General features: G+C 48.7%; 5 protein-coding genes across 5 annotated transcripts; 2 read left to right on the top strand and 3 right to left on the bottom strand.

Annotated features, from left to right (window-relative positions):
* Positions 1 to 24,519: 24,519 nt before the first annotated feature.
* Positions 24,520 to 67,525, top strand: NCAN (neurocan). Its single transcript, XM_044455896.1, has 15 exons — positions 24,520 to 24,575; positions 26,139 to 26,218; positions 37,323 to 37,899; positions 39,290 to 39,417; positions 43,092 to 43,385; positions 46,611 to 47,600; positions 49,174 to 49,227; positions 50,959 to 52,269; positions 56,181 to 56,297; positions 60,216 to 60,329; positions 62,092 to 62,250; positions 63,292 to 63,374; positions 65,103 to 65,247; positions 66,673 to 66,855; positions 67,368 to 67,525. The coding sequence occupies exons 1-15, from the start codon at positions 24,520 to 24,522 to the stop codon at positions 67,523 to 67,525; spliced, it is 4,449 nt and encodes a 1,482-aa protein (XP_044311831.1).
* Positions 67,526 to 77,238: 9,713 nt separating this feature from the next.
* On the bottom strand, positions 77,239 to 88,571 carry HAPLN4 (hyaluronan and proteoglycan link protein 4). Its single transcript, XM_044455895.1, has 4 exons — positions 88,460 to 88,571; positions 86,950 to 87,312; positions 81,672 to 81,974; positions 77,239 to 77,588 (listed from the first exon to the last, which is right to left on the bottom strand). The coding sequence occupies exons 1-4, from the start codon at positions 88,569 to 88,571 to the stop codon at positions 77,239 to 77,241; spliced, it is 1,128 nt and encodes a 375-aa protein (XP_044311830.1).
* Positions 88,572 to 95,050: 6,479 nt separating this feature from the next.
* On the bottom strand, positions 95,051 to 111,232 carry TM6SF2 (transmembrane 6 superfamily member 2). The gene is made up of 10 exons (XM_044455894.1): positions 111,138 to 111,232; positions 105,945 to 106,069; positions 105,242 to 105,339; positions 103,565 to 103,668; positions 102,349 to 102,431; positions 99,957 to 100,081; positions 99,159 to 99,260; positions 98,519 to 98,611; positions 96,156 to 96,275; positions 95,051 to 95,923 (listed from the first exon to the last, which is right to left on the bottom strand). The coding sequence occupies exons 1-10, from the start codon at positions 111,230 to 111,232 to the stop codon at positions 95,723 to 95,725; spliced, it is 1,146 nt and encodes a 381-aa protein (XP_044311829.1). The 3' UTR covers positions 95,051 to 95,722.
* A 5,917-nt stretch (positions 111,233 to 117,149) lies between these two features.
* SUGP1 (SURP and G-patch domain containing 1) lies at positions 117,150 to 138,965 on the bottom strand. The gene is made up of 14 exons (XM_044455941.1): positions 138,890 to 138,965; positions 134,066 to 134,237; positions 133,474 to 133,577; positions 132,920 to 133,150; positions 131,088 to 131,211; positions 130,204 to 130,310; positions 126,671 to 126,794; positions 125,275 to 125,606; positions 124,161 to 124,267; positions 123,405 to 123,582; positions 122,322 to 122,428; positions 121,577 to 121,722; positions 120,377 to 120,506; positions 117,150 to 118,254 (listed from the first exon to the last, which is right to left on the bottom strand). Exons 1-14 carry the CDS (start codon positions 138,912 to 138,914, stop codon positions 118,228 to 118,230), a joined length of 1,914 nt encoding a protein of 637 aa, XP_044311876.1. The 5' UTR covers positions 138,915 to 138,965; the 3' UTR covers positions 117,150 to 118,227.
* Positions 138,966 to 139,318: 353 nt separating this feature from the next.
* On the top strand, positions 139,319 to 140,351 carry LOC123036611 (mitochondrial import inner membrane translocase subunit Tim8 B-like). The gene has a single exon (XM_044455965.1). The coding sequence runs from the start codon at positions 139,939 to 139,941 to the stop codon at positions 140,194 to 140,196; it is 258 nt and encodes an 85-aa protein (XP_044311900.1). The 5' UTR covers positions 139,319 to 139,938; the 3' UTR covers positions 140,197 to 140,351.
* The last annotated feature ends 1,107 nt before the right edge of the window (positions 140,352 to 141,458 follow it).

Genomic DNA, 141,458 nt, shown 5'->3' with positions numbered 1-141,458 from the left:
AGAAAACCTAACAACAACAGCAACAACAAAATTTCTCCTGCTTCTGCTTTTTTGAGTATCGGAGCAACTCTGCAGCAAATCCTCTGGATGCAAAAGGTTTGCAGCATCCGCTGGGTTTTCGCTGCACACAGAGGATCAAAAGGGAAGCCGGGTGCAGTAAGAGAGGCGACGGAGCAGCAACTTGGTCACTTGTCCGTGCACTGCTTGTGAGGTTCTGAATTAATTTGGGCTGGTTGTTGCTGTTGTTGCTGGTCGCGAAGTCGCGTCCGACCCATCGCGACCCCATGGGCAACACTCCTCCAGGCTTCCTGTCTCCACCGTCCCCCGGAGTCCACCCAAGCTCACGCCGACTGCCCCAGTGACTCCATCCAGCCCCCTCATCCTCTGCCGTTTCCTCCTTCTTTTGCCATCTATTGTCCCCAGCATTAGGCTCTTCTCCAGGGAGTCCTTCCTTCTCATTAGGTGGCCAAAGCATTTGAGTTTCATAATTTGGGCTGGTACCTGCTGACAAATGGGCCACTGGAAATGAGCTGCATTGGCCATCAAGCTCCCCTCGGAACAAACAATGCAAGAAGAGACGGGATTTTTAAGGCTAGCATGCTTCAGTGATGCTGGAAAACAGCATTTTCCATGTTTCCTGATGTGGCGTGGTAAGGATTGAGCCAGGTTTTCTCCACCAGGGCCTTCCAGAGATGCTGAAATACAACTCCCATAATCCCCTCATCTTGGCACCATCCTATGTGTGTTCCCCTTGCTCTCCAAAAGGTCTACAAGCAGGTCTTAAATATTTTGCCCCTGCTTGTGAGGTATGGCCTGGATCCTTCCTAAAACGGCTGTGCTTTGCTCCTCCACCTCCTGCCCACAGAATGGGCCCTGATCAAATAAAGAGGAAAAAACACACAATTTTTCCTACTGCACTTATCTTATTGATATATTTAGAAACTTTTGCAAACTGACCCATATCTAAAAGGACTCTGTAGCAGTGAACAATAAATGATAAACTGAATAAGGACACTCTGTTCCAACATATTAAATGATGATTTAAAATGGTGGGTTTTAAAAACAGAATGCCAGCTAAATCAGGACGGGTCCTTTAAGGACAGCCATTTTGAGACTGTCTCCTGTGTGGCTAACATATGAACAAGGACTCCTCCGTGTTGGCTCCCTTTCTTTTCCAAAATGCCCTGCAGGCTAGTAGCCCATAATATCATTCAATTAGCAGAAGTGACTCAGTCAAACGATGCACAAGAGAAGAATCTCTCTCAATTCGCTTCTCCCCTAATGTGGTGGTGCCATTGGTTGCGCATGGTTCTTGTGCAGCCCTTTGCGTATTCTGTAAAAATTGGTGTACATTTGCAACAAAAAATTGCTTGAGCAACAGAAAAAATTGGCAAAAATCAGCTAGTGTGGTTGAGTGTGCAGAATAGCCCTGTTGGATTCTGTCCAATATAAATCCGGCCCATCGTGGGGTTGGGGATGCTGGGAGTTGTTAGAAAGCACCCAGTTGGGGGGAAATGAGCTGACACCCCCTCCCCGAATTATATCTTAGAATGTGAAATTGCTCAAGTGATAGTGAGTTCAGTCCTCACCCTTTCAGGCCTGTCGCCAAGTGTAAGCTTTAATTTTTCCCATGCACTTCGAGGGATGCAGGCCCCATTTTATTTAAATGTTGTTTTAATTGCTGATTTTATTTATTGATTTTATAATTTATGCCAGGATGTTTCCAGTTTTTTATGTATTTGCATTGATATTTATTTATGGGTTGGAAGCCGCCCCGAGGCTTATGCGAATGGGGCGGCATACAAGCATTCCAAATCAATCAATCAATCGATGCAGAATTGTCCACAGCTGTGTGGAGCAGCAGAGGGGCAGGGGTAGCGGCTGCTTGAATCGCTTTTGAACAGCTTCACCAGAGGTGGCAGCTGCAACCCTTCCTGGCCGCCGCCAAACTGGCCGCCATCTTGGCTCCCCTGTCCAGGTTTGAGCGTTGCAATGTGCTCCACACGGGGCTGTCTTGGATTCCGAAACAGCACCGTTGGTTTGCACCACATGCGCCACGCTAATCGCAGAGCCAGGTTCCTGCAGAAATTGTTGATACTTTTTGATTCACGTTGCTTCTGTGCCACAGGGATGTAAAAGGGGGTCCTTTGCTCTATGCGATAAGGTTTGCTGCTGGTTTCCCTGTTTGCACTGTCTGCTGGAAGGCATTGTGCTGGGTGTGGGATCGTAATTGCCTTGGAATATCCAATTTTCAGTATAGATTGCATGTATTTAACTTCAAGTATTTTTATTCTGCTCCTTGGTCCAAGAAGCGCACGGAGCTACATACATCTTTCACAGGTTTGCAATCCAAGAAGACACAACACACAAGGAGAAAAGAGAGGGATAGAAGAGGAAAAATTAAGTCCTTTTCCATTCCCAACTGAGTGCTCTCTGTACAGCCAATGAGATTGGATGTATCTATTTTAAATTCCTTGGGGCATAAGAGATTTCATGGTGTTTGTTTGGGGGTGGTGGGAAGGGGGCGCAGTGGCAGACGTGCCCCTTTCTTTCTTTATGGGTAACAACAGAAAAACATCACCTTTAGAGAAGGCAGGACCTCAATTCTTCCCTTTCAGTATCTGTGTCCATATAGCTAAATGGTTAAAGGGGCTATTTTAATGTCTGTGTCGCTGCTGGTGGTTTTTAATGGTTCCATTAAAAGGTTTTAGAATTTATGATGGGGTGGTTATCCTGGAAGCATTTATTTTGCTTCTGCTTCTCTTTCTGTCATTCCAAACATTGCTTTCTGGATGAATCCCCCTTTCCCCCTGGCCTCTAATGTCTCTGCTAAGGTTTTGCAAGTGGCAGCAAGAGCTGGAAGGTAAAATATGGAGCTATTTTCATGCCAGTGCTCTTGCCTTGCCCACCAAGAGCTTCTGGGAAACAAAGCTGGGTCCTGGGGCTGAATGTTTAAACACCTGTTTTAAAATGATTGCCCTAAATTTGTACACCCTCTAGAGGAACAGGGCCTCCATCTCTGAAAAGACTTCGGGCTCACCTGTTTCCAGACAGCGTCAGTGCTGGCCAGGGCTAGAAAGCAGACTCCAGGTTGGGGGAGGTGGCCCCTCGTGCTCTTTGTGTCCAGATGCCTTGTTGTAGGGCTGCAGGCATCTGAGCCATGTGCGGCACAAGCTGGCTTCCCGTGGAAGCATTCAAGGACACATGGCAGATCTGGGGCCCCGAATTCTGTTGACACTCTACCAGACTCTGCGCCAGCTCAGGACCTGGGACAGCTCCCCAGAAGAGGGCCGCTGGCCAGTCCAAAAGCAGCAGCTTCCCCCACTCAACCCTCAACTCCCATCAGCCCCAGACAGCATGGCTGTTGGTCAAAGATGGGAGGACGTGTCTCAGCCACATCTGGGGGGGGGGGGGACCTCTTTGGAGAAGGCTGCACCAAGACTTTGGTCCTTTATCTCCAGACTGAGTCTCGCAAAGAACTTCAAATGAACTTCAAGGAATTTGAACAGCAGCTCCGGGCCGCATGCCATGAGGGACGAAACAGGCTGGTATTTTGACTTCTACTCTTGCCCTCAGTCCCCATTGGAAGGGGCTTCTCAGTTAGGGGCATTCTCCAGTCCTCCCTCCACTAGGTAGACCCCAGAGCTCTGTACTTCTTTCCAGAGCAGAACTGTTGTGCTAGAATTCCCCATTCTTGCATTTCTTGGGAACCCTCTCTGGGGAGCTTTACATTCTTGCTTTGCTACAGATCCCGCTCCACGCACTTGCTCTGCACCTTTTTCCGCCTTGACAGTAAACACAGATGCTTTGGTCAGACACAGGCCTACGAGCCCACTTCCCCCTCCAATCTCAGTGCAATTGATCATAAGGTTATATTTGATGTGGTGTTGTGCAGGACAAAATGGAGAACCACCTTGTGTTCCTTGCAAGAGGAAGAAAAACAGGATAAAAACGGAACGCAAGAATCCTACCCAGTATTCTGCTTCCAGTAGGGGTCAGCCAAATGTTTGCAAGAAGACAAGAGGGCAAAGTGCCTTTCCTCTTTGCCCCCATTCACAGGAGTTCCGTGATAAATATTGGATGGAACCCCTAATTAAACTGGAATTAAGGTGGAGACTAAACATCAGGCAGAGTGAATTTATGGAGCAATGGAAGAACAGAATTGCAGGGCTGGGGAGTGAGGTCTGTCGAGTGCTACTTAGAAGGAAATTTGCTTTTGACCAGCCCAATCTTTATGAACAAAGAGGCCCCAATGCTGTTCCAAGAAGTTTCCGAGGTGTTCTACTCCTGAAGTCATTGGTAGGTTAAGGCAGGGGGTGGGGTGTTTTGAACCTCTCCCAAACTGGCAATCCTGAATTCTCACCTGACTCAAAGGTGATAAACGAACTGAACTGAAATCTTTTCCTCTTTTCCATTGCACCCAGCCATTTCTATGCTCCAGCAAAAAGTGCCCAGATGGTCAGCTGCAATTAAAATCGGAACTCTCTTTAATTTGCAATCTAGGCATTCTCTGGCTAATTGGGCAATTCATCAATGGAATGTTTTCAGCTCTTTTCTTTTTTTAATGCGAAGCCTCTCCAGTGACAAAAATATTCAGTGCTTGATCAAAGTAACCTTTCTGAGAGATTTAGGTTTGGCACCTTCTTTTCTGATCCACGAGGCTGCAATCATAAGCTGGTATATTTGGGAGAAAGCCCCATTACAGACATGAAGACACAGACCTGCAAAATGCCACGCTTCCGTTGCCACCGTGTTTACATCTCCTAATAAATCTTTCCTTCCAGGGTCACCTGCATGCTTTGAGGAGTTGTCTGGGGACATCACTCATTGCTTACATTCTTTGGAAAAAATCTCTGTACTTCCCCCTCAATACTTCAAGAAGAATGAATAGTGGATGGTGAAAACATGGAAAACTGGGTGGGAGATGGAATAAAATACCATGGATGTGGGAGTGGCTGGCTGGAAAAACAGATTGCATCACAACCCTCTGAAGAATTTTGTTCCAAGCTTTTTGCACACGCGCGCGTGCGCGCGCACACACACACACACACACAGAGGTGGGGGGGAAGGAAGGAAAGGGAGAGAGAAAGAGAATGATTTCATTCTTCATTTTGAGATTAGAAGACGGAAACAGGAAAGACTTGCTAAGCTATCTTTTGAACTCGAGAGCAGTTCAAAACACAGAGACGGATGCTGAAACATCCCTCTGCCAGATTTCCCTGCTGTTTCTGAGCTTAACTATGATTTGCACCGTATCTGGGAGAAAATGAAGTTTCCAGTAACTCAAATTATTGAAAGGAAAACATTGCAGGGTTGTCGGATTCTGAATGGGCCGGAAAGACTCATCAGCTTGACCAAATGGTTAGGATTAATGATTCTGGCTTATGCAGGAACTGGTTTATGCTTTTTGGAAGTTATCCATCAGTATCGCGTTCAAGAACTGGGTTGGTGCTTGGCACTCATAAGCCTGCCAGAGGTGCCTTCCGCTCTGAAAAACCATCTCTGTCTGGAATTTGCCATTTGAATTCCCAGAGTGTGGCTTCATCAGGCATATCATGCAGAGTTTAAATAATGGCTCCCAAGCTGATCTATTGTCTGGTGGGGCAATTCAGTGAGTCATTGTTGGTTTTATTAATTTCATTTCTATACCACTGACAGAATTTCGGTTTTCAATTTGTCAGGAGGAAATAAAAGCTCAGATTCGTGGAAAAGATCAAATGTTCAAACCTCTGCTGCTTGATTGTCTGAAGCCTCAGGTTCCCTGTAGTTGATAATGTATAACCAGGCAGAGGCAAACTCAACTGCAAGGTTTCAATACAAGTACAGAGCATTTTATACTCTCTTGGTCACATACACATGTACAAAGCAATTGATGACAGAATGCAGACATTACAATGAAATTCTGAGGTCATCATATACAGAACAGATAAGGAAGTTCAGCCAAACATACAAGTGACAATACAAGTACAAATATTTCTAACTGTAGTGTATTAGACCCTTATACACCCTCACGCCCCTTAAGATCTGAGGGAGAAGCCCAGCTCCAGGAACCCTCTCGAAAAGAGGTTAAAAGGACATGAACTTGGAGCAGGGCCTTCTCTGCGGTGGCGCCCAGACTCTGGAATGCGCTCCCCAGAGAGGTCCGCCTGGCACTGAGCTTATACTCTTTCGGTGCCAGGTCAAAACCTTTTTATTTAAACAGTATTTTAAAAGTTAATAGTGTTAATGATTCCAGTCGCTTTTGCTTTGTCTATTTTGATTAATTTGATGTTTATGTATTGTTTTATATCACTGTTTTAATCTGTGGATAATGTTACTAGATGTTTTAAATTGTTTTTAAATTGCTGTAAGCTGTCCTGAGATATTTATATAATGGGTGGCATACAAACACTTTAAATAAATAAATAAAGGTTGACATTTCAGTTGTGTAAGTCCCAGAAACTTGAACCCAACTCCAGGTCTGCTTAAACATGTAAATGTGTCTGATGGATGAAGCATTTAGGGAATCTGGTTTGAGGATTTCACTCAGGCTGCCTCTGTGGGACTTAGCTGGGCCCCTTCAGAAGCAAACGGGCCCCTTTGTTTCCGCTCTGCACAGATACTGGCCCTTTGGCAGCTTCCCAGTCTAGCTAAAAATGCAATTTTCTCAAGGCATCAGCAATGCTAAACAGTGACCTGCCTTGGAAAGCTGTGCTTTGTGAAAAAGAAGTGTATATTCGATTTTATAACACAAAGGCACATATAAGCAAAGTTTTTCTGCCAGGATTTATCCAGATTTTCCCAACGCCATCCATCGCTGAAGCTCTCTGGGCAGTTCACAACAACTGGAGACAATCTCCTGACACAGGATGGGGGGTTGTGTGTGGGAGGATGAATCTGTCCGCCAGATCCCCCCTCCAACCCAGAACTTGCCTAGAACTGGATTTTTGGAGCAGCCTCTCCATTTGATGTTATTCACTTTACGGCCCCGGTGGATGCAATGTGCTGCATTTCCTCACTCTGATCTGGAAATGCCAAACTGGTCCGCAACACACAGATTGTTCAATTTGGACCATATTGGAGGGGAGCTGTGGGGAAGGAGGGAAAAAAGACCCCCACCCCGCAGATGCTAAGCAATTTCCAGGCAGCTCCAAGATAGTATGCTTGTCTAGCAATCCTGCAAAGATAGCAGAGATAAATAGAGCAGCGTGGGATGGCTTTCGCATGTTCGCTTTCCTATGGCTGGCCACTGTTGGGAACAAAACACTGGGTCAGCTGGGCTGCCGGCATCTATAAATTAGGAGAAGCAATTTTCCTACTGATATCCATCAGCCACAATTTAGTGTAACAAAAGACAGGACCACTTACTGCTCTCTCGATCGCTTTCCCCTTCCATTTCCTTTATGCTACGTGTCTTCTGTCCGTGGTGCTGAACTTCAACCCCAGAATAGGCTAACCCAACTTGGATCATCTCAGATAGCTTCTAGGAAGCTCAGCATAAAAATAGACATGAATGAGAAGTCCCACCGGCAGAGGAGACACCGCCCCCCCGCCGCCACTTTTAAAATGTGAGTGGGGGGACTATCTTGTCTTTGAATCTCTGCAGAGCATTTAGAAAAACACTTAGTACGGGATTTTGACGGCTGCGTCCTCTGTAAAACTGCAGTGAGAACACCCTTTAAACTCCCCCCTCCAAATCCTTCTGGGGGCTTTTCAAACCTTGGGGTTTTTGCAGAGATTTTGGCATTTCCCCCTTATGTGTGAGATCTGGCTGATCTGTTGCATTAAGGACCGGTCAGCCCTTACAGCCTGCACATCAGAAATGGAAAGATGCACAGAGACAGTCCGTTCCATTTCCTGATTCTGGAAATTCTCCCTGTTTCCCTCCTTCTAAATGTCCATTTTTCTAGGGCAAGCTATGAAACTAATTCTGGGAACTGGCCTCTGCCCTGCTCCTGTCATCTACTGCTCCCAATTCTTTCCATATATTTAAATCCCTGACCAATTTCAGGTCACTTATGCACCTTGGTGCTCGGTTGAAGCACTGTTCCCAAAAGCAGCCTTGATGAAGCAGCTTGTGCCTCTTTTCATGCCATGCTTTGATCGGGCTCATGGGCAGTCCCAATTCCATTTCGGAGAAGCTTTTGTGGATGGTCGGGAGCAATTCCAGTACTGGCTAAAGACAGAAGGGGCCAAAATAGCAAAGCAATGCCAATGGATTTTTGCTTGACGTTCTTACTGCCAGCAAAGAAAGCTTATGCCTTTCAAACTTTGGGAAGGGAAGGAAAAATGCAAACCCCCCAAATCTGCTAAAGGGGCAGTACCTGGAAAAAGAGGCTAGGAACACATGGAAGGGCACAACCCTCTGATTTGGACCTCAGGGTGTTCTTGGTGGGAGATTTGGCACCTCTGAGTTAAAAGGATGCCTTTTTTAGGGAAATGGTATCCATCCATCTCAGCCATGAGGGCAACACAGCAGAAAAATACCACCCCCACAGGCCAATCCCCCCACCCCTTGTGGCAATTTTCACCATGCAGATTCCGCTGGGTAAGCTAGAAAGTTGTAGTATGCTCTCAACCCAAATTCTTTACCCAGCTGCTGATGATCCAAGGTAGACTGCTCCTGAACTCGAAGGCTCCCTTACTCAGTATGTACAGGGGATCAAGAGTCAACCCAGTCAACAGTTTCCAACCATGGCCAGCCACCAAAACTCAAGCTCTCCACCCAGAATTGCATTCAATTCTGAATGCAATTCTCAAGAATGCATTCAATTTTGTAAGCTTTTTGTATGAAAGCCCACAAGCCGCTTCACACACATCCTTGAAATGTGGATTAAAGCATGACTGATGCAGATATTTCAAAAGGATACACGTGCACTTTGCAAATGCACTGCACGTTGTCAAGTGTGGAATTTATGTGGTTCTATTTTTAATTTTTGGCCTGCAAATCACACTGGGAACTTGGAAAGGGATAGGACTGCAAGCACAGGTTGCATCTGAGTTTGCCGTTGGTCCAGAAGGGGCAGCAGATGGGGAAACTTCCTGTTTGTTATTTATTTTATATATTTATTAGGATATTTTTATCCCATCCAATATGGGTCATCTCTGGATGGCTTATGGGTCGTCTCTTGACAGCTGCTCAAAAGTCAGCCAAAATGAAACGTTCCTCTCTTCCCCATGGCCACTCAGATGTTTCTGGGAAGGAAAATAAACAGCGCAGGAAGTTAGTAATTCTCCTTTGTGTTTTGTCTGCAACACTCGACAATAGACAGTTGAATGCAGAGATTCTGTGTGGATCTGCTATTTTTTTTGCCAGCAAGAAAGCTTTCTCCTTTCTTCCTTCCCTCTGAACCTGTCAAATACATTTTTCCTTTTCCTTCCGAGCCAGCTGAACCAGGAGCGAAAAATCCTCCTACCCCATCCAGCTGCTTATTGGGAGACTAGTTGGAGCTGATGGGCATTGTAATCCAACACTTCAGAAGAGAAGCATTCTTTGGATAAGATTTCTTTTCAGACTCTGCTGCAGATTTGGATCCAGCAGATCCAAGGCAACTTTTCCAAAGGCAGCAGGGAAAAGATGCATGGAGGGTTTCTGTGGGGTGCGGAGGGACCAGGAAATGTGTGTGTGTGGCGGGGGGTGGGGGGGAATCCGGTATCCTGCCAAGATTTAAATTGCATTTCATGTGAAGCTAATCACCAATCGCCAGATTGGCATATTCATGAGGATATGAATGAATTATTCAAGAGATAGCAGATGCGAGGGGGAAATCTATCTTCTGACAGGTTTGGCTTGAACATGCGCCATATCATCTTTTATCGAGAAAATACATTTTTCTTTGCCCTCCCAAAGGCAAAGCTTTCTTCCAGCGGCTCAGCAATGGGCCACTCCCTCCCTGGGGTCCATTTATCTGAGCGGGGGGGCCAGAGCACACGAACCAGTGAGCTCCTGGTGACGGGAGACAGAAAGTCTTTATGCCTCTGTGCCCAACCAGCGGCCCGCGAGCGAGCAGCTTCTTAATTGCAAAAATCCACACAATGGCTCGAAAGATGGTGCAGGCAGCTGTAGCTTCAAAGATGCCAGTCTGCATACACACCCACCTCCACCTCCCGCAAAAGTGACAATTTCTTGACAAGCCACTGAAAGATTGCATCGAGGGAGCGAGCGAACAAGACGATCGTTTTCATTTCTCTGTTTTGAATCACGCTTTCAATATCTCCTTGTTAAACGAGTGGCTAATGGATGCCTGCTGGAGCTGCCGCTTCACCTCAGACAGCAGATTCTCAGAGTGTAGGCTGGCTGAGAACCGGATTCTGATGGAGCCATGAAATGGGAGAAACTTTGGTGCATCAGATGGGTGTTTCCATCAGATAATGCACAACGTTATATAGTGTGGTATGAAGTTTAGAGCACAGAAATAGAGAAAAAGCATGAGGGAGCATATTTCTAGGGATTTATTTTCAGAACAGGAGCAATGACATCACAGGCCAGAGGGATGGTGTAGCTGACAGGGCTCTTGGGCTTGGGACAGTGAGTGAAGAGATGACGAGGCTTTCAAGTTTTGCTGCTGGAATTGCATCCAGTGGAAAATGGGCTTTTGAATTTGCTCCCCAGAGAGGTCCGCCTGGCACCGTCGTTATTTGTTTTTCGGCGCCAGGTGAAGAAGACCTTTTTATTTAAATGTCATTTTAATTGTTAACAATATTTACTTATTTACTGGCCAGGGTGACTTCTTTCCTTTCCTTTTCTTTTATAACTTTTATAACTTCTTTTATATCGTTTATATTTGTATTTATTTTAAATTATTAATTTTAATTTTATATTGTTATTTTTGTATTGTATTGTATTTTATTGTGTTGTAAGCTGCCCCGAGGCTTCGGCAAGGGGCGGCATAGAAATGTTCTAATAATAATAATAATAATAATAATAATAATAATTGTATTACAGTAAGTGAATGAGGTGAGAATGAGGTTTTCAAGATGTATGGTTCATTTTTATTGTGAATTGCAACAAAACAAAACCATAAGGAAAAAGAGGGGGAAACTACATAAATGGAAATGTATCGTTTATAACAGGTCCATATGGGATCTGTTCTTCTATGGATGTGTGGAAGTAACTGTCAGACTCCTTTTGGCTAGTGAATAAAGTAATAATGAGGTTTTCAAGATGTACTGCTGTAAGGAAATGAGGTTTTCAAGGTTTTTTAAAAAATAATTGCTTATGTGAATTTCAATGCAAGACAGAGAGAAAGCAAAAAACTCACCTAAACAGAAATGAATCACTCACAATATGCCCATATGAAATGTGAACCTATATGGGCATATGCGCAAATGAAAAAATAATTATCTGTTAAAAGAATTAGACATAACCTTCAAGAAAGGCAGACTAAAAATGATGTATTTATAAACTTGCAGGTAACATGAAAATGTCACTCATTCTGCTATTGAAAGGTCTTTACTTTTAAGTCTTCATTCCATTGCATTATAAGAGATTGATCCTTCCAGTGTTACTGTAACTTTTTTTAGCTCTCAAAAGGATGCAAAAAGTGTCTTTGTAGACTGACTGAGTGATCATTTCTAATCAACAATTTAGGCCAATAAGTGTCAAAGAGCCGTCCAGTATAAGGTTTGTCCCTATTATGACCTCCTTCCAAAAAGAGAGCATTGCCAAAACGCATGGCTGAGAAAAGCATGAGTAAATATGCTGTTAGGGTTCATCAATATAAATCTTTGACAGTTTGCTTGCATTTCTAGTGAAAAGCCAAAAATTGCATTTTACCGGACTCGTGATCTTTTGCTTAAAGCTCAGTGTCTCCCTTCACATGCACCAAGAAGTCCACCATGTGTGAACTCGTCAGACATGGTGGTGGCAACCAATCTGAATATTTGGGCATTGCGGGGGAGGGGGGTGTCGTAGCATTCCATTATGTAAAAAAGGCTCCTGAGAGTAGTTAGTATATTATCATACTCCCAGCCCCAAGATTTTCACTCTGAAAAAAATGTCACAAAAGGAAAGAGCGCTGAGGAGGGAAGAGGAAGACATGTAATTATTTAGGTGGGGCTGGTGGAGGGTCCTGCTCTTCCCCATGGCATTCATGGATGGCCCAACTGGGGTTGCTGGAGCCCTTCAGAAGCACTGGAATACCATGCCTATTATCCTCAGCTGCCGTGGTTATCAGAGCTGCCATCAAACACATCTGGCACTCAGCAAAACGGGGTGGCCCAGATGACCTCTAAGGTCCCTTCCTGAAAGCCTGAAAATCCTCCAGTGCTCACTGCAACAACCCCAGGAGATTTCTGGATGAGGGGCCAGAAAGTACCCATGCTCAGTGTTGGACTGCAAATTCGTGGATGCCAACCCCTCCTCGTAACACTTTTTGGGTCACTAGGAAGGGGTAAAACTCCCAGGAGCTACACAAATCTGTATCAACAGACCAGTTCTAGGAGAGTTCAGCTGCCAGGAGCAGGCTATCTGAAAAATCAGTGAGCCGTTCTTGGCCGCTCAAGATTAAGCCAGATGATAAAACTGTATATCTCAAATTAGTTTGAGGACTGCAGCCAGTTTAGAGGTGAGAGTGCTGGACCGGGACTCAGGAAGAACCGGGTTCTGGGCTCCCCTTGGCTATGGGGTGGTTTTGGGCCAGCCTGACTCTCAGACCTGCCTGCCTCACAGGGTTGTTGTGAGGAGAAAGGACCATTGGATTCCTAGAAGGAAAAAGGGTGGGAAATAAAGATAATCCATCACTCAGTCCCTTTGCGGGGAGCAGACAAAGCTGGTATCCTTGCTCATCAGATTGCATCCCTGCAAGCCCCACATCACTGTCCCAAGACTTAAGGCTCCTTCAACTCTCTGGGTGACCCTTCCCGAGTGAAAGAGCTGCTGTGGGATGGGGGGAGGGAGAAGGGAAGCCTGCTTCTCCTGGCATAGTTGATCCAGCTTAAATCTGCACACAACCCAAGGTTTTTCTGGGCAGCCTCCAAGGGGAAAAGACACTTGGCCTCTCTTCTCTGATCTGCATGGGCACAGGTGACCCCCTCCGCCTTCTTCTGTTCCCAAAACATGCCGCTTTGATTCCGTTTTTCCTCCCATGCCTGACCTGCCGAGCAGACTGATGTGGGGAGCAACAGCTGTGTTCTCCGAGTGAGAATTCTGCTTGAAAAATCCGGAAAGGTACATCTACCCTCCATCTCCAAGCCAAGGAAACCTCTCACCGCTTGCGGACTTTACGTCTGGGAAGAAATAGAGAGACTCTCACAGTGCGGTGCTCTCAGCTTGTGTGCAGAGAGGGAAGGGTCACTGTGGTGTTATGAATCACCCAGACGACCATTGTCTTTTGAGCAGACATGCCAGAGGCAACTGGGATGTGGAGTTTATCTATTTATTTAAAACATTTCCATGCCGCCCTTTACAACAACGTCTCAGGACAGCTTACAGCATTAAAATCAAATAACAATCCAAACAGTCCATAAACAATAACAATAAATAGGAATGATGGATAATTAGTAAAAATGCAGAGAGAAAATGAGATAAAAGAAGTGACTGTTCCCTTTAAAAACCAATGGTTCTTAAAGTTGCATTTGAATAAAAAGGTTTTCACCTGGCACCGAAAAGAATATAAACTCTGCGCCAGGTGAACTTCTCCGGGGAGTGCATTCCACAGTCTGGGGGCCACCACAGAGAAGGTCCTGCTCTGGGTAGATGTTCTTTTTCTCTCCTTTAAAGAGGGTCTCCTGGAGCAGACCTTCTCCCGCAGATCTTAAGGGGCATGAGGGCATGTAAGCGAAGAGGCGCTCCTTCAGGTATCCAGGTCCCAAGCCATTCAGGGCTTTATAGGTCAAAACCAGCACCTTGAATTGGGCCTGGACTTTATTTATTTATTTAGGAGACTTCTATGCCGCCCCATTTGGCGAAGACTCGGGGCAGCTCACAACCATAAATAAACTTCAAAATAGAATAATATAAATTAACAATATAAATTAACTTCAACTGGAAGCCAGTGGAGCTGGTAGAGGAGCTGAGAAGAGGCTGTGTCTTTTGCATTCATAAATGCAGCAAATATTTCCTTTGCTTCTTTCAGGGGGCTACGGAAGCTTTGGAGCTGGCTGAGGGAGAGGGAGGGTGTTGGGGAACAGGCTTGTGTTCTCCAGGAGCTGAATTCTTTTGGTTAGACATTACCAGTAACTCACCTTTGAGGAGATGGTCCCAAAGAGAGAGAGAAGTGTTGGGAGAGATTAAAGACGTATCGTTTGTGTTAAAGTGGTCCAGTTGGTGTTACGGGGACTCTCATGCATCTTACATTGCGTTGGCTGCTCACTAATGGAATCAGATTTTTTTAATGGTGTTTTTAGGGATGTGCAGGAAATTCATTTTGTGTATGCCACTGTGCATTACTCCAAACACAAAAGAGCATTAGTGTGAGTGTGTATTAGCCCTAAGCCCCCCAAAATTTGTTGTTGCGAGTTGCAAAGTCATGTCCGACCCACCGCAACCCCATGGACAACATTCCTCCAGGCCTTCCTGTCTTCCACCATCCCCCGGAGTCCACCCAAGCTCACGCCGACTGCTTCAGTGACCCCATCCAGCCACCTCATCCTCTGCCGCCCCCTCCTTCTTTTGCCTTCAATCCTTCCCAGCATCAGGCTCTTCTCCAGGGAGTCCTTCCTTCTCATTAGGTGGCCAAAGCGTTTGAGCTTCATCTTCAGGATCTGGCCTTCTAGAGAGCAGTCAAGGTTGATCTCCTCTAGGACTGACCGGTTTGATCGCCTTGCGGTCCAAGGGATTCGCAAGCGTCTCCTCCAGCACCACAATTCAAAGGCCTCAATCCTTCGGCGCTCAGCCTTCCTTATGGTCCAGTTTTCACAGCCATACATTGCAACTGGGAAAACCATAGCCTTGACTAGTCGCACTTTTGTTGGCTGGGTACAGGGGCACCCAAGACGGACAGGTCACAGCTCTGACAAAACGTGACCCACTGGAGAAGGAAATGGCAACCCACTCCAGTCCCCTTGCCATGAAAACCCCACGGACAGTACCAAAAGGCAAAAAGATATGACGCCGAAAGATGAGCCCCAAAAATTAACACACACCAAAAAACTCCCTATCACTCAGGAAAAGAAACTCTAGTACAGAATCTACAGGTCAGAATCACAAAGATCAAAATTTATTTGAACCTGTAGCAGATTATGACCTTGGTTTGCAGTGCAATGCAATGCCTCTACATTCGATGGTCTTTTCTAGTTCCTTCATTGCCCTTCCAGGGTTCTGTCTTCTTCAAATTTCTTGGCTGCAGTCACCCTTTGAATGGATGAATGAGCCAAGGCATGTGAAATCATTCACAATACCAGGTTCTTCATATATGTCTCACTGTTTTTCCTCCTTGCAAGGAACCCAAATTTGCTTATACCAGGGGTCGGCAACCCGTGGCTCCGTCGCCGCACGTGGCTCTTGAATCCCTCTGCGGCAGCTCCGTCGTCCAAAATACGGGTCACAGCCACCGATCTGCGACTGAGGCTCCGAGTTACAAAATACCGATAGGTGATGATGAGGCACCCACTCAGGAACGCTGCGCTAGCAGGTTAAGTAAATTGTGACACTGGAGGGAAAGAGTGGAACAGGCTCTCATGTTACACGAAACGCTGCTGAAAAGATTCTCTTTGTCCCAATGTCATCTCCTTCCTCTGAACGATAAAAGCTGCGCTTGGGACCTGTCACAATTCACAGCACTTGACTGTTTATCTGCTAATCAGTCACTAAACACACCTATATCTGCGACTTCCCCTGGTAGGCCAACCATGAATAAATTGAAGAAAAGTTTCTGAAGAAAACCAAACATTTAATAATACGTGGGTAGATTCATTTGCTTTTACTGCTGACGAACTTATGGGGTTTGCTGTTTAATGCATGCAGCCCTTCAGCACTAACTTTGACTCTTCAGGAAGCTGTTCTCCTATTCAAAATATATTAAAGGAGTCCTACTAGTTTATAATGTAAGATTAAAAATAACAGTTTTTAGTGACTGAACAAGAGCTGCAGCTAAATCATAATGAAGATCTACATAGCATTAAGGTAAAAAACGATATATGCAGTGTTATCTTCATTTTAGATGTCAAAAGAGTTTTGCGGCTCCCGGTGTTTTCTGTGGGAAACGGGTCCAAATGGCTCTTTGAGTGTTAAAGGTTGCCTACCCCTGGCTTATACCCTCTTCTCCATCTGCATTTTATCCTCAAACAGCCCTCTGAGGTCACTTAGACTGAATGTCAGTGAAATCACAAATTCTTTCTAGGCTGGAGATGAAAAAAAATTGAGAACTGTGGCAAACATTCATCAAAACCTCAATGAAAATTGAATTTTCTTGCACTGGGATCCGAGTGATGGCAAACCTACTAAGAAAGCCCTCAGTGGCTAAACTTGAGTGCAGACTTCCCCCACAAGTAACTCCATCCGTGTTAACAGTCAACCTCAGGCAGAAAGATCTGGGGGGCTGCAGGATGGGAAACCCCTCTGGAGCAAGACCTGGCTAACCTGGGGGAATCTGATGCAGCAAAGCCTCACAAGCACCCTGGGCCCTTTTTCTAGCAAATGTCCCTGGACTGGTAGTCTGGGCACCCTCCCAAAATTTGGGGCTCAAGCCCTGGGGATGCACCCCCTACCTCACCCCCGCAGTCAGCTATGGACAAAGAAGACAGGAACAGTCAGAGAGAAGCCCCTTCATGGGAGATCTGACTCGCCCACCGAGCATGTGCAGGGGCTCTTTTTTGGGCACAACTTATTATTTATTTATTTATATTGCGATTTATACCCTGCCTTTCTCCTACAAAGGGCTCAAGGCAGCTTACCTCATTCTCCTCCTCCATCTTCTCCCCACAACAACAACCCTGTGAGGTAGGCTGGGCTGAGCATCTGTGACTTTACCATTCAGAAAGTGGCTGGCTGAGTAATCGAGAAGTGACTGAGAAGTGCTCTTACTCTCACAGAAATCCAACTTTCTCTTCTTGACTGCTTTAAACCCTCCTCTGAGTTCAGTGCTGCATCTGCCCTCCTCATTTCTTCCCAGCTTCATCCTCAGGGAAAATACCTTTCAGCATTCTTTCTATCTTTTAATGACTCATATTATTCTTTGGCTGGAATAAAATCCCCAGCCATTTCCAGTAAGGAACTGGCAAGTTTTCTGCACAGGGGTGGACAGGTAGAAAGGGAAGGCACTGGAAAGTTTTTCACCACGAGAGTTTTTCTGAGCCTTAAAGGGGGGCATGTTGGTTTCAAATTGAGCTTCTTGCAAGACAAAGCGGCTTCCAGGCCTGCTATTGGTGTCATGACCAGGGGTGCAAAAATACCCCACTCCATTAGACCTCTTCATTAGGGTGAGCATTGTTTCTGATTCACCTGCCACCTATAAAATGCCCACCTAACACCCCTTTCCTTCTCCAGATTTTTGGATCTCTCCGGGCAAACAAAAAGCAGAAGGGAGAGCCCCCAAAGGGCAAAAGGGAACCCATTCCCAAAGTGTCCTTAGGGAATGACTTTATCTGGATCCAGTGTGTTTCAGAGACAAAAACTCCTTTCTCTGGGGCAATTGTATGAAAGACATGTGCAGAAAACAGACTAAAACAGGGTTGGGAGAAGGCTATAACCCACACTCCAGGGTTTTTGTTGAGCATGAGTTATTGCTGAAATGTGGCTTATTAATCTTAGAAACAGAGAGTTGGAAGGGGCCACGAAGGCCATCAAGTCCATCTGCCTGCTGGTGCAGGACACCAAGTCACGCCATCCCACTCAGGTGGCTGCCCAGGTTCTGTCTGAATGTCTCCAGTGTGGAAAAGCCCCCCACCTCTCCAGGCAGCTGCTTCCACTGCCCTTCCACCCCCTGAGATCGGCAGCAGAGACCCTCCTCCGGGAACCCTCCGTGAAAGATGTTAGGAGGCAAGTACTCGGAGGAGGGCCTTCTCTGTGGTGGCGCCCCGACTATGGAATGCGCTCCCCAGAGAGGTCCGCCTGGCGCCATCGTTATTTGCTTTTTGGCACCAGGCCAAGACCTTTTTATTTGATCAGTATTTTATCACATAGTAATTTAATTTATTTTAAATGATGCTCAATGTGGAATAATTAATTTAACTTATTTTATTGTAGTCTGAAATAATGTTGTAAGCCGTCCAGAGACGACAGTAATGGATGGCATACACATTTTTAAATATAAATAAATAAATAAATAAATAAATAAATAAATTGCTCTGACAGTGAGGAACCTTTTCCTGATGTCTCCTGAATCTGAGTTGTCGCAACCTGAATTGATTATCCCATTGTTATGTAGCTTGCACCCAGTTGAGATAACAAACCACGGTGAACAAGCCACGGTTGGGAGATGAGGTCCTTGCAAAACTCACACACAGACTTCAGAACATGGATAAATTAGCATATCGACATTTCTGTCCTTTTTTCTTTTGTGGCCTATGTGTCTTGAGACCCAGCTCTGTTTGGTACCCAGCAATTCCAGGGACAGCATGCCGGAAAATGGCAATGCCATTACGATGCAGCTGATGAGAGATGAGCTGCTAGGTCGGGTGATTTCTAAAACTGTTGCCGTCTCTCTCATCAGGGCCTGAATTGCTCTGGGTTTGGACAACATCAAGGGTTGAGTGTGGGTTAGGGTCACTGAGCTGTGGGTTATTGTTAGAATATGGGTTATTGTTTCATCTGAACCCAGCCATAGCAGGAAGACTGCTATTATCAAACCTATATCATTATCTCCCATTTTGTGGATGAGAGGACTGAGGTCGAGAAAGGGTAGCTTGTTGAAGGCTGCGTTGAGACAACACAGTCCCTGACATTGAAGACTTAAGCATGGATTGAGTGTGAATTGTCCCACCAGGGGTTATTATCACAGCTGGGTGCGAACAACGTGATAAGTCATGTTTCAACATTTCAGCAACAACCCATATTCAACGACAACACTGGAGTGTGAGTTGATGTCTTGTCTGAACCCTGTTTTGGTCATTTTTCTGCATGTGTTGTCGCCAGACTGGTGATTGCTGTTAAAATAAAGCTTATCTTGTTGTCTGAACCCAGTTTAGATGACAAGGTGGTTTGTTAACCCCATAAAGAAAAGCCATGGTTTGTGGTTTGGTTGTGAACTGTGTGGGTAGTTTGTGGCTAATAAACCATGTTTTGTTAACACTGCTGGGTTCAGACAACCTGGTAACCTGAATTTTTATGCTTTAACGAACTATTAGCCAGAGTTGGCAAGAAAAACGTTTTCCCATACCTGGGCTATCACAGCATGTCAGCTAAGCCAAGTATGAACAGGCAGATGCACGGCACAGAGGATAGAGAAAATTCAGACCAAGAGCCATTCCACAAGAGACAGCTCTCAGGAGCTGATATAAACGATATTGCCAAAATTCCACGGCTCCAATTTGTAAGCTGAGCGGTGGCTTAAATTGATTCCACCCCCATAATCCACTCCGCGGCCTCCGTTTTAAGCATCCAAAGAGCGGGTTCTAATGTATGTCATTTAAATAAAATATGGGCTGTTTACTTACCCGCTTTGGCACCGCAGGGCTCATTGCTGGATAAACAGAAGCTGGCACATTGGCGAGTGTGAAATTTTATCCAGGTTCCTTTCAGCCTGGGAGGAAAAGAGCCATGAAGTTTTGTGGCCTTGATCTGGTACTATCTTGCAGGTGATGCTCCAGGTCTGTTACTGAGAGAAGATGCTTCTGATCACAGGGTCTATCTCCTTGAATCTTAGCATTGTAAGGGGTCTGCGAAGCCATCCTGTCCAAATGCTTGCTATGGAAAAGGCAGGGCTTTTTAGAGACTGATGGAGAGTTCATGATTCCATCAATTAATTAAAGATTACATTGCTTTGCCCGAGATCTCAGGAAATCCTTCTCTGCTCAGCAAATGATAGTTCTTTCCCTGCTCCCTCATAATTCCACCTCTGACTGCCTCTTATTTAAATAGTCTGCCCAAAGATCCATAGATACCTTCTTGTACATTTTTCAATATTACACATTTTTATAAGCATTTTGGCAAGCAATTTTTCCAGTGAAGAAAACATGTTTCTGGTTTTTTTGTTTTCCTGGGCATTTTTCACCATCGCGTTGTTTGTGTGCTATTTTCCATGATGAAACACAGCAGCTTCTGGCAAAATCACACAAATTTGCATAATAAAATACGGCAACATTTCCAGATAATTCATGAACAACAGCAAGTTGTAACAGGATGTAACTAGTCATGTAAATAGGCTAAACATCTCACAATAACGATGAAACAATCCACTAATAATTTGCGCTAGGGTTGAAAAAGGGGAAATAAAGTTAAAAATCAAGATAGCAAGGGAAATAATCCATCTTGTCTAACGCTAAATGGCTTTGGTTTTTTGTTGTTTTTCCCCAGTAGATGCATTATACCTAAATGACACTCAGGGCTGTTTATCTCTAGTTTGAATGCTTGGAAAATCTGTCTGAGTTTCTTTCCGATAGGGATTTAACTAGCTTAACTAGCTTGTACCTTTTGGAGTGAATACAGACGTGGACACTAATAAAGTACAACCCAAACTCGCCCAGTGATTCAGAAAACCCTTCAAACTTGCATTCCACACGCCTGTGTACCTTTGACAATATGATTTCATTGATGAAAGAAGAATGCGTGTATTTAAAAGATATGCACAGTCAACACAGAAATTTTCGTGCAGATAGGAGAGGAAGAAAAACTTGGAATGTGCATTCAAGTCAATTCAGAGAATTTTGATGGGCTTGCCACTTCGCGCCATCCTCGTTCCAGTTGCTAAAGTAAGTCCGGGTGGCCTGGTGGGAGTGATTCAGAAAGAGAAAAGTCGGGAAAATACAGATTTTGACAACTAGTCAATGTTCAGGTTGAGGGTGCATAAGCTCCACCAAAGTTCAAGGCATTATTTGTTGTCTGTTATCAGTTCGCTGCTTTGCTATCGAACCTTTATTGTCAACGGCAACGGCCCTCTCCTAGAATTGAAATCTGCTCTGAGGAACTATAAATAGTTTTTGAGAAATATTCCCTTTTTCATCCATCTCCCCACCCCTTCCCCCAAGAGAAAATCAGAGTGACATTATCACACACTTGAGAGCCTAGATCATTCCCATTGAAATGCAAATTTTGACTTTCTAAGAGAGGGGAAGCCAGGGCTGCATTTCCATCACAAATAATTAGCATTGATGGGGTGAGTGGAGAAAGCATTGCTTTAGAGACATCTCGTGGAGGGGGGGCATCCTTCTTTCCCATCCCTTCCAGGGTGCAATTAGGTAATTTTAGGCACTGGATTTAATAGCCTTCTTTAATAGGGGAACGATTTTGATAGCTATGTGCATTTCATTACTTACTTCCACATGTAGGGTGGGATAAACCCTTTCGGAATCTGCCCCTCCAGAATCCGTGGACCATCTCCCATGCTTGGCCCAGTCTGCAAAGCAAGCTGAGCCGCGACTCACAGGCCCTGCTTCCACAACCGGCAACCTTCCCCAGTGGTAACGGCTGCAGGAGGCAGAAGAGGGGTGCATGGAGCAGATACCCCAGCTGCTGTGCCCCCTGACCAACCTCACAACATGCCCACCATGTGATAGGCTAGACATGCTCATGGTGGGCATGTCAAGAGCGGAGCCGGCTGGAGCTGGGGGTCAGACTAGATGACCCAGGAGACCCTTTCTGACTTGCTCAGTTTCTATGTTTCTTCCCCACTTGCTGTCGCCCACAGCAGTGGTGGCTGCAGGAAAATGGCGCTACTCTCACCACACATGGGGCTTGACTCCTGGAAAGCCCCCAGGAAGGCAAAGCCTGGTCTGCTGCAGACTAAAACTTGAAAGCCTCATTATCCCCTCTTCCATTTACAATAAGAGGTAGAGGTAAAGGTAAAGGTGAAGAAGGTAAAGGTAATGGCTTCCCCTTGACATTAAAGTCGAGTCATGCCTGACTCTCGGGGGCGGTGCTCACCTCCGTTTCCTGGCCGAGGGAGCCGGTGTTTGTCCGCAGACGGTCTCCGTGCTCATGTGGCTGCATGACTAAACAACGAAGTGCACGGAACGCTGTTACCTGCCCACTGAAGTGGCACCTTTTTATCTACCTGCATTTGCATGTTTTCGAACTGCAAGCTTGGCAGGAGCTGGGACGGAGCAACGAGACTCGCCCCGTTGTGCAGATTCGAACCGGCGACCTTTCGATCCACCAGCCCAGCAGCACAGCAGTTTAAACCACTGCGCCACCACATCCCTTCAATCGCCTCTGGTGGAAAAGCCTTAGCCACTTAGAGCCAAAACCTGAAGCACCGACAAGAAGGAATGGGGTTTGTTAACGAGGCTGCTGATCCAGCAGACTGATGTTGCCACGCCAGCTCCGAAAAAGGCACTAGCTGCTCTCACTGGTTCCCTCTGTCATTGGCTGTATTGCTTGAAAAGTCTCAAGAGGTGTTGTTTTTCCTGCTGTCTAATAGCAGATCTGAGGCAGTGTTTGCTCAACCATAGCTCATAATCAGCCAAGGCCAAGTGAGGACTAGATTTCCCGGTGCTCAGTCCAACAAAGGAGGACCAGTTCTCTAGTGTTTTAGTTCAACATCCCCATGTTTCTGGGGGTCCAGTGGGTGGAAGATTGTTCTTTTCACTAGCCAGACCTCATCTGGAGTACTGTGTCCAGTTCTGGGCACCAAGATTTAAGAAAGGTGCAGGAAAAATAGAGCAAGTCCAGAGGAAGGCAACAGAAATGATCCAGGGTTTGGAAACGCTGCGCTGTGTGGAGAGAAGGAAAGAACTGGGCAGGTTCAGCCTTGAGAAGAGAAGACGGAGGGGGGACATGATATCCCTCTATAAATCCTTCAGATACTATCACAAAGAGGAAGGCCCAGGTATCTTCTCACTGATAAAAGAATGTAGGACAAGGAATAATCAAGTCCAGTTGCAGCAAGCCAGATTCAGGCTGGACGTCAGGAAAAGCTTCCTCATGGTCAGAGCGATAGGGCAGTGGGGCCAGCTGCCTGGAGAGGTGGGGGCTCTCCCACACTGGAGGCATCCAAAAAGAAACTGGGCAGCCCCCTGAGTGGGATGGTGTAACCTGGTGTCCTGCAACAGCAGGGGGCTGGACCTGATGGCCTTTAGGGCCCCTTCCAGCTCTCTTATTCTGTGATTCTGTGAATACAAACAGAGCTGGTCCTCTCATGAGGCAGGGGGAGTCCTCAGCTCAGGCTGTAGACCACCATAAGGGGAGGGCTGCAGCGGCTAGCAGGGATATTTGGCATGCTGCCCATTCCCAGCCTCTCAGACCCGGTACGGCATGAATGAATGACTCCTTCCCAAAATGCAACCAAGCCAAGGCAGCTGAGCACTTCTGATTGAACCGAGCGACCTTAAAGCAAACGGTCTCTCCTGGGCAAAAAGGAGGACCCACTTCCGCTGCAAAGATCAGTGGCTTCTTGGAAGCCTGGGACCTGCTGCGAACATGGATTATCAGGACCATTGGAAAGCTAGTCAAAGGGGGCAGCTAGGTGGCATCCCAATGGGGGGTTCATGATGCCGTGGGGTGCGAGTGCCAGCCCCCCATTCGGCCTTGAACTCAGTGGCATTAAGGAGGGAACAGCCAAGTCACCTCCAGAGCTTTGATGAGAGCTTTGCATGGACGCCAGTGGATCGGAGGTGCTTCCTTTTGCAATGTCCTCTGGAGCAGAGGAAATACTCCAAGACATAGAAACAGAGCGTGTCAGAAGGGGTCCCCCGGGCCATCTAGTCTGACCCCCGGCTCCAGCCAGCCCTGCTCACGACATGCCCACCATGTGCATGTCCAGTCTGTCTTTGAACACCCTCACCGATGGGGCTTCAACGACCTCCTGGGGAAGCCCATTCCACACCCTCAGGTCCTGACTGTCAGGAAGGACTTCCTGGCATCCAAATGGAACCTGGGTTCCCTGAGCTTGGCTCCGTTGGAGCGCATCCTGCCTTCCTCTGCAGGGGAGAACAGGTCTCTCCCCACCTCCGTGTGACACCCCCTCACACACCTGTATGTCGCCAACAGATCCCCTGAATCTCCTCTTCTCCAGGCTAAAGAGACCCAGTTCCCTCAGTCTCGCCTCATACAGCATCCCCTGCAAACCGGCCGCCAGCCTTGTGGCCCTACACTGCACTGACTCCAACCTGGCTATATCCTTCCTGTAATGAGGGGCCCAGAACTGAGCACAATTCTCCAGTTGCGGGCGCACCAGAGTTGTGTAGAGTGGCAGTAACACCTCTCTCAATCTAGACGCCACACTTCTGGCTCTGCAACCAAAAATTATGCCATGGGTCTTTCCATCCAGATACCAGCCTTTTCCCTGTGTTTTTTCTGCTCTTAGAGGGATCAGTTGGGAGCAATGCTTTTGTCTTAGGGAAGAAGTCTGTGTGCCTTTGTGTAAATGTACCGGGCATAGAGATTGGTATGACTAAAGGGAAGAAGAGGATTTGCAAAGTGTGGAGTGAAAGAGGAAAGCAGGAAGAGGGGGAAATGTGCAGGAAGGGAAGGAGAGACGGTGGGTGGATGGGTACAGGAAGAGCGGGATGTGCACGGAGGAAAGAAAGACGGGGATACAGAAGGAGAAAGTCAAGAAAGGAAGGTTTGTGTACCCCTTGCTTCCAGTTCAGAATCCTGGGTCCTGCTCCTCGTTCTACTGCCTTTACAGGTGAAACAGGCAATTACAAGAGCAGGGCCTTTTCAAGGTGGCACCTCCTTTCTGGAGTATTCTCCCTGAAAAAAAAGTAGCAAAAAGGTGACTCAGGCTGACTCCATTGGCTTTTCGATGCAAAGCAAAGGAATATTCATCTTCCAGGCTTTTCAAGGATTATCAGAGCTAATCTTGTTGTTTTCTGTTGCTGCTGTGTTGACAGCATGTCTGTGGATTAAGAGGCACTGGGAAAGTTTCGCCTAAAATGCAAGCTACCTGGCTCTTGGGGTTCTGAGACAGCTGTGCCCACAAACAACAATTGTGGAGTAGTTTCCCTTCTTTAATGCATCCTGCCCCCAACTCCAAAGGTCGAAATGCTTCTCTGAAGGTTAAAACTTTGTATTTCATATAAAGTACGCTGGTGTTTTTTCTCCACTCCCCAACTGCAGCCCCCGCAAAAGCAGATTTTGAACTTCTGCACAAAAGGCTGAAAGAGGTTTTGCACTCCTGGGTTATTTGGAAAATAAGTTGTTTGTCCAGGGAACAGGCTGGGGGAGGAAATGAATAACTTTTTGCTTTCTGTGCATTGCAGGTCCCCTCCCACATTGCAGTGGGGCTGGAACGGTTGAAGGGGAGTGTGGGGGAGACGAACTGGGTCACAATCACTGCTCAGGAGTAGAGCAGAACAACCTACTTTTTAAGCCTTTTAAGAAGGCTCTTCTTCTTCTTTTTTTGACTCCTTCTGACTCAAACCTCAGTGCACACCTTGAACAAAACCGCTACACCGAAAGCACCCTGGCTGCCTTCGTGGCGCATAGCCAGGAGGTGCTCGGCTGGAGCAAGGTGATCTGCCGTGATCCTAGCCCTCTTCCCTCCGAACTACGAAGCCCATCACCCCTGGCCCCTGTGAGGTGGTAGATCCCATTGAAGTCCAGGCCCAATTCAAGGTGTTGGTGATGACCTATAAAGCCCTAAACGGCTTGGGTCCTGGTTACCTGAAGGAGCGCTTACGTCCATATATGCCCAGCCGCCCCCTGAGATCAGCGGGAGAGGCCCTTCTCCGGGAACCCTCCATGAAAGAAATTAGGAGAGTAAGTACTCGGAGGAGGGCTTTCTCAGTGGTGGTGCCTAAGTGATGGAACGCGCTCCCCAGAGAGGTCCGCCTGGCGCCGTCGTTATTTGTTTTTCCGCGCCAGGCGAAGACCTTTTTATTTAGGCAGCATTTTAAATGTTAATATTATTGAATTTTATTTGGCCAGGGCGGCTTATTTTATTCTAATGTATATATTTTAATTGTTATTGTTTTAATTTATTGTGTATTTTTTCTATGTTGTGAGCCGCCCCGAGGCTTCGGCAAGGGGCGGCATAGAAATGTTTTAATTAATAAATAAATAAATAAAATAGATCGATGCTTCCAGACGGTGCGGGGTTGGAGAGAGGGGTCCGCCATCTGCGCCCGGCAGGCAGCAATTCCGTTTTCATGCGCTGGTTCCTTCTCTCCTTCCTTCCTTCCAGGTTGAGGATGGCCTATGCAATGGAAGAAGTTAGCCGCTGGCCGGTGCTTGGCTACCTACTTTTGCACGGCTTGGTCCTGGGTAAGTAACGCAGGTTCACATTGAATGGGACTGTGTGTGATCCGACCTGGTGCTCATGGGACTCGGCACCCCCAAAGACACCTCCCGTGAGGGTGGCCCATGCAAAGAGAGGCACTGCCTCCAGGCCAGCTCCGCCCCACTTCCGGAGAACAGTCCTTGGAAGCGTTCTCTCCCCACCTTTGCCTGGTCCTCCGGCAAGTTCCATTTCCTTCAGCCTTGCTTCAGAGACACTGCAGCCACCATTTTTATACACGGGGAAGGCAATTCTGTTACTGTGGTGACCATTTTCTGACAACACCATGCAGGGTTTATTTTGGTACAAATATGCACAGAATTGCACTCTGACTGTGTGCTTCCCTTTGGCTCTTCTTCTAGCCTAGCTGATTGCTTTGCTTTGCTTAATGTACGAGATGGCAATTGGGTTTGAACCTGTGGTAGACTATGAGTAGACTCTTGTGGAAGTTAATGATCTGCGTAGCCAAATGAAACATCCATAAGCAGGTGCAGTCTACCCCCAGTTATCAGATGCAATGGGAGGGGGTGTCCCTGGAGGTTTCCAGGCAGAAGCTGGGCCACCATGTAACACTGGATTTCATGCCCTAAGCATGGCAATGGAGCACATGTCTCCCCTCCCTGCCCCCACTTTTTGGTTCCTGGAAGGAACAGGGCTGACCACTGTCAGAGGCAGGATGCTGGGTTAGATAGACCTCCCTTGGAGTATTCTGACAGAAGTCCTCTTATTTTGCTTTATAAACTCCTAAGGAGAAAACCCTTCAGTGTAGAAGTGTGGTGTTTTTAATTTCTTACTGCTATGGTCAAAGAATTAGTATCTGACCAGAATTCAGGCAACCATGAGACTCAGCATCAACAAACTATTGCCTTTAATTTTTCCAGTCCTCATGGTTGCAGTGATTGGCACTGATATCCTAACTGAGGGCCTGTCCTTACATGGCACACACTCTGGGACCAAACCAGTGGGTAATGCTGATTTGAAATTTCTCTTCCTTTGGATTTTCCTTCTGGTTTTTGGAGTTCTAAATTACATGGAATTGATGCACCGTGATTTTCTCTTGTACTATTAACCATGCATTGTACCGTAAAAAATGCAGCTTTGCATTCCTTCTGTTTATTTACATCTTTCCACCTTCATCTGCTGATGCATAGCTATGAGTGGACAACACCACACAGAAAGAAAAACAAAAGAGAAGTAATCTTGGTGGAATCATATCTGAAATGTTATCAAGGCTCTTTCTGGTCGTTTGCTGGGCTTGCATTCATAAAACACCGGAAAAGCAGAATAAAATCCTCCAAAAACCCACATGTGCAAGATGGTGGCAGCCCGGGGCCAGGAAGCCACTAAGTGCATCTTCAGTTTTCCTTGAGCTCCTCAATGGATGAATAGCACCATAACTGTAGCAAGCTCATTGTCTGATATCTTTTCCTACTTTTTAGCAAGACTGAGAAGCCCAGATGTGCATCAGTATGTTTTTATTTAAATAAAAAATTTCAACCTAAAAAAAAAAAAAAATCTCAACCAAATGTGCATCAGTAAAATGTTACACAGGAAGAATCTCAACTCCATCGGATCTTCTTTGTTGTTGACATTTTAGTGATACAGATTATCAATAATGCAGAGCATGGAAGAGAAAATATAACAATAACCTGAAGTAATTAAACACTGGCAGGCTTCATGCAAGATTATGATAATCCACACTCAGGAGTTGAGCATGGGTCATTGCCAAACCATGGATTATTTGATTGTCCAAACCCAGCCACTCTGGCAAATCATGGTTTGTTAAACACGAGCAACCCATGAAGGTAACCCGTGGTTTGTTGTAGGGTTATGAACTGTGGGCTGTTCATGGTTAAGAAACCATGATTGGTTACTGCAATCCATGGCTGAATGAGAACCCATGCTGAACCCTCAAAAATGGATTATCATATTGACACAGGTAAATTGATAGTTTTGTCCCACTCAGGGTAATCTGGCTGCAAACATCCATTCTAGGACTGAGTTTGAGTTGCCCAAGTGGTGCTCCACTTCCCTCTTTCCTCTCCTGCTTCATGATGATCTGCTTAGTTGCTCTGTTTTCCTAGCCTTGGCATTGACAGGAAGCAGAGCAGTCCCCACCAAGCTTGGTAAACAAACAAGCAACAAATGAGCTGTAAGCTGCGAGCGGCAAATAATGTACAGATTATTAAGTATTAATGGAAAGCGGAAAATCAGCATAAATAAGGAATGAAGGAAAGGCGGCTTCAATAGGCTGTCCGGCCATGTCAGCAGGGCCGTTTGATGCTCGCCAGGATCCGATATCAGGTCTGAAATGCAGGCTTCCGGATCACTCAGGGAACCCGTCACTGCTCCTTTGCCAGAAACAACAGGGTCATTCTATCAGGGGGCTAAAACCAGGGCAGACAACCTGCAGCATTCAGCATAATTTCCAAGGCACAATTGTGTCACAACCCTGGCAGGAGAAATCCGACCCTCTCTCTTGAGGCCAGAGGGTGAGAGTAAGGCAGGGTGTGGAGAAAGAGAAGGGGACAGAGAAGAAGGAGAGGAAAGGGCAGTAGAAAGAGACAGAACAGGGGTGGAGAGAAAACAGAGGTAGGGGAAAGGGGTGGCAGAAAGAGAAGATGAGACGGGATACAGGAATAGAGAGAGAGAAAGGGATAAACCAAGTGAGGGAGGCATCGAGAGTGGGAGAAAAGAGATAAAATGCTGGGAAGTATCACCTGTTTTTCCATCCAAGAATTGCACCCTTACTCTTCGATGGTCTAAACCAGGGGTCCCCAATACAGCACCCTTCAGTGATGCCCCTGGAACGGTCCCCCATATACAAGGGCTGGCGGCACCTGAACGGATTTGTTTTTAATCATTAGGCTTTTTTTCCATGGATTCGCATGAAAGCCATACAACTTTCTGGCAGTCCTAACTAGGGTTTTAACCAAAGTGGACCAAACATATCCCATATCCCATTGGATGTTTCCATCTCATTTATATATCAATCCACATACATGCATTGAAAGGTCCCCAATTCATTGCATTATCCAAGGAGAATTTTACCGGAGAATCTGCTTCCCCATCTCCATGAAGGAAGAAAATATTTTTAAAAGCATGCACATTAGTGAATATTAAAGACTGTCTCAATGCAAAATTTATCCGTGTAATAACCTACTCCCCAAATTTAGCAATTACTGGACATTGCCAAAACATACATTTAAAGGAATCATTAGCTTCACTGCACCAGGGGCAGTAAACCAAACGAATCAATCCCTTATTAAGAGGCATTGTCATCTCTAGCATTCACACACACAAATGCTTTTTTGCTGAATGTGACACAGGCAAAGGACCACGGATCTGACAGGTAGATCCCTGAGCAGGGTTGCACACAGCAGCTTCTCAGATTCCAGAAGATAGAAACAGAGAAGCAGAGCGAGTCAGAAGGGGCTCCCGGGCCATCTAGTCTGATCCCCGGCTCCAGCCGGCTCCGCTCGTGACATGCCCACCACGTGCATTATTTATTTATTTATTTATTTATCGATTTATATCCTGCCTTTTTCCTCAAAGGGCTCAAGGCAGCTTACATCATTCTCCTCCATCTTCTCCCCACAACAACAACCCTGTGAGGTAGGCTGGGCTGAGCATCTGCGACTGGCCCAAAGTCACCCAGTGGGCTCCATGGCCGAGCGGGGACTCGAACCCAGATCGTCTGAGTCCCAGTCCCACGCTCTAACCACTACACCACACTGGCTCTCACACTGGCATGTCCAGCCTGTCCTTGAACACCCTCCCCGATGGGGCCTCATCCCCCAGGTTGTCCCCCACATTGAGAGTCCAGTGTCTAAAATGAGGATGAAGAACTTGGTTCTTCATGTATATGTTGCTTTGTGTGTGTAGTGAGGCCTTTTCCTTGGAAACTGGAAAAGAGGGATCGTAGCTCACTGGGAACGCCCAGGTTTTACCTGCCCAAGTGCCCAGGTAGAGCACTCAGCATCTCCAGGTGGGGCAGGGAAGAGCCCTCTTCTGTGTGTGAAGCCTTCCCTCCACCTGGCGATGCCCCAGGTCAAAGCGGCGGAGCTGGAGTGGCAGTGACTGCAGAACCCTGACAGCCACATTTTGCTAGGTCAGCTGGGGCACTCTTTACGAGAGCTTTGTCCCTTGAGTACAGCATTTTGCTTTCCGAAAGGGCCTGGGTCCGTTCCTGCACTCGCCGGCTTCTTCTGGGATGGTCAGATCCTGAGAAGGCGGCCCCCTCTGCTCTCAGGAGGGACATGAGATCCAGAGGGCGGTGTTGAGGGACAGGGTGTGGAACCCAAGGTGGAGAGCCAAGGATGAGTGTTCGCCCTCAGCTGGAGGACTCCTGGGGTTGGCCATGGCCCAGGAATGAGGTGCTGGAAAAGACCCTTCCTTGGTGGAAAAGACCCTCGTCTAGATGCTTCCGGGCAAAAGGGGTGTTTGCAGATAAGACTGCTTGGATGTCACCGTAACTGGCTCCACGCTTTTGGCTCATCTTTTCCTGATAAGGCATCCGTTCCCCACTCGCTCTGGGTTCCCCAGGTAAAGGATGGAGGCACAGGTCCTTCAGGACCCAAGGCTGATCACCTCCATGGGGGAGACTCCGTGTTCTGGTGTGAAGGGAGTGGGGGCAGCTGATGGGATGGGACCAGTTCCCCAAGCAGAGCTGGAGTAGTGGGTCTCCCTGTCAGTCTGTCCTTCCTCCACAAAGATCAGGTTGGTGCATATGCTCCCATAACCTCAGAACACTCCTGCAAGGTAGGTTACACTGAGAAATGAGGATCAGTTCAGTGTCGCTTAGTAGGTTTTGTCAGCGAGTGTGCAGTGGACTTTTGAGCCCTTGTTTCCTTCTACCACTTGTTCTATCTCCCTGTCTATCCTCTCTCCATCTCTCTCTCCCCCTCTCTCCCCATTGCCTCTTTTGCCCCACACAACAGATACCCAGACAAGGAAGAGTCACTCCTGCCAGAACTCTGAAAACAAATCCCTTGCAGCTGGCTTTTGATTTTAGGCTGTGGGTCACACGAAAGCAGAATGAGCTTGTTCGTTGCATTTCCAAGCACCGCATGGCCTCTCTCCTTCTCTGGATAGGTTTTCTGGCACCCAGAGGTGAAAACCAATCCCAACTCAGACCATCTGATGTGGTTTAATAAACTTGCCTTCCAGCACATGCTAGGCCAAATTTTGAAATGCAAGTGCTCGGTGTAGGATCGTTATTACCCTAAATGAACAGCAGAGGGGTACAGGGGCAGCTTTAACACCAACAGAGGCCCTGGCAGATTGGCGTCTGAGCCATCAGCTCAGTTTCTTTTTGTTCCTTCTCTTTCCTGCGTCATCCTCCCTGTCGTATAATTGGGTCCAGCTGGCTGTGGAGAAAAATCAATCACAGAATGAGCAAAGACCGGATCGCACACCAAGAGATGATTAATTTTACTGTAGCAAAGTCCTGAGAGAGGCGGGCGTGTGTTTCTTGGCTGAGAAAATCTGCTCCAGCAACAAGCAAGGAGGGATTTTGGAGCTAAGAGGTCCAATTTCTCCAATCACAGTTCCTTGGATTCCTGCTGCTTTGGGCTGAGCCTGGATGCCCACAGTCCAAGCTTGCCAATCTTGAGAAGGGGCACTTGTGAGATTGTGTGAAGTGCTCCTTAGATTTTAAAGTTCCTGATTCTTCCCAGCTGGTTTTTAAAAGGGGGGCTTTTTAAATTGCTTCTTTAAATAAAAGGCTGAATGTTTGCACTGGGAATGGATAACACTGTAACATGAATTTACCTAATTTCCCCCTTTCAAACCCCCGTGAAATTAAAATTCAGTTATCTTTTGAAATGTGAACTTTGCAGGGAGGATCACCAATAAACATGCATCTCAACATACATACATTGGGAGAAATGTGTTAAACATGCTTTGAATGCAGAGCAATGCTGGAAACAGCTCTGTCTGTTAGCAATCATGCCTATAAAATGCATGCATTGGAGCATTGAACACAAAAATGCAAAGGAACTTTAATGCAAAGATTAGGGGGGAAATCAAAGTTTGGAACAGGATGAATTGATGTTCAGATAAGTTCTCAGAGAATTTGAAGGCCGGAAGGATTATAACCTGAGAGAAATTAAAATTGACAAATTGAGCCATCCTAACTTTTACAAAAATGGCATATGTGCAATTTGCCAGTTTTGGGTTTCATTTCTCTGTCCTCTTTTCCATTCACATACACTAATTGTTGTTGTTGTTGTTGTTGTTGTTAGTCGCGAAGTTGAAGTGGTGTTCGACTCATCACGACCCCATGGACAACATTCCTCCAGGCCTTCCTGTCCTCCACCATCCCCCGGAGTCCACTCAAGCTCACACCCAGCACCCCTGTGACCCCATCCAGCCACCTCATCCTCTGCTGCCCCCTCCTTCTTTTGCCATCTATTGTTCTCAGCATTAGGCTCTTCTCCAGAGAGTCCTTCCTTCTCATTTGAGTTTGGCCTCATTTGAGGCCAAATCATTAAAGAGAAGTCAGGGTTGATCTCCTCTAAGACTGACTGGTTTGATCACCTTGCGGTCCAAGAGACTCACAGAGTCTCCTCCAGGACCACAATCCAAAGGCCTCAATCCTTTGATGCTCAGCCTTCCTTATGGTCCAGCTTTCACAGCCATACATTGCAACTGGGAAAACCATAGCCTTGACTATACGCACTTTTGTTGGCAGGGTGATGCCTCTGCTGTCTAGATTTGCCATAGCTTTCCTCCCAAGGAGCAAGCGTCTTTTAATTTCTTGGCTGCAGTCCCCGTCTGCAGTGATCTTGGAGCCCAGGAAAATAAAATCTGTCACTACCTCCATATCTTCCCCACCTATTTGCCAGGAAGTGAGAGGACCGGATGCCATGATCTTAGTTTTCTTGATGCTGAGTTTCAAGCCAACTTTTGCACTCTCCTCCCTCACCCGCATCAAGAGGCTCTTTAGTTCCTCTTCACTTTCTGCCATTAGAGTGGTATCATCTGCATATTTGAGGCTGATATTTCTCCCAGCAATCTTAATTCCAACTGGTGATTCATCTAGCCCCGCCTTTCGCATGATGTGCTCTGCATATGAGTTAAATAGGCAGGGCGACAGTATACAGCCTTGCCGAACTCCTTTCTCAATTTTGAACCAATCAGTGGTTCCGTGTCCAGTTCTCACTGTTGCTTCTTGACCCACATAGAGGTTTCTCAAGGGACAAATAAGATGGTCTGGTACTCCCCTCTCTTTAAGAACTTGCCACAATTTGTTGTGATCCACACAATCAAAAGCTTTAGTGTAGTCAATGAAGCAGAAGTAGATGTTTTCCTGGAACTCCCTAGCTTCCTCCATGATCCAGCGTATGTTGGCAATTTGACCTCTAGTCCCTCTGCCTCTTCGAAATCCTGTCTGTACTTCTGGTAATTCGTGATCCACATACTGCTGGAGCCCAGCTTGTAGGGTTTTGAGCATCACTTAGCTAGCATGTGGAATGAGTGCAATGGTGCGGTAGTTTGAACATTCTTTGGCATTGCCCTTCTTTGGGATGGGAATGTAAACTGACCTTTTCTAATCCTGTGGCCACTGCTGAGTTGTCCAAATTTGCTGGCATATTGAGTGTAGCACTTTTACTGCATCATCTTTTAAGATTTTGAATAGCTCAGCTGGAATACTGTCACCTCTGCTAGCTTTGTTGTTGCTCAGACTTCCCAAGGCCCATCTGACTTCACATTCCAGGATGTCTGGCTCGAGGTCAGTGACCACCCCATCGTGATTCTCAGGGACGTTAAGCTCTTTCTTGTTAGTTCTGTGTAATCTTGCCACCTTAATCTCCTCTGCCTCTGTTAGGTCTCTGCCATTTTTGTCCTTTATCATGCCCATCTTTGCATGAAACCTTCCCTTCATATCTCCAACTTTCTTGAAGAGATCTCTGGTCCTCCCTATTCTATTGTTTTCCTCTATTTCTTTGCACTGTTCATTTAAGAAGGCCTTGACCACATCCAGCTTGCCTTGATTCATGAATCTTACATTCCAGGTTCCTATGGAGCATAGATCTTTGCAGAATCGACTTTCCTTTCACCACCAGATACATCTGCAACTGAGTGTCCTCTCGGCTCTGACCCAGTCGCTTCACTCTTCCTGGCGCTGCTAGAACTAGCCCTCTGCTCTTCCCCAGAAGCACATTGGACACCTTCCGACCTGAGGGGCTCATCTTCCGGCATCATATCTTTTTGCCTCTTGGTACTGTCCATGGGGTTTTCATGGCAAAGATACTGGAGTGGGCTGGCATTTCCTTCTCCAGTGGATCACCTTTTGGAAGAGCTCTCTGCTGTGGCCTGACCATCTTGGGTGTCCCTGCATGGCAGAGCTCATCGCTTCATTGTGCTACACAAGCCCCTTTGCCATGGCAAAGCTGTGATCCATGAAGGGGAACAGTAACGTGTCACCAATTAAAACAATATCAAAACTGAATCAAGATAAAAAAACAAAACAAAAAACCCCAAGCAAAATCTAAATGCAACTGTAAATAGTTAAAACCAGGTTAAAATTTCCTAATTCTTTAAACGGTGGGCAAATAAAAAGGTTTTCCCCTGGTGCCAAAAAGAATATAATGTCGGCACCAGGCAACCCTCTCTGGGGAGCGCATTCCACAGTCTGGGGGCCACCGCAGAGAAGGCCCTCCGGGTGGAGACCATCTTTATCTCCTTCAGGGAGGGTTCCTGGAGCAGGGCCTCTCCTGCAGATATATTAAAGATGGGAGGAATCAGAAGGATTGGGGGTGGTGGGGGGGGAATGCTATGTTTTAAAAAAATCTGGAAAACAGTTGCATGATATAATTTTCTTTAGAATGAGTGGGATGCTTTGTTTCTTTGTTCTTCTCAGACAAAAATGCGTAGTGCCAATTTTTAATAGAAGGCAATCTACACAAGTAAGAGATGTATAAGGGAACTATTCTATTAAGGGAACATGCACAATAGAATTGTTAACGAATTTCATAAGTATGCCAAGTAGTTCACCATTTGCCTGGAAAGAAGGAGCCGAGCTAGAGAGAAAAACCCTGCAGTCTTGGAAGAACTACGATGGGATTTCAAATGGGAACTCCTGCAGGGAAAAGCAGAGCGGAACACCCACTTGAGTTCAGGTGCTAACCTTGTGAGTAAACTGCCGTGCCATCAAAATGGCGGTTTCAGCCGAGGTTAGAGGGTACAGGATGTCCGTTTCTATCTTCTGGCTCTGTTTGGTTCAGCCTATGTTCAGGTTCGGCCTAGGACACTTAATGCCGCTCCTGGACCAATTAGCAGGGTAGTAACCACGACTGGCTGAAGTGCAAAACTGAATTAAAAAACTTTCTCATTTAACTTTCTCATTTAACTTTCTAAAAAGCGTTCTGTTTCGTTCTGCTTTCTCATTAGGTGAGCTGGGCTCAGGAAATGCAATTAATCTTCCTGTGCCAGCATGATTTTTCATGACTTAAAATTGCTGTTCCATTTTCCCTGCACACTTAGAACAGGTGTTATATTAGTGTGGTCATAGAAAGACGCCTGTCACCGAGTCACCTTGAGTCATTCTAGCTCAGGACCGACACTGTAGCTATGCAGAATTTCAGGCAGAAAAGCCAGCCTTTCATAACTTTACCTGGAGGTGCCAGAGTTGGGATCTTCGCCATGCAAGCTGCTCTTCCTAGGATGGGTTGTTGTTGTGTTAGTTGTGAAGTCACGTCCGACCCATTGTGATCCCATGGACAGCATTTCTTCAGGCCTTCCTGCCCTCCACCATCCCTTGGAGTCCACTCAAGATCACACCGACTGCTTCAGTGACCCCATCCAGCCACCTCATCCTCTGCCGCCCCCTCCTTCTTCTGCCTTCCATCGTCCCCAGCATCAGGCTCTTCTCCAGGGAGTCCTTCCTTCTCATTAGGTGGCCAAAGCATTTGAGCTTCATCTTCAGGATCTGGCCTTCTAAAGAGCAGTCAGGGTTGATCTCCTCTAGGACTGACCGGTTTGATCGCCTTGCGGTCCAAGGGACTCGCAGGAGTCTCCTCCAGCACAATTCGTTCACAAAAGCGTGGCTCTGTCTCATTGCCTTTAACAGGTTCTTGCTGTTCATTCCTTTTATTACAGTGTTTTTAACTGTATTTTTAATTTATTTGTTTCCATGTTGCAATTTAATTAAGATTTCACTTTCCATCAGGATTTCATCATTAGGTGCCCTGAGTGCCACTTTGGGGGAAGGAGAGGCAGTCGATAAATTTTTAAACATGCACACATAACAATAATTGAGGATAATGACTAATCATTAATAACTGTGCAGAGCTGGGTGCCTCAGCCTTTGTCCAATTTCACTTTGCACGTACTCAGTAAAGGCCTTCACACCAAGGCATATTCCTCTTGCTGGTCAGTACTCTCTTCATCTTTGGGAAATGCCTTAAAACACGTTTGTGCTAACTCTTCTTTTCTTGTGCAAGGCACCAGCCTCAAAAAGCAAGTAACTGGAGCCAACTGGTTTCAGAATACCTCTTGATTCAAAATCCAGGGTAGGAAAAACCATGGTAAACCCAAGCATGAATTTCCAGTTTTCGCGGCTGGGGCAAGACACTCTCCGTGGGCCCCTCTCTGTGCCACAGCCATTAGTGGCAATATTTCTTATGCTTTTTCTCAGCATTGCCCCATTTTCTCGCTGGACAGACCGCGGAAGAGTGAGGAAGCTAAGCAGGGTACCTCCTCCTCACTGAAGGTTCCTGGGCAGGAGATGAAGACTGCAGTGGGGAAGACGAGAAATAGCTCTACCCCCGCACCCCTCACACACACACACAAATGCAGCCCCTGAGAGCTTCTCTGAAATTTATTTATGTATTTAAAAACATTTCTAGACTGTCCCTTACCGAAGTCTTGGGACAGTTTAGCAATACAACCATGTAAAATAAAACAGCGTCCCAAACAATCCAACTAACCATTAGAAACCCCAATTAAAACAATCAGAGCTTAACCCGCTGGGGAAACAAAAAGGTTTTTATCCTGGCACTGAAAAGAATGCAGTGACGGTGCATTGGGCCCCCAGATGGAAAGCAGTGGGCTCTTCCCACGGTGCCTCCATCTTTTTCTCTGCAGGTTTGCAGGACAACGGAAACGTCATCACCATCCACAAGGTCCACCATCAGCCCCTCCGGGTCGGCCTGGCTGAGCCCGTGGCTCTGCCTTGCCTCTTCGTCCTGCAGCCGTCCACCGCCCTCGGCCCCAACGAGCCCCTGGACCCGCCACGTGTCAAGTGGAGCAAGGTGCGCTCGGCCGCCGGGCTCCCGGAGGACATCTCCGTCCTGGTGGCCAGGGACAACGTGGTGAAGATCGGCAAGGGCTACGAGGGGAGGATCGCGCTGCCGGGGTACCCCCACCGCCGCGACAATGCCACCCTCTTGCTCCTGGCCGCCCGAGCCAGTGACGCTGGGCTGTATCGCTGCGAGGTCGTGGCCGGGATCCACGACGAACAGGATCTGGTGCCGCTGGAAGTCACAGGCGTGGTGTTCCACTACCGGGCCGCCAGCAACCGGTACGCGCTCACCTTCCCGGAGGCACAGAAAGCCTGTGAGGAAAACTCGGCTGTCGTTGCCTCTCCGGCCCACCTCCAGGCGGCATTTGAGGATGGGTTTGACAACTGTGACGCAGGATGGCTCTCCGACCACACGGTCAGGTGAGTGGGAGACGGGATGTGCCACGGTGTGATGTTTCGCTGTGCCCTCCCAGTGTTCCTCTGCCAGCCACTTCTCCCCGCTCTCTCTCTTCCCCTGTGCATTTCTTCCTGACACAATCTTTTCCTCCTTCTGCTCGCTTCCCCCTCTCTCCACCTAGCAGATCACCGGAGGAAAACGAGATCACTCTGGACATGAGATGCAACGGATAATTTGCAGGGGGCTCTGAAAATTAGCCCAAGCGCTACAGGTTGTCCACCCCTGTTTTAAGTACTTTTAGGGCCCAAGGGTTTAAGATTTTTTGCAGACCATGTTTCTCCGTTCGGTTGGGCCACATTTCTAGTATTCTGTAAGCTGCACAGCTCTTGTGCATATTTTAAGACAGCCTGGATGAGAATGGAATCTTAAATGGCTAATATAATGCAGATGTTTGTGCTCATCTTAATTGCTGATTTGCTGGGTGTTAATTCTCCAAGGTAAGTTGCATTTATAAGTGTTTAATATTGTCATTGAAATTAAATAAAGCCCTTTTAAAAAATAGAGAACTGTATGCCACTGTTTTGGTTTTCCCCACTCGCTTAGGTACCCCACTGTTATATCGCTAGTTGTGTGTGTTGATCACGCACCGCAGTGAAGGGGTTCTATCAAGATATGTGAATGTGGTTGTGTTGAGATTCTTTGAGTAGGGTGCTTTTCCAAGGCATTAAAAGGCAAGACAATGCACTGAAAGAAATAGCGTGTAAAATCTCACCGAAACAACATACCTTTCCCACTCTTTTTCTCTAAAGAAGGCGTACGTGAGCATTGCTAAAGAGGAGAAGGGGAGAAGTGATGGCACAGATTTCTCAGACTGTAGCTCCCAGCATTCCAAGCCAATGTGAGAGCCAGTGAGAGCCAGTGTGGTGTAGTGGTTAGAGTGTGGGACTGGGACTCAGGAGATCTGGGTTCGAGTCCCCGCTCGGCCATGGAACCCACTGGGTGACTTTGGGCCAGGCACAGACGCTCAGCCCAACCTACCTCACAGGGTTGTTGTTGTGGGGAGAAGATGGAGGAGGATATAAGCTGCCTTGAGCCCTTTGTAGGAGAAAGGCAGGATCTAAATCGGAAAATAAATAAATAAAAGCCATCAAGGTTAGATAGTCTTGCAAACCTGAAGGGTACCAGGTTGGGAAACGGCTGGGATAGAACCAGAAATTTAGTACTAAAATGTGCAATTGTTCTGTTTTTTATTGTTATTATTACTACATTGCATTTACATACCAGACTTTTTTCCTTTTCTGAGAAACGCAGGACAGCTTACATAGCTCTATTTTACCCTCCCCACAACAACCCTGTGAGGTAGGATAGGCAGAAAGTGAGCAACTTAAATGTCCCATCTTCCCTTCCCCACAGGTATCCCATCACGCTTTCGAGGCCTGGCTGCTATGGGGATCGCAACAGCCTCCCAGGGGTCCGGAGCTATGGCAAAAGGGATCCCGAGGAAGCTTATGATGTCTACTGCTTCTCAAAAGAGCTCCGAGGTGAGTCCCCAAGGATTCTGGAGATAACATTTACTGCAGGGGTCCTCAAACTTTTTCAACAGGGGGCCAGTTCACTGTCTCTCAGACTGTTGCGGGGGGGGGGGGGAGACTGCACATTAAAAATTAATTTAAATTAAAATTAATTTAAAAATTAATTTAAATTAAAATTAATTTAAAAATTAATTTAAATTAAAATTAATTTAAAAATTAATTAACGTTTTAAAAATTAAAAAGGTGCCTTCCATTCGCCAGCCCTGGCCCTGCATGGCTGGTGGGAGGAAAACTGCCCCGGGGCCATCCATGATGAGGCCCGGCTCAGGAAAAGTGTAGCCTCGCAGGGTTGAATCAAGAGAATGGAGGCTGAGAGGCGAGAAGGGCAGAGCCTTCTGGGGGGGGGGGGGGGGGGCAGCAGCAGCTTGCTCCCTCGGAAAAGGCCGTGTGTCCTGGCCACCCCCAGGCTTGCATAATTAAACATAGATTTTAAAATGGTATTTTTCTTACCTTCAGTCCTTTTTCAGTTTCTTCGTCTTCGTCTCTCTTTCTCTTCTGCTCACCTCTCTTCTGTTTCCTGCTCCGTTTTCCCTCTCTGTATATGCTTGCAAAGGGGGGTGGGGGGAGCCGGCAATTTGCTGCCGTTGCAATCTGGCTTGTGCACCGGCGCTCTCTCTGCTCAGTTTTATAGAATGCCTGCACCCACTCAGGGCTTTCAGACTTGCTCGGAGATCATTTTCTCTGAGCAAATCCAAAACCTCTGAGCGGGTCCAGATAAGTGGGCATGGCGGGCCGGATCCAGCCCATGAGCTGTAGTCTGAGGACCCATGATTTACTGCATGCACGTATTTAAATCCAAGACTTAAAGCTAAGAGTGGTGCTAGGACTTGGGAGACACGGGTTCGAGTCCCCACTCAGCCATGGAGCTGACTGGGTGATTTTGGGCCAGTCATAGACTCTTGGCCCAGCCCACCTCACAGGGTTGTTGTTGTGAGGGCATGATGGAGAGCAGGAGGAGAATTATGGAAACCCACCTTGAGTACCTGGAAAGGAAACCAGGCGGGATGTAAATACAAACGTTATAAATATAATTCCACATATAAATTAACAATAATTCTTTGATACAGCAAAGCCCCCAGGTAAAATGACTCCCTGTCCCTGTTGGCTGCATCCTGAGAGAGCCCTTTGCCCATTTGCACCACAAGGTACATCCCCCCGGGATGGTTTACTCTCATTTCCCCATGGCAGGGGTCTGTCCACTTCATTCCCCTGGTGGACTGCTCTGCAGGGTTGGCAGAGGGACAGATCTGTAATTTATTTATTTTATTTATTTATTTACAATATTTTTATCCCATCCTGTACAATCCAGTTGTCTCAGGATGGCTAACAATATAAGCAAACAATAAATACAACAGTAAACGACTATAAGAACAAGATAATTGTGCTCCTCAGCCCCTGCCTTCACACTGCAGGGAGTATAAAACTTGGGGCGGGATGGGAAAGTCTGCCACTTACTGGCAGGAGATGTTACTGCTGGCGCCTCCCAAATTTAAATTTATTGAAATAGATTATTTCAAAAACAAAATGATTCTGTGGTGGGCAGCCGAAAGGTTCTCGTAATATGCATGTGAGGTGTTTGTGGTCCGTTGATGCTAGGTGCTGATGGATGAACAGAAGGCGTCGAGTCCTTTTTCCTGATTATAAACCTTCTCTGAGCTCAGTAGACATGAATTCCTCCGGTCCTGATTGGAGGATCCGCACGAGAGGGCGTTCATGGATATTGCAAAGCTGTGCCCAATAGAGAGTAACAGCAAATTGAAAGCTTGCAAAATTGTCAAGGCTTGCAAAAGTGCGGGAAGCACAATCATCAGATCAACAGCCCCAAATCCCCTAGCCCTTCCCAGGCAGTGTGGAAAGCTCAGCAGTCCCAGCTCTGACCCTGCGGAAGATGGCGTGGGCCACGCTCCTGGCCCCCAAACCAGGTCTGTTCCACCCAGCTGGCTTCAGTGGGAGCCAATTGCTCTTTTTAAAAATGGCTCAGGTTCCCTTCAACCAATTGCAATCCGGTTTAGTACACCAGAGCACAAATACTCTGCCCTGCTCATGTACAATAAGGAGTCCAACCAGGATTTACAAGCGTTGAGCAGAGCTGTCATGGGTAGTACAGGTTGGAGGGCTTTAATTCAAGGGCCGCCATGGCATTCGGTGCTTAAGAAGATTGTCCAAAGGCCCTCTAAGTCCTGGAGTTGGCCCTATTGACCAGTTTGTTGTTTTTTAAATGCAGCCGCTTATTGCTAAAAGAAACACCATCTTCTATTAAGCAAAACAACTACGGATTGTGAGCCCCAGAACCAAATTGAATTCAGTTCTAAACAAACCAGCTCTTAATTCTCTTCCCCGGCATAAGAGAAGTTTTGAGAGAAAAACTGAGAGGAGTTTTGCTCTGCTCAGTTCAATGCAGCTTTTGTGGATAGTTTCATTTTCCCACTGGAACCAGTCAAAGCCTTCTATGGGTCCTACATGGAACCCAGCCATGCAATTTTGGCATTGCCTTTGATGTTGAGCGTTTGGATCATGAGATGCCAGATCCTTGCCTGCCAGCCATACACGAATGCACGTGTGCACACACTCACACGGTGACGAAGGATCGTTGCCTTTCCTTTTCTCTTCATTCCCAATTGTTTGAAATGGCTTCTCCGCAGTTCTCAGAAAGCTTTTGTAATGAAATGAAAATCATCATCAAAACACTCTCAAGCCCACTTCTTAGTTTCTCTCAAGAGCCCAGAGGGAGAAATCACAAGGAGACATCGCTTTGATAAATCGGCCATGCTTGGGCACTTCTCTCCTCTCTGTCTGGAGAAAAGGAACCGCCAAACAAAGGGTAACTTATCTTGCTTTGGCTTTGTTGCTTAAGTAATGATGATTTGTCAAATGTGGCAGCCCTGGAGATAGAAGGATGCCTCTTTGAAGCTCAATGAAGCCTGGCAGTTGAGACAGGCGGAACATTTTGGGAGAAGCAAGAACATTTCGAAAAGAGGCCCACCACTTCTGAAAGTAGCTTTTTCTGACCTGCGTAGTAGGAAATTTCAACATAGTTGAACTTTTCTGCATAGTTTGTTGCTTCAGCCTACCTAGTAGAAAATGTCAACAACCTTTTTCTGCATAGTTTGGTGCTCCAACCTACCTGGTAGGAAATTTCAACAATTTTCTGCATAGTTTTTTGCTTCAGCCTACCTAATAGAAAATGTCAACAACCTTTTTCTGCATAGTTCAGTGCTCCAACCTACCTGGTAGAAAATTTCAACAACCCTTTTCTGTATAGTTTGGAGCTTCAACAGAGGTATGTTGCAAAACACTTTCAATGGCTAAAAGTCATAATAACTCTCTTCTGTCTCTGGGACTGGAGACAACTTCTGAGCACAACAAGTTGCAGGAGAAAATAGGAGCAAGGTGATGCAGCATTTGTGTTTTGGATTTCCCAGGGACCCCTTTTGCTTTGGCCCTGAGCATGCGGCCCCCGAGAGTACCTCCCAAATGCAATCTGGTCCTTGGGTGGAAAAGGTTCAACACCCTGTTGTAAAAGCACCAAGCAAATGATGAAGAGCAAAAGCAGCCCCAAAGCAGTGGGAAGGGCTTGCGTGTGTGAACACCGGTGAAGGTTATGACATTCTTTCTTCTTTTAGGAAAAGTATTCTATGCCTCCAGCCCGGGCCGGCTGACGTTTTCCATGGCCCAGAAGTACTGCTTGAGTCGTGGGGCCCAGCTGGCCACGACGGGACAGCTGCACCTTGCCTGGAGGGAAGGGCTGGACCAGTGCGACCCGGGCTGGCTTGCCGATGGAAGCGTACGATACCCAATCCAAAACCCTCGGAAGAAGTGTGGGGGAGAGGAGCCTGGGGTGAGGACTGCCTATCAGTTTCCGAACCGAACAGGCTTCCCAGATCCAGCGTCGAAGTTTGATGCCTACTGCTACAAAGGTTAGGAAAACCTCCCAGCCACTCGGGAATGGGCACACAAACTGACACCCCCCCCCACCCCGGTTCCTGTGTCTTTGGAGCCATGTTATCAGGGAGACTGGGATTTTCTGGGAGGGAATCAGAAGGACAGGTCTGGTTCTTAAAAGCATTGCTCAAACTTGAACTTCTCCCTGGATTTCCACATTTGAAATTTTGGGGGTGGAGGTGTTACAATGCGGAACAGATCCCTTTCCCTGCTTTCATTTTCTCCCAACGATTCCCAGCCCTTGAATGTGGCTTGCTATTTTGGCAGAACCCAGCACTGGTTTCTCAGAGGCATCCAGGCTGACCCTCATTGGAAGCAGGAAACCAGGCTGAACAGAATTTACTCCAGCCCAGCAAGGCTAATTTGGAGTTTTATTTTGAACCGTGACATGAAGAAGATGCGCTTTTGGCCAAAGGGCCAAAGGCCACTTGCGGGGAGCTCTCAGGGTATTCTGGTGGAGTGAAGGGAACAAGAGGCAGGAGCAAAAGACCAGCTGCACTGATATATTTTAGCTTAAAGCAGCTGCTGCTACTGAATAATCCTTTGGAGAAGCATTTCAACCTTTAGAAGGTGGTGTGGGAAACTACTAAAGCCAGGAGCCCACCAAATAAGCAATGGTATCCTAGATCCAATAAATCCAGAACTTTCCCTAGATGTAAACCTGACAAAAGAATCCAAAGAATCGTGTATTAGCAATTCATCGAAGCAAACGCTGGACAATTTGAAAAGGGGTCACCGTGACCAAAACCTGAGGGGATGAAGGGCTTTTCTGTCTCCAAGCAGAGATTTTGGCAGCCTATTTGGGGACTCCCCCTTGCTAGGGGCATGTAGATTGTGTTCAGTCTATTCCATCTGCATTTCGTGGATCCATTCACAATTGTGCAGATTTTTGCTTGTCCCAATGCACAAAACCTTCTGCCCAATCCACAAGGGGCAAATGCATTTTTCCTTTCATTTTGTCCTTAAGTTTTCACATTTTCAGATCCTAGTCCTCATGCTTCTGAATCAAGGGCCAATTAAAATAGGAATGCAAGATGTTCATGGTTTTCCTTACCTGCTATTTTTTGTTTTTGGGCTGGTGTTTTTTAATGAAACGATAGCATTTTAAAGTCACAGCACTCCAAAGAACAGGATGGCTTTTTGCCCTGCTTAATGGGAGTGCTTTCGAATCCCACAGAGTGTATGCACTGCCTTTCATCCACCCCAAATAATTCATTGGGATAACAGCCAAGAAGAGAGTTTGCAAACATAAAAACTGGGATTTATGACTGTCTCTCTGCTCACAATCTGGCCCAGGCTCAGCCAGGTCCCTGTTGTACAAGTGGTACTCGAGTACAGACACTTTGTATTATTAAAAGGAAGTGAGCTTGCAACGTGGCTGCTTACTCTTTTGCACCGGCAACAGCTTCATAAATTACCTGATGTTCGTAAAGGATGCTCTAGCCGCTTTGCCTGACAGGAGGAAAATTGAATCCCAGGCCACTGGCGGGTTGCAGCTCAGAGCACCCAGACTGATTAAATCCCCTTAAATCACAGCACCTTGAGAGGAGATGGTGGAGGAGGGTCGGGGCGGGAGAGTTCTTGCAGGGCATTGCTAAAGGAAAATTGCTGGCTCCCTGCCTTTGTTGGGGGGTGGGGGTCTGCATGTCCTATTTTGCAGAAAACAGTCCTCTCTTGCAAAGGCCGCCTCTTTTAACACGAGCTGGCTGCTGAAGTCCAACTTCCAGATCCGGAAGCAGTGGGGAAACTGTAGCAAGCTGTTGAAGGCCTGTCGACCCAGGAGAAAGCAGGCAGTGACATTCCCATGTAATACTGGGCCCTGGTCTTGATTTTAGACTGGAGAGACCTCAGCTGGCCAGCTGTTTTACTTTGCTTTTGAACTGCACAGCTTAAGCTCTCTCTCTTCTCTGCCCCTCACCAGCCACCGTTCCAACTGCTCCTCCATTTCTGATGGGTGTGTGAGACAGAAGTGTTTGCCAATCCTAATTTAAAGGGAGAAGTATCATAATCTCAGGGACAGAAGCATCTTTGCTTCTGCTGAAGATGCTTAAACGGCACCAGGAAGGGTCACTTCGCCTTATTCCCCGCCCTATCTCATCGCAGGCTGTTCATTCTCTCCTTCTCCCTGGCTTCTCCCGGCAGAAAACCGAGGCAGGAGCAAGACCTGTCTTCCCTTCCCCACTGCAATCACAACTACTTTTGCCATCTTTGGGGGAGGTGGGGCATCTAAACCAGAAAAAAAGCTGCAGAGAGCCAAGACTGGCTGAGGATCATGGGAAGGACGGTGGGAAGGTGTTATGGGAGTGTCAGTAACCCCGTGGTTGAGTGCAGGTGTTGCATATTAAGTCACAGGTGTTGCCCCTGCTGACACCTGCACAGGTGTAAATTGAGGCTCACAAATTCCACCCCCACGTTAAAAACAGGTGTCAAGCCTGCCAAGGGCCCTACTTTGCCCAAGGGCCTGGGCTACATCAGTGGCACATAACCGCAGATCTGGGGCCAAACGCAGGACTGGAAGAAGTCCTTGTCCCTTTTTCCGCAACACTAATTGGCTCATTTCCTGGCTTTTGTGCAGTTCTCTGCCTACATTCTAAGCAATTAACATGCTTTTCCAAAGCCTTAGCAACAGGCATGAAGATCTCACAGTGAATACGTGTTGGCATTTATGGTTATTATTTAATTGAGATAATTTTCATTCCACTTTTGGCCAAAAGGGCTCCTAAAGCAGCATTAGTGAAAGAAAAAGCTGTTGTTGCTTTCAAGGGAAGCGAGAGCAGAGAGGAAAATTAAAGGGACCTTCAGCAGCAATGATGAAATGGCCCTGCACCCCCCCCACGCCCACTCACTGGTGTCTCTACAGCCTGCTGGGAAGCAAAAAGGGTGTAAGGTTCTAGTCCTCATGAGTCTGAATAAAGGGTTGATTAAACTAGAAGTGTAGGAAGCTACCTTGCATGGTCCCAGACTGGTGATCCATCAAACTTGGGCTTGTTATCGTGGATGGAGCTCAGCTTGGATAGCAGCTCAGTCGGATCCAGAAAAGCAATTATTTCCTGAACCCCTCAGGTGCTGGAAAGTTTGACCCAGGCAGCCCCAATCTTGCTCCCATTCCAGAAATGTTGACAAATCCTGACAGGGAGTTATTTCACAGGCTCTGTGGTGAAGCCCCTGGGCTGCAAATCTCTCTCCTCTTCTCGTTACAGCCAAGAAAGAAGGTGGCGTGATGTCAGGGGAAGGCCCTACCCGGGTGGTCCACGAGCCCACGGACCTGTTCCCAGAGGGAAGCCACGATTCGGGGATCGAGAACGTCTTGGTGGAGCACGAGTCTGAGCTGCCCTTGCTGACTCAGAAGGAGCACCTCCCCAAGGAGGCCGACGAGTCGGTCATGTCGGGGGACTCCAAGGAGTTCTCCCGGGACCCGTACAGCCCCTTGCACAAGCCTTCCGTGCCACTGCTGGAAGAGGATGAGCAACTCCAGCTGGTGACAGAAATGTGGGCGGAGCAGACGGCCATCCCCCAAGGGCCCCTTTCGGCCGGCGGAGAGAACGGCGCCTCTCCGGAAGCACCCAGCGTCTCCGTTCTCAGCACCCCAGATGAGGAACTGAGGCTGCAGATGGTTGACCAGAACCCCCCAGGGGAGCCAAAGGCTACAGGCGCTGCCAAAGTCAACATCACCGAAGAGTTGCCCATGGCTGGCCAGACGCTCGGCCTGCTCCCCCTTGCAGGGGACTTTGAAGATGACCAGGGGATCACCCATGCTGTGACCTGGCCACCTGGGACCCCTCACCGTAGGTTGGGCCTCGAAGAGACCGTGCCACCCGCCCCCCCACAGCCTTCTCAGACCCCCATCCCGAAGGGACATCCTGCCACAAGCAGCTTAGTCCTTGACCTGACTCACCCTCCTTCCACCGTGCCCACCCCCCCGTTGGCTGGAACCCCCAGATCGTCCCGCAAGAGCGTTTACATGGGTTTGAACGGGCGCTATTTCCAGCAGTGGAGAGAGGAAGAGCTGGGCGGAGGTGCAGAAGCGATCCCAAGCCCAACCTCGCCAGTGGCCCTGCCTGCCTTGGCTTTGGCGGCGCACAAGATGGCGGACAATTCCATCGAGGCCTCTGCTAGGATGGATCCGAGCCCCGCATCTGCCCAGGGAGGCGGAGTGAGCTACACGCTCTCTAACGAAGTGGAAGGGAACCGTAAGTCAGTGTGGGGAGACTGTGTTATTTCACTGTATGTGTGGGGCATTTCACCCCGGGCAATAGAGTTGTGGGCTTACCTGGTGGCAGGCAAAGTTGTGTTGTGTCCAGAACTGCACAAGTTGTCTGCCACTGAAATATCACCCCGTGCCTTGGAGTGGCGCTGCCACAGTGGGAAATGTCATTGGTGTCTTGATGGAATTGCCCTGTGGTGCTCAGAGCCTGGGGCCGAAGAGGAAAACAAAGCCAGGCAAAGGACAGTGCACTTCTGTGGTCGGACCTTGTGGTACCCTGGCATCTGCCCAACTATGCTGGGCGCCAGCACCAGCTGGGATCACAACGTTCACTTTGGTGTGATGTCTACTCCTGCCTTGTTCTGAGTGACTCTTAGAACAGAAGTGCAGAGAGGTTGCGAGGGGTGGGGTCTAAGCCCAGCCAACTTAACAAACCATGGCGAACAACTCAGAGTTCACAACTCAACAACAACCTGTGGGTTGCTTGTGATGAACAAGCAACGGCTTGTTAGCACAGCTGCGTTCAGACAATACGCTAACCCACTTTTCAGCAAGAACCCATAAATCAACTGCCCATTGTGCTCCAAGCAGTGCCCCTTCTCATAGCTTGCTGTACTTTGCAGGGTTGTTGTGAAGGCAGAGCTGGGCTACCCCGAATCTGGTTGCATATATTTCCTGTAAATATTTCAGGAAGGCAATTCAAATGTGCTTACGAAGACTTAGTGTTTAAATGGAAGAAAGGACTAGATTTCTATTAGCCTTCCAATGTGCATCCCATAATAGCAGAGATTCCCCTTTTTTCCACTGCATCTCCCTCTGCCCTCAGGCTGCTGAGGCACCCTAATCTTTCCTCTGTCCTCCTCACCCCCCACCCCATCCCAAACTCGGCAGGTCGCCTCTGCCATCAGAACTCCAGGCGGAGGGGGAGGAGTGGCCATTTTTAATGCCAATTAGCAAAGAGATGCTGTTATTTTGCAAATATGCATAATTTCAACACTTAGCACTGCGCATGGAGTTCGGCAAGGCATTGCCGGAGGGCTGTGCTGGAATTACGAAAAACCAACTTTGCAATTACAAAAAACCAGCTGGAATTACAAAAAACCAGCTTAGCCTTAGCAGCTCCCTGCTGGGTGGGAGAAAAATTTTGCAGGATCAGGGTGGCAAAAACAGAGTGCCAACTATCCCGCAAGGCGGTCTGGCCCTCAGCGCTTCTCTCTCATGTACGGAAGGGGTGGTGTGCCACCCCCCTGGCCTTCTGCCTGAATTGCGAAGTCTGTAGCTTATTAAGATGAGCTGACAATACCAGAGCAAGGAACTGGCCAAAGGCAGCTTGGTGGTTACGCTGTTGGACTTTAATGGGGAGATTCAGGATTGCACAAGAAAGGAAAGCGGGGAGCGGGCATTGGCTCTTGGCCTGAAGCAATAAAAGTTCGGCTTGACCTGAGCAAAGCTACTAAAAGGGATTCCAATGGTGTCTGTGGCTTCTCTGTGTGTTCCCGGTGGCTGTCATTTCACTCCATCGCGTATCTTCCCGCATCGCTTTCCCCTTCTTCTTCCAGGCTGGCAGCCAATGGAGGGTCGGATTTCTGATCGCCATGGAAACTACTACTGTGGTACCCACTGGCATCGCTTTCCCATCCAACTCCTTGGCTCCCAAGTTTGTTTCTTTCTGGACCTTTCAGGCTATTCACACACGCATGTGCATGCACACAGGTCAAACGTCCCCAGCAGCACAGAACTCCTGCTAACAAAGAGGCGGTTGCTGTGGCAACCAGTCCAAGATGCCCCCTGCCATGCTCTGTCGAGGCCATCCCTTTGGCGCGCTGGCTTGCCCTCACTCTCCTGCTTTTATTTTTTAATATTTATTTATCTATGTGGCTGCAGCGCTTATGAACAGCCAGAGAACTGGACTGCAGGAGCAGGGACTAAAGAGAATTTAATGGGAAACAGCAGTGGATGTGAGGTATTTTTGTTTTTTAAGGGTTGAAAGGCTTATGTGCATTGTGCACCGAGGACACTGGATCTGACCCTAAATCTTTGTGTTGGGGCATGCACATGCCCCAGTTCTGTAGGAAAGGGATGCAGGTAGAGTTGAATTCCTTTAAAATCATAGCTGCCTGCAAAATGAAATTCGCTTTTGGATTTCTCCTGGAGAACTGCAGGGTGCACTTGACAAAAGAAGATGAGGTTTAATTATTACTTTATTGTTGTTTTATTATTCTCTAGTGGGTTGTTTAATTAAGAAAATTAAAAGAAAAGTCAAGTGCGCTGTTTTTCAGTTTTTCACTCCCCTACCCTACATCACACGGGCTTCAGGAACCACTGTGACATTAGCCAGTGTTCTCATATTCACGCATTTGTAGTCAGTTGTGACCTTCCTCTATAGTTCTCTTACTGCTTGCAACAACCCTGCAAGGTTGCCCAGTCTGAAAAAGTCATGACTGGTCCAATAAGCTGTGTGGCTGATTGGGAACTTAAACCTGGGTTTCCCCCAGTCCTCTGTGACTGTCTAATGCCATGAGGATATAAATTCCTGCTAGGCCAGAACGCGGTCCAATTAGATCAGTGTTCAGTTCACACAGTGGCCAGCCCATGGGAAGCAGGGTCTTCTCAGTGCTTGCCCCAAAACCCCAGAATGTCCTGCCAGGAGAGATACATCAGATATTCCAGACTGCTACCTTCAAGTGGGAGTTAAAGATGTACGTCTTAATCTTGTAACCCATTCAGGGAGCCCTTCTGCCTAGTGATGCAGAATAAAAGTCCATTAAATAAAATAAATAACAGGCCTTCCCAAATTAGCTTTCTTTAATATGCTTGGGGTTTCTTTGTCTAAATTTAAATTATTGTTGGTTTTAATCTCTTGTACACTACTCAGAGCCTATGGGAAGGGGGTGGTATATGAAAACAAAAATGGAGATGATGGAAGTCCATCAGGACTAGCAGCCACAGAGCACCTGCTGCTTCATCAATGCATCCTGTCCCCTCAGACATCTTGTGGCAGTGAGTTCCGTAGTTCAGCTCTGCGCCACATTAGAAGATCCTTCTTTGGATCTGTCCTGAATCTCCCCCCAACCAGCTTCGAGGGGTGGTTTCTAGTATTAGAGGGAAAACAAGGTCTCTCTCCCCACTTTCTCTCTAGCAAGCATGGCTTTGCATATCTCCTAGTAGACCTTTTTTCTCACCTAGAAAGCATACCCAATAAGGAACTCGCTTCAGCCCTCGATCATCTGGACTGTCACTTTCTGTACCCCTTCCAGCTCCACAAGACCCTTCAAACATGTTCCGATCAAAACTGTCTGTGTGATATGCCAGAGTGCCCATTAACTCACTGCCTTTCCTCGCAGGGTTGTCCGCACTTGAGCATCGAGACCAGCAAGAGATCATGCTAACTCCTTCCCAGCCTTGGAAAGACACGACTGCTAAGCAAGCCAGCCCCATCCGGCACATCCCGTCCACACCGGACAGCCCGGAGAGGACCACCCCTGCCGAGCATCCAGGGGCTTCCTTATTTCCCACGATGAACGGGCTGCCTCGGTCTCCCGGGGTTGCCGTGACAACAGCGGGAGGCCTAGAAGCCGCTCCCGGAGGGACTGATGTCCGAGGTGACCATCCCCAGACCACCGAGAGCGGGGAGGGCTTCTCGGGCAACGGGGACATGACTCCGGCAGTCCTGCGGGAGCTTCGTGCCGACGAGGCCAGCGGGGAACCCGAAAGCCGCTTTCGGGAGAGCCAGGCTGAGGCTGTGAGCTTCGTGCAGGCCCCCCCAGGGCTTCGTCTGGAGGCCGAGCCCCACCTGCCAGAGGCCACTCCGCGACAGAGAGAGCGCCACGTTCTGCATTTCACGGAGCAGGAGGGGGCGACAAGCATCCGCGGTGTGGCTGAGGAAGACGCTGTCCCGGAACGGTGGGCTGAGCTGAGGGACCATGGACCGGTCACCCTCGCCCCCAAGGAACTGCTGTCCTCGACAGTCGGTGCCTTGCACCCACAGGCAGCTCAGCTCCAGTCCGGAGAGGATGACCCCCGGCTGCCAATCGGTGGCAGGCACGGTGGCGGGGCAGGCCATGGCACAGCCGGGCCCGAGGAAAAGCCAGATGTGGCACCCACGGGCGAATCCATGCCAACCAAGCTCGGGGACCCCCTGGAGCCACAGGGCGTCTGGGAGGTGGCCACTCGGACTACAGAGGGCCACGGGGTCTCCCAGCGTCACCGTGGGGAGACCACACTCCCTGAAGCCAGCAGCACAGTGGGAGGTGGCCCCTGGGAAGACAGGGGCACACCTTGGCCCCCCACCTACAGCACAGCTGGTCCGGCAACCCCTCCGTGGCCGTTCCTGGCCAAGGCCAAGACAGAAGCGGAGCCGTGGAGGTGGCAGGAACAGGTCTCTCTTTCGCCCTCCCAGAGCACGTTGGATTCAGCACACCTGCAGCCACAACCTGTCGAGTCTGGAATCTGGCTTCCCATGCCGAGCACCGGGCCCTCCTTCCCGCCCAGCGAGGGTGCCCAGCAGGATGACAGAGGGCACCTCCCCACTGCTGCAAGGGGGCCTCTCCCCATGGAGACCGACAGCGGGAGTGGAGAGGAGAAAGGAGAGGTGCTGGCAGTCGGAGGGGGCGATGGCCTGGCATGGATGGAGGAAGCCAACGCCAGCTTGCTCGGTAGGCACCCGGTTCTTGGGATGGGGGGGGGGGGCCTTTGGAACATTTGTAGACCAAATGGGAATTCACTCCCCAAAGAGGTCCGCCTGGCACCGTCATTACTCGTTTTTCGGTGCCAGGTAAAGACCTTTTTATTTAAACATCATCTTAATTGTTAAAATATATGATCTGGCCAGGGCAACTTCTTCTTCCTTCTCTTTTCTCCTCCTATATTCTTTATTTACTTATTTTATACTGTTAATTTTAATTTTATATTATTATGTTTGTATCTCAGTGTATTTTTTGTATTTAGTGGTAATTTATTATGTTCTATTGTATTTCAATGTATTTTATTGTGTTGTAAGCCGCCCCGAGGCTTCGGCAAGGGGCGGCATAGAAATGTTATAATAATAGTAGTAGTAGTAGTAGTAATAATAATAATAATAATAATAATAACAACAACCTTCAGCACCTCTTGGCCCCTCAGGTGCTTATGGCACGCCATCCCAAAGCCCCCTGGGTACTGGTGCACCTGTATACCAGGTGCGAAGAACCTCTTCCAGCCCAAGGACCGGATTCCATTCTGGAAAATCTCTCTGAGGCCACATTCTAGTGATGGCCAGGGCTAGAAGTGTCTTTTCATTGCAAGCTTTCATGGCCAGGTATTTAACCCGTAGCAGAGGCATTTCAACCTCTTAGCAAGGAAGAGGGAAAGGACAAGAGCTGGGGAGCTCTCAGCTACCCAAGGACTGGTAGCTGAGAGAAACATGCGTGCTTTTGTATATCTTTCCTTTGTGGTTTATTATTTGCTTTCTATATTGCGCTTTTATTCAGTCTCCATTGCTATATATATTTTTTTTGCTGTAATCTGCTTAGAGAGCCCTGTAGGACTAGCAATGTGGAATATAATTAAATAAGTATTAAGAAAACAAGGTGAGAGCAGGGGAAGGATTTGGAGTACAGGTTTTTCTATGCAAAGCTTTTAATCTGCTTTCACTTGTGTCACAGAATGGAAATCCAGACTTCTCTTTTAGTGATATCACCACCCTTCTGTTCCGCTTATTTTAAAACAGCACTTTTCACAACTATTTTTAGAGCAGGGGAAATGCGGTATTATTTCTCAAGGTGAACGAAAACGCTTTCCCCACTTGCTTAGCCACAAGCGCCACCTAGAGGTTGTGTGGTGGAAAAGCCAGAAAGGAAGCCATGTTGGATCTCTCTCAGATTGCAATTCTGCTACAACATACTAGCATCTTAGTGTAGAAAAACTCTCTCTGTCCCTCTCTCTCTGTCTCTCATAATGATAATTCTTGCTTTGATTTCTCTTCTCAGCCTGCTCCCCAAGGCTCTCTGCTACATTTGGGAAACGTCTAGTTTAATATTTATCATTCCCCTTGCTCGTTGTAATCACCCCATCGGTGCTCTTTGCAGGAATGGATCACACCGAGGTGCCTTTGAAGCGCCTGGGAACAGAAGAAGTGAGCAAACAGACTTTCCCTTTAAAGGGGGAAAAGCAAAAATATCAAGGCAAGAAAACCAACCTAGTTAATATTCAACAGCCTGGCGCTCTCCTCCGGCGATGAGTGTGCATGCTAGTGAGCACGCAGACAGGGAGATGGGGGATCCCAGACCTTCCAAGACCGTGGAGGAGGGCTGGCCCGGAGGGGCAGGAAAAGAAGGGAAATGCTCAGTCTCAGGATTCCCCTCCTTGCCCAGGTTGCATCAAACAGGAAGCCGGGCCTGCTCTCTGAATTTAGCTGAATTTAGACCTGTAGCACCGAGTGGGTTCCCAGCTCCAAGTCCTTTAAGACAGGGGTGGGGACGATTGTCTCTTGGGCCCTTGTGCTCGGCTTGTCTGGCCCAAGGGACAATCAGCCCATCAGGATTCCCTGACATCTTCACTGGCAGGAAGACCTTTCAGTCAAAATATGCTGACTTCATACCCCTCCACCTCCACATTGGCTCCCCTTCCATTCTCTGAATGGAATTCGGCCCTTGGGCCCGGGTTCAACAGCCGTATGGGGAAGGGGGTGGATTCCAGCTGGCCAGACCCACCAGCTGCTCCCTCCGAAGCTCCAGTGAAGCTGTTCAGCAAGGCAAGGGGAAGAGGCTCCAGAAGATATGCCGTGTTCATGGGCTGGGAGCCTCCGTCTCCTCCCCGATAGGTCCCTGCGAGCCCCCCGCCAGCAGCTTGGAGGGTGTAATCCAGATCGGGGAGTGTGTTCTAGGTGTGTGCACAGCTCTTGGAATGCGACACCACAGACCTCTCCACAGCTTGATTTCTCTCCACAAAGGCTGCGGTGGATTTTCATGGTGCAGGAACCAAGCATAGTCTTGTTTCAGAGCGACGTTTCTCCTTCATGAGGACCTGGTTGATGGCACAAGATAAAAGGACAGGGATACTGAACCGAGTAGATAACAGCCTGGCGCTCTGCAGATATGTAGGACTGCAAGTCCCGTCAGACCTGGCCAGCAAAGCCAATGCTAAGGGAGGATGGGAAGTGTAAGCCAAATATCTGTGATTTCAGAACTATTTCTTTGTTTCTTATATTTATACCCCACCCCTTTTTCTTGTGAAGACGCCAAAGCAGCTTTCGCAATCCTCCTCCTCCGCTTCATTTTCTCCTAATAACAGCCCTGTGAGGTAGGCAAGGCTGAGAGTCAGGGAGTGCCCAAACTCATCCAGTGGGCTGCATGGCTGTGCAGGGATCGTTCCTGGATCTCCTCAGTCCAACACTAGTGTGCTAGAAGATGGGGGAAGATTCTCACCGGGACTAAAGACTTGCTTCCTATTTAAACCACCCTTTAGTTAGAACCATGTGGACTGGGATCTTGCTTAATCCTTTTGTACTCAGTGGTACACATCTGGATTTGCAGGCTGGAGTTAGGGCCTAGGCTGTCCCCTTAAAAGGCCCAGGGGGAGCATGGGAAAGCCCTGGCATGCTAGCCATGAGAGCACAGAATAGTGGACAGGAAGGATCACTTAACTGGCTCAGTACACAACCGTGTGTCGATGTGCGGAGATGGCCGTCATGCCAGGGGTTTGAATCTCTTGCACTGCAAGGACAAGCTTGTGGGGAGCTCCGTCGGAGATAAAGCTGAATCCCCCCTCAGTCAGAGATAAAGCTGAATCCCCCCTCACTTCAGGCAGTGGGTAACGATGCTTCGGTTGCTCTGGTCCCTCTCTTGCAGGCCGCCAGGCAGGGGAGGGGTGGCGTGCTTCCCCAGAGGCTGCTGTAAAGAGCGCCGTTGCTAATTATATGAGGGAAGAATCCTTCTTCCATCCCCAAGCAGCCTCAGCTGTATGACAGCCAAAAGGAAAAGCGGACGCCGGGAGAATATCAATTGGCCCGTGCAACCACAGATTTATTTACTTACTTAAATTTCTACCCTGCTTTCAATCTCACTGCCAGGCAGCTGACGTAAAAGAATCAAATGCAATTAAGTGGTTCAAATGGTGCCATTAGAATGGCAATTATACGCAGATGATTTAAAAGGCCACACCAGTTAAAACTTCCCGTGGGCGATGAAAGGGAGGGGAGACATGTCTGTGTGCCCCTAAACCATGAGGAAAGCAGAAGGACAGAATTTACACTGGCCCCCAGACTTTCAAGTCGCAGCTTTTCTTGTGTTTCAAAAGAGCAAGTCCCTAGTCCTCATGGAGGTGCATGGACGATGCCTGCTGAAAATTCAAAACCCAGAGAAGTGGCTCAGTATGACTTGGGGGGGGATACGGGAGTCTTTGAGCTCAACCCCTGCCATGACCAGCATAATTAGAGTGAATTAGGCAAAATACAATTAGGCAAATATTTTCAAAGTGCATGATTTCTATGGACAGAAACCTGGACCACCTGGACACAGAATTGGTGGCCAAAAGCAAGAGCCATCTGATGTTACCCTCTCTCTTTCTTTCCCCCTTTTCTGTCCGCCAGCTGAGGAGGACCCTTGTGATAACGATCCGTGCCTACATGGAGGGACCTGTCAATCCAATGGGAGCATTTCCAGCTGCAATTGTCCACGAGGCTTCACAGGAGAGAACTGCGAAATAGGTGAGGGGGCAGGGGAGAGCAGCATCCCGAACTCATGCAGCTCGGGTGAGTGGGTGGGTTATGGTCGCTCCTGACTCTGGTCGGAACAAGCTGCTGAGAAATGACCCCTCGCTGCAGAGAAACAGAGAAATGGGAAGGGTGTAGAAAGAGAAGGCAAGGAGTCCTTGGAATAGCTGAAGAGAATCTGAAAGGAAGGCAGGAAGGTGGACGGAGATAAGAGAAAAGCAGAGAGGGAGCGGGGAAGGAAAAGTGCAGCCGCAGGTCTGAGGCCATGGACAGGAGAGGTGTGTCTGAATGGAGCCAAAAAATGCCTACATTGCAAGGTGACACAGCCTTCAAAGGCTCCATCCTTCCAAAGCCAGAGCAGACAAGCACCGTGGGCTCCTGGTATCGAGAGAGAGGCAGAACAGTTGCCCCCTTCCCTTCCTGTGGTTTTATTCACTCATATAACATTTCATTCACCTTTTTGCTTAAGCAACATCAAAACCTTCCCAAAGCGTATCGTGTGTCTTATTGCTTTGAGCCAAAAGAGACCGTTGCTCCATCCCCCCTCCACCCCGGCAGATGTTGAGCCCAGGATATGAACTCCGTTTTGGAAAAAAGGTTGGGGGCTACTTCCCGGAAATAGGCAAGACTGAAGACAAGGGAGCTTTAGAATTTGTGGGGGGTGCACAAAAGCTGGGAAAGTGTCAACAACGTACAGAAAGAAACAGAGGCCGTTTCAGCAGCTCTGGATATGTCCCTCAGGACTTTTGCACGTGGTTCTTGGTCCCCCAATTCTCATGCTTCCAGGTCAGAGACGGCCACCTCCCAGAATGCAACGCTGAAATGTGTCATCCCCCCCACCCCCCAGTCCTGCCACCCACCCACCCACCCACATAGCCCGCTCAGCAGTTCTGCATTCTCACCCAGAGAATTTTGTTCCTGCTGCCGACACACAGATGCCTCTCAGCACAGCGCACCGTCTTTCTCTCGGCTGCCTCCTCAGCATGGCTTTTGCCAACATTGGTTTTGTCAAGATTCCCAGCACAGATGGAACGAGCGATGGGCTGCAGCTTCCTGCTGCGGCTGAGCTGAGGCCTCCTCTCCGTTCTGCCCCCTCCCACAGCCCTCTTTCTGATCTTTGCCACCACACAGCCCAAACTGTGGTGTGGGGATGTATCAGCAGGACCGGCATCTGTACGAGACGCCAGCACCCACCAAACTTCCTTGGCTTTGCTGCAGCTTCATCCTGGGGCCTGCACTTAGCCACCCTTGGATAGAGAGGCAAATACCAAGCAGCCACTGAAACTCAGGGTTCAAGCTAGTTGTTGCTGTTAGTTGCCGTCCCCTTCTCCTTTTGCCATCAATTGTTCCCAGCATCAGGGTCTTCTCCAGGGAGTCCTTCCTTCTCATTAACCATTCATTGTTGTTGTTAGTCGCGAAGTCGTGTCCGACCCATTGCGTCCCACGGACAACACTCCTCCAGGCCCTCCTGCCCTCCACCATCCCCCGGAGTCCACCCAAGCTCACGCCGACTGCCCCAGTGACCCCATCCAGCCACCTCATCCTCTGCCGTCCCCTTCTTGTTTGGCCTTCCATCATTCCCAGCATCAGGCTCTTCTCCAGGGAGTCCTTCCTTCTCATTAGGTGGCCAAAGTATTTGAGTTTTGTCTTCAGGATCTGGCCTTTAAGGAGCAGTTCAAGCTAAGCAGGCAGCCAAAGGGCAGGTGCATGTTTTGCAGCTCCTGGGTTTCCAAGCAACACCGTCCCCAATTTGGGGACCCCCAGATGTGACTGCAAGTGGCAGTCCAAGAGATCTGGAAGGCCCCAAGTCGGAGAAGGTTCCCCAGTTCTTTTCTGGATTGTTGGCTAAATCACATTGACTCTGTCCACAGTTCATCAGCAGAGCATGTCCCTTTCATTTTGGACCTTGTCGAGCGATCAGGGAACTACTCTTGCTCGCTCGCTTGGATTTTAACCCCCCCCCCCCCCCGCAATCTCTTTTGAACCGCAGTCATCCATCCCATGGTGACAGAGTCTCAAATTGCTTTTGAGGTTTCATTTGTTTCCAAAATGGCTTCCTGGGGGCGCCCATGGCAGATTACTCCTTGAAAAACACAAGGAGAGAAGATTAAGGGGAGCTACGGTATCGGTCTTTCACTCTCAGAGAGACTGTCAAAAATGGTGTCGAAATCTTCCCTATTGCTCCAGAGGGCAGGCCTAAAACTGACAGATGGAAATTGCAAGGAGGTGAATTGAATCCCAGCATTAGGAGTAGCGGGGGGGACCGATCCAATACGGGGTGAGAATCTGATGGATTTTCTCGCCCCGGCCCTGAAGATTCCATTCCAGCACCTCGGCGTGGGTTACATCTCCTATGAGCCAAGCCACCTCACAGACTGCAAGCTGCTGTATTTTCGAATCCCCCTTTAAGTCCAATAAAAGCCATTTTTACAAGTTTTAAAAATGACAGGAGAAATTTTCCACCCTAAAAATATGCACACTGCAGTTTCAAGAACCTGCCTTTCAAATGGACGGTTCTTCAGCTCATCTTTCTGCGACTGCTCACCCCATGAAAGAGGTAATGCCCGTTACAGTTTAATACCTGATTTGTGATTCCCAGCACTTCCGTCAGACGGCCGAGCATGTGCGGAGCATCGGCCTGCCAGATCGCAGCAGCATTAATCTCTTGCTTCAGATGCGGTTGACTGCCACTTGTCAAAACTCAGATTTGTTCCGAAGGTTCAGCCACAGCCCCAATCATTCTGTGCCTCACACACTGCTTTCCTCACTTACCCTACAACTATTCGATTTTGAGCTGTTAAAGGAACATTTCTCTGCCCCTCAGTCTGTCCCTCTTTCTTTCCCTGTGTCCATCCAGCCATTCGCTGGACAAAAGGCAGCCTCTTGCTCCTGGATGGTGCAAAACTGAAATAAATATACAGTGGTACAAGAGGTTCGTAGTTCCAGCCCGGAAATCTGCCTCATGTGGCGCAACCCCACAAGGGTTTTGCATGCACCCCTCAAGGACTGCCAACTGCATTGTGAAAAATAAGTTCAATGACTCATTAAAGCCAGGGCGGGCATGTGCCCCCAACCCCTTTTTGCACCCCAAATGCCCCTCGCCACTGCTGCTGCCAAAATCGCCATGCAGCAAAAGAAGCAACGTCCCTTGGACTCTTTACCAGCGGAAGTGCAGTTACCCACCCTTGCACTGAAGGTTCCCGAGCAGCGCTGAGCGTTCTTCCCACCTTCTTTCCCTCCCCACCCCCACCGCAAGTATAAGGACACTCCGATAATCCGGGCTGCTGCCTCTTTAACCAGAATGTCCCAGAATTGTTCAGTGCGATTCAGCTGTAGGCCTTCACCTGGCTGCATGCTCAGTGTGGAGTACCGACTTTCTTTGCCGAAAGTCCCTAGTTCAACTCGAGTAGCACACAAAAGCTTTCCCTTCCCAGTATTTCCACTACATAACCCCCTAGGTGGTGCTGTGCAAGAGCTGAATATTGCAATTAAACGAGTGGAATAATAATTTTTCTTTCGCTTTCAATCTCCCATTTTTTTTGTTTTTGTTTTTGGTGGGATGTGGGGTGACTGGGAAAGTGCTCTTATAAAACAGAAGCCAAAGACGGCATTGTCTAAAGATCCCATAGACAAACATGAGCAAGGAACGGCAAGCACAAGATGCATGCCTCATGTAGGAAAGCTCAGGACCTTGCTTTAAATGGAACATAAACCAGAGAACCTTTCCAATAGAGAATGACTTTACAGAGGGAACTGTCATCTGTAAAAGAGGGTACACAGATGCCAGCGGCTGCCAGGTGGAGTGCAATAGCAGCCATGATCTTACGGGGCCCACGTCCAGTGTGAGTCTGCTGGGGAAAGGCCCACTTGCACCCTCTCCCTCAAGCCCCCCCCGTGTCCGTCCCTTGACAGACATTGATGACTGCTTGTCCAGCCCCTGCCAGAACGGAGGAACCTGCATAGATGAGATCAACACCTTCGTGTGTCTGTGCCTGCCCAGCTACGGCGGGAACTTGTGTGACCGAGGTAAGAACCATTTTCTGTGTCTCTTGAGAAAGGCTTCCAGGGCCAGCCCAAACACAGGGCTGAGCCTGGCTTTGGAGCAACAGAACTCCAGGAAAGCGCATTCAAGTGGGGGGGGGGGGTGGCCAAGGAAAAAGAGGGTGGGGCAACTTTCCTCCGCTGCCAGTGTGTTTTAGCTTCAAGCCCTGTTGCATTTCCTCCGGGCGAGAACGCAAGGGGACCCTCGGGGAACTTTGGCACACTGAGGCGATGGTAGACACTGGACGCCCCAGCCTTCCTGTGGGTGGGGCGTTCTTTAGCTGCACGTGAGCGGGACTGTGGGCTTCTGCCCCACAAGTCTGCAATGGGGGGAATGCACCTGTCAGCAGGGGAGGGTGGCAGCTCCTTTGCAGGTGGATCTCCTCATCTCTCACAACTTTCCTTCCGAGCACCCTTGGTGCATCTCTGCTGCTTCTCGGTGGGGAATCCTCTGGAATTATGTTCAGCACCACGGAGAGCTCCTATATCACAAACTGCCCAGCAGATGCGGGGTCCGGGGGGGGGGGGGGGGGCACTGGCTTCCTTATTTCTAGGATATGCCATTTCTCCCTGCCCAGGCGGTTCCCTGTGGGTTGAGCCAGCTTTGCACACACAAAATTATTTATTTGTTTAGGACTGGTGGGGTTTTAATGTTTGTAACCCTCTGGGCTATTGGGGTGGTATATAAATGCAATCAATCAATCAATATAGCCCCCATTCCAGTGAAGGAGAAAGGAGCAAGAAGGGAGGGGCACAGGGACATCCTCCAGATCCTGCTGCAGGGAATCCTTGCAGCCTCTGTCTCAGCAAGCAGAGAGAAACGCCACTGCTAAAGCAGCCCAGGCTCGAAGCCTCGAAGCCACTGCTCTGGAGCCAGCTCCTCCCCCTGTGGAGAGGGGGCTGTCTCCTGCCACCCCCCCAGGCCAAACCCTGACATAAATCCAAGGAAGGGAGGAGGCTCCGGGGAGCGACTCGGCTCTCGGCGCATGCAACACTCCGTCTACCCCACTGCGCCGTCCCTGCTCCGGAGATCAAAGCAGCCAGGGCTCCCGCAGGGATGCAAGGCGCAGTCCAATTATCCCTGACGAGGTTAATTTCAAAGTCTGAGCTCCAGCGACTTTGGCTCAGGAGGAAGCTGGAGGGGGCTGATGAAAGATGTCATTGTGCAGATGGGGACGTGCCGCACACTTCCCAGCTGGCCCCGTGTCATTCGGTGGTGCCGCAGCTCAGACTTGCTTGTTTGTTGGAAGTGGCACAGACCTGTGACATCTGGACCTCAGCTCTCCAGCCCCTGGCCTGCGCACTGTGCTTGCTGCTGGGGTCGATGAGCATTGTAGTCCTAAACATCCGGAAGCGGCCTGCCTAGGAGAGACGGCTGTAGGGAATTGGCACATGCAACCCAGGCATTGTGATGCGTCTTTCTGGTTAGCCCCCATCTTGAGTGCTGAGTGTGTTTCCGGGCACAGAAAGATGTGGAAAAGGTTCAGAGGAGGGCAACAAAGGTGAACAGGGGATTGGAAGCAAAGCCCTGTGAGGAGAGATGAAAAGAAATGGGTGGAGAAGGGAACACCGAGTGGGAACATGAGAGCACTCTTCACGTGTTCGGTCTCCTCCAGCAGGAGCATCTTACAGCGATGCGGCTGCTCGTCTCTGGTTAATATGGCTTCGCCCTAGGGGAGCGGCAAAGCCTGCAGCTTCCTTTATGGACCACCGTGAGTTCTCTGAGGCATTGCTTTCTTCCTCTTAGATACCGAGGGCTGTGATCACAACTGGCACAAATTCCAAGGCCACTGTTACCGCTACTTTGCACACCGGCGTGCCTGGGAAGATGCTGAGCGGGATTGCCGGCGCCGCTTGGGGCACCTGACCAGCATCCATTCCTGGGAAGAGCACAACTTCATTAACAGTATGTTGGAGGCCCGGAAGGTGGCGGGAAGGGGCTGGCCCTGAATTCACCATGTCCCAGGAGCTGGCATTAGAGAGCCACCTGCACAAAGGGTGATTTTAACCTGCTGGCCAGTGGCCACATTTGGAGAGGGGTGCAAGAGAAGTGGCAAGGCAGGATAGAAAACCCCGTGAATTCACTTTAGGAGCTTTGACTTTTCCAAAGGAAAAGATATGGAGAGGTCGTTATGAAAAGGAAACTTCATCTAAAGAAATCCTCTTCGAATTAATTGAATGGGTTGCATGCAGACTTGGTGCTGCTTAGCACAGACCTGTTTGGAGGCTGCTCAGAGACCATCCCAAGAGAGGAAAGGAGTCCTCAAAATAAAAAGATGGCAACTGAGAGGTGGATGCCAATCTGCATACAGTTTGCACATACTAATGGACATGCTATAGGCTCGAGTTTAGAAGCAAATTATAATTTAAATCAGTATATTGCATTTATTACCTTCATGGAGAAGACAGCTGCTGTGAGGAGAAATCCTCAATGGATCCAAATGAGTTTGAATAACTAAGGATCCAGCCTGTGGATTCCACAGTTGATGGTTTGTTCCCAAGTCATAGGGATTCTGCTGAACTTGCAGATGTTTTAAAAGATTTTCCACAATTTTATGCAACTTCAGTCAGAGAAAAACGCGAGATAAAAGAACATCAACTGAAAATGTGCATTTTCCCCATAAGCCAAAGTATGAAAATATATATTTGGGGGGATTTTCATCTTAGAGGGAAGGTTTGCAGATTTTGGGAGTGCAAATTTGTGAATGGGGACATTTGCACAAAATCTGATTCCATCAGTGGGGGATGATGGGACAACCCATGAAATGTAGGTGCCACGGATTTTGCAACATGCCTGCACCCCGTGACCAGGGAACACATGTGCCTTGTCCACAGCCCTTTCATTCTTCTGGGGGCTTCAGCTTGGGCTGGTCTCCACCTCCAACTGGGCCCCCTCCTCCTTTTCCTGCCAAGGGGGCCTAGCACTCACCGTTCTCTTCCCATGCAGGCTTTGGGCATGAGAACACATGGATTGGCCTCAACGACCGCATTGTGGAGCAAGATTTCCAGTGGACAGACAACACAGCGCTGGTAAGTGCTTGGGAGGGCAGATGCCCCCCCCCCCCCGGCCAGATGCTTCAGCCAGAAGCCCCCTTCCCATTCCAGACATCCTCATTTCATCAGAACAGGAAAGAAGATGTCGGAGACATCCATTCCCCAGAGAGGTCCGCCGGGCGCCGCCGTTATTTGTTTTTCGGCTCCAGGCTAAGACCTTTTTATTTCAACAATATTTTAGCAATTTTTAATATCACCTATAGCTTTTTAATTTACAGCCAGGGTGAATCTGGATTTTAATTTGCACTATTTGTATTTATTGTTTATTTAGTGTATTGTATGTAAGCCGTCCCGAGGCTCTTGCGATGGGACAGGATACAAAGATTCTAAATAAATGAATGAATAAATAAATAAATACTGGGCTCCAATGAATTCACATGTCTGAGAATCTGCAGCAGAGCAGCTTTTCCCAAATTGTGCAGATTCCAAAATTGCAGGCCAGATCTTTTTTTTTTTTTTTCCATACATGATGCAGATTAAGTCACAGAAAAGGAAAACACTGACGAAAATCGTGCATTCCCCCTCTAGGCTGAAGCATGGACAAAATGGGCATTTTGGGGGTGGAGAGTGTGGATTTTCACAAGTGTGAATGTGTGCAAATGCAATCCCAATCCCACCATCGGTGTGAGCAATCAGTGGAAGAAAAGGAGCCTGCTATTTCTCAAGTCATAGATGGATAAGGATTTAAAGTGTCTTTATATTTTTTTTATTTAAAAATAAATAACCTTTTTATTTAAAACTTATTTTAATTGTTAATTTATTTATTTAACTAGGGTTTTTTTGTTTGTTTTTTTATTTTTAGCCAAGAATGCACTGGGGTTTTATTGTATTGGGGTTTTATTGTACTGTTATTTATGGATGTTTTGCGAGCCGCCCCGAGGCTTTATTGCGATGGGGCAGCATAGAAATGTTTTAAATAAATAATAAATAAATATATTATGCACTAGGAAACAGCCAACATGAAATATCTGCTTGCAATTTCGCTAGTCAGTGCAAACAATGTTGGCTTACATGAAGAAAAATGCTGCTGTTTGGGGTATTTCAGCCCTGTCCCTTTTAAGTTTGGCCCTATTGACCACTGGATGACAACCCCTGAGGATTTTCTGAAGTGCAATGCGGCCTTCAGACCAGATGAGTTTCTGCATCCCTGATCTAGATTCACAAATCTTTGGACCTGGTAGAAGGCTGACAAAGGAGGCGCGGAAACATCGAAATGTAGAAACAGAGCAAGTCAGAAGGGGTCTCCTGGGCCATCTAGTCTGACCCCAGCTCCCCCCCACCCCCCGGCTCCACTCAGAGAAACATTGAAACAGTGAGGCAGAAGGGGCCTCCCAGGCCATCTAGTGTGACCCCAGCTCCAGCCCTCTTCGCTCAGAGAAGCATAGAAGCAGAACGAGTCAGAAGGGGTCTCCTGGGCCATCTAGTCTGACCCCAGCTCCCCCCCACCCCCCGGCTCCACTCAGAGAAACATTGAAACAGCAAGGCAGAAGGGGCCTCCCAGGCCATCTAGTTTGACCTCTGGCTTCAGCCAGTTCCACTCACGACATGCAGAAACCCCTCTACACAGGCCTGGGCCTTTCAAACACAACAGAAAGGCTGTTGGAAGGAAATAGGAGTCATGGAGCATCCAGATCAGACAGCCCTGTCCTCCTGGGTTAGAACAGCTGAGTTTCAACTCTACCTCTCCCTTCTGCTATTTCACAGCAATATGAGAACTGGCGAGAAAACCAGCCGGACAATTTCTTTGCGGGCGGTGAGGACTGTGTGGTTTTGGTCTCGCACGAGACAGGGAAATGGAATGATGTCCCGTGCAACTACAATCTGCCGTATGTCTGCAAAAAGGACACAGGTAATTCCTTTTTAATCCCAAGGAGGTTTTCCTTGGCAGAGTTTAAAGGGAAAGCGGCATTTAATTACTCTGAAAGAGTCTGCCCCATTTCTCCACTTTATTGCCTCAAGAAAGGAGGAGTCACGGACATTGAGTGAAACATATTTATCCTGCTAAAAGCTTCAAGAAATCAATTCTATGGGCATTGTGCGGGAAAATAGAGATTTCCTGGAGTGTGTGACATTCACATTTCCATTTCTGCAGAGAGGATGGCGTTTAGCTTTGTGACTAAGCTGCAGAAAAGTATCCTCCTAGATTCCAATCCATATCCAAGCCCTGGCCAGCATGCCTTGTGGTTAGCGCTCAAAGCCCAGCCTGAACGAACTTTTAAGCAACCACATGGGTTCGACTGGGAGTCTTGCTCAAAGACTTCTAGGAAGGTGGAAACTGGGCTCCCAACTAGTTGCTGCCTCTTCTCTTTTTCTTGCCTTTCCTTTTTGAAGACCAAACACTAGAGCTGAAAATTTGCCTAATCCAGAGTTTTGCAACCCCTCCACCCCTATTCTGAGTCACTCAAAAATCCTCTGCTTCCTAATCCATGGAGAGACACCCCACCAGGACCGCCGCATCCCCCTCCCTAGTGCTCATTTTCTCAGTGCTAAGTAATTTGCTTAGAGAAATTCTGCCATTAAAAGCATAAAGGCCTCTCTGCTCCTTATCTGCGGAAAGACACATTAACCTCCAGCTGCTGGTGACAAATGCAGAGAAGCACAACTTCCAGTTCCTGAGCTAATGATGCAGCAGCACCAATCACAGCTGTTAATTAAATATGCAAATCCCCTTCCAACCCCCAACCCCCACCCCGCCTCTTGAGCTACTAGATCCTGCTGTCCCCACGCTGTTTTGATTAGATTTCTAACAGCCAAGCAACCCCTCACACTATTTCCTGACACTTGCATTACGCAGCATCACTTCATGCATTAAGTGATTTATCCTTTAAAAGATGTTCGAGCTGTTCAGAACCATGGCAATGTTACAGAAATCCGGCTGCAATTAAGCACTTGCAAAAGAAGTTGCGGGTGCAGCCCTCTTGCCTCCACAGAAAGCACAGTAAACCTCAGGAGGGGGTAGAAAGGACGCCTGGGCACCCAGCGGAACTGGCTGCCTCCCCTGCCCCTTTCGTCCACCGCAGGGTGGGACTGTGGCCTCCAGGCCCCCACTCTGAAATGAAGGCATCCTGTGGCCCCCCCAGATGACACGGGAGGCCACAGGGCTGCACTCTTCTGCACCAAATGTAGGGGCCAGTCTGACCTCCAGGCAGAGAAGATTCTGCCATGGGGGTGGGGGGACCACTGAAAAGTCCCTCACCCTCTTCACGGTCCGTGCAACCTCCCTAGGGCCTCCCCTCCTCACCCCACCTGCCCTTTTCTTACGCTCCCCCTGCAGTGCTGTGCGGCCCGCCCCCCGTCGTGGAAAACGCCTACCCCATCGGCAAGAAGAAGGGAAAGTACAGCGTCCACGCAACGGTCCGCTACCAGTGCGAGGATGGCTACCTGCAGAGGCACCTGCCCACCATCAAATGCCACGTCAACGGGACGTGGGACAGGCCTCGGGTCCTGTGCACAAAAAGTGAGTCACACGCGAGGCAGCCCAGCCCCACGGGGCTTTGAGCAGGGCGGCTCTTGGCCCTGCGGCCGGGAACGGGCTGATGCCAGAGGGTGGAAAACGTGTGTGGGGACCAGCGGCTCCTGGGTCGGCACCCATCCCTGCCTCTCCCCCCTCCCTGCCAAGCAGAGGCTCCATGAATGTGGACCCACGTCTCCATTCCTTGGGCACCCTCGGAGCTGGCGTTGATGTGGGGCAGGGGATGATGGGTGTCTGAACGGGGCGAGAGAGGCGTCACAATGTGCCTGCGCCAGTGGGGGTGGTGGTCAGTGGGATCGCTTGCAGCAGTGGGGTCACCTGCAAAAGGAAGGAAGAAGGAGAGAGGAGAGGGAAAGGAAGGGGAAGCGAAGGAAGCTATTAATAAAATGTTTATTTTGGGGCAAGCATCTTTTGGGAGAGCGAAGCAGAGTTGGGGGAAGGGAGTGGTGGCCCCCTGCTCACCCTGTTTCCCTCCTACTCTGGCGCCCTTTAGCCAGACGGTCCCACAGAACCCGGCGGCACCGCCGCCACCATCACCAGCACCACCAGCATCACCGCCACAAATCCCGCAAGGACCGGCGGAAACACCCGAAGCCGCACCCGAAGCTGGACTGGACGGAGGGCGACAGCAGCTACTTTTAACCACAGAGCCTGACGAAAGCACAAGCTCCGGCCCCCATTTCCCCCGCCCCCTCGACCTTCCTTCGCCCCACCCAGGATGCGACGGGTTTGCAAGTGTGATGAGAATTGTCGATGCCTTCTTTCCCCCCACTGGTAATGTTAGCCTTTGCCCAGGGCCCCCTGTGGAATGGCACAGATGCATCTGCCACCAAACAGCCATGTGGGTCTGCAGGTTTCCTGCACTGGAAGATTTTGGCACCTTTGGCACAGAAAGTCTTTGGCACCTAGGAGAGTCCCACACATACCCACTGAAATGTAGGAACTGAGCTGCAAGACCCCGCTACCCAAATTTGTAGTTTTCATTTTAAAAGGCCAAGTCGCTAGCCCTCATGGTGAGCATCAAGCCCTTGAAATTGGGCAGTGGGTATGCAGGCTGCAGGTCCCTGCTCAGCTTCCCCACGCATAATGGGCAAAACCAGGGTGAATTGTGCAAAATAACAAATTATGCAATTGTTTGCATAATTTTAGAGAGATTGCGAAAACCAGCTTTCCTGGGTGCCAATTCAGACTTCCCCTACTTGGCACTCTGCATGTGTGTTTGGACTACAAACCCATCAGCCCCAGCCAATATGAACAATGTCAGAGTGGGCAGGGATTCCAACATGTTGGGGAAGGTGGCATAAATCTACCACACAGCTCCCATTGTGGCCTCGTGCGCCAGGCCCTGGCGCCACACGTCATGCGTCAGCAGTGCCCTGTTGCAACTGGCGATTCTGTAAGGCCCTCCAAATCCCACGGGATGCAGATTAATCAAGACATCCCCCTACACAGACCTTTCCCTCTGAGTTGCAGAAGTTGGAAAGGTTGGTCACACAGGGTCTCCTCTCCTTCCCAAAATCCAAAAGTTCATTGGGTCAAACGGGCATTCCTGCTCCCATCACAGAAAAGTTGATGCACAAGGAGATAGAACTCATTCTCGCGAGAAATGCGTGAGCATTCTCTTCCAGGGATGGGAATCCGCCAGAATCCCTGCGTTTCCTGCAGCCATGAATCCGAGGCCCCAGCACACCTGTCCAGCATTCTTGCGGGGCTTGCTCGGAACTGAGCAAGCCACCTCTGTGTCACGTGCAAGTCACCTTTGCATGGTTGTGCACGACACAGAAAACGGTTCCCAGATGCGCCACCTTCCTCTCTTCTCAGCTCGCTTCCTACGCGACGGCTGAGCACAAGAGGAAGCCTGCTTGGATCCTGTATCCTTCCCCACTGGCAAGGGGCCCTTTTTGTCTCCCACAATGCCCTGGAGCACCTGACACAGCATTGTTCCTGGACATGGGTGAGGATTAAAGCAGCAGGCAGCCTGGAAGGGTTTCTGTGCTAAGTGTAGCTTCTACCCTGCCCAAGGAATTGTCCATCTTGCCTGGGGCATCGTGGGGCAAGAGAATGAGCCATTGTGAAAGATAACACAGAAATAGCATGTAAGGCATCGTGGCGTTGCCGAATTTCTCCCCTTTTAATTTCAAGAATGGGGCTGAATGGTCAGGACTTTTCCTGCAAAGCAGAACTGTCCCCTCTTCATTTCCAAGTCTTCTACAGAGCTGCGCACACGGGTACTTTCCCACAGAGTCCGTTTCCTTCCTTTGTCATGTCCCATTCTCCCCATCGCCAGTGCCCACGTACTCATGAATAAGTCACTGCCAAAAAGAGACAGAAAGAAGACACGCCTCACTTTTGGGTGGCGTTTTACCAATGCTCATGGCCGCACCAGCAACACCCTTTACAAATGGATCTGGATGTAAACAAGGCATCAAAATGCTTGCGTATCACGATTATCTGATTTCATTTTGCATCTGTCATTTTTCCAGTGTACAGAAGCAAGGAGGCAGATGAGTAAAGCACAACAAGGTGTGTATGTGGTTGTGTCAGGCGTTTTTCTCGCGGGGCTTTCTGAAACTGAAGGCTCCAAAAAAGGTAATTGATCCAGGAGTCATTTGAGGCGCGATCCTAGTAATGCTGGAATTAAGGAGCAGTGGGACATGACAAAGGAAGGAAATGGGGGGAGTCTTCTCATGGGGAATTTGGATTCCAGTATCCTTCAGTAAGAGAGATTCTTGTGACATCTGGGGTGCGATTTTGATGTTCCTCCAGAATAAAAACCTTCTCATGGGGGGAGTCAGGATGGATCCCCTTTTTTCCCACCCTCACTTTTTTTAATCGATTCCTTCTGATTTGATGCAGAACAATTTAAACGGTGATGCATTTTTAATAGAGAAAGCATTTCCCATTTAGCCTTCCCGAAGCTGATTTTGTCCCCATTCAGATGAGTCAGGCAATAACTCCCAGCATCCCCAACCAGTTGGCCGGGGAGGCTGGGAGATGTATTTTGACCCATTTGGAGGGTGTCTGGTTGGTTAGGGTTGATTCGAACACAAATCTGAGTGTGAAAAACTGTGTAACGAGCAGGCACGTTTTTCACCCCACAGCTGATTTCCACAGAACTATGAGCAGAAACACAGAGTCCTCTCTGTGCCCCATCTGGAGAGAGGACTCTGAATCTGCTACCCTTGGAAGGAACCCTGGAGGTTTTCCATCCTCAGCCCCCTGTGTAGCAGAGAAATCCTTCAGCAGCAGCAGCTGACAAAGCCCGCCCACCTCCCGCTGCAGCCATGCTTGCAAACGAGAGCACTTCCTCCCATGTTCATGCACAGTCTGCTCACAACAACCCTGGAAGGTTGGCCAGTCTGTTCCAAGGCCTGCCCTCTCTGGCCACGCAAAAGATGTACATTCCATCTCCTGCATGGTTATCCTTCAGATACTGCATGGACACTATCATGTCTCACCTAAATGTTCTGAAACCAAGGCTATCCAGCGTTTCCTTTAGAGCAGCCCGGTCCAACCATGTGGTCGCCAGAGGCATTCTGACTGCAGCTGCCAAAATTCCCATCCCAGAGAGCCATTGACCGGGAATTTTGGGTGTCGCGCTCCAAACATATCTGGGAGCCACAAGATTGGGGAAGGCTGCTGTAAAAGGAAGGCCTCAGCAATTATAGATATATGGAAATAAAATAAATAAAATAAAAAGCCTTTAGAAACTGTAGGTTCATCTAAGCTGGCATTGCATCTTATTACAAACTTCACCAGTTTCATCCTTTGGAACAGCCATGCGAACCAAAACTTCAGCTCTCCTTCAAATGTGCCTCATTTAGAATTTCTTGACAGAATCTTCCCAATGAATGCCTATCTCTGAGGGAAAACAGCATTAAAAATACACCATCATAGGAAAAGTCTAAATGAGGCAAAAGCGTATGCAAACATTCTTGTTAGGAGAGATGTGTTGAAAAGGGCTGAAAAATTTCCATTCAAACTTTGCAAGGGAAAATAAGTACTATTGAGAGAAAATTAAGAAAATGCAGAACTTCGTGATCCTGATGCAATTCCAGGTGGTATTCCACCAAGAACATTTTCTCTGTGGCTTTTTAATGTTCGGCTGGAGCAAATTAGCCAGGAGTATTTTTCACTCCTTTTGAAACAAACTGTTTCCTTTTGGATGGTGCAAAACTGGGCCGAAATTTTCTTGGTGCGTACGGAGAGACAGTTAGAGCAGCAGCTATTTGGCTTAAGTACTGGAGGAGTTAGTTCAGAGAAGTGCAAACTTTTTCAGACTGGGTGGAAAACCTCCAACAGTGGTTCATTGTATCTGAGAAGTGTGCCGTGGCATTTATCATTCCCAAAGACACCCAGTGATTCTAGAAGCCTTACCACAATTATAAAGTCACCGTACGCCAAGCAACCCCCTTTTTAAGCCTTAAATTTGTGGGAAAGGATGCATTTTAAAAAGCATTTCTGTTTCTCCTTTCTTCTGTGGAATGTCTTGCAAAAACAGACAAACAAGCAAAGGCAACAACAACCCAGAAATGGTTTAATTGAGAGCAGGCCCAAAGATGTAAAAGGCACCAGAATCTGGCTTGTGTTGGGGAAAGCAGAATACCCTTGCATCAGCCACAAAGACTCGTGTGTGTCGAAGCAGAAGTAAAGCACATTGAGTTCCATGGTTTGTACCCATAATGCCATGCTCTGAAGAACTCAAGAAATGAATCAGAGAAACAAGATCTGAGGGGGCCAGTCCATGAAAATGGGCCCCTTTGAACGAGGGGCTCCGTTTCCTGAATTTTTGTTTATCGCCAGCCCTGGTGTGCTTACATGCTGAAGTGCATTGGCGGAACACCTTCAGAGTTCCTGAGCAACATGACATTGATCAGAAAGCAACGGGTGGCAGGGATAAAAACTTCCCTCTGTAGCCCATGGTTTAATTCCAGAACCCATGTGAAAAATTCTCCCTAGCAAAAGGAAGAGCACATTCACTCTTCGTTGTTTCTGTGGGCAGACCCACACAGATAGCTCCTTGAAGGATGGGCTCCAACCTGGAAGGGATGCATTGCCCCTAACAGAGCCAACAACCTTCAAAGCCCTTGGGTGTCCCAGCACCAAATGTATTTCCCAAGACCATGAATCTTTCCACAGCACTTGAGACAACAAACGCTTTTCTTTTTCTCCTTCAATGGAAGTCCCATGCAGGGGCCAATTTTCAAAGGGCACTGCAGCTGGGGAAGAGAAACTTCTGTTTTGTTTCTTAACAAAACTTTCCCCTAGATAGCAAGAAAAAACTTTTATCATGGACTTAGGGTGACCTGAGGCACAAATCCATTAGAGAATTCAGTTTGCTTGAGATGGTTCAGATAAGAAAATAACTGGTTGTCCGTGTTGCCTGTGACATTTCGAGAAATTGTAGTAATTATTTCTAAATTTCTAGGTGCACATATGAATTACTGAGTGCAGAGCTGTGTTAAGAGCCAGGTAACACTCCAGAATGGGACAGAATGTCATAGAAGGGCAAAGAACATCTTTCCACCTGCGCCTAAGCAAGTGCTGACAGGAAAAAGCAAGAAGGAAAACACGTAATTATTTTTCTGTCCAAATAGACACAAGTCTGCAGGCTTAGATTTTTGCACCTGGAGGCAGGTCAGGGAGGCATGATGTGCAGCGAACTTCCTGCATAGAAAGGGAATTGGGCGAGACCCCTAAATTTCTAGAATTCTGCCATCACTTCTGGGAGGAAAGAATTGCTCCTTTTGCCTTGAGACCTTAGAGCAGAGTGCAGAAGCGTCAGCCCCTGCGGGCCCAATCCACCCCTTCCCCAGAGGGCCACACTGCCTTCCCCTGCCCCCATCTTCTTTCCCATGAAAATCCAATCAAGTGGGGAAGGGGTTGCCTTGTGTTTGTGCTGTTCTCCACTCAGACCGAAAGGTCAAGATGCCTCTCTTAATTCTGAGTGGCTGCATGGCAGTGCTTTGAGAAGAAATGCTCCAGCACCTTTTCCTTTGGCCCCTCTCACAATGCGAGGCGGCCCCAGGATGGAACGCAGCCCTTGGGCTAGACAAGGTCCAGCACCCTGAGCCCCCCTGGTCTTGCTTTCACTGCTTTTCTGTACGTGGGGAAGGAGACACACACGCACCGCGGAAAGGCCCCCCCAGGCAGAAGGAGGCATCGCAGTGGATGCTGCGCTTGACCTGGCCTGTGCCTGCGTGAGTGGATGTGGGTGTGAGCGCCGTCCCCCCGAGAGAGTGAGTGGAGCCGACACGTCGCTGACCTCCACCGTTTCAGTGTAACTGCCATCCCAGTAGAACTCGTGTGTCCCTGAGCTTACCTGTTTGTGGCGTTTCCCCCCCGAAAAGAAGGGGGAGGTGGGGGAAAACCCCTCCGCGGTTTCTGTACTGCTGGACATTTTAATAAATTTTTTTAACAGTTCGTAAGGGCACCGCCTCTTCCCTTCCTCCGCGTCCCCCTCTGGGCTCTGCCGTGGGGCAGGGCTTCGGTGTCTGCAGGGATTCTAGGTCTGCCGACGGCTGCTGGAAAGGCACCGAAGGCGCCAAGCTCAGAGGCTCTTTGGGGCATTTCCTCGAGGCAGCTGCTTTTGGCTGTGCAGATAAAGCGCAAGGGGGCAAAAAGTGGGGGCAGGGATAGGATAGCTCCTGCCCCAGCTCCACCCTGTGCGTCCTTGGAGCGCCTCTTTCCTGTGCGGAAAGACGCCACGCTGGCTGGGAGAGAAATGGACCGTGGGCTCAGTCTCTGGTGCCCCACCTGGAGGATGCCGGACTTCAGAGCTAGGTCTGCAAACATTCCTATTCCACCCACCCCCAACAATGTGGGGCGGTCGTTGGGGCGCTTCCTCAGTGTGGCAGAGATTGACTGCAATCGCTCATCAAGAAGCCAAATGGCAGCTCCCTGAGAGGCGGCGTGCAATTAGCACCAATCTCTTTCTGTGCCCATCCCCAATTTCCATTTAAATGAACCTTTTAATAAATGTGGGAATGAGACATGCATTTGCAAATCATTTTTCTGCGTGGAAGCCGCTGCTTGGACTGGTGCACGTAATTATCACTGCAGAAAGCCGAGGCTTCTGAAACACAGCAGTTCAAATAATTCAGGGTGGGGGTTAGATGGAAAGCCAGGGCTGCTAAGATGAAGAATCCCAAATGCACAGTGGGGGATGCCTTTTTATGTACATCAGTCAAACAGCACAAAATAGCAATGCTCATGAGACTGATTACCAATTTCTCCCCATGAGCATCATCTAATCAAAATAATAAAGTAGACATAAAAATGTAGGAGACATTCCGCTGCACCAGAGGGGTGGGGTCCATCTGGGGCAGAAATCTGTCCCCACAGTGGCCAATCCACGGCGCTAGAGGGAAACCCCAAAGGACACAAGTCCCGCAGCACCTCCTACCCATGTTCGCCTGCAACTGGTGCCTGTAAGAACATAACAAAGCCCTGGTTATGTCATGGATGGATCCAAAGTCCACCCAGTCCAGCACTCAGTACACACAGGGGCGAACCTGCTGGCCTCGGGACCCTCCAGCAGGATGGGATGTGAGCACTTCCTTGTTTATTTCCCAGAGTTTTTGAGCTTAGCAGATTTCTCCAAGGGGAAGAAGAATTTTCAGCATTGTCACACATAGAGGAAACTGCCACTGGTGGCAATGGGCCCGCTTAGAAACATAGAAATGGAGCGAGTCAGAGGAGTCTCCCGGGCCATCTAGCCTGACTCCCAGCTCTAGCCTGCTCCGCTCACGACATGCCCCCCACGTGCACATCCAGCCTGTCCTTGAACTCCTTCACCGATGGGGCCTCAACCACCTCCCAGGGAAGCCCATTCCACACCCTCGGGGTCCTAACCATCAGGAAGTGCTTCCTGGCATCCAAATGGAACCTGGTTCCCTGAGCTTGGCTCCATTGGAGCGCATCCTGCCTTCCTCTGCAGGGGAGAACAGGTCTCTGCCCACCTCCGTGGGACACCCCCTCACACACCTGCATGTCGCCAACAGATCCCCTCTGAGTCTCCTCTTCTCCAGGCTGAAGAGGCCCAGTTCCCTCAGTCTCGCCTCATACGGCATCCCCTGCAAACCGGCCACCAGCCTTGTGGCCCTACACTGCACTGACTCCAACCTGGCTATATCCTTCCTGTAACGAGGGGTCCAAAACCGAACACAATACTGCAGTTGCGGGCGCACCAGAGCTGTATAGAGTGGCAGTTATACCCCACTCAATCTAAAGCCACACGTAGGAAAGAGATCTGTATAAAAGACAAAACTTCTGGGGAACTCTGGCTCATCTGCAGTTGTCTTTCTACTGGGTGTAACATCTTTCCCAGGGCCTACGAATGCTTTGAAGTGCAGCATGGTGCACTAAAGAACCACGAGGTGTTTGAGAGTGCCACAAGACCTTCCGAGGGGTTCATCTTTAAGATGTTGGTCCATGGAAGAAAAAACTGCAAGGTTTTTTGTAGCATCTTAACGACTAAGGGAGCCATTCAACTCCCCTGCATGATCAGATTGGACATAGGGTTTTTCCGAGTCACAGTGTCAGAGAAGAAATTTTCAGCACAGCATCAGCTGCCACCACAATCCCACTCAATAGCATTTTTCCCTGAAAGGCTGCTGAGCTAGGAAGCAAGTGGGAAATGAGCTCAAGAGCTTTTATCTCTCAGGCCATCGGGGCCAGTCTAGCCCACCTTTTAGCTGGAACGGGGCTTACTTGAACACAAGGTTGGCCGTAACTTTCTGGCTTACTTTGGCCGTATTTCTAGGGAAGAGTTCGTTATGAATGCCAAGCCAATCTGCACGGCTCATCATTGCATGTTTTTGATGGCCAGCTGTGAGAAACGCCTGCCCATAATGCACCGATCTCTAATGAATGCGCCAGTGCCTGGCTTGTATAAAACATGGATTCAGCTGCACAGGGAACCAGGGGCCAACTCTGGCCACGCTCAACAAGCGATGGAGGCTGTTGACTGCCAGTTCCTGGGGAGCTGCATAAGCAAAGATGTTCAGCACATGCGAGCACACACACACACACACACACACACACAGAGAGAGAGAGAGAGAGAGAGAGAGAGAGAGAGAGAAACTGGCACCGTTCCAATGTAATCTTTTGCCATGGCTCCAAATGAGTGCAGTGCATTTTTCACGGTTCTGCATAGAAGCAAAATGCTGTATTGGGCACAAAATCTGTTAGCATCTCGTCATCTGAGGATTCTTGCCCACTTTCTTTCTAAAGTAGGGGTGTCATACTCCTTTCAGTCCAAGGGTGATATCTCATTTAAAAGAGGCACTCGAAGTCTCATACTGGTGGTAAGCAAGGACAAAGACAAAAAGGGCCAATAAAACTAGAAAAGCACACACACACCCATCTATTTTAGCCTAATTTTGCTTCTGGAGAAGCCTGTCAATCTTTTATAAGTTGGGAGGAAGGAACTGGGCCTTCCAGTGGCCTGGATCGTTGCCCCAAGGCCAAACTCCATTTTGAAGGAGTTCTTCAAGACACACGCAGGGCTAGAATCCCGGTAAGATCAAGTCCCAGGGCCTGGAAGGTACAATTTGCCACACGTGCCAAAAATCACCCCCTAGCCTACACATCCACATATTTTTTATTAACATGTATACAGCACCATTCACATACAGGGTATGTTGCAGCATTTGCATGAGCAAAACTGAATCCTCTGCCCCAAGGAGCCTACAGACACATCCAACAAACCACACATGGATGAGTAAGCCAATTGCATGTTCAGTTCACCAGAGAGGGAAGGAAACTTGCAGGAAAGGATGATGGTGCTGGTATAAAATGACATCTGGGGAAAACTGGGGAGAAGATAGGAGAGGGAAGTTCCAGTTTGGCTTTTCCAGCTGGTTTTGAGATCACAGTTTTGCAGCTTGCCCTGCCACTCCCAAACCATCCAAAAGCAGGGGCACAAAGAGCCCCTTAAGCATTTGTCCTCTTTGCAGCAAAATGAGCAAATGCCTTTCCATGAATTCTGCTTCGAACCTCAATGGCAAAACCAACCATCCTTCCTTCTTGCCCCCGAAGCTTTATCTGAAGCATTAATATAGCGCAGAAGATTGCAAAAAGCCAAGGCAGCTCCAGAAGAATCACGCTAGCAAAAATGCAGTTAAAAGCAATCACAATTCAGCACAGGTTGGATGCAACCCAGAATTCCGGGCATTCCAGAAGTTCCAGGCAAGTCAGTTAAATCCGGCATCATCCTTCTCTTCCAGTTTGGACTGTGCAACTATCTTTTTCCAGGAAAAGACATGGACAACTGTTCCCCCAAAGGGGGTGCCAAGAAAAAACCTACCAGTCCTTCAAGGCTGGGAAAGGAAAATGGAAGAATTTGCATCCGCTGCTGTGCCCTTGTTACACCTGGAAAGGTTTCCACATGCCTGTCCCCTCCTTTCCTTTTTTCTTGGACCCTCCATGGTTGGCTGCCTTGAAGCAATACACTCCAAAGAGCTTGTATTTCTTATCCGGGAATCCAAGGTTGCGAACACCAGGCTCACGACCTCCGCAGCGCGCTCGTGGGTTGACGATGGGGTAACGGATGCTTCCGTCACTGACCCACCCGGCCTCACATTTGTCCAGTAGCTGGATCTTCCAGGCAGCGTACAGCTGGCCAACCTTGGCTACAGTGGCTCCATTCTTCTTACAGGCCTGGGCGGCTTCCGGGAAGCTCACCTTGCGATAGGTCTTCAGGAAGTAGACTTTTCCTGCAAGGAGAAGAGAAAGAAGAGAAAGAGGCAGGAATCAGAGGAGAGGAGAGCTGGCCAGAAGGCCATCAGGTCTAACACCCTGCTATTGCAGGACAGTAAGTTACTCCGATAACTTAGTTATTGTTCTGTTTGTGTCTTTCCTCCTTTTCAACGTTACACACCAGGAAGGATGGCGTTCCTAAAATACCACCACCTCCAAGCTTCAATTTTGTGGTCCTGTGTAGGTTTGCATCCACATTCTCACTGCAGGGTGCTTCGGTGATGCAGGTACGCATTGCTAAAAACCCTGCAGAAAAAAACTCTGGTGGTCTTTCCATGCTCAAGTGATAAATGCTGAGGTAATTCCATCAATGCACATAGGTAACGAATTAATGCATTTGAGTAACAGACACGGGGGCAAGAGGGAGAAAGAGCAACTAAACGCTATGGCAAGTGTGTTCCATTTCTATAATTTTGGGAATTTTCCTAGCTAACCTGGAAAGGAGGCATCAAATGTATTCCTGGGGAATAGGGATGAGACAAAGAAAATCCGCTCGCCCCCTTGCAGGAAAATTTCTTGGATGATAGCCCTCAGGAAAAGAATGATTTTTCTTTTTCTCAGCTCTCTAAAAAAATAAAAGCTCCATTGAAAATGTTTTAATATTATTACTTTTATTTTCATTTCTAATCCAATCCACAGCCAAAGCCAAATTATTTCACAGTGGCAGGCATGAGCATTTTTTTCTGAAAGCAATCTCAATTTGCCTTGTGTTCTGGGTATATTTTGGGATGCATCTTTTGTTCAGAGAACTTCATCACAAAATTCCAAGAAACACAAGTGCCTTCTGCCTTATCCATCAGTTCAGAAAGTGTCGACTCGGTGAGCTTTTACTGAAATGCGAACATCTTTCTCTGTCCTATTTTTAAAAGGACAAGATGCTCTCTTGCGCCTTCTTTCAACTCATTTCCTTTGCACCACCTCCTGAGGCGAAGACGGATGAGGGGCAAAGGCCACTTCATTTCCAAGTTGATCCACAGGCTCTGATTACACAAATGAAGCCCCCACCACTGCTGTGGTCACCCAGACCCTCGGAGCAAAGAGTAATTTACTCCCCGGGACAAAAGCTCTGTTGCTCATCCATCATTCTGCCAACGCCAACCCCAATTACCGCTTTCGTTGCTTTCTGCTTGGGACGCAGCACATAGAAGACCACGAGCTGAACGGGCACCGTGGACAGCACCGGAAATCTGTCTAGTGCCTGCCTTCAGATTTGTGGGGCCTCTTTCGCCACCTAATTCCACTGGGTGAATATTACCCAAATTAAACCCAGACCACTAATTCACTGGTGGGTTGAATATCCTGGATTTGTGGCCCTCTTTTCTCAAAGTCTACATGCTCAGTTTGCAGATGAACAGGGATAAAACCAGCCTGACCCCCTGGAAAAAAAAAAAAGAAGGAAGCAAGCTAGCGGGGAAAAAAGCAAACTTGGACTTCACTGTTTGCAGAGATGCAGTGAGAAACATCCTGTGTGGTTTTACAGGTTTTACCTGTGCTGCTGCATGTCACAGGAATATTATTCCTGACAGGGAAAGCCATCAAATTCAGAGGAAGGACGGCTTCTGCAGCTTCCCAAACCAAAGGAGGCATCCCCCCAAAGCGCCCAGAACCAACGCAGGCCCAAGAGTAAGAACAGGTTTGTACTCCGTGGTGCAAATTTCTTCTGTGCCTTCTCCAGATAGCGGTGTTTGGTTGTGTTTCTCCAAAATGCTGAGGAGCAAATGTACCCTTCTAGCCATGTACCTCAGAGAGAAGCCACGTACATAAGCAGTTTAACTCCTCACTGGATTCAAGCACAGGGACATAAGAAAGACCATCTTCCCAGAGAGAAGCCACGTACATAAGCAGTTTAACTCCTCACTGGATTCAAGCACAGGGACATAAGAAAGACCATCTTCCGTGAAGGGTTCATAATTCTTCCTTTCATGTGGAATGCAGAGAACTGTGTGAATTTTCATAAGCTCTTACCCAAACCAAAAGGCATGAAATCCTCACCCCTCCTTGAGTTTCAGTCCCAGATTTTGTTGAGGTGACTTTTAAAATGTTCCGACTTCCTGGGTCTCGGATCGTCCTGGTGCCAAATATAGGAAGGTCCATTTATCCTGTAAATGCTTAGCCCAGGAATAATTCATCCCCATGTGAGTTACTTCTGAATAGAAGTGCATCAGTAAAAGGCACAGATTGGACTTAATGGTGGTTATTGCTGGCAGAAAATCCTTCTACTCATCCAAGGTAAGGCACGCAATTTATTGGATCTGTTCATGCTGAAGCTTCCATTTTCCAAATTTTTCCAGGCAGTCCCCAAATCCTCACTCAGAGTGAGGGACCAAAACGGATAAGAAGTTTTGCAAGAAAATGGATGCCCTTCTTGAGAAATTAGAACACACGTATACCGAGGCAGTGTGGTATAGTGGTTAGCATTGGGTTTGGACTCAGGAGATACAGATTCAAGTCCCTGCTCAGCCATGAAGCTCACTGGGTGACTTTGGGCCGGTCACACTGACTCTCAGCCTGGCCTACCTCACAGGGTTGTTGTGAGGATAACAAGGAAAAGAGGAAGACCATGTGAACCTCTTTGGATGTCTTACAAGAGGGGAAAAAGCATGATATTAATATGATCCAAAGAGAGAGAGAGAGAGAGAGAGAGAGAGAGAGAGAGAGAGAGAGAGAGAGAGAGAGAGATATCCTTCAGGCTGCAATTTTATGCATGCATACCTGCCCCTAAGTTCCAGCGAATGGGGTGAGCTTACATTTGAGTAGACACATATAGGATTGCACAGCTAGGTTTGCCTTGGTGCAGGGTCAAATTGTTTTCGGGCTGCTGGCAAGATCCCAGATTCCCTCCCTCTTTCCTGTTCTCTCTGCCGCTAATTACAGTTTTTATTGCTAAGACAGCTTGATTTGCCACTTCTAAAATATTGCTTGCTGAACAAATCAGACCAACTTAACGATTCCACTGCCACTTGTATCTGCCGGCAAATGACCTGCGGTGCCCACAAAGAGGCCCGCGGATCCAGGCAAAGAGACATAAATGTCTAAATTGGAGGCCATCCGTCCTGCAAGCCTGGACGGATATGAAGCAGGCAAAGGTTTCCCTCAGTGTGCTTGGATGAAGCTATCCTCTGCCCAGAAAAACCAGGGTCTGTGACCTGCATCAATGATGCAAAAGCAGCAGGCCGCAAGCTTCTTTTACATAATTTAGCTGAGGAGAATGGAGGAGCATAAAATTCTCTTGCATTTTTTTCTATGCAAACTACAGAATCTGTGGGACAACCCCTTGGCCACAGAGACTAGAAAACATATTCAGCCATCTCCTGGTTCAGTTTCTAAGAATTAGGAGGCATTGGGCATTCTCTGTATTACCTACAACTTACCTGTATTACCTACAACTAGAAAACCGCCCAGCTTCACTGGGAAGCTACGTGTTGATGCAGCTAAACCTTTTAACAAACTTATGCAATTAGCAGAGATGGACCGATTGTGCCTGATGAGTGAGGGGAGACCTACTGGGACTCCCAAGCCACTATTGTGGCCGTGACGTGCCCCGGAGGGGGAGGAAGTGGGGGAAAGGCACGTGGCTGGACCCCTTAAACTGCTAATAGTTTGTAGTTTCACAAAACCTGAAAAGCTACATGCCAGTTAAGGAAGGCTGCCTTCTAGTGTCTAAAGCTGTGACTGCAAGCTTCAACTTCATGGACATGCTCACATTAATTAAAATAAATGCATGTTGGAAACAAAAGAACCCTGAAGCGCCTAGGCCTAAGGTCTCTGTAGCACACATGCCGCATTTCAGGGATTCAAGATGCAGAGTTCTGGAGCCATGGCAGCGACGGACAGACAAACAGATGCGGAGACACACATCCTCTTTCATGATGTAAAGTAAGAGAAGGGATGGGTCTCTTTCAGTCTGTCTATTAGTGCCAAGACACCTGAAATGACGGGGTGTCTCAGCCCATGCAAAGCCAGGTCTGTTTACTGCTGATAGATACTGCCCAATTCCCCGGTACATGCACAAATATAAACACACACAAGCACAGCTTTACCGTCAAGGTTTGAGGTGAAACAGAAAGCATCGTAATGTTCATCATCTTTGTGCCGGTACCCGTAGTTCCTCACCCCCACAGGGGTATCTTTTCGGCCACACTCATCCCTGGGCTTGGATATTGGGTACTGCACAGAACCGTCCTCTAACCAGCCGGCGTTGCACCAATCCATCCCGTCCAGCCAGGCCTCATGGAGCTGGTCGTAGGAAGCCAGGATCCCATCCTGCTCCAGGCAGGCCTTCTGTGCCTCGTGGAAATTCAGGGTGTAGCGCCCCAGCCGGGGGTGGTAAGGAAATATGACCCCTGCAGAGACCAAGAGAACAGCGGGTTAGCCAGGTCGAGCTTTCCCAGCTCTTGGGGGAGCTGAGCCACCAGGCTCCACACAGTGGGGTGATGAAGGGTGTGGCCCAGTTGTGGGAACGGCCAGCCAGAGGCCTTCCGGGAAAGTTGCAAGCAGGGAAAGCGCTGCTCAGGGCTGGACGGCTGGTGGAGGGGGGCCCTGCTGCGTTTCTCCTCCTCTGCGGGTTTATCGGCTCCGTCATTTTCCTTCATAGTGGTGCAGTGGTTTTGCCAAATCGGACAAGACTGAAACGCGTGGCTGACTGGTCTTCCATTGAGTAGCTGGGTCTGCTCTTGATTTCCTTCCAAATAGGGATGGGAGTCAGTTTTTGTGAAGGTTAGGGTTAGGGTGGGGAGAGCCCCCCACCTCCCCACCTCCCCAGGTCCTTGGTTCCATTGCCGTACTGCTCCAGTAGGAAGTCCTTCCTGATGTACAGCCGGGACCTGGCTTCCGGCAACTTGAGCCCTGCACTCTGGGATGATCGAGAAGAGACCCTGGCCTTCCTCTCGGTCTCAGCCCTTCAAGTACTTGCAGGGTGCTGTCCTATTTCCCCTCAGTCTTCTCTTCTCGGGGCTAAACATGCCCTGTTCATTCCATCTCGCCTCACAAGGCTTGCTTTCCAGTCGCCGGACCATCCTTGAAGCCTTCCTGGCCTGCTCAGAACTGGGCAACATCCCCCTCCTGCCTCATTGTATTAAAAGTCAGATCTTTGAAAGAGCCTTTCACTCAATGAAGTAGCTACATGTTGGTCTCAGCTCCAAATCTACCCAAGTTACATGCCCAACATTCTGCGACGTTCCAGGTCTTCGCTACGACCCCAAAAAGCCCCTCAGCATGGGAACTATTAATTCCTTCCATGCTCCTGCTGTGGTTTTCTCTTCCCATCTTGGCTCTCGCTCATATTGTGGTGTCACAGAAGACCAGGAACTGGCTGGACATCAGTTTGCAAGACACACCGGTCCTTGCCTGCACACACACACACACACACACACACACACACTCACACACCCATCCCAGAACTGCTGCAGCGCACACTTGGCTCTCATTTTCCACCCCTTCCCACCCCACCCCACCCCCCGCACCACTCTCCTTCCACGCTTTCATGGGTCTGAGGTGCTTTATTTTCACTTTTATTGACTTTTATCGTAGCTGCAGGTTTCAGTGTCAGAAGCTAATAAAACTGGGAAGACAGATGACACCATGCAGATTCGTAAAGCATCTCAAACAAGTGAAGTCAGGAGAGGAGGTCACGAGGGAAAACGCGTGGCTTCTCTTTAGCCCTGCCATGGGAGGGGTCCAGTCGCATTCTCCCTGCGACCTGCACAGATCTTTCAAACCCTTTTCACACCTCCCTGCCAAAGTAAAATAAAGGGGACTTCCTTCAACTTCTTTTGCTTAAAATGAGCTAGAGGAATTCCGTGCCAAGTGCTTCATGGAACATCGCATGGAGCTGCCCTGGTTACCGATTTGCTTCAAGGCTCCATTTCAGCAACGGTGTAGTAATTTTTAAAGCCCAAACAGTTTGGGATCAGGTGCCTCGGAGGACCCTGCTTGGGCTGTAAAATGAACCACGTTAAGGTCACCTGCCAGAGTTGGGTCAGCAAGCACAAAAGTCAGGGGCTTCCTGATGCTTCCCCCCCTCTCTCTGGAACGCCTCTGGAAGGCAGTACATCCGTACAGCCCTTTCCTGCTGCTGAGTTTCTAAATTGAAGTAGACGACCTTGGAAGGTGACAGAGGTTCCATTTAGGATCGCCCAAAAGAGAAAAAATGTGTCATCGTACCAGAGGAGCAAAATGGACAGTTGTTTGCACAGATGCAAATTGAGAAAGAAGTATTACAATTCAGGTAGAAATCCAGCCCTTGTATTATGCAGAAGATTGTGACCAGGTGAGCTGTCCAGGTGCTACCTTCTGCCTGTCAAATAGCCAATGACACACCCACCCGCCAAAGTTGCAGAGCAAGTGTCTAGTCCATGAGACCTCAAACTACGGTGTGTGGGCCAGATCTGGCCCGCCATGCCCATTTATCTGGCCCGCCTCAGTGGTTTTGGACTTGCTTGGAGAAAACAATCTCCGAGTGAGTCCAAACGCTCTGAGCCAGCACAGGCGTTCTTTAAAACTGAGCGGAGAGAGAGCAGGCACATGCGCCAAATTGCAACAGCTCAACTGCACATGTGCCAGCTCCCTGCCCCCCATAATTGCACGTATAGACAGAGTGGGAATACGGAGTGGGAAACAGAAGAGAGGCAGGCAAGAGAAAGAGAGACGAAGATGAAGAAAGAATCAAAGGTACCAAAAATATAACTTTTAAAATCTATGTTTAATTATGTGAGCCTGGGGGCGGCCAGGCCTGTGCCCGCTGCTGCCACCTCACCGCACCCGGGCACACTGCCTCGCCACACCCACCGCCTGCCGACGCCACCTCCTCACTGGCCCACACCCACTGCCACCACCTTTCGACTGGCCTCCTGTTGAAAAAGTTTGAGGACCCCTGCTCTAGTCCCTAGGATAGAAGCCTCTAGTCCCTAGGACAGGGGTCCTCAAACTTTTTCAACAGGGGGCCAGTTGACAGGTGCCAGCGGTGGGCATGCGCCGCCAAGGTGGTGCCAGTGGGGGGGCACAGGCTGGTGAGCAGGCGGGGAGCACGCATGTGAGGCAGCGAAGGGGGGGCGCACGGACCAAGGTGACCGTTTGCTCGCGAGGAGATCGTTTTCCCTGAGCGGGTCCAAAACGACCTCCTTGCAAGCAAGCTGCGACGTGCACAGCTCTGGTTAAATGGGCATGGCGGGCCGGATCCGGCCTGCGGGCCTAGTTTGAGGACCTGTGTCCCAGGAGATTGTTTGCACAATCAGACAGAGAGTTCTGACCTTGGAAAGGGGACCGGGAGATCTAATCGCCTTCCCCACCGTGTCACAGCCAATGTGGAAAGAACCAGAGGTGCTGTGGCAGGATAAGGGGCATACAAATAAATAAATGAATGAATGAATAAACAAAACCACACAGCTGCCTCTCCGAGGCTGGAAGTCAACCTCAGAGAAGCGAAACAGGGGCATCCCGGTGGGTGGGGAGGGGAAGAGACTGAAGCGACCATGGGCAGAATTTATCCTGAACGTCCCCCAAGCCTCTTCCTCTCCTCTTCAAAGCAGCCTCACTTAACAGCAAAATCTGCCAAGCAGAAGAACTGTGGGGAGGAGAGCGGGGGGTGATATTGCCTCCGTCACCCCTCCTGCCCTGCATCGAACGATCGAATGCTTCCAACTGTGGGGGATGCTGCCCCCAGGGTGCAATCCATAGGACTGAACCACGAAGAATCCCCCCCCAACACACGCACACTTTTAACCATCTATATCATCTGTGCATGCCTTGTGCCAAGAATTATTTTCTCTTTGTAGTCCTGGATCACCTACCAACCCCCTTCATTGGGCAACTCCAAGTTTTATTTCTCTCTCTCGTATTCATGTTGTTTTTATCCACATCTGCCACATTACCATAAATGCCGCTCAGCAGTTCAGCTAAATATTAATTGCATGATCTCAGCTATGCAGCTCATTAAGATGTAAGAAGGAAAGGTGAAATCCAATGTATATTTAGGCAGAAGGATGTCTTACAATTCCCAGCATGCCCCAGCCAGTAACATCCCTGGGATCGTTTCATTAATTGGTTTCCTCATCTGGACCATAATCCTAAATTTTAGCACTCCAGGGTTCTTTAGATATTCAAGACCTCATCTCCTCACCTTCAGACTTTTGGTGGTCTTCCCTTTTTGTGTAGGTTTACCCCTCCCCACATTCTAAAGAGCCGAAATTCTCCCAAGGATGCATTACTGACAGAAAGAACTCAAAACTACTCATCTCCATTCTGTTTTGATTCTGTCCTACTTTGCCTTCAGCTCTGCCCAAGTTTCTCCACCATGAAATCCATCCCTTGGGCTGCCAGAAGTTTCAGATCCCTGTGGTATTGGCTGAGTCATGGGGAGGTTATAATATGGATAAACTTTGGGCAGGAAAGCTCTTTAAGGTTTAATGATACATGTTTTTCTTCACTATCGAACCTGCTTCTTGGAACTTAACAGGAAGTCAACATAAATGGATTTTCGGGGCCCACTGGACTGCCAAAAGACTGATGCTAGAGCATTGGATGTATAAGTGGCGATCTTGGATAGCTCAGTGGGTTGAGGATTTATAACACTTTCCATCTTTGAAAGGCTGATCTTTAGGAGTAACCAATACTTTGGCCGTCTAATGAGAAGGAAGGACTCCCTGGAGAAGAGCCTGATGCTGGGAACAATTGAGGGCAAAAGGAGAAGGGGACGGCAGAGGATGAGGTGGCTGGATGGAGTCACTGAAGCAGTCGGCATGAGCTTGGGTGGACTCCGGGGGATGGTGGAGGACAGGAAGGCCTGGAAGAATGTTGTCCATGGGTTGGGCATGACTTTGCAACTGAACAACAACAACATGAATGGATAAATATATGGATATTTCTCTATGTTCAGTTATAAATTTTTTAATGCATGCTTCGTCTAGAAATCACTCAATTCCATCTTCTAAAATTAGGTCTTTTTTTATACAAATTTGAATAAAAGGGAGTGAACTGCTCTTGCATCTCTTTTTCCACATAAGAAACTCTTTACCTTTCAGCACCTAATTCACCTAAAAACTACAGTGGATCAGGAATTACTGGTCTTCCCTGCACTTTCCATATATCTCACTATTCAATTCTCATGTCGCAGAGTCCTATTTCACCATTGCCTTTTATCTGGCAGTTTTTATTTGGGTTGGGCTTGTGGAAATTTAAAAAATAAACAGACCAGTGAGAAAAGTCTGAAATGTCTATTTTCATGCCATCCCCAAACACCCAGGCAATATGCGATTCCCCAGCTCCATCCTCCAAAGAAGAATCCCTTCAGACTTTCGTCACCTGCAAAGCATTTCCACTGACCTTCCAGGTCCAGCTTCACCATCCCGGCGTCATCCTCCAGCTCGTTGGTCACCTCGCACTCGTAACGCCCGTAGTCCTGCAGGGTGACATTCCTGATGATGAGCGAGGCGTCACCTGCCCCGTCCTCCTGCAGCGCCGTCCGGCCCCGGTAGCTGCCAAAGGCCCTGCGCTCTGTGCCCAAGGCCACGAAGACATCCTCAAACGACATGGGCTCCACCATTTTGGTCCACTTCAAACGGATCTCGTCGGGGTTGTGGGCCGACATGTCATAGTGGAAGCGGCAGGGCAGGATGATGGTTCCACCCCGGTGAGTCACCACCTTCCCCGGTGCCGTCTGGACCACGACGGCACCGACGTCGTCTTCTGCAGAACCGAGAGGGAGGTGTTAGCAAGGCTGGGATTCACACACATGGGAATCCGAGGCTGGGATCGGGTGCTGCGGCCACATCCCAAGCCTGGTGCTCAGGCTGGGAACAGGAGGGACAACACAGGAGAGGCCAAGCAGGTGGAAAAAAAGAAATGCACAAATGCACATGTGCAAATTTCCATCTGCGGCAAAGTCTCTCTGTGTGAGTTGAGTGGATCTGTTGGCGATATGCAGATATGTGAGGGGGAGTCACATAGAGGTGGAGAGAGACTTGGGTTCTCCCCTGAGGAAGGCAGGATGCGCTCCAACAGAGCCAAGCTCAGGGAACCAAGGTCCCATTTGGATGCCAGGAAGCACTTCCTGACTGTCAGGACCCTGAGGGTGTGGAATGGGCTTCCACGGAAGTCGTTGAGGCCCCATCGGTGCGGGTGTTCAAGGACAGGCTGGACATGCACATGGTGGGCATGTCATGAGCAGAGCCGGCTGGAACCAGGGTCAGACTAGATGGCCCGGGAGGCCCCTTCTGACTCGCTCTGTTTCTGTGTTTCTATGAGTGTCAGAAGGAGCCTGTCTCCTAGAGGTGGAAAAAAGGATGCACAGCTAAGAAGAGAGCATTGAAGCTTTGAAAGGAACCTCAGGCAAAAGGATTCCATGGGACAGCAGAAGGCCTCCCAGAGAGTTGGGGCTCCTAGTGAAAGATCTGACGCACACGCCCTACTGGTCTGTTGCCTAACACTATCCCACAATCCTCTGTTTCCAGATAACCTGGAAAGTACCTGCCAGTCAGGAGAGCAAACAGGTGTCGGTAGCCTTTCTGTGCAAAGACAGAATTCCATTTGGAGAAGCTGGGGGGGGGGGGGGGTTCACCACACTTGGTGGGTGGAGCTAAAGGCAAAATCGGAGGGGCCAAAATGCTATCACATTTGAGCCTAAAAGTCTTGCTGCTGTTCCCTTGGCCTTAGGAAAGGTGTTTCAATCCTTTTAGAATAAAGTTGTACAAAGCCAATGAATAAATGTACTTGGAGGAAGGATTGGGACCAAGGGGAGGAGGTGACCTCTCGAAGGGCCAGAGTAGGACCCCAAATGGACACAGAGCTGTACATGCAGCAGCACCACAAACACAAGAGCTAATCCTGCACACACCGGAGACATGCACGATTTTCTTCCGTCCTTTCTGGGAGAGCACGAGCTGGCAGGAGAGGTTCAGGGTGGCCACATGCAGCAAGCCCCAGAACAGACACCGTCCGGGAAGCATCTGTGAGAGAGAGCGGAAGCACGTCAACACCCTGGGCCTGCACGGGCCGTGTGTGGTACAGGGAGGGGCACACGCTTCAGCCCCCCACAGACCGAAGAGAAACCTACATGAGAACACCACTCTGCATAAAACATCCCCCTGCTGGTTTTTCAGGCACTGACGGCTATTTCAAGAACACTCCTGAATGCATGCCGCACACCTGGATCAGGTATGACTCTGACCAGGTAAGCTGGCTGTTTTTTACATACCGCTAAGTGGCATGCAGAGGACCTCCAGGGTACTGGGCAGTATCAAAAGGTAAGAAATAAATTTAATAATGGGCCCTCTTTCCTTGCCCATGTCTCTTCTTAGAACAGGGTCTTTCGCTTTAGAATTCTGCCCTCCTTCCTTTCTGTTCCTTATCTTTGGCTAGACAGCCCTTCAAAGAGATTGGGGTACACAACCCCTTAATGGGGCCCCCTAGCAAGATGTCCCAGCCCTCCCTTTGGCCTCCCACAGTTCACCCTTCTGAAAAAAGGCATCTGTACACAATCACATCCTTCTGCAAAAAATGGTATCCGTGTGCAATTGCATCCCATAATGTCATCCTCACAGCAACCCTGAGAGCAACTGGTCCAGTGTCACTGAGTCCCAGTCCACTGCTCCAACCACTAGGCAAGACCTGCCCTCAAGCTAGATATACATCGATATAAGTGCCATGAGTTTCTGTGCTTTTAGGCAGATTTCTGTGCTTTGGATGGAGGAAGGAAGGTCACTGTCATGCCAGGAACCCCTTCCTGGAATCCCTGTGTGGTCCCACCCTCAGCCACTTCCTCACTAGCTTCTCCCATCTCTCTCCAACTGACCTACCTTTCAGCTCCCTTCTTAAATAGCATTTTTCCCACAAAGCCTTTGACAGAAACCTCTCCCCTCCCACCCAACAAAAATGGCACCTACCTGCCCTCCATCGACATCTTTCTGTATCGGTCTGCTTTTCCTCCCTCCCTCCCTCCCTCCTTTCTGTCACCCCTGGGAGATTGTAAGCTCCTTGCGGGCAGAGATCTGTTCATTCTAACTGATGCACCACACAGAGAAAAGACAGAGCTGTGGACAATGCTATTATAGAATCGCTGCGCTGTGTGGAAAGTCCAATTATTCGGAGCTGAGACCATCACAGCCCCAAGGCTGGTGGATCAGTCCCAGGCACGAGGAGGGCTGCATAAGACCCCGTCCGGTCACCAAAACAGTCACAGCATTCAGGAATGGCTCAAATGTGGGTTGTTGCTGAAACATGAGTTAGCAGATTGTCTGAACCTAGCCAAGAGAGCAAAGCACCAACAACCCACCATTCACAACCCACCAACAAACCTTGGATCCTCTTCAAGGGTTGTCTGAAGTTAGTGCAGCTGCATTCAGACAACACGATTCAGCCTGTATTTCAACAACTATGCATGGTTCAATGACAACCCACACGTGAGTTGTCTGAACCCAGCCAATGTAGATCGAGGATGCAGAATCCAAGTTTCGGGGGCCAACATCAGGATTTCCAGAAGATTGCTGGAAGACCACACCCCTTCCCCTAGCCCCACCCCTTTCTCTCAACCACCAATGATTTGGTGAGTGCTCAGCTTTCATGCAGTTTCTTTCCCAAACTAAAAGGTTGCAGCTGAGTGGCTGGCAGGAGGCATGTTAAGCTAAAATGTACCAAGTCTGGTTTTCTGTCATTTTCTGTCACCCAAGAACATAACTGGAATGGAATTTGGCCCATGGGCTGAGAGCAGTTCAACATCCCTGTGGTAGAAGCAATAAGCACTGGAGCAATAACGAGGCTTCCTATTTAAAACCACTCTTTCTTCCAAATCATGAGGACTAGGGTCTTGCTTTCCCTTCTGGTGAAAGATGGGGGCTTTTGGCTATACATACCAAAAGTTGCAGGTCTGCCCTTCAGCATCTGCAGGTAGGGCTGGGAAAGACTCTCCCTGGAGAGTTGCTTTTAACCTGTGCAAAAAATACTGAGACGGACTGAAGAATGGATTTGTTCTAAAGCAACCATTTTTAACTTCTCAGCCCCATAGCTTTAAAATATATTTTAAAAGGAGCAAGAACAATGGCAGAGGGTGGAGGAGCCCTCTGTGTATGTAGGAGGCTCCATCAATCCACATCATGCCCCATTCAAAGGGATTCAGGAAAAGATGATAGGAGAGAAAAAAACCTTTCTTTTCTTATCACCCCAGAGAGCCACTGTTAATCAGAGAAAAGACTGGGCTAGGCAGATTATAAGAATGACCTAGTATATATAAGGCAGCTAACTTCCTATGCGCTTGTTTAAATCAGCCCTTTATTCAAAACCATGAGGACTAGAATCTTAACTCGGGAAAAGGAGCATGACAGAGTAACCGAGAACCTCCTTCTGTATTTCATACCATCTCCAGTGTTCTACTCCTCTGATAAATTGATTTGCATAATTATGATTGATTTGCATATGCATAACAGATATACATTTCTGTTTATTTTATTAAAATTTATTTGAAAGAAAAGGAAAGCATCTGGCTGCAATCAATGGAAAAGATCTTTTTCTGTTTGAGAACCAGGAACACAACATCCAGTCAGAGTACCCTAAATGTTGTAAACTCTGACTCCTATCAGCTCCATCTGCCATAGTGACTGGTGGGGGATGGTGGGGGTTGTAGTACCCAGGTCTGGAATTTCCAAATAGAAAGTTTCTATTTTCCTTCCATCCCTTTAGAACACTTCCCCCACAAGTAGCTGCCTTACAGAGAGTTTGCATTACAGTTCCCAGCACCCCCCTCTATCAGCCTTCCCCAACAAGGTGCCCTTCAGATGGGTTGCACTGCAATTCCCATCATCCCCCTGCTGGGATTGGGAGTCCTCTGGAGGATGCCTGGCTGAGGAAGCCTGCATTAAAAGCTCTGATATCTAAGCCTGGCACTGCTGAATCTGTAGCGGGATCTGGGAAATTCGCCTCACTGTCCCAACCCCCGCTCCCACCCCCCCTTAGGACTTCGCAAGGTCTTTTGCAAACGAGCTCTTTCCAACACTGATTCCAGGAATATCACGCAATGTCCCTTTGCTGTGTTCCCGGTGTGAGCCATTCCTCCCTTCTCCATTTCTAACTGAGCATTGCAAAGACAGAACTAACGCTCTCACCCCCTCCAGCCCTGCAGGAAAAGTGGTACCCAAGTCAGCTTTAAGAGAGAGAGAGAGAGAGAGAGATGCTCTCCAGGCATCCTTTCAAATTGCAGTAACCCCAATCAGCGCCAACGCGGCAATATCAAGGTGAAACGAAAAACGCCAGCACAACCTTGCACCAAGGGGACTCACCGTTTCTCCTTGAGGAAGCGGGCGATGGGGTTGGGGGGGGGGGCGTCCCGGGCTGGACGAGAAATCGCAGGAGCCGGGCAAAGTTGGTACGGATGCAAAGAAGGCGGTGCAGAAGGGGCGGGGTGTGGGGCAGAGAAGCAAAGGAGAAGACTGCTGGGTCTTGGTTTTCTTTGCTTGGGGGGGGGGGGGGGGGGCGGGGTGCAACCTTCCTTCTTCTCTCCGTTTGCGCTTTCTTTTTTTAGTTCCTCCGCCCGGTGCTGATGAATTGCAGATTTGTCTGTCTGGCTTCTTACTCAGCAAACTTCATGAAGAGGGGGAATTTTTAAAAAGCTGGTATGGAGGTGGAGGTGGGGGGGTGGGTGCTGGAGAGAAAAAGCCGATGCTGGTGGAGAGAGGGAAAAAGAGAAAGTTGTGCCAAAGCAGAGGTGCAAAAGGAGGACAGTAGTTACTGCAATCCAACCGGAAGGAGGGGTGGTGTGGGGATAAAAGTGGGGGGGGGGGAGGAGAGAGATAATTTTAAAGGGGTATTTGCAAATCCTTTGGCAGGGCAGTGAAATGATCCCCAGATGGGCTCAAGCCAATGCAGGCAAGCCTTGGAACACAAGCTGGAATTTTGGATTTTCTGGCACAGTTCGGGAGGCAAAGGAGAAAAATGCCTAGAAAGGCCAGCTGCTTGCCCCAAGCCATGTTTGCACGGAGGTGGGAGAGTTTCAACTTCCAGTGTGGTGTAGTGGATAAGAAGACAAGTCTGGGATGAAGGAGACACGGGTTCAAGTCCCCCCTCAGCCATGGAGCCAACTGGGTGGCTTTGGGCCAGTCACAGGATCTCAGCCCAGCCCACCTCACAGGGTTGTTGATGTGGGCAATAACAGCATGATTTCAGCTGCTCTGAGTCCTCGGCAAGAAAAACAGCAGCATATAAATCTTGCAAATAAATGTGTAAATGTTGACATGGAACAGAGTATTGCAAATGAGCGATGCTATCCACTTTAGGATCAGAGGAAGGCAAGGAAATCGGCCAGAGGCACAGCAGTAATTGAAGATATTCAAATGAGGCCCGCAGAAAGTGGCAGGGAATTGAAACAGTCTTGATAAAAGTGGAAGAAGAAAGGGCAAAAGCGAGACTGCTGCTGAAGATTAAAACAACAACAACCGTGACTACAGAAGAATGACAGAGCTTCAGGGTCAACCACGAAGAATTGAAAGTGTGGAAGATTTTGCATCTCTCATCCAGTCAGAGAGAGACTGCAGTCAAGAAGTTAGAAAAAGATGGTGCCTTGGAATGGCAGCAATGAAAGAAGTGAAAAAGATGGCTGGTCCCTTCGCTGGGATCCAAGGCCAAATATTCTGCACTGTTTTGTCCCCAGCCAGTCTGCACGGGGGACAATGAAGACACTGTACTGAAAGAAAATCAATGCATTGGTTCTGGAAGAGACCTTCGCAAAGATCTTGGACCGACCGAGAGATGATCAAGGGGGTCCTTGATCAAAGCAAGCCAGAATTCTTCCTGGAAGTAAAAATTATGGAACTGATGCTGTGATCTTTTGGGCCCCATCCTGAGAAGGTAAAACTCGTGGAGAAGGAAAGACTAGCTAGGAGATGGACCGATTCCATCAAGGAAGCCATAGCCTTCAGTTGACAAGAGCGGAGCAGGGCTGTCCAGGGCAAGATGTCAAGGAGGGTTTTCATTCGCGGGGCCAGCGCAAGTTGGAGACAATTCAACAGTACATAATGCTCACAGCCTATTTCTCTCCTGACTCTAGCTCTGGCTGAGAGCCGGGTCCGTAAAAGTATGTGCAAATCCTGGAAAATTAAAATGTAAAGGTTTTGTTTGAGCTGCATATTTATCCAAAGCCTGAGCAGAAAGGATGAAGGGTGGTATAAATGGGTGGGTGAACAGCTGGGCTGGTTCCGAGAACACAGGATTCTTACACACCCACACAAAAACCACCCGGAAGAGGGAGCAAATCCATGGCATTTCTTAAGTGCCTCACATGAAACAAGGATTATGGTGAAGGAGCCTTTCAGGAGGCATGAGAGAGCATCTAGTCCACTTGGCCAGAGAACACAGAACAAAGAGATGGTAGGAATTATTCCCTTATAGATCCTCCCAGAAGGCCTACCTCTCAGGGTCGTGGTGAGGAAGACATGGGGAGGCGGAATATATAAGTCAGCTTGGTTTCTTTGCAGGAAAAATTGTGGGATGTAAATATAGAAAAGCAATAAAAAAAGCAGAACCTGACTGCTACTTTTTAACCATAAATCTGGGAGGGCTCTTTGAGGTCATCTAGACAACCCCCTGCTCAATGAGGGACCTTAGATGGGTATTGAATTTCCTTCCACCTGATGGGCAAATTCCATCCTGCAGAGTTCATTCCAGTGTTAGGCAGGGCTGAAGCTGAAACATCAAAATTGATAGTTTGTTTTCTGCTAAAATTTTCCCTGTCAGTAATTAACCTCACGGAACAGGGATTTTGACCTTAAAGAACGGGGAGGAAACCGCACAAAATCCAGGAAGTCACCAAGGGATCAGCAGAGGGTAGGAATGAAGAAAGGGGCCAGGCCGTTTCTGGACAGGTGGCTTAGTAACCAGGGAGAGCTTTTCTGGAATGCAGTTCCATGCTCAGACTCAAAGGAACTCCTTCACTCTTGGACTACAGAAACTCAGCCATAAATCTTTCAGGATGACTTTGGACTTTCAGCCTAACCTACCTTGCAGGGCTGTTGTAACACTATCCGAGGAAGCGGGGAAGTCATGTCTGCCATCTTGTGCTCCAGGGAGAAAAGCCATGAATAGAGTGAATGCCATCTGATCCAATCCAGCAGGGCTGTGGAGTGGGAGTAAATTCTGGCAACCATTCCTTCCCTTGTTATTGGATGGAGACTCCAGGTTCAAAAGCAGTCTACCAGTTACTGGGCACACACAACAGCCATTGCCTTTATGCCTTTCTTGTGGACCTCCCAGAGACAGCATGGAAGCCCATGACCTGATCCAGCACAGTATCCCTGCCAGCCCAGTGGCCCAATCCTGCCAACCAGAGCCAACAGCACTGAAGCAGAGGATAGAGATTTTGGAGCCAAGAAAACAGGAATCCCTTTGGAATCACACACATCAGATAAGGAACAAAACCCTCTTAAAGACACACACAAATGTTTGCTTTTATTCTGTAAACATCAACTTCCTCGAATCCCTCCTGCAGGGCAGGAAACATTCTGGGGGCCAAGGGCCAACTCCCCCTCCCCAGGACTCACTGGGGACTGCACCCCTTCCTCTTATTTCCAAAACCACAACCGGGAGGCTTCCAGGGGTACAGATTTGTTTTAAAACATGTTCCCACCACTTTCCTCGTTTCAAAGAAAAACCTGCCGCCGTTTGCAGCTGCACTGCCCAAATCTGGCAGTGAATTTGGCGATGGCCAAAAGACCAAAAAGGCACCGAGGTCACCCAACCTTGCTTCGAACCCCCCAAATTTTTCCTGTCACTGCCGTTCCTCTGGACCACCTACCCAAATAACCTGGGGAAACCAGAGCCCCCTGAAGGATGCATCTACATCTTTCAGAGATGCTTTAGTAGACTGGTTGGGTTGGGGGGACACTGAGGTGCCCTGAGTGGGGCTGGACCACTTCTGCTCGATCCCAAACCAGCTTCAAATGTGCCATAGAGACAGAATCAGCTCTGGGTACTGAAAGAAACATGGAGTGGTCCAGAAGCATCCCTGGAAGCGTCCCAAATCCCACTAGAGTGGAATTTTGCAGGGAGTTGTCTCCATGCAACGGGATCCGGCTGGAGGGAACAGCAAGCCTCGCCCCCGATCCACGCCTTGCCATTATCACTGGGTCTTCTTGTCTTCCTTCCAGGAAAGCAGGGGGCAGAAAAAGGCCGGGTTGCGGAGGCAGCGGAAGACGAGGAGGTGTGGCCCCACTGCGTAGGTTAGGTTGCCAAGGATCACGGGCCACCAAGTCTCCTCCGGGGTGCGGTAGGGGAAAGAAGTGTGCTGGTGCAGCGAAGAACCGATGTGCGAGAATTGTGCCTGGAACACGGAACAGACAGAAAGCAATGGAGCAGCTGCGGAACCCAACCGTCTGCCATCCACAGCAGCTGATTTATGCCAGAATGGGGAGCAGTGGGTGTGTTGGTTTTACTTCCATGAGGCAAAGGACCCACCCACACATGTGTGTGCCCTGTGGTGGTTTATCCAGAAACAGAACCGTTGCAGCTTCCTGCAGACAGCATGATCTTAAAAAAAGAACAGAGGAAAATACCTGGGCGATAGCTCCAGCAAACACCAAAGCCCAATCGGTCATCCATGTGGACCCAGGAAAGAGGAGCCCGTAAACACAGGTGCAGAAATATGGCAAGCCATAAAACAGGAACACCAGCATCTAGAAACAAGGAAGCAGAGGCAGCCAGATGGTCAGAATCCCTTGAATTGCACTGTTCTTGCTATTATTACTACATTACATTTCTATTATGCCCACAGCTGAAACTCTCTGGGCAGTTCACAACATTTAGGGCACCCATCCACAGCCTAACTGTGCTTAACTTCCAAGATTAGGCAAGATCAGGCACTATATGGAAGCTATGCTGTGTCCCAAACAGTAGACTGGGTTCAATGAAACTACATCCATTCAAGTTTTGAGAGAGGAAGGAAGGGAGGGAGGGAGAGACTGAGTGTTTGTACATAAACCCTTCAGTGGGACATTCAACACAAATCTAAGAGCTGCTAGATTAAAGTCAAGTGCTTGCAATGCAAATCAAATCACTCCAGTGTTGCTCAATTAAGTCTAATGCAGGAGCAAGTAGAAGATAGACCAGGATCTGTTTCTTGGATTCCAGAGAGGGGATTTAACCCCAGTCACCAAGGAAGGGCCCAGTTCTGATGTATCAGAACATTAAAAACAGTTAGTGAGAGATTCTTGTGACATAGTTTTACATTCATGGCAGTATATTAGACCAGAAGTCAACTGAGAAGTGTTTCAAAGCAGAGTTTTAACTCCACCATCTCTGAGTTACAATGCAAGGACCGCTAGACCTTGAGGGCTCTCCACTGTGGCCCGTCCACGGCACCCCACAGTCAGACCAACCGGTGGGGACAGAGAGCAAATACTTACGAGATTTAATTATATTAAACAGCACATAGAAACATAGAAACAGCAGGTCAGAAGGGGTCTCCCGGGCCATCTAGTCTGACCCTCAGCTTCAGTTGGCTCCGCTCACAACATGCCCACCATGTGCATGTCCAGCCTTTCCTTTAACACCCTCACCAATGGGGCCTCAGCCACCTCCTGTGGAAGCCCAGTCCACACCCTCAGGGTCCTGACTATCAGGAAGGGCTTCCTGGCATTCAAATTGAACCTGGGTTCCCTGAGCTTTGCTTCGTTGGAATGCATCCTGCCTTCCTCTGCAGGGGAGAACAGGTCTCTCCCCACCTCCGTGTGACACCCCCTCACACACCTGCATGTCGCCAACAGATCCCCTCTGAGTCTCCTCCAGGCTGAAGAGGCCCAGTTCCCTCAGTCTCGCCTCATACGGCTTCCCCTGCAAACCGGCCACCAACCTTGTGGCCCTGCGCTGCACCGACTCCAACCTGGCTATATCCTTCCTGTAATGAGGGGCCCAGAACTGAGCACAATACTCCAGTTGCGGGCGCACCAGAGTTGTGTAGAGTGGCAGTAACACCTCTCTCGATCGAGAAGCCACACTTCAGGCCATGCAACCAAGGGTGGCGTTCGCCCTCTTGACTACTGCATAAGTGCACCGTGTTTATTACAGCTAGATACATGGGTACTCTATTGATAAAACAGAATAAAAATATCCTGACAAATATATAGTACAGTTTGTGATTTTGTGAGGCATTGTGAGCTTCAGCTGTGGGAATAAAAATCCAGGTCAAAGAGTCCATTGATCATTGCAGCGGATGTCACCAAGGGTCAGTCTGGCTGGGCATTTGTTGAGGATTCACAGGGCAGTGGGGGGGGGGGGCGGGAACCAAAGGTCTCCCCATTCAGTACTGCAGCTTGTTCCCACCTCTCTCCCTGGTCCAGTAAAGCAGGTGGGGCTGGCGGGCAGGAGGTGTTCTCAGCCTGTTGGGCAAGCCAGTGGTCCCGGTGACAAGGAGCAGGGAGAGGTGGAGTCAAGACCGTAAGAGGGGTCAGTGCTGCAAAAGAGCCTAGATTTTCCCTTTCCCTCCATTCTTGTCTACATCTTTGGCCTTCACACCCCGAAAAGTGTCAGGAATGGCTATGGCAGGGATCATTTTAATTGTTAAAACATATGATCTGGCCAGGGCAACTTCTTCTTCCTTCTCTTTCTCCTCCTATATTTTTATTTACTTAATTTATACTGATAATTTTAATCTTATATTTGTAAATCAATGTATTTTTTGTATTTTTGTATTTAATGGTAATTTATTATGTGCTATTGTATTTCACTGTATTTTATCGTGTTGTAAGCCGCCCCGAGGTTTCGGCAAGGGGCGGCATAGAAATGTTATAATAATAATAATAATAATAATAATAATAATAATAATAAGTTCCATGAGCCCTAGCCAGCACCATGGGAATTGTGGTCAAAAGCACCCAAAGGGCTTTGGGATGCGGGTATTCCAACGGAGGCACCTTCTCACCTGAACTTTAGGGTAAGCCACAGGGTCGCGCAGGTATGGCTCGTGATGGTAAATGTAATTGAAGCAGGCATCTGCCGGACAATTCAGAACGACCTGCAACAACACAGACACACAAACAAATTAAATGGGGGAGGTGAAAAAATAATTCTGTTTCCCCACCCACAGAACTACTCCAACCTGCTACTCTGAAACTTCCTCTGTTTTGCCCAGGTTGATTTAAAACTTCGGGAAAATCCAGCCTGTCCCAGCAAATCTGGACATCCGTTTTGCAAAACCTGGGCATGGTTTTCTTTTTGAATTAAAAATGGGCAGTGCGTCAAGGGGGGCACGAATGAGTTCAGCGTCAGGGAAAATCAAAGATGATTCAAGAGCCGGCTTCCCTTCTGAGCCACCGGTATCCCAAACCGAGCACCATGTGGCAGCTTGATAGGAGAGGCTGTAAACTGCAAAATCTCTTGTGAGATGGAGCAGGCAGTCAGGTGGGGACAAAGACCAGCAGCCCTGGAAAGCAGCTGCCAATTCAAGCACAGCACCCTGGACTGCAAGCACCAGTGAACACGCTTCGTAGAAAATAGTGTCGCTCTTGCAATGCCTACACGGAGCTGCGGGTTGAACTCTGATTTAATGTCTGTAAGCTCACCAGTCCTCGGAAGAAGGTGAAGCCTATGGCGAAGAGGAAGTAACCCACCAGGGCTAGGTCCAGGGGCCGCTGCAACAGAGTCTTGCGATGCTCTTCTGCGACCTTCCCCAAAGAGAAAGAAGAAACCAGAAAGTCAAGGACCGACTGATAGAATAACTGGTTGAGTTGGACCAAAACTTCTGGAAGGCTTATCAATGCCTTGTTCCATCAGGATGCGTCTTTCTCTTTTCCATAGTAAACCTCCAGGCAGAGTTTCATGCTTCGCTTATGGGTTTCCAACAGCAATTCATGGCTATCCAGTGCTGAAAACGGGATTCTGGTTAGCAAGGCCTTGTCCATCCTGGGGTGGCCCCAGCTGGCATGGCCACTGCTTTGGGATTCTGGGAGTTGTAGTTCCAAGCACCAGGAGGGCACCAGATTGGAGAAGGCTGCTCCAAATGGTGAAAAGACCCCAGGCAATTCACCCAGTCTTTCCATGGGTGCAACAGCCCCTATTCCACAGGATAACAAAATGGAGCCTGCATATGAAGGAGCAGTCTATCTGCTCATGCCAGTTGATATAACAGCAGGTGTGCACTTTTGCCTGAGCAGAGCAAAATGCCAGAGTGAACAGACCCTCAGCCAGACCCAGGACCTGGCCTTGGTTAATAAACTCTGTCCATGGTTATGAACACGGTGCCTGGAGGAAGCGAGTCTGCGGCTGCGCGCAAGCCGCAGTCCTACTTGCGGCCTTCCTGGAGGCATTTGGATGGCCCCGGGCTCAGGTGGACCCAATCCTGCCTAGCCCTTCTTTGGTACCTTATCAGCTGTAACCACAGGTGATGTCCTGGGTTGGGCGAAGATTCTCATCGCAGCCCAGATGGGTATGAGAAGGTACGAAATATTGAGCAGGAATGCAGGACGGATCTCCGAGCCGTACTTCCCTGGAGACAGACACGGGGCTAAGTCCACCCAGACTTTATTTGACCCCCAGAACAATATTCCCGCACCGTGAAGGTCAAACTGTGAAGTTAACGCCTTTAAAACCAAACGATGCTAAGAAAAACCACAGCTGTTTGGTCAAGGACGGGATGTTGAAGCACAAGATTTTCAGCAGGTGCCCAGAATGAAGCACCTTCGGTGCCTGATGACAGGAGGCAGGGAGGAAGGCCCATGGAGAGGGAGCCAGCACTGAGAAGTCCCAGATGGACCCCAGGTCCATGCAAAAGCACCTCACCAGGGGACCTTGGTGACCAGTTGCAGTGAAAATGTGGGCGCCCAGTTCATATTGCAAATTTCTCCTCCAGGAGCCCTCCTAAAAGGTGTTTAGGAGGGTGACTACCCAGAGCAGGGCCTTCTCTGTGGTGGCACCTCATTTGTGGAATTCGCTCCCCAGAGAGGTTCGCCGGGTGCCATCACTTTTTAGCACACTTTTTATTTTTCCACTGTTTTAAGACTGATTGCTTTAACAGGGGTTTTACTGTTGATTGGAACATTTATGAGGATGCTGTGTTTTATTTTATTTTGTCATGTTGTTAAACCATCCTGAGACCATGGCATGGGATGGTCTAGAAAAGGTTTAAATAAATAAATGTTGGTGCAGGGGGGAGTGGAATTATCAGGGGCAAATCCCAGAGAAAAAAATTTTCACCACAGGTCATGCAGAAGTTCATTGTCTTGATTCTGGGATTGTGGGCAACTCTAGGGAGAAATGATCTTGCTTTGAAGTAGATTACTGCAATACAGTGTGTTTTGGTTTCATCTCCTTTGATTGCTCGGCTAATTTGCTTTTGCTTAATCTCTGTACTCCTCACCCCACAGAGAGCGGATTGTGTTCAGAATCCTGAAAAGGACTGATGCTTCTTGATCACACAAAGACAGGCTGGTTAGGAACAAGGTCCCCTCTTTGCTGTCCCGCTCCAGAGTTGTTTGGCACTTTCTACATGAGCACAAAAACCTGGGAAATGGCCTGGTGGGAAACAGGCAGCAGCTCCCTCTGCAAAGGAGCCAAAGGGGCAGCCCCCGTGAAGCGCTTATTGAGCACAAGCTGCAGCGGGCTAGCCAGCCTCTGGGGCAGCCCGCACTGAGTCCATTGCAGTAGTCAGACCTCAGGGTGACAAGCGCTGGAAGCTCTGTAGCTAAGCAATCCCGGGAGAAAGATACTCCAAGCCGTGGTCGCTTCTTCCGACCCCGGGCCATGACGGATCTAGGAGGACCCTGGAGCTATGGACCCTGGAGTACCCGGAGGAGGGCCTTCTCTGTGGTGGCGTCCCACCTCTGGAATGCGCTCCCCAGAGAGGTCCGCCTGGCGCCGTCGTTACTTGTTTTTCGGTGCCGGGCCAAGACCTTTTTATTTAAATGTCATTTTAATTGCTAATTTTATTTATTGATTTTATATTTATGCCAGGATGTTTCCAATTCTTTATGTATCTGTATGTATTTTATTTATTTGTGTTGGAAGCTGCCCCGAGACTTTTGCGAATGGGACGGCATATAAGAATTCCAAATGAATAAATAATTAATAAACCTGTTCTTTCCAAGGCAGCTTTGCTGAACTTTCAGCGCTGCCTGGGTTCTGCATGAATGAAACCTTCAGGGGCCCAGCTCTCACACACACCCCAGTGACCCCAGAGGGATTCTTCAAATTCAGAGGGACAGTGGACTGGGCAATTGCGAAGTTACCAAGCAAAGCTTCTCATACTCAGGCTGAGCATGAGAACCTGCCAGTCTTGGAAAAGGAGGGAGATGCTGGGGGGGTGGGTGGCTGAGGGGGAGCTTCTTGACTCTGCAAAGGGGTGGTAGATGAAGCGAATAGGGCCATTCAGAGGGTCCTGCCATCCCTGCTGTCCAGCCTTCAATACTAGGAGCCGCACCAAGTGGAGGAGTCCGAATCCTTCTGAAAGAGAAGGAAGGATGCTCCAGGCTGGTTCAACTCTTCACATGGGCAGAGGCTGCAGCCACATACCAACGGGATCATTTCTTTCATTGATGCAGTATGTAAACCTGTAATGCTGCATTACAGGTTTTGTAAGGTTTTGTTTAAGTTGGCTGGAGAAGCAGGGGGCAGATGTGATCTTGACAGAAACAAAGAAACAGAGCGAGTCAGAAGAGGCTCCCGGGCCATCTAGTCTGACCCCTGATAGGGTGGGGTTAAACAGTTTTTGATCAAAGAATCCTTTTGAAAGAGGAGACTTTGACAAGAAGGACTTACCGACCATGTTGCCCGGCAGGAAAACCAGGAGGCTCATGGTAAGAGACCCAACCCAGTAGAGGCCAAAGTGCCGGTAATTCTTTCTGGAGAGCAAATTGAGAATTACCAGAATTAGGAGGTGGACAAGGAGGGACACTGCAATAAAAGGTTGCAGTATATGGAGTGCCCCCCCTGCCCCCCGGCCATTGCAACTAGGCAGCCAAGAGCTCCTGCAGCACAGATCTTAGGCTGCAGCAACCACAATTCCCCAGCCATCTGGCTTTCTACCCCAGCCCCACAAAAACACACCACACCTGTGCAGCACAAGCAGGTCCTCCATGCGCTGTTTTGTGGGACACCCCAACCCCTCCCTCTTAGGCGGAAGTGGCAACAAACCTGTGGATTGGGACACTCGCAACCTGAGCGCTGGAAAAGGGAGAGGGGGTGATATTTTACTGTGCCGCCTCCCACAAATGGCTGCCATCTAGGACACTTAATGCAAGAGGCTGCACAGGTCAAGCTTTTTTCTGGGTTCAGCTACAAGCTTGGAGAGCAACCCCAGAAGCAAAATCTTTCTGGGCAGGTGGGGAGACGGGAAGGTGGGCTCTCCCACCACACAGGATGATCTGAGGGTGCCCCGGCTTCCTTTCTACCCACTCGGCGGCAGAAGGCTGAATTTATATTCATCTCTGCACTGCAACTGGCTTTTGCAGAATGCTCACATTCTAGTGAATTTCCCTGCTCACTGGCCGAGAGGAAATATAATTGTGGGAGCTCAGCCAGGTCTTTTGAGAGTAGTTGTATTTCTGCTACCAAGCTGAAAACCCCTGCAAAAAAACTCAATTCAAACAGAAAACAAAACATGTGGCCGGGGGGGGGGGGGAGTCAGAAGGGCCCTCCCTGCCCATCTAGTCTGACCCCTGGCTCCAGCCAGTTCCACTCATGTAATCCCCAACATGTGGCTGTCCAATCTTTCCTTGAACACCTTGAAATGTATAAACCCTTGAAAGAAATACAATACGGTCGACAGATAAAACCCTTTGTTGGAAGCGCAGTACCTGACAATGGGCCAAATTCAGACAATGCAAGATTTTAGACTCTTGAGAGGAAATGGAGGGGGTGTCCATATATAGTTGGTTGGGAACAACATCCCAAAGATGTGAGGCCACCACAAAAAGTCCCTGTATCTGACAGTTCTCACTGGCCAAAGATGGGACGTCTCGTCTCGGTCCCTCACCTGTTTGCTATGGCTGCGATCATGGCGAGGCAGAGTCCGTAGTGCACCACGGCGTCCCAGTAGCAGATCATGATCCCGTAGGACGTGCTGAGATACGGCTCACTCTGGGAACGAGAAAAGGAGCACGGAACTGGGCACGCAAGGGAGGGACAAGAAAGGAGAGCCCGAAAGCAGTCTCGACACAGCTGCGGTGCAGAAAATGGGGAGAAAAGATCTCCATTGCACCACCAAGCAGGACTAGAATGCACAGGTGGAAAGTGTTTCAGGGGAAAAGATTTCAGGGCAACATGAGGAGGAATTCCCAGAGCTGGCAGCTGCATGAGACGGGGCCTTCCCAGTAGTGGCCTCACATTTGCAGAACTTCCATGAGAAGGAAGCATGCACTCGTCGTGCCTCTGCTGGAGGGCTCATTCTCTGAGGAAGAAGGTGAGCTAAAGCCAGCAGCCTAGCAGAAGGCCAAGAGGTGGAATGTCCTCTCACCAAGAAGGACTCCTCAAAAGAAAGTGCCTCTTCAGGAGAAGGCCTTTGAGCAGAACCTCAGCTACGGTGCAGCAGGGTGTGAGATCAAAAAGTTCCAGTGTCTGCCTAGCCAATGTTGGAAACGATGCCTTTCTTCAGCTCCAGGTCCCACCGCTTTGTTTATTTATTTTCCGATTTCTATCCTGCCTTTTCCTGCAAAGGGCTCAAGGCAGCTTGCATCATTCTCCTCCTCCATCTTCTCCCCACAACAACAACCCTGTGAGGTAGGTTGGGCTGAGAGTCTGTGCCTGGCCCAAAGCCACTCAGTTGGCCCCATGGCCGAGCAGGGACTCGAACCCAGATCCTCTGAGTCCCGGTCCCATGCTCTAACCACTACACCACACTGGTTCTTGTTCCTCCTCTCCTTGCCTTGCCTGGATGTGTCCTCTGCTCCAGGATGTTGGGGTCTTACTTGACCCTGCTTCTAGATTATGCCCGTGGGTGGGACTGTGGCGGCTTGGGCTCTGGCCACATCTGCCTTCCTTCCGCCCCTGCGCATGACCGAAACCCCCGTGCGGGACACATCTGCCAGTGCCGCGACCTCACTTTGTACAAGGTCTCAAACCAGGCCTGAACAGTTCCAGCGCAACACAGCGCAACACAGGCCTTTAGTATAGCCCTAAAATCAATAGCCATGCGTTAAGTTTAATTGCTGTGAGAAACCTCCAGCAACAGCAGGCCCTTCGCTTATCCTTATCTCAAGAATGTGTCTCTGCATCAGTTCAAAGCGGGATGTCCGTCTATTTTCTTGCCGACCCTCCTTCTTCCCCACTGGCAGCTTTCGGAACCTTCCAGCATTCAGGGGGACAGCTATAAAATTTATAGTATGTAGCTGGTATTTTGGTTTTCAGCTTGGAATGAGGATACTAGCATCCCATGATTGGAGGGGTGTGTGTGAACATAGTTGTGCCTGTATTCCAACTTGTTGCTAGTCGTGAAGTCGCGTCCAGCCCATCAGGACCCCACAGACAACCTTCCTCTGGGCCCTCCTGCCCTCCACCATCCCCTGGAGTCCACCCAAGCCCACCCCCACCGCCCCAGTGACCCCATCCAGCCACCTCATCCTCTGCCCCACACCGAGTGGGGCAGGGGGAGCACAACCATGTCTCCACCCCCCACCCTGAAGCATTCAAACAGCCTGGACCTCAGTGGGCATACCTCCCTCATGTAGAACTCCAGAAAGTTGGTTAGGTACCCATCTTCTTCCAAAGCGATAATGGCATCGATCCCCGAAGTGAAAGAAAAGACCATAAACACTGTTGTAACGAGGTGGGGAGGGGGAGAGAGAGAGAAAGGTTGGTTAAGGGGTTTATATATGTACATCTCTGTACCCTTGTCATGAACGAATGAATCATCTCTCTGCCTTATAAAGCAGTGTGGTGTAGTGGTTAGAGCATGGGACTGGGACTCAGAGGATCTGGGTTCGAGTCCCCACTCAGCCATGGAGCCAACTGGGTGGCTTTGGGCCAGTCACAGACTCTCAGCCCTGCCTACCTCACAGGGTTGTTGTTGTGGGGAGAAGATGGAGGAGGAGAATGATGTGAGCTGCCTTGAGCCCTTTGTAGGAAAAAGGCAGGATATAAATCGAAAAAAAATAAAATAAAATAAACAGAATTGATAATTTTCACTATAAGAGAGGTGAAAAGGAGGGATAGGATTCCAATAATAAAAAGGGCTACTCGCCTGGAGGCAAACCATGACTTACCCTAGGCGATCCAATAAGGACATACGACAGCTCACAACTAATGGTTGTGTGATTTAATAAAGGGGCATGGACATTCAGTTAAAATCAACCAAGGGGACATAACCACCCCCCTCCCCACCCCCCAAAAACCATCCCAAAAGTGAACAGCCAACATACCGTAGAAAAGGGGGTCCTGGGACCGGTTTGGAAGATAGACCACAGCGAATAGGAGCAACAGAACTGCCACACCAGTAGCTGCAACAGCCAAGGAGCTGGATGGGGCGGCAGATAATAAATGCAGAGTTCAGATTGGCAACCCATGAAAATTGAGGTGGTTGGATCAGCGTGCATTCCAATTATATCAGCAGCCAGCTTCCATAGCAAAACTGCTCCCGAAAGCAGACTTTTTGTACCGAGTCCAGTGCATCCGTGGGGATTTTCGACCTCTCCATGATTGCTGATAAGCTCAGCTACTTCTCTTTAAATGGATGCCTTCCAAACTCAGCTAATCATCTAAGCATTCTTTATTTATTGACCCCCTAAAGCTCAATGATGCATTTCTACAGAGAGTGTTTCTTGTGAGGCAAAGAAATAGTCCAAAGAAAAAAAGCCCAGGATTGCTGTTATTAAAAGAGCAAAATGTAATAACCAAATCAAACCAACATCTGCTAACACGCTGCGCAGCATTTTTCTGTATGGGCGTTAAGGTCAAAATCTGATGCCTTATCTGTGTGCCAAAGGAGGGAAAGCTACAGGGAAAATGTTTTCAGTGGTAACATCCAGAGATGTTCCCTGGATACCTACAAAATCACATTTCCAGCACCAGGGAAAGACCTTTTAATTCAATCTTCAGGTTTCCATCCTATGAATATTTAGGCAAAACACAGCCCTACAAGTACAAGCATTCCCTGGCCAGGAATTCAGTGAGCTCTATTACTGCATGAGGACTAGAACCTCGATCTCCACTCCAGCGCTATGACCATCACACCACATGATCTTGCCACACAGGTTGTCACAGAACCGTTTGTTCTTATTGAAACATGGGTTCTAGTGGTGTCTGAACCCAGTCACACTAACAAGCCATGGGTTTTGTGTTAACCACAAACAACCCATAAAGAGAAACCATGGTCTGTTGTCAGTTGTTCCTCATGGTTGTTAGCATGGTAACACAACAACCCTTGTTTAAAAGCAATCCATGGATCAAAACAGTCTGCAGTCAGCCTTTGAATGTGCGTTATTAAGTTGTCTGACCCCCAGTATATCTTGAACCCTTGCAAGGTCCACTAAAAGATGTGATCCCACCTTTAATCCTGAAGCTTCCAGCAATAAAATGGAGGGGGAGGGGGGCTTAGGATTGACTAAGCCCAATCATCTTTCCAACCTAACATGCTCTCCCTGGACTGGCAAATGTTCTCCAGGGCCCCAGGCAAAAACCAGTCTTTCCCTTCATCTGAGATCCTTTACACTGGAGATGCTCAGAACTGAACCTGGAGCCTAGCACAGGGCAGGTGCAGACCTTCCCAAAAGCAGGGCATTCATCCCTGAGAATCCAAACCAAACCCTGCTTGCACCTTAGGCCCCGTCCGGTGCAAATGCATCTGAGCTCTGGAATGGAAATGCTGCAGCCTGCAAGCTTTCTGTTCCAAAGCGGCTGGCGCAGGGCATTGGAGCTGCAATGCAGAGCCGGAAGGAAGGAAGGGAGCTTTGCAGCAGACCGAGATGGGAAAGCGCCACTCAGGGTCCGCAGGTCGATTGGCTTCTGCAGAGGACACCAGCAAAAGAGAGTAAATCGGGGATGAAACGATCGTGCCTCTAGCTGGTCAGGTGGATGACTCTCCGGCCCGCTTTCTGGTTGCTCCGAGTTTATCCAGGAGGGGGCACAAAGTACTCTGACCATGGACATATAAATTAATTAAACGCATAATAATCATAGCTTTAGAATTAATCAGTTAATGCCCACAAGAGCCACAGCTGCTTGGGCACTTAACAAAACCAGCTTTAAAATGTAATGATACAGTAAAAAGAAGAAAAGACCCAGAATGTAATTCTTCAGTTTGCAAGCAGATGCAGTCAAGGTTTTGATGTATAAAGGACGTAAATGACATGTTTCAGCTGCTGCGGCTGAGGGGCCCCCACCCTCCAAAAGTGCTGTGTGTGTATCTTGGCTTGCCTGACCCCAGGTTCCATGGGAAATGTCACCACAGCCTGGAAGAATGTCATGTCAGCCAGCAGAATTTGCTTTTTCAACAGACATGGGTCCAAAGGTCTGGAGACCACGTGCTGCTGGAGCTGTATGTCCAGAGTGCACAGTACATCATCCAGCCAAGGGGTGAAGAGAGTCAAACAGACTCCTTTGTACAGTAGGCATTTCCTGTTGGGCAGAACCCAGCCAAGGCTGGTGGAAAAGGTCGTGTGTCAGGGCATGTGCCAAGGCCCCGTTGCCCAGCAGGGGCCCACTGGTTACTGTTGGAAAATGCAGACGCTCCCCACCTGACTGGAGTTGTGGATGATGCCCTGATTAAGAACGCTGTCCCAGCTCAAAAGCTTGCATATTGTGTTACCAACACAAACAGTTCCCTCATGAAAAAGCAAAATAAGAGACGGATTCTCATGGGTCATTTGCCACGCCCCAGTGCAGCAACAACTGCAACCGACAACACCAGATACCACTCAATTAACATGTGACAAAGAATTCTGTGTAGCAGTAAAGCTAGCATGCATGGATCCCTGAAGAATTTTGCTTCAATTTTTCCTTTTTTAAAAGTATCATGCTACTTAAATCCTCATAGGAACATGAGAGGGAGATTAAGCAATTAACAGAAAACTACTGAAATGAACAGAACATTATTTTTGTGAGCCACCAAGAGAACTTTGGCAGCGGAGACATGCTTTACAGATATATGATTGAATTAATAATGGAGATGGCCGTGTGCAGAAGACATGCTGCATTTTTGGCCTGAAATATCTCCAATATTTATTTTGCAAAAAATAAGAACTGGTCCCACAGTTAGTCCATTCTGCCTTTCAGCAGCTGAGCAACGAAGGGCAGAAAGCCAAGATGTGTCTGAGTTGTTAGCACTTGGAAAGTATATTGAGTGGTAATTGTTAATGATTCCCTCATCTCCTCCTGAGGGGAGACCAGCAAGTATAAATGAGATACAGATGTTGAGGGAGCTGGCTATTCTAAACGCGGAGTGGGTACATCTGCCTAGAACACTGCATTATGGCAGAATCCAGTCCGAAGAGAGAGAGTTTGGCAGAGAGACTCAGGGTTCACACCCAAGAAGCAAGAAGGGCAGTCACACTCACCAACAGATGAGGCACAATTCTTACACAAAATGCTAGTGATCAGCAAACTTAGAGGAAACTCCTACTTCTGTATAAGCACCCAAAAAAGAAAAATAAAATCTGCAAGACAAACTAACTGAAGCACCTCAAAAATAACCCAGTGCAGATACACCTGTTCAGTGGAGACAGAGTAATTCTGATCAGCAGCTGCCACTGAAACACAAATGTGGAATATATTACAAGAGTTTGTTGCATAATTCTGTCATTTCATAAATCTTTATTTGCTCTTTCAGGGACGTTAGAACCGGTGTGGCGGTTAAGAGCACAGGACCAAGCTGAAGAGGTCTGAGTCTTGTCCCCATCCAGCCATGGGTGACTCTGGGCCAGTTTCACACTCTCAGCTCAACCTACCTCACAGGGTTGTTGTGAGGATGAGTGTGAGGGGAGGGGGGATTACACAAGCTGCCATGCATTCCTTCGAAGAAAACAAGGTGAGATATAAACAGAATCATAAATAAATATTTGTTTATTTCCCCCTATTCCCCCAGGAACAGCAAAACGAGGATGCATTTGACCAGGTCCTGCCCCTGCTCCCCAAGACACAGACCTGCATTAAATCTTAATTTGCACATAATTATTGCAGAAGATGCACATAGAGGATTTCTCTCAATTTCACAGCAGGAGAAGAATTGCATCAGGAAAGAATCAGGAAAAGATCGCTCCTCATCCAATGTCTTGGGTAAAATCAATTTTGGGTTAATTTATACTGTACTCTGCATCATGCAAACAAATAAAATACCTCTTCAACAAGATTAATTCTCATTTGGGGAGGAACAGATTTGGGGTTGAACTGGACCCACAAAGATCTTTGCAAAGCTTGCCTGAAGTGGCCCCAACTTTCTCTGTTCTCAGAGACCTGACAAAAACACCTCCCGAACACACTAGGAGATTTTGGGAAGCGGCCGATTTCTGCTGCTTTTCCATTCACCTGTGTTATGAATTAAATATTTTTAAGGCACGCCACTGCAAATCTAGACAGAAACAGGCCTACAACCGTGAGAATGTTTCAGATTTGCATGAGATTGTGCCCCAGTAGGATTATTGCCAATAAAGATATTTAAACTAAGATCTAATGGGCTTTTCTATGGTACTTTACATGCATTTTTATACTGGATGGTGATTTGAGACAGTTTCTGATTTTGTATTGTTCTTTCCACTTATTGGGAGATAGTTGGTGGTTTTATTCTGTAACAAACAGGTCCTCCATTACACTTTCTCGTGTTCATATTCTGTTTGGTTAGTTGGTTTGCTTTTCGTGTGAGGTGTTCTGACATGCATTATTTTAAATAAATACTTGGTTAAATTGTTACCCTGTCTGCTTCGGTCCATGAGTCATTCCTGACTCCACCAGTAGAGAAGTTCTACAAAGGAGCAAGTTAGCAAAGTGAAAAAAGAAAGATTTGACAGGGAATCAAATGTAAGATGCTCAGGTCTGTGAGAAGTTTGGAGGCTATTTTAAATTTTGAGGATTTGAATGGTTTTAAGAGACAGCTGTTCTAACAGCTTCCAACATGAGGGCTGAGGCATGTGAAATATGCCAGGAATTACAATTCTGTGTGTCTGTTTCATTTTTACACTGCCTAACAGCCAAGACTCTCTAGGCAACAGCACTACTTATCTTTTTATCCATTTCTTAAGATCGGGCCCAGCCCAGCTGCAAGGTCCTTCTGATGTGTGGGACTACAACCCCTAGCATGCTGGCTGGGGATGCTGGGTGTTGCACTCCCACACATCTGAAGGGTGGTGGGTTGGAGGGGGCTGTCCTTCAGCAACAGAGAATAATTTTTTCCCTGGTGGTCTGGACGGACTCTCAGCTACTCTCTGGTTTGCTCTGCATTCAAGTCCTCAGACCCCTCCTGCCTTCCACACCTTCCTTTCCAGGACAAAGCACACCTGTCTGCCGAACTTTGCGCACACCTTCTGACTGGATCTCCCACCCCAAAAAACCTCTCCTTAATTATAACAATAACGGGACGCGCGCGGACTCGCGTGCTCCCGGTGCCACGTTCACACGATACTCACTTCTCCATGATGGCCACGTCATTCAACATGTAGGAGACCGGGAAGGCGGAGAGGTACAGGCCGAACGAAGTGCAGAGAGGCGCAAGCGCCCGCATGGCTGGCGACGAGGGCGCGTGTTTGCGCGTCGTGGGAACGCGCGGAGGGGACCCAGAAGGGGCTCGCTCCAGCAAGAAGGGGTTAATCGGCCAGGCTTGCCTCGGCGGGTCCCGCTCGCATGGCCCGGGAGCGAAGATTTCACGCTTCCCCCTCACTCACACGCGCTCGCTCGCTCGCTCGCTCTCTCTCTCGCCCTCTGAATGAAAAAGGGGAGGTAACTTTCTATCCAAAGGTCGTGGAAACCGAAGTTGACCAACTTCCTTGGGGAGAAAGAGCAGCGACGGGGCACACCCCTTAAAAGGGCGATGCATCGCTCGGTCGCCCCTTTTTCCTTTGAAATGCCGCCCGAGGCACAGAAACTGGCTAAGCACACCATAGAAAAATTCATATTATAACTACATTGGTTTTGCTGCTGTATTATATAGCAGTGAAGTTATATTAAGGTTTCTATTTAAGAACGATTACATTTATAGACTCTTTTCCTCTGGCCTAGGGGCTTACACGACCCTCTTTTCTTCATTCACAACAATCCTGCAAGGTAGGCCAGGTTGAAAGCCCATGACTGGCCCTGAAGTCCCTCTGTGAGCTTCACGGCGAAGTGGAGACGAGGGCCCAGGCCTCCCAAGTCTCCTGCCGGCACCCCAATCTCTACAGCATGAGTGGCCCATGCTCTTTCCCTCAAAGATATTCATCTATTTAAATTATTTTGTCCCTAAGAGTCCACAACTGGCCCAAAGACCTCAGGGGTACTGGAGCCCAGATCATCCAAGTACTTAACTGTGGAGGGAGATCCGCTAGTTTGGATCCACAAGCCCCAGGCCAACAATAACCTCTAGGTCAGAGCGGCTCTCTCACCACATGGGCCAAATCTTGCATTTGTCCACTGGAACTTTTGTGATTCACTCCAAAAGTTTTGGCAGTCAGCAGAAGCAAAATATAGAAGCGCAGCATGGAAATACAACAAAAGCTTTTGCGGTGAAAGAAATAGATTCCGAAAGGTTAAAACAGCCCTCCAAAAATAGACCAGTGTATATATCAAAGACATCTTGCATGCAGATGGAGGCATAACAGAGGGGGCCAAACATACTCCCACAGCATAGAGCTCCACAGGCCACCTTACATGTGGTGTTTACACCAAATCTGCCTCTGAGAGCAATGGGACTGAGAAAGGGGCCTTCCAGGAAAAGCTCAGAACCTGGAAGAAGGAAACTTTCCATTTTGCCTGGTCTCTCTGAAGGTTTTTCTAATAACCAGAGCATGCCCCACAGTCCGGACTATTAAAGAAAGCTGCACTAGGCAACAGCCCTTTCCAGCAGAGCAGCTATTATTTTGAGTCCATTGAGGATTGACAGCAGAGCTTCTGTGTTTAGGAGCAGTCTACCTTGTTCTCAATACCCGCTTCTCAAGAAGGATGGACTGCAGGAAGAGATTGTTGTTTCAAGCAGAGGTAGAGAACACACAGCCTTCCAGGTGTTGCACTCCAACCCCATCAGTAGGGATAATAGGAATCGTAATGGAGCAGCTGGCACGCCACCATTCCCAGAAGCATTTTCTTTGGCTGATGTTGGAGAAACTGAAGGAGCACATGTAGAATTGAGCCTGCCCATGAAATTCTTACAAACATGACTGCTTCTTTCAAGCTGGGGAGCACTCATGCTAAAAATCGCTCCCTGCACCCAGTAGATACGTTGCTGTTGTTTTTAAATCCTATTTTCCTAATCCTGCTAGGACAGAGAGAATCTTACCCTGATGGGCACCGAAGCATTTGCCAGGGCACAATAAGGGGGTTTTCTTCTAAGACTCCCTGGAGGCTGTGGGTTGACTTCTGCAAAGGCTTAGGCAGGGAAAGAAGAGAAATATCACACCGCGAGTGGGGAAGCTTAACAGGCATGTACCAGTTAGCACTGAAGAATATTAATGCTGAGAATAAAAATAAAACCACCAGGCATTGGACAGCAGGCAGGGAGAAAAAAATTAACTGGAAGGAGACAGAAATAGTTTGCAAGAGTGGAGGGAGGGGGAAGATGGAGCCAGACGTATTTGTGGGGCCCTTTGGTGAAGCTTCAGCAGATGTGTTGGACCATGGCTCCCACCATCCCCATTAGTCATGTTGGATGGGGATAATGGGAGCTGTAGTGCGGCACATCAGCCAGGCACCAGGTTGGGGAAGTAACAGTTCCAACACTGACAAGCTGGACAGTGGCTGTTGACTCCAAGCATCCCAGGAGGTTTACTGGTTTTACTGGTGTGAAGGACAGAAACTCAGAAATGGAAAACTGCCCAGCACTGGTATAACAAAAGGACAAGAAAAATGAGCTCTGCCTCATCGTATTCAAGTATATTCAGGTACCGGGATTTTGATCCGGATTCTCTAAGGTGTTCTGTTAGTCAAAGTTGTTCAGTCCCCCACGGTCCGCCTCCCTTGAGCTTCCGTGGAAAAAATGGGCTGAAGGACAAACACCTAAGAATTATAATATAATGGCACTTAAGCAGCATCTCCAGTACCTTCAGGACCAATGACCTTTGCATAACACAGTCATTTATAAGAAACCAGAGTGTAGGATTGCTACACACCTCTGAAGAAGGCTGGGATAAGATTTCTATTCCCGGCCCTCAAACGTGTGCAGCCTTATAAAGCAAGATGGAGGCAGTGGAGGGGACATAGACCAAAGGTGTGGTCAGTCACGACCTTGATTCCCAATCAAGTAACATCAGGCAATTTCCAGGAACGTGCAAATCTGTCTTGTACCAAGGTATACGGCTGGCCCATTGATGGTCTGTTGTGACCAACCAGGATCTCCAGGGTTTCGGACAGCTGTCCATCCCAACCCAATCTGCAGGATGGAGCCCAAGACTTCCAATTTGCATTGCTTGGGCGCTACCACTGAGCTGTTCCCAAGATTTAAAATACTTCCTACACCACTCCAAATAGCCATCACTGTGAGTCTAAGCACAGGATTTCTATGGCCAAGCCAACTCTCTCTTTCCTTAAAAATCGTCACCATCTTCCTACTGCTTCTTCCTTCACAATTCTCGTCACCAACCGGTTCTTTTTCTCCCCAGCCTCTCTTCCTTTGTATCTTTAGAAATCAAAAACCTTGAAGTAAAAATAGAATAGCCCTCCCTGTTTCAGTAGCGCATATATATATAAAGGGTTGCTTTTCAAAACCAAGCCAGCAGGAAATTTCTTTCTTGAAGACTCCCTGCAGTATTTGGTGTTTCGGCCCTCATTATAGGGAAACTGCAGTGGCTTAGAAAAGAAGCCAGAATGTGGGTCATACCCAGGGTTGCCCCCCCCCATTGGGCAGGGCAGGAGTGCCTAGCCTTCTAAGACAGAGATGGCCAGGGGTGCCAAGGTCTGCGGGGCAGTATAGCCACTCCAGCTTTTATTCTAACCTTTGAAGTAGTTGTCTGTAGTGCTGAAACCAATCCACAAGCCGAGTTCATGGAAAGCTCCTAGCACAGTGATGGCGAACCTTTTAGAGACCGAGTGCTCAAACTGCACCCCAAAACCCACTTATTTATCACAAAGTGCCAACACTGCAATCAAACCTGAATACTGAGGTTTTAGTTAAGAAAAAACATACATTAACATCTTTTGTCTTAAAAGAAAAACACAATAACGGAGAGACAAACATATATATCCTTGGCAGCGCACTGACCGGCCATGGGAAAGCTCGGCGAGTTGCGGCTGAGTCACGGTTCTTGATGTCCTTGCCTGGCACCGCTGCTCCTTTCCGAGCATGTGCATGGCCCCTATGCGCGCTGTTATCCAATGCTCAGCTGCTGGGGTGATGCTGGGGCGACCTGGCTCGCGTGCCGACAGAGAGGGCTCTGCCTGCCGCTGCGGCCCACGTGCTGTAGGTTTGCCACCACTGGACTAACATCTTCCTTCTGCCTTATCTGCAGAGGCAAAGAGGTCCAGTGCACAGGTATGGCCATGCCATAGTTCGGTCCAGGTGCTTAGGGAGCTAACCGTGGTGCTTAAATCAGTGGGGTTTGCAGTTCAGCACCACAGACAGTTCCCCACTGATCTCAGGGCTGTCCGGCTCCCCCGACTGTTGAAGTGCTGGCCCAGATCTGTGCATGGAATGGGGTGGGAGGCGTCATCTTCTCTGCTCCAGGAAGCCAAAATGTGCCAGATCACACAGCCTTTTAGGCCCCTCCCTTTTGCAAGCGTTGTCTCAACAGACTTAGGTTATCGGGTTTGGGTTTAAGAGTCCACTGAAGGAATTACAGCAACGCAAACTTTGTCCTGGAGGGTTTTATTCAGGCAGGAGGGAGGTACAGCTTCAAAACAGACTTTGGCTTGTTCTAAGCATGAATATCCTGAGGCACACACGCAAACCTATTAAATTTATGGCTTGCCTTTCTCCCCCAAGATGGCTTACAGAAAGAACCCTCTTCTCCGTTCTACTGTCACGACGACCCTGGAATGTGGCTTGGGCTGAGAATCTGCATGTGGCCCAAATTCACCCGGTGAGCTTCCCTAGTGAATTGGGGATTTTCTAGTTCTCTGGAACTATTGAGAGTTCTCTCAATACAGCCATATCATCACCCACGGAGTGGTAGGAATAGGCTGGGAAGAAAGGGGCCATTTCACTTTGTACAGGGGGCCAAAATCCCAAAGCTGTTCCTTTACACTTTGTGGTATTTCGGGTGACCAGCAAAACCCACCATTGTGTATGCAGAGGACCGATGCTTGAATTGTCGGTTCACCAAAGACTGGAAGTGAATTTGGACATGCAAATTGCTTTGATTGCTCCAGATGTCTGACCTACCTTTCTCCGGCCAGCCATTCTCAGACAATTTGTCTGCTTTGATTTGTCCCCTTCCTAAAATGGCTCAAATACCCTTTTAAGGCTTAGCGGCCTTTGGCGGAAGTATTGGGCCTTCCAGAAGCTCCCTCAAATGGCAGGCTGATATTCTGGGCCGCGCCTCTTCCATTTCTGCAGTGCCCACCAGTGGAACGCTTCTTCAAAATGGAATTTCCCTCAGGGCTGAAAAAGACTCTCCCCATTCGCAATTCAGGAGGTACCCTTTCCCAGAATCAGTCTTACCTTCACCAACTAGGAAAATCCGGGAATTTTGGCACGCAGAGGGGGAGTTCCAACCACTCAGTTACAACAGGAATGGCTCTCTCAAATTTGTATCTGGCCAATGCCACTTTTGCAAATGCAGGGCAGGAACAGGGTTGCTACTCAGTTTCCTCCACCCCACCCTACTGCTGACATATTTTCAGACTTGCACTGCCCCTCCCGGACACCTGCAAGCTTGCTTTGTCTTTGCAAACGCAGGAATTAGAGAAGTGCAACAGTCTGCAGCCAACTCATCCGTATCCAATTATTATGACATTGCTGGTATCCATAGCACCTTAGAAAGCCAAAAGGTATAAACTCAAGCCCCTGTAAACAGAAAAAAGGCCTACACGGTAAAGAATTTCCTAGCCATGTTTTTGCACTCCAAGTCCTTACTCCAAGGCACAGGGCACCTGTGGCCCTCCAGCTGAGTGGGGCGAAAGCTTCCATCATCCCCAACCTCTCGCCACCCTGATATGAGCTCACTATAATGGAGAGGGACTAAAGAATGCACAGATTCCCTAGTTGTTTACAAACCCCAAACACAGCAGTCATTGCTATGCCAAATACACACATCACATCACCCCTTTTCCACCAAGTATTTGCCAAGGTGGATTCTTACGTCTTACACATTCCAGGTTGGGCTGGAATGGTCCAATTCCAAGGTTCTTGTTAGGATGGGTCCCCGAGCCAGAAGTACAGCTCTCTCTGCCTGGGCCCTGCGTAACCCCCAGTCAGACTCCCACCCCTTATCCACATTCCCCCATGCCTGACTGGCACTCTGAAAACTGCATGGCCCTTGAGGTTCACAACTTCCGGAGCAAACGCAGCCTTGAGATGCAGTAGTTTTGTAGCTTTATTCCACTGTTCATTAAGAGCCAAACGCATCAACACTACTGTTCATCAAGAGTAACAAAATAAACACACATGCCACCCCAAAACTTTTCCAAATACAGTAAGAGGAACAATTTTTGATCTGGTGTTTGGGAGTGCCAGGGGAGGGAGAAACAGAAAAAGCTACGAACTGAAACAGTGGAGTGGTAGGTGTAATGGGCAGGATAAAGTCCTATTTTGGAAAGGGTCCCTTCCTGTTTTGGGGTAAATCAAGATGCTTTTTAGAATATCAGTGCGAATCCAGGAGCCTTGTTTCTGCCACTTCTTCAGAAGAAGCTAGGAAAATAATTTCCATCCCCTTCTTGAAGGCTAGGGAACCAAGGGAAGGCCCCATCTGACCTCCAAAATGCCTTCACCTTGCAGAAACACCCCGAAGCTACATCCTAGCAAGAATCCTTCAAGGGGGTGGCAAGAGACCCTGGCAGTATTCTCCTTTGCAGTGACAAGCGATCCCCTAACCCATCTTGCACTGCAACCCAGGTGTGGGGAAAAAAGGAACTGGGACACAGCTCCTTATTGGCTGGTGCTGGTTTCCTCGTCTTTGCACTGCCTCTCTCGAGAGACAACACAGGTACTCCTGGCTGGCACACTATTTACAACAGTGGAGACACACTCTTGCCCCGTCTCACTACCAATACAATTCAGGAGAACAAGGAGAGAGAGGAGGCTTTTCTAAGAGAGCATGAAGTGAAAACTGAGTAAGAGGAACAAGCGCCTCACTTGATTGATACCTGAATGCCAACCCCACAAGGAACCTCTTGGCTGATTATTCAGGAATCTTCTGCTGAAGTTTTAGCAATGTCCTGCTCTTTCTTGGGTAGAAGTCCGACGGTCTCAGGGTGGACAAAGCGATAGAAATGCGAATTTTAATAACAGAATGTTTTTGAATAAAACGATCCCAATTTCTTTAAAAGTGGGAGAAGAGAGGGGTGCGGTAGGAAAGAACCGATTGGAAAAACTTATCACAGTAAGCAGACCATCACATCGTGGGGTGGGGTGGCGGGGAGAAGCGCATTGCCGAGTCAATAATATGGACGCCTGGGATTGTTCTGCAAGAAAACAAGAAGAGAAAAATCAGCTAATTGTCAAACAATGCAACACAGCCATTCTCCACCCTGGCTCTGAAAAGACAGAAATTCAGATGAGTTGGCATATGAAGGAGATTTCTGTCTCCCCCCACCCCCCAGCCGCCCCCCAATGTGGGAGCTGATTTACATTTATCTTTCTCACCCAGGAGTCCCCTTTAATAGAGCTCCACGTGAAAAATGCCTCTCGGAGTTTTATGCTCGGGAAGAATTTTGTTGCACATATAAGAATTTGTGTCAGGGGGCTACTGCCTGTTAAATAAAATGGTGTCCCATTGGGTATTCCTATTTTATTGCGGTGGCTAGGAAACAGAGCTAAATTTGTCGCTGCCTGTTAAATTCGCAACTCCTCATCTTAGAGCAGAGCAGCACTGTGGGTTCTGGAAAGCACCCAGCTTGGAACTTGAGGAAGATGCCGATTCCGACCGGCCCCTCAAGAACCAGATTCCACATGCACCCTGTGCGGCGACATGGGTCACCTCCTGAACCCCCACGGTTGGCTCAAGCTAGAAAAATCAATGTGCATTCTTGCACTGGGGGAGAAGGCAACCTATTCCCCCCTGACCACAAAACAGGAGGCCCCAATGGCATTGCCTGTGCCCCGCAGGGTGCCATTTCTTGAAATTAAGGCCTCTACTTAAGTACCAATTTATTTCACCTGTTAGATGTCTATGTTGCCTAGGTGCCAAAGTTTTCCCTGGGGATCACAAAAACCACAATCCTAAGAGGTTAAAAACTATAATGTACCACCTATTAAAGTTTAATTCAAACTGGAGTGGAAGCTACTGGCCAAGTAATGATCTTATAAGCACTAATACATTTATGAACAAAGCTAAAGGCCTGAAAGGATTTAAAAGTCTGGAGGAGGGCCTTCGCTGTGGTGGCCCCCAGACTCCGGAATGCACTCCCCAGAGAGGTCCACCTGGCGCCGATGTTATGCTCCTTCCGGCGCCAGGTAAAGACCTTTTTATTCAACCATTATTTTAACGATTAAGGGTTTTAGATGTTTTAAGATTTTTTTGTTGTTTTCTTTTTCACAGTCGCACTTCCTATTTTATTTCCCCTTTATCTTTTAGTTTATGATGTTCAATTTTAGATGTTTTAATAATTGTGGTTTTATTATTGTTTTATCGGGATTTTATATTATATAAGCTGTCCTGAGTGCTTGTGCGGAAGGATGGGATACAAATGCTTTTAAATTAAAGAAAGAAAGAAAGAAAGAAAGAAAGAAAGAAAGAAAGAAAGAAAGAAGGCAGGCAAGCAAGCAAGCAAGCAAGCAAGCAAGCCTAGACAAATAGGAAGGTATTCACCTGATCCTGAAATTACTACAGTGCCAACGAGCAGGCAAGCCTCTCCAAGAAGGGCATTCTATAACCAGGGTGCCACCACTAAGAAGTCTCTGTGTAACTATTTGCCATCAGCCCCAGCCAGCGTAACCAGAGGCCTAAACCTCTGCGGGGTCAAAAGTGGCCCTGATGAAGGGCTGTTTCAAATCAGCAAAACGGCAAAAGCATGAGTTTACACGAACAGAAAATCACGTGCATGGTCACATGGGCCATCCAGTGATTTGGAGATACCCAACCACCCAGTCCATCTGTCTCTTTTAAAGCAAGTCTGTTTCAGAAGGGCAGCTCCTCCCTCTTTCAGAAATTCGTGCAGTGCGTGTGTTTGCTTTAGGCAGCCAAAGCAATGACTATCTACCCAGGCGGGAGTTATCTTTGGAACTGGGAGAACAGAGACTTGAGTTTTGTGGCAGGGAGGGAAATAAGGGGAAGAAAGCACCTATTCAGTGGCCACAGAAAGGAGCGCACCTGAAGTACATGGCGCAGGTGAGAAGGGGGAAACAGAGTGAAGTGGACAGAATGGCGTACCCTGGGGAAGGCAGGGGCCGGCCAGCAAGAACTGGACCTCTGCATGCTGCAACATTTTGCTACAGGGGATACTGCTTTTTAATACCGTTTTCACAGTGGCCCGATAAATGTTCTTTCAGAAGCGCTTCTAGATTGCATGAGAAAGCGCAGGCACAAACTTAATTTCCAGATGGGGGAAAACAGATCATGTGGGATGGGGGTGAGCACCCTCTCACCAATGGGTTCGGCCGGAATCTGTAGGCCAGCATCATCCGTTTGCGGAACGCCTCGTACTCATCGTCCTCCTTGGTCAGCTCGGCGGGACGGTCGATCCCAAATCCAGCGCCATCCACGGCTGTGACTCCCCTGTTTCGGAAAGGGCAGTATTTACCTCCTCTATGTGCGTATTAGGAAGGATCTTGGAAGCACCCTTACAACGGCGGGTCAGGCAAGTTGTCCTTTTAGCACAGTGATTTCTACTTGAATGGGAAGTGGCGTTGGCCGAGGACTCGCTCCCTGCAATCTTGGGCAGAGAAGGGTCTTCCGTATGACCTGACCCCTAGGCCTAGTTAAACCAGAGATGCTGGGTATTACTCTCAGGCCCTTTGTATGCAAAGCAGGTGGCCGGCCATTGAACTGTGGCACCTCGGCTAAAAATGAAGCAAGATTCTGGTCCTCATGATTCTGAATCAATGGGCTAGATCAAATTGGAGGGCATGCCTTCAAAAGTCAGACCCTTGGCTCGTCACCTGGGCTATCAGACCTTTGTTGGTCTCTCTGAGCCCTGGCAGGAGACCCCGAGGGCTGAATTTTGGGCCTTCTGGGAACCAAGAAGCAGGCCACGGATGGCACTGAGGAAGGCACACAACTGCTCCTGTGGACTCTCCCAGCAGCAGTGGGCAGCACCTGGGGGGCGGGGGCGCTGCCCAAAACAACACTAGCTTCAGCTCCAACCTGCCGACACCTGGCCCCCAGCAGATTACCAGAGGGGAATACAGCACCCCACCCCCACAAGGAGGAAGGGGAATCCCTGCCCAGGGAATTCACATGTTCATACATGTATAAACACACACATGAAAGGACAAGTACAAGACAGGAGCACAGGAGGCAAGAGAGGAGGAGAGAGAAGGAAGGCAGAACAGGGGACTATAATGTGGAGGAGAAAGAGCAGTACAATCTGACAGACCAGCAGGAAGGAGAGAACATGTTTGACTGAGTGATCTGAAAGAGGCACGTACTGCAAAGCGTATTTAAAACTCTTAAAAGCGATGGCTTAGCGCATGCACATGAGGGAGAAAAAGAGACATGTGGTGCCAGGCAGGGGCTTGGGGTGCAGGACCCGCCCCGGCTGCACAAGGGAAGTGAGGAGCACGGGGCCCCTCCTGCGCGCACGGACGAGTGAAAGCCACATCGAGACGGCCCAGAGCGGCACTTACTTGTTGACGGGGGCCTTGATGCCTTGGCCTTCCATCCCCAGGCCGTCCCCCTCCTTCCAGCCCATTTTCATCAGCATTTGGTAACCGATGTTCTCCACGGTCAGCTTGAACTCTTTGTATTCCGAGTAGTCGGGCTCACGGCCTTCCTGCGGGGCAAAGCAGGAAAAGGAAGGTGAAAGGAAGAGAAGAGAGTTAAGACAACTCATGTGCGCTAAGAGAGGTGAGCAACGTGGGTGTCAAATGTGGTGGGTATCAAAGCAGCCCGAAAAGCGACGCCAACACCCGGAATCCCTTCCTCCCCAGTTCATTAGTAATAAACTAATAAACCAGTTTATTAGTAATAGTAACAGAAGCACTGTTGCTATTGAGATTAAAAATATGCTACAGTGTAATACTCACTACGATTCAGCATGCATAGTATGAGACACTGCCTTTAATATGAATATTCCCTGTCTGCACACAGGCAACTGGAAGTGAACTGCACTCTGCACGTACTCAGGGGGCATCTGCCTTCAGAAATCCCAGGAATGAGGGCCAATCTGGGAAAAGTCGGCACGAAGACCACTGGGCTGTTTCAGGTGCTAGAGACCAAGGTAAGCTTCTCAAAGCTGGAACTGCCCCCCGATTCTTTTGTTAGAATGAAGCCGCCATTCAAGCTTACAAAGCCACCAGTGCGCTTACCCAATCCAAGCCAAGCCAAGCCACTGCCACCCCTGGGCATGAGGCCGGGGGTGGGGGGGCTTACCTTCAGCGCTTTGAAAGTCTCCATGAACTTTTCCAACTCGTCCGGTGGCAGGAAGTCTCCGATGAAATGCTTCCCCCGCCCCATCTGAGTCAGCTGCTCGGCCCACTCTGAACCAGGAAAACAGAAGCAGCCATCAGGGTGAAAACCCACACAGAAAAAGATCATGTCTTTACGGTCAGCATAAATTCAGTTTATGGGCTGCCATGTAGCCGAAACTCTCCGGCTAGTTTACATAATGAGCACACACACGTTAAAGCCAGGGATGAAGCCCGTAACAAAGAGAAATATTACAGAGGCTCCATCGTAACCACAGAGGAAATTTAGAGAGAGAAGCAAATAAACTGCGGGAAAGGACCATTTAGAAGTGCCGCATTAAGAGTACCATTAAAAACAAAACGTTGGGTCATGGGAAGGACAGGCAAAGCTCGCTTATGTGGAGACAGACCAAAAATACACCGAGTGTGCTTTGCACGTCAGGCCCTTTGCACCCCAGCAGCAGCGATGAACTGCAATTCACAGTCCATTTATTTCTACCCAGCCAGCGGGGGGGGGGGGGGGAGGGGGGGCTATTCCACGAAGGCTGCCAACCCAGCCTCCCCCACCAAACCAGTGTGGTGAGAGCCAGTGTGGTGTAGTGGTTAAGAGCATGGGACTGGGACTCAGAGGATCTGGGTTCGAGTCCCCGCTCGGCCATGGAGCCAACTGGGTGGCTTTGGGCCAGGCACAGTCTCTCAGCCCAACCTACCTCACAGGGTTGTTGTTGTGGGGATAAGATGGAGGAGGAGAGATAATGTAAGCTGCCTTGAGCCCTTTGTAGGAAAAAGGCAGGATATAAATCGAAAATAATAATAATAATAATAATAATAATAATAATAATAATAATAATAATAAAAACCCCATGTCCTCTGCACAGCCTGCCTGACCCCAGGTCCTGCTGGGAGGGGGAGGATGGGACTTGAAGTTCAAACCGCTGCAGGGCACCAGGGCAGTGAAGGCCCTTCTTTAAAACTGCTGCTCCGTCTGGGGATGCTCCCACGCGGGTGCAAGTGGTGCCAACCCAGCCCACCCAGAGTCCAAGCGCACCTCGCGTCTTGTCCATCTCCATGCGCCTCAGCTGGTGCTCCCAGGTGCCCAGCTCGCTGTCCACCTCCTCGTCGCTGTCGTAGCCCGACTGGTGCTCCTTCACGGTCCGCTCCCACATGATCTGCATCTCCTGCATGGCCTGCTTGTGCTTCATGATCATGTCGTACATCTGCTGCATCTGGGCGGGAGGTGCGGCATCCAGGTGAGGGGCCCAGGCAGGACGCCGACCCCCCAGGCCTCGCGCCGCGTGGCTGCCCCCCGCCCCCGTGCTGGCCGCCAGAGGAAAATCCCCAGGGCGAAGCCTCTGGTCCCCCCAGCCCGCCATTTCAGCCTGAAGTCTGAAAAGGCGGTCTGGCTCGGGACGTTTAGCTGTGCTGGGAGGAAAGGTGCTACTTTGCTCTAGCAAAGAGCGAAGCGGAGGAGGGGATGGAAAGCGCAGGCTCCGACTGGAGGATCCACGATGGAGGCCCACTCGGACGGCTTTAATGGGCGGCTGGACAAATGCGAAGGGGTGTGACCCACAGCGGCAGGTCTGGAGGTGCATGCCAGCATCGGAGGCCGCATGGGCCAGAGGTGTTTTCATGCTCGCCTCCTGCTGGTGGGGGGGGGGGCTGAACCTGGCTCCGGCCCTGCACCCAGGTTCTTCCTGGCTCCTCATACGGGGAGCTGCTCTTGCCAATGCGAAGGACAGAGCCGGAGGCCCCTGATGTGTGACCCTCTCCTCCTAGATACACACGCCACCGCTGCCCAGCTCACCTCCTGCTGCTCCTTCAGCTGCTTCCTCTGGGCATCCGAGAGCTCCGTCACACCAACCAGCCCGACGGGCTTCCCTTTCTCGTACCCGAGTCCCTTGAGGTCCTGGACTGGAGAGAGGCCAAGCATCGGAGGGGTTAACCCTGCCTGCCTGGAGTACCCTGTCACCCCCCACAAGCCCTCCCCTTTGCTCAGAAGTGGGGCACACCTGGGCTCCTCTTCGCCTGCAGCCAGCCAAGACTAGCGAGCTTTGCCCCTGCGGGCTCAGAAAACAGATACAAAACCCCCTGCTGGCCATGATGAACATCCATGGATTTGGGCTGTCACCTTTCACAAATACCTCCCAGAAAAACCTCCATGTTTCATAGAATCCAAGAACTGCAGAGTTGGAAGGGGCCAGAAGACCATCAGGTCGGCCCCCCAGCAGTGGCAGGACACCGAGTCACACCATCCCACTCGGGTGGCTGTCCAAATGTGTTCTGAATGTCTCCCGTGAGGGAAAGCCCACAGCTTCCCCAGGTTCCACTCTTGCACTGTTCTGACAGTGAGGAAAATCTTCCTGGCACCTCGTCTACATTTCAACAACACGCCCGACTCGGTCAGTGCCCAAGTCACAACTTCTGGGTGGAGCAGCTGTACAAACATCTTGCCCACAACATCCAATCAGCCTCCCCTGGGAGGGAGGAGACAAGTTCTTATCTCTCCTCCCCTTCCCCAAACCCGTTTTGCCAGAGTTGAGTCAGTTCTGCAATCAGCCCGATAAAGATATGACATTATTCTGGATCCGAGGGAAAACCATTATTTTTCCTCCTCGTTGCTCCCCCATCAGGCCACACATAAAGCTGCCTGCAGAGATGCATAGGGAGGAGAGGATGCAAATCCCTCCAAGATGGGAGCAGGGGGTGACCTGAACTGCTGAGGAGCTGTGACTGCAGCAGCAGTGGGGGCGCGAGAAAAGCTTCCTGTGGGCAGGGGTGGGGAGGGGAAGCAGAAAATTCTGCCACAGACACCAGTGTGACCAAGCCCTTGGGATGGCTCCATGTTTGGGGGGACTTCGTGGCTTGAGAGAGGATCGGTGCCCGCAGGCACGCTCTCACACCCACACGCAAGCACTAACCGGACAGCGGGGTGGGCGAGGGGTCCTCCGTCTGCTGAGCGAGCTCCGGCAGAGGCAAGTCCACCTTCTCCTCCTCCGGGCCCCACCGGCTTTTCCGCTTCTTCTTCGCGGCAGAAACAGCCACTTGCTTGGCTGGGGGCAGGGGCGGCGGAGGGGATGAGACTGTCACCACCGCGGAGGAGGAAGAAGGGGCCCCTTCGGGAGGGGCTTTGCGCTTGGGGGCGGCTTCCGGGATGGGCGGCATGCCCTCCGCATCATCGTTGGCTTTCCGGAACTCCTCCAGCTTCTGCCGGTAATACTTGTAGGCAGCGCTGTTGGGCTCATACAGAAACCTGTGTGCGCATGCAGGCAGAGGGTCAGATGCACGAGTGCAAGAGGGTGCTGCCGACAAGCCGGACCTGCTGCCTCTGAACCAAGCCTAAACTGGACCCATCAAATGCCCAGAGCTGGTGTCCACCCCAGCAACAGAGATGTATTACACAGTGGTACCTTGGCCCACAAACTTAATCCATTCCAGAACTCTGGTCATGACCCAAATTGGTCACAAGCCAGGTCAAACTTCTCCATAAGGGTCAATGTAAATAAGATTAATCCGGTCTGTAACTATTTTTTTACTATCACAAAATTTTGAAGCAAAGTGACAAAGAACAAAGATCGCGGCCATCTCCCCGCCCCCAAGTACGACAGCGATCATGCCCGTCTTCCCTGCATGAGCACGGCCGCAATCGTGGTCATCTCCCCCACCCCTGCCCAAGCACGATTGTGACCATCTCCCCCCCCCCCGCCCCCACAGCCTAATCGCGGTCACACTCGTGCAGGGAAGACGGGCACAATCATGACCGTCACCTGATGCGGAGTTCGCAACCTGAGGATTTTTTTTTCCAGAAATTTCTGTTTGTGACCCGTTTTGGTCATGAACTGCGGTGTTCGTGAGCCGAGGTACCACTGGATGAGTATATCAGATGGCCACCTGACCACCCCACCTGGGGTCATCCCTGGGGCAACTGGGACATGCGTCTTGGCAGCTGCCACGCTCCTTGCCTTCTCTTCTGCCTTACTTAAGATTTTAAAAAGTCCTTTCCCCTTTGTTTACAATTTGGAGAAGTTATTTGAAATTTGGGAAGCCGGCCTCAGCACTACTTCCTGCACCCAGCATCACCCTTATTTGGGTTGAAAGAGAGAAGCTTTGCTTCAGGGGGAAGTGACCTCTGCCTCGGACAGGCCAGCTCTCTTCATTTCAGCGGTATCCTTCTGAGGTGTGAGCAACACTCAATGAAGGGGCAAGCCTGAGCGGCCCGTGCCGGCCATTTTGTGAGAATGCCCACAACCGCCTCCCGAATGTGCCTCCTGACACAAGCAGGCTGTGGCGCCCTGCACCCCTGCTGGCCTGTGGTACCTGAAGGACTGGTTCTCCCGGTGATTCTTCAGGGCCACCATTTCCACCACGGGGCCCCCGTCCGCCACGAACCTGGCCAGCTTCTCAGCACAGTCCTTGGTCTCTTCGTCCTCTGGGGGTGAAACTTTAAGCAGGCTGTCAGTACGGTGCCCCCAACTTACACACCCAACAGCCACAAGCATAATCTGTCTTTAAAGACCCCAAAGGGGTGGAACAAGGGGGAAGAGGAGCGCCCAACGTTATCCTTTCTTGCCCTTTGCGGGGTTGTCAACAAACATAAAAGCAAAATCAGTCGTCATCAGTGTTACGTCGCTGCGGAAAGGAGCCAGAGGGTGGTAGTTGAGGGGTCGGGAGGAATTGCGGGAAGTGGCTTTAAAGAAAGCAAAGCTGCCCAAATCTCTAAAAACTCTCCCGAGGCTGTCAGGCCTGGACATTCTCTTTCCGCCTCAGGCCAGACAGAAAGGGGAATAAAGGCTTGACTTCTCCCTTGAAATGGCACCAATGTTCTCCTTCCCTCCCCCGGCCCCCCCCACACTTCCTTTTTCATTCTTAAATCATCTGAGATTCACATGCAATCTTTAAATAACCGGCAGTGTGGGACTGGACCAAGGTTGTCCATCGCATACCTGCTCCAGGTACAGTTCCCACCCTCTCACCCCCAACCCCGTACCTATGCCAACCGTGAGGAAGAGGAGGGGGAGAGGGGGCAGATGCCCCACTGGCTTTCTAACCTAGGGCAGCTTTCCTCAACTTGCCATTCTCTCGGTATGTTGGACTAGATTAATCATAGAATCGTACGCTTGGAAGGAGCTCAGGTCACTGGGTCAAACTCCCAGCTCAATGCAAGATGTCTCCCACCCAGTTGCTAACCAGGCCTGGCCCTGCTTGACTTCCAAGCTTACTTATTCATTTATTTGGGTATTTTTGTCCTGTCCTAGGATGTTGTGCATCTCTGGATGGCTTATAAATCAACAATAAATACATATGTATTTTATTTATTTGGGAATCTTGTATGCTGCCCCATTCGCGTAAGCCTCGGGGCGGCTTCCAGCAAATAAATAACAAAACAAATATATAAAAAATATATAAAACTGGAAACATCCAGGCAGTAAGTTAAAATCAATCAATAAATTAACAATTAATTAAAATAATGTTTAAATATAAAGGTCTTGGCCTGGTGCCAAAAAACAAACAATGACATACATATAAACCCTAACAATCCATAATAATCCACAGCTGAGCAGAAAACGTAGTTAAAATATTTAAAGATTGAAATTATGGGAAAATAAAAAGGTCTTATCCTGGTGCCAAAAAGCATACAGCGTCGGTGCCAGTAGGACCTCTCTGGGGAGCGCATTCCATAGCCAGGGTGCCACTGCAGAGAAGGTCCTGTTCCAAGTATATTCTCTCCTATATTAGGCAGGAGCAGGCACTGCAGGCTATATGGAGGAACACGCTTGGATGAAACGGATTATCTGGACCCATTTCAGTCTGACTTCAGACCCAGGTACGGTACTGAATCTGCCTTGGGCGCCCTGTATGGTGACCTGTGCAGGGAGAAAGACAGGGGGAGTGCGTCCCTGTTGGTCCTAATGGATAGGCTGGCTGGGTTGGGAGTAGGAGGCTCTGCGTGGCGGTGGTCCCACTCCTACCTGGCCAGCCGATTCCAGAAGGTGGTGCTGGGGGACCATGGCTCTGCGCCATGGCAGCTATGCCATGGAGTACCGCAGGGGTCCATCTTGTCCCCCATGCTCTCCAACATCTACATGAAACCACTGGGAGAGGTCATCCGGAGGTGCGGGCTGCGGAGCCATCAGTACGCTGTCGATACCCAGCTGTACCTCTTGTTCGCATCTGCTCCAGGTGAGGCGGTGGCTGTACTGAGCCGAGCTAATGGGCTGGATGAGGGCCAATAAACTGAGGCTCAATCCAGGTAAGACGGAGGTCCTGTTGGTGGGCAGTGCGGGTCTCCAGGTAGGTGATTTTGGCCCTGCCCTGGATGGGGTAGCGCTCCCTCTAAAGGACGGGGTCCGCAGCTTGGGAGTACTCCTTGACCCAGAGCTGTCACTGGAAACACAGAAGGTGGAGGTGGTGAGGAGCACTTTCCTCCAGCTTTGGCTGGTCCATCAGCTAACGTCCTTAGGTGGACAAAGACTGCCTAGCAACGGTGATTCATGCTCTGGTAACCTCCAGGTTGGATTATCGTAATGCGCTCTACATGGGGCTGCCCTTGAAAACGGTTCAGATGCTTCAGCTGGTACAGAATAGCATGGCCAAGATGCTGACGGGGACCAGTCATTATTCTTCTATAACGCCGGTCCTCTACCAGCTACATCGGCTCCCAGTTGAATTCCAGGCCCAGTTCAAGGTGCTGGTTTTGACCTGTAAAGCCCTGAACAGCTTGGGACCGGGATACCTGAAGGAACGTCTCCTTCCATATATGCCCTCATGCCCCTTAAGATCAGTGAGGGAGGCCCTACTCTGAGAACCCTCCCTGAAGGAGGTAAAAGGGGTACCTACTCGGGGTTGGGCCTTCTCTGCGGTGGCACCCAGATTATGCAATGCGCTCCCCGGAGAGGTTCGCCTGGCACCAAGCTTATACTCTTTTCAGCGCCAGGTCAAAGCCTTTTTATTGAACCAGTATTTTAAAAACTAGTACTAACGTAACAGTCACGTTTTATTGCTTTTACCACTTGGATTGTTTTAATGTGTGTGATTTTATTGATTATCTTAATGTAGTGATTGTGAGCTGTCCAGAGATGCCTTGCATGGGGGACAGCATGCGAAAGTTTTAAATAAACAAACAAATGCCTATGAACCCAGGCAGCACGGCCATGGATCATACTGGCGATGGAGAACACCAAGCCCATCGCTTCGACCAGTGGAAGGGAGCGGCTTCCTGCAGGATGGGAGCTATTTGTGGTGCTGAACTGCATCCAGTCCAAGCAGGTGAAGCTCCCGAAAAGTTCCGACCTCAGCCCCCTGTGCTGCAAATTGGGGCAAGCCGCTAAGAACACCCCCACAACTACGACAGCAAAGACGCAGTACTAGGATAGCAGCCTAAGTCAAAAAGTTTACATGAATTTCATTGGATGAGCTTTGATCCTCTGGGCACAGTTAAGCACGAAAGGAAGCTGGTACGGGAACAACCATGAGGGTTGCCTCTCCTAGGCTGGCAAACTGACCTCGAAGAGGAAGGAAAGGGAGGAGACTGGGATGGCCAGATGTGCTTTCTTCTGTGCTTCCTCCAGTCCCCTTCCTTCCCACTCCAGAGCACCCTTGCTAGAAGGCTGAAAAGTTCTGGTTGAAATAGCATAGGATGGAGCTGGCAAGAAGGTGAAGCTCACCTCCTCTGCTCCTCCCGGGCTATCAGCTTCAGCCAAGGAACACTAGAGGCCGCCAAGTCTGGGGGCTTCCAAACAGCGAGGGTGCAGTGAGAAGGCGTGCGCGCCCAAAAGCCGTTTAATACACCCATCTGATTAATCAAAACACACCTGTACATGCGACTTGAACAGAGCAGCCTGCGGCCTTACCTTTCTGAGAAGAGGTGGCCTCCTCTGGGTCTTGGCCCTTCTTCCACATCTCTGCCAATTTCTTTCTGTAGTACAGAAACTCCGGGCTGTTCTTATCATGCAGAAACCTGCAGGTGGGCAAGGAGGCGGCACAGTGCACATGAGGCAGAACCACAGGCGAGGCCTCCAGGGTTCAGTGGCCCCGCTGTCTTCTCCCAGTTCCACCCTGTTCTCCCAAACACTGACGGCTGGTTCAGTCACCAGCTTTCCCGGTCTGTTTTCCCCTTGCTGTAGTATCTGAGAGGGTATGACAGAATCCCCCAGAGAGTCTTCAGAGAGATAGGAGTTAGAGTCCCTTCCAGAGCTAGAAGGGTTAATCATGGCACCACTTCATCAGTGATAACTCAGACAGCTGTGGAGGAAGTTAGCCTTGATATGAAAGATAAACCGCCAATGAACTGGCGCCCAGCCAACCGAGCAGGATGGACTTGAACGCTAAGCAACAAACTAGATGAGCTATTAATGCCAGTGAGAACTAGAACAAAGATGACCTGGCCTTGGAGAGAGACAGCGACATCTCGGATCCTGACTCTTCTCTTATGAGCTCTCTGGCGTCGGCAGAGAAATGAAAAAAAAAAGTCTTCTAAAGCGCTTCTCCAAAGACTGGATCGCTAAAATACGCTGGCGTTTTGGCCCAGTCTCCTTTGCACCCTGAGGGAACACGTCCTCCCCCACCAAGAGGTTCCCCAAGACAGAATCCGTCTCAGGGCGGAAAAAGGCCCAGCTCCTGTGCGGTATGGGAATGGGCTCTGCCCTGGGGGGGGAATGATGGAGGACGAAGCCTCAGCGGCTTCGGACTTCCTGGGGCTGAACGCTGCCTACACCATTCCCATGCAGGGACGTACGCAAAAGCCGGGTTATCCTTGCAGTCCTCTAGTGCGACCTTCTCCAGATCCGGGCCTCCTTCGGCCACGACCCGGGCCAGCTTCTCCACGACGCGGCGGGTCCTGATGTCCTCTGGGGGACAAACTTTAAGCAGGCTGTCAGTACAGGGGCTCTACTCACACCCCCTACAGGCACATTAGAGCTAAGAACCACCGCACTGGGCACGCGCCGGTGGGGAGAAGTGGGGTGGGGTTGGGGGGAATGAGGAGAGAGAGGGTGAAATGATGGAGCCACAGCAGAGAGACACAAGCACGACCCTTTCTGACTGGGGCGGAGGAACGCTAGAGGGGCTGCCCTGTGGAGAACTACCAGGCCCCATCGCTAAAGCAGCTTCCATGTAGCCTGAAGGGCCTGATCACGCCGCATCTTGGAAGCTAAGCAGGGTCAGGCCTGGTTGGAATCTGGATGGGGGACTTCAATGTTGTGAACCACCCAGAGAGCTTCGGCTATGGGTGGTATAGAAATGTAAGTAATAATAATAATAATAAAGGTCTTGTGAACTGAACTTGGCTGGCAGCATCTCGGAAAGCCAACACCAGTCCCAAGAAGACAACTCTACGGTTGGCGGAGGAGTGGAAGGCATTTCCCTCTATTCCCAACATCTCACAGGCTGGCATCTCCACAGGCGAGACAGTGTGGCCAAGTAGCCAATGCTGGCCAAGGGTTCGCATCTCATTGTTTTTGGCTTATTGTTCCATTCGTCAGTTGCTTTTAGGTCCAGCTTGGGACACCCCAAGCAGACTTGCAATTAAAGCATAAAACCATTTAAAAAGAAAGCTGTATGTGTATTTCTTTCTTTTATCCATGCTGCCCTGGAAGTTGACAGAAAAGCAGCATATAAACATTGCAAATAGAAAAACACTACAGCTGTGCTTGGGTGCTATGCTGAACCATGGTTTAACAGGTGTTCACAGAACTGGTCTCTGCCCAGGTGAGCCCTGCCCTCATTCTGGGTGGCCAGGGAAGCTGCAATCTTTAGTTTTGAGTTAATAGCAGCTTCCCATGTTATCTAAAACTGTGGTTAAACTCAGTGAAGATCATTCTCAAGAAGCCAGTTTCAGGAATCATGGCTTAAAGTCGGTTTGTTTTAAACTAACCATAGGTAAATGTTAACCTTTTTGTTGTGCTTTATTGACAGAGTGCTCAAAGCTACTATCTTGCTAAACCACAGCAAAATGTGACATCACAGCACCCTACTTGATTTTTTCACTGTGTGTATCCCTGGGTACTCCAAGACCCTCAAAAGGACCGCCCCCTTAAGGGGAGGCAACTGACAGGCATCTGAAGACAGCTGATCAGAACGAACACTTCCAAAGACTGAGTCAGGGTCAAGCTAAGATGCAGAACTGCCTTGTGTCTTCATGGCACAACCCAAAAGTTGCACTAGGCACAATCAAGGGGAAAAGGGCAATCTAGAAGCACAGTTGCAGCTGTTAAGCTATCATACTAATTCTGGGCTGAAGCCTGGTCTGTCATTAAACTTGAACCCAACCGTAGTTCGTTTCTGCCCCACCTCTCCTGACTGGCACTGCACCCACAATAGATGTTTAAGCATTTAAATGACACTCCCCCAATTGGTGCCCCCCCAAGATGTGTAAACTACATCGCTCATTTTTCCCGGCTAGCGTGGACAGCCCCAGGTTGGGAAAAGCTGGCTGAAACATGAAGTTATAACTCCCCAAATATTTACGAAAAAAAGATGGGAAACTGTTTTGGGCAGGGGACTAAGCTACCACGGACATGCCAGCAGCACCACAACGAAAGGAAACCCTGCACTACCAGGAGAACTTACTTTTTATCTCCAGCCACTGCTCATAGTCTTCCTCCTCATCTTCATCGGGAGACTGGAAAACACTGAGCCGATTGGTGACGGGTGTCTGCTTGGAATGGGCGTAGTTTTTGACTTGGCTCAGCATGCTGGTAACACTGAGGCTGGGGCGTTTCCCAGCCAGGGGGGGCTTCTTTGTGGCATTGACAGTGGGCGGGGTAGCTGTAGGCGTCTCAGCAGAACTGCAGGAGGCCCCTGGAGAGGAGAAGACATTCCGACACTTACTAGTACCTGTCATTTTTGCCTCTAAAGTGCTAAAGGCAAAAGAAGAAGAACCTCCTAAAACTAAGAAAAATGTGGGGCCATCACTGAGAAGACACTGCGACATGAGTTTCAGAGACAAGCCTTTTAATTCAGGAGTCTTTTTAATGCTTTTAGATTTCATTCTCTCTCTTCTTTTTTTTTAAGCATAAGGTCTCCTAGGGGCACCTACTAGGGCTAGAAAATGAGGTATCTTTTTTAAAGCCACCAACAAGAATTAGAAGAAGAGCAAAAGGCTGCTAATGACAAATACTTACCACCTCCCATCTTCTCCTTCTGCAGCTTGAGGAACTGCTGAAGAAAACTCCCATCATTGGCAAATTTGTTCGAAACTGAGCTTTCACCGTCACAACTCTCATCGCTGGAAGGTAGGAGAGAGAGAAGGACATTCAGAATTACAGTTAATACATTGCTGGGCCTTTTTTCTGGATAAACCTGGAAATTTGATGAGGGGGCAGAATATTTCACCACCCCTGCTCCTGCTAATGAAAGATTGCCAGTTCTGGATCCACTATCCCACTGCTTACACCAATTAGGACATCCTGCCAGGGCAACCTGCTCTGTCTGGCAGCTTTTCTCCTGGGGTTCAGGCAGAGATATGTCTCTTTCAGCTGGAGATGACGAGGACCTTCCACATGCAAACTGGGGAACTACCATACTGTCACAATTTTAGATCGGGACAGGATCCATATGGGTTGGACCACAACTCCCATCCTCCAGCACATGAGCTGAAGTCCAACCCATCTGCAGGGTCCCAAGTTGAGGAAAGGAGAGGCCGACTTTTAAAAGGTGCCAAACAATGGGTCTCTTGCCCCCACCAACCCCTTTGCCACCAAGAAAGCCACTCACTCGCTTGCCTGGGAGGCTGGCTGGCTGGCCGAGTGCTTCTGCTTGGCCTGCCGCTCCATCTTGGCCTCGATCTCACGCTTCTTCTGGGCGATGAGCTTCTCCTGGTGGAGAATGTTCACGTTGGTTTTCACTGATTTGGACGTGGTGACGCCAAACCACCGACTGGCCTTTCCTGATCAGAGAGAAGACAGCAAAGGCACCAGCAAGTCAGTTCCTACTTAACTATAACGCTTCAAAAGTGCAGTGCAGGGTGGAGGAAGAAAGGGATAGGACGACTGAGCCACCCCCAGTGTGAAAATAAAGATGCCCTCTGCGTAGAGAACAGCCTTAGTGTTCAGGGTTATGAGTGCCGTAATCTTGTGTGCATTTTCCTGGAAGGAGGCCTATCTGACCCAGTACTGCAATCAATTAGCTAGCCAATTCTACGTAAAGACTGTGTTATCTACTGCAGACTGTTATTTCATCTGACTGGCATACTGCCATTAATATAACCTTGTTTGCCAGTCATTTTATTTAGCTGACTTATTGAACACCTCCCCTTCATGGATCGTTGCCCTGTCGTGGTGAAGGGGCTTGCGTAGCGCAATGAAGCTGTGAGGTGTGCCGTGCGGGGCCACCCAAGTTGGACAGGCCATAGCAGAGAGCTCTGACAAAAGGTGACCCACTGGAGAAGGAAATGGCAACCCACGCCAGTCCCCTTGCCGTGAAAACCCCACGGACAGAAGCATAGAGATAAAAGATCTGATGCCGGGAGATGAGCCCCTCAAGTCAGAAGGTGTCCAATGTGTTACTGGGGAAGAGCAGAGGGCTAGTACCGGTAGCGCCAGGAAGAATGAAGAGACTGGGTCAAAGCCGAAAGGACACTCAGTTGCGCATATATCTGGTGGTGAAAGGAGAGGCTGATGTTGCAAAGATCTATACTCCATAGGAACCTGGAATGTAAGATCCATGAATCAAGGCAAGCTGGACGTGGTCAAACAAGAGATGACAAGACTGAACATCGACATCTTGGGAATCAGCGAACTAAAATGGACAGGAATGGGTGAATTTAATTCAGATGACCATCAGGTATACTGCTACAGGCAAGAATCCCTCAGAAGAAATGGAACAGCCTTCATAGTCAATTAAAGAGTAGGAAACATTCAACATCACAGTAGTCCAAGTCTACGCCCCAACCATTTGTCCTTATCATCATGGGGGAGTGGAATGCTAAAGGAGGAAGCCAAAAGATAACCAGAACAACAGACATGTTTGGCCTTGGAGCACAAAATTAATCAATGCAAAGGCTGGCAGAATTTTGTCAAGAGAACACGCTGGTCATAGCAAACGCTCTTTTCCAACTACTCAAGAGACAACTCTACACATGGACATCACCAGACGGTCAACAAAGAAATCATACTGACTATGTGCTCTGCAGCCAAAGATGGAGAAGCTCTATACAGTCAGTAAAAACAAGACCAGGATCATGGTCAGGCATGACTTTGCGACCAACACAAAAGACTGAACACCTAATAAAAATAAACTTCTCTAGGTGATATTGCTTACTGATTACTGCAAGACACCCTGGGAGAATGCTTTATTCTGAAAGGTGCTAATCCACTAAGGGTGTAATCCAATTACTTGTGCCCTCACAGGATGGATGCTTCCCAACCGGGAGGATTCTGTGTTCCAGGCTGAAGCCTGTTTGCTGTGGGGATAAATGGGGAAGAGGGGAATACGAAGCCATGTTGTATTCCTTGAGGGAAGAAGAGAGGCCAGACCTAAATTAAACCAATTATATATACTATTTCTAGGAGGAGCCAATTTGTGCATCTGCATACAAGTGTGAGGGAACGCAAGTGACAGAGCCCTGCTGCATGCTAGTCCTGTTTATCGGCAGTATCTGGTTCCCTACTGCAATGCTGGATCGATCCTCCTGCAATGCTCGCCTTAGTTGATTACTGACTGCAAAACAGAGCTAGCCAGCCTTCCTTTCAAAATAAAATTTTACTAATTTAGCAAAAATTGCTAAAAGGCAGTGAAAATCATCCCCAGGCAGTAGCCATGTGAGTCTATCACAGCAAAAAAAGAAAGAAAGGAAGCAATGAACAAGTTTATTCTGGCAGAAGCTTTTACGCCAATCAGCTTCACTGAATGCATGGAGTGTTGTTTCAGGTTATATGAAGTATACAGTGGCGGGAAAGGGAGAAATTGTGAACAGGGAGCCTGGAAAGTAAATAAATGCAGATAGTACTGAGAAGGACAATCACAGGGCTCATTTGTAGTGCCAATGCTGTGAACACAAAAACGTTTGCACCAGATAAGCCAATTAATACATGCAGAGATGATTTTAAAAGTGCTCCTATAAAACCTCTAGCAGTAGAAGTCATCAACAGGTTGAATTCTACCTCAAGAGCCTCTTGCTGAAACAGTAAGAAAGGGGGAAATGTATGCAAAGATGTAAAAAATATGGATTTTGTATTTTAAATGATCTTAAGGTCAGCTTTAAGTGCAAAACCCTCTCAAAAGCAGCATTTAAAAAATCCAGCATCAGTTTAAACTTCTTAATTTGTACACAGAGAACAAAACAACTGGATACCAGCTTCTCTGCAAGACTGCCTTCTCCCCTGTAGACCAATTTAATCCTTCTCATTATTCGGGTAGGCCCTCCTGGTTGTGTCGCATTTTTCTAAGCTCCACAATGCAGTCATTAAGGGAAGGGTATTTAATATTGTGATGTCCAGTTGATTCATACTACTCTACTACTCAAACTACTAGAGAGCCAATGTGGCCTAGTAGATAAAGCACTGGACTGGGATTCAGGTGATCCAGCCTCTCATCCTAGCTCATCCATGAAGCTCAATGGGCAACTCTGGGCTAGACCCTGACCCTCAGCCTCACCTACATCACAGGGTTGCTGCTTGGATCAAATGAAGAAGTGGTGACTAAGGAAGTCACCTTGAGAGTGTACCTGAAGAACTATCGACAGAGGTTTGCAACACTGTAAAAGAGGCAGCAACTAAAACCATTCCAAAGAAAAAGACATGCAAGGAAGCAAAATAGCTGTCTGAGGAAGCTTTACAAATAGCTGAGGAAAGAAGGGAAGCAAAAGGCAAGGGGGAAAGAGAAAGATACACCCAATTGAATGCAGAATTCCAGAGAATAGCTAGAAGAGATAAGAAGGCCTTCTTAAATGAACAGTGCCAAGAAATAGAAGAAAACAATAGAAAAGGGAGGACCAGAGATCTCTTCAAGAAAATTGGAGATATGAAGGGAAGGTTTCATGCAAGGATGGTCATGATAAAGGATCAAAATGGCAGGGACCTAACAGAGGCAAAAGAGATTAAGAAGAGGTGGCAAGATTACACAGAAGAGCTATACAAGAAAGAGCTTAATGTCCCTGATAATCAGGATGGGGTGGTCACTGACCTTGAGCCAGACATCCTGGAAGGTGAAGTCAAATGGGCCTTAGGAAGTCCGAGCAACAACAAAGCTAGTGGAGGCGACAGTATTCCAGCTGAGCTATTCAAAATCCTAAAAGACGATGCAGTAAAAGTGCTACACTCAATATTCCAGCAAATTTGGAGAACTCAACAGTGGCCACAGGATTGGAAAAGGTCAGTTTACATTCCGATCCCAAAGAAGGGCAACGCCAAAGAATGCTCAAACTACCGCACCATTGCACTCATTCCACATGCTAGCAAAGTGATGCTCAGAATCCTACAAGCTAGGCTCCAGCAGTATGTGGACCAAGAACTACCAGAAGTACAGGCAGGATTTCAAAGAGGCAGAGGAACTAGAGGTCAAATTGCCAACATACGCTGGATCATGGAGAAAGCTAGGGAATTCCAGAAAAACATCTATTTCTGCTTCATTGGCTATGCTAAAGCCTTTGATTGTGTGGATCACAACCAAATGTGGCAAGTTCTTAAATAGATGGGAGTCCCAGACCATCTTATTCGTCTCTTGAGGTAGGTAGTGACAGATTTCATTTGGAGGTAGTGACAGATTTTATTTTCCTGAGCTTCAGGATCACCGCAGACAGTGACTGCAGCCAAGAAATTAAAAGACGCTTGCTCCTGGGGAGGAAAGCTATGGCAAACCTAGACAGCATACTAAAAAGCAGAGACATCACCCTGCCAACAAAAGTGCGTATACTCAAGGCTACGGTTTTCCCAGTTGCAATGTATGGCTGTGAAAGTTGGACCATAAGGAAGGCTGAGCGCCGAAGGATTGAGGCCTTTGAATTGTGGTGCTGGAAGAGATTCCTGCGAGTCCCCTGGACCGCAAGGCGATCAAACCGGTCAGTCCTAGAGGAGATCAACCCTGACTGCTCTTTAGAAGGCCAGATGCTGAAGATGAACCTCAAATACTTTGGCCACTCAATGAGAAGGAAGGACTCCCTGGAGAAGAGCCTGATGCTGGGAACGATGGAAGGGAAAAGAAGGAGGGGACGGCAGAGGCTGAGGTGGCTGGATGGGGTCACTGAAGCAGTCGGTGTGAGCTTAGGCGGACTCCAGGGGATGGTGGAGGGCCTGGAGGAGTGTTGTCCATGGGGTCGCAATGGGTCGGGCACGACTTCGCGACTAACAACATCCACACAAAAAAACGACAAAGAAAAAAAGAAAAGCCGCAAAGGCTCGTCGGCTGCGCTTTTATTCCGGCGAATCACAAAAATGCAATGCAGCAATAACAACACAACATTTTTATGGAGAAGAGTCGCTAACGTCCAGCCTAGAAAGGAGCGTGAGCGCTTTTCTTGAAAAAGGGGGCGGGCAAGCCCCCGGAAGAAGGAGAGGACTTCACCTGACCGGATCTGGGAACGGCCGGAGGGGAACGACTCACCTGGGGCATCCCTACCGCTCTCCATGGCTGAAAGGCGGTCCCCACCTCTCCTTTATCCCACAATGCACCGCGCGCACGCCTGTCTCGCTGCATTGACGTAAAGGCTGGGGAAAAGGAGGCGGGGCGGTGCATTGTGGGGGTGGGCAGAGACCAGCCCTGGCGCAGGAGCTGCTGGGAATTGTAGTCCACGGCGTAGAAATATGCCTTATGGCGTTGGGATAGGGATCAAAAGAGGGCATTCTACTTCATTCCAAATTCGACGACTCGTGAGTTATTCTGTTTTTTGCGCTGTGGTTGCAGCGACGGTTTGTGGAGAACGAGGCAGCTCGCCGAGAAAGAAGAGAGAGACTCCCATTCCCGTCGAGCGCGGCGCGGAAAGGGAATCTCCAGCAGCCTTTCTCGCGAGACTGGATAAGATCACGCCGCGAGATTTCGACCCGCCCGCTTCGATCTGGTTATACGGAAAAGTACAAGCGGACCACGAAATACATTTCCCAGGAGGCAAAGGGGCGGAGGCGGTAAAAGCGTGATTATATTATTAAAAGAAAAAATGAGAAATGCTGCTCGTTAGATTTTGCAATGTGTACCTCACTCGAAAAGAAAACGGCATTACCATTGTAACCACTGATTCATGATGAGTAATGATTAGAAGCAATAATTGGTAATAGAAGCCTATTATGGTACAATTTAATAAACATTCTGCTTTGTTTACAAGTTGGAATCTCTGCGCACGCAGGTGTTACCCCAGCCTTATTCACTTAAAAATAATGTTTCGCTTCCACTTTTCAACCCTACGCTCATAATTATAATAATGCCCTTATTGGTATCGCCGGAAGTGGAGTTTATCGCAATTAACTCTTTTGAATAAAGGGATGCGTTTCTCATAGTCGTCAGATATACGCCTTGGAGTAGCATCCCGTAAAGGAAGAGCAAATTTGTTTCTTTGAAGACTAACATATTTTGGCAGTACATAAATTGGTTGGAGTATTGCCACGCGGAGGCTCCCAGCGATTACCGATCAGAAGCAATTCCCCCTCCGGCGAGCGGACATGGAGGAGCTGCGGCGAGAGGCCGAGATGGCAGAGATGCGGCGTCTGATGGCGGCCGAGGAGCACCGGGCCCACCTTACTGGCCGGGTTCACAATTTCGTGGAAGTCTGCTGGGAAAAATGTGTCAACAAACCAGGCTCTAAGCTGGACTCCACGACGGAAACCTGTCTGACCAATTGTGTCAATCGCTACATAGACACAAGACTGATGATCACCAAGCGCCTTGCAGAGATAGCTCGGAAAAGCAAGCGCCCATGAGGTCTACTTCAGCCATGGACTTGGCAGTAACCCATATTCTTTGGATTTGTTTCTAGACAGAAGTCCTACCTCAGTGTAGAAATGTCTAGGCAAGTCTAACTGCTCCTTCCTGTGTGGTATTGAACAGGACCATGTAAAACTATCTCTTGCCTACATGCAACCTAATAAAAAGTTGCTAAACAAATTGACTCTGTATTAGACATTCTGGCTGTTTTGCATTCTTCCTGTTAGTAAATCATTTGCTTTTTAAATTCTAAGTAAAAACTATTTGTTTTCAGGAAAAAAGTGGGAGGGTTACAGCTGATCTGCCCCTAAAATCCAGTTTAAAAGGCGGTATGACTGCATTATTAAAATCACATTTGAAACACCTTCAGGTGCATTCCTAGGTACACTTAGATAGTATGCCTAAGAGTGCTTTAATAAGACAAGACTCTGTGTTGTTTTTGCAATAATAGACTCTCTTACTGCAACTCTATGGAAAATTCAATATGAATTTTACCTGAGAACTAATTTAATAGGATATCTGTTTAATAAGGTTGTGTTTAATTGACTTTTTAATTGACTTCTAACTGCTCATGCTTGGAATCATGTTTATATATGGCTATAAAATCCATGACCAGGCAATAACCTTTATCAAACCAATCAAACATACTTTAAAATTGTTTTCAGACCGTTTTTTGCCCTGCAAGCGCATCCAGATTCAGAGCTATGCCCCACTGAGTGTAGTGATACTGCAAGGTGAATATATTGATGACTGCAGCTTTAATAACAATTTAATTAACCTGACTGTTTCAAACTGCTGTTCCTCTTGAATCCGCTTGTCACACAAATCAGCAATTAAGGCTCACACGGTCAGTTTCGTGCCAGAGAAATTAGGTCTATTTAGAATTGAAGGCATGGATCCATGGGTGCCCAAGGCAGGAACCCCCAGTGCTAATTCCATTAGGGTTACATAGAATACACAACAGGGGAGTGAATACTGTACTCAGGAAGGTGACTGGATACATATCACAGCACCTTAAAGAAAAGGGACATTCCACTCTAATTAGATGCCTTTGAGAGGGCTTCTAAACTAAAGTTACCTTGAACAGGCTGGCCAAGTTAAGTAAGCAAAAAGGTTACATGGGTGAACACACAGGGTTAGGGAGGCACTTTAGCAAGCCTATAAAACACAGAGGTTGCACGTTGACAGTCACCCACTAATGGAGGGGGTCATCTGTCTTCACCACCAGACGCGAGGCATCTTTTGATGTGATTGTGGC

Source organism: Varanus komodoensis, unplaced genomic scaffold, assembly GCF_004798865.1.
Source record: "Varanus komodoensis strain SLA01 unplaced genomic scaffold, ASM479886v1 scaffold80, whole genome shotgun sequence".
NCBI classification, from domain to species: Eukaryota; Metazoa; Chordata; class Lepidosauria; order Squamata; family Varanidae; genus Varanus; species Varanus komodoensis.
The sequence above is the reverse complement of the archived record's forward strand: the minus strand, read 5'-3'. Positions and strand labels throughout refer to the sequence as shown.

Excerpts from the sequence above, each read along its gene's own strand:
- NCAN (XM_044455896.1), top strand. The coding sequence starts at position 24,520 with ATGTGCACGGAGGAAAGAAAGACGGGGATACAGAAGGAGAAAGTCAAG. Across the intron at positions 49,228-50,958 it reads CCATGGAAACTACTACTGTG|GGTTGTCCGCACTTGAGCAT; the intron begins GTACCCACTGGC and ends CTTTCCTCGCAG. Across the intron at positions 65,248-66,672 it reads TGTCTGCAAAAAGGACACAG|TGCTGTGCGGCCCGCCCCCC; the intron begins GTAATTCCTTTT and ends CTCCCCCTGCAG.
- HAPLN4 (XM_044455895.1), bottom strand. The coding sequence starts at position 88,571 with ATGCTTCCCGGACGGTGTCTGTTCTGGGGCTTGCTGCATGTGGCCACC. Across the intron at positions 87,313-88,459 it reads GAAAATCGTGCATGTCTCCG|AAGACGACGTCGGTGCCGTC; the intron begins GTGTGTGCAGGA and ends TCGGTTCTGCAG. Across the intron at positions 77,589-81,671 it reads TTTCACCTCAAACCTTGACG|GAAAAGTCTACTTCCTGAAG; the intron begins GTAAAGCTGTGC and ends TTCTCCTTGCAG.
- TM6SF2 (XM_044455894.1), bottom strand. The coding sequence starts at position 111,232 with ATGCGGGCGCTTGCGCCTCTCTGCACTTCGTTCGGCCTGTACCTCTCC. Across the intron at positions 103,669-105,241 it reads TGGAGTTCTACATGAGGGAG|AGTGAGCCGTATCTCAGCAC; the intron begins GTATGCCCACTG and ends TCTCGTTCCCAG. Across the intron at positions 100,082-102,348 it reads CCTGCCGGGCAACATGGTCG|GGAAGTACGGCTCGGAGATC; the intron begins GTAAGTCCTTCT and ends GTCTGTCTCCAG.
- SUGP1 (XM_044455941.1), bottom strand. The coding sequence starts at position 138,914 with ATGGAGAGCGGTAGGGATGCCCCAG. Across the intron at positions 133,578-134,065 it reads CCAGCCTCCCAGGCAAGCGA|CGATGAGAGTTGTGACGGTG; the intron begins GTGAGTGGCTTT and ends CCTACCTTCCAG. Across the intron at positions 130,311-131,087 it reads AAGGATAACCCGGCTTTTGC|GTTTCTGCATGATAAGAACA; the intron begins GTACGTCCCTGC and ends GCCCACCTGCAG.
- LOC123036611 (XM_044455965.1), top strand. The coding sequence starts at position 139,939 with ATGGAGGAGCTGCGGCGAGAGGCCGAGATGGCAGAGATGCGGCGTCTG.